The 124,316-nt window shown below is 43.9% G+C and overlaps 4 protein-coding genes across 11 annotated transcripts; 1 reads left to right on the forward strand and 3 right to left on the reverse strand.

Moving 5' to 3' along the window:
* Nucleotides 1–2,373: 2,373 nt before the first annotated feature.
* On the reverse strand, nucleotides 2,374–5,081 carry LOC103723347 (uncharacterized). Its single transcript, XM_088712636.2, has one exon. It carries the CDS (start codon nucleotides 4,588–4,590, stop codon nucleotides 2,461–2,463), a length of 2,130 nt encoding a protein of 709 aa, XP_088568762.2. The 5' UTR covers nucleotides 4,591–5,081; the 3' UTR covers nucleotides 2,374–2,460.
* Nucleotides 5,082–8,401: 3,320 nt separating this feature from the next.
* On the forward strand, nucleotides 8,402–9,034 carry LOC120105577 (uncharacterized). The gene has a single exon (XM_039118164.2). The coding sequence runs from the start codon at nucleotides 8,402–8,404 to the stop codon at nucleotides 9,032–9,034; it is 633 nt and encodes a 210-aa protein (XP_038974092.2).
* Nucleotides 9,035–19,041: 10,007 nt separating this feature from the next.
* On the reverse strand, nucleotides 19,042–95,419 carry LOC103723345 (SPX domain-containing membrane protein OsI_21475-like). 8 transcript variants are annotated; one of them, XM_088712694.2, is made up of 12 exons: nucleotides 95,243–95,419; nucleotides 95,002–95,095; nucleotides 91,420–91,493; nucleotides 79,634–79,754; nucleotides 62,600–62,874; nucleotides 62,292–62,396; nucleotides 61,699–62,153; nucleotides 58,670–58,971; nucleotides 57,881–58,068; nucleotides 26,728–26,918; nucleotides 23,396–23,529; nucleotides 19,042–19,354 (listed from the first exon to the last, which is right to left on the reverse strand). In XM_088712694.2, the coding sequence occupies exons 5-12, from the start codon at nucleotides 62,798–62,800 to the stop codon at nucleotides 19,116–19,118; spliced, it is 1,815 nt and encodes a 604-aa protein (XP_088568820.2). In that variant the 5' UTR covers nucleotides 62,801–62,874; nucleotides 79,634–79,754; nucleotides 91,420–91,493; nucleotides 95,002–95,095; nucleotides 95,243–95,419; the 3' UTR covers nucleotides 19,042–19,115. The 8 variants fall into 8 exon arrangements, with proteins under 8 accessions (XP_088568820.2, XP_088568816.2, XP_008812458.4 ...); XM_088712690.2 differs by having other exon boundaries at nucleotides 57,881–58,065; nucleotides 62,600–62,911; XM_008814236.5 differs by having other exon boundaries at nucleotides 62,600–62,911.
* LOC149751115 (uncharacterized) lies at nucleotides 39,793–42,003 on the reverse strand. The gene has a single exon (XM_089927853.1). The coding sequence runs from the start codon at nucleotides 41,869–41,871 to the stop codon at nucleotides 39,793–39,795; it is 2,079 nt and encodes a 692-aa protein (XP_089783979.1). The 5' UTR covers nucleotides 41,872–42,003.
* Nucleotides 95,420–124,316: the final 28,897 nt, after the last annotated feature.

The following is a 124,316-nucleotide window of genomic DNA, read 5'->3' on the forward strand; positions in this document are numbered from 1 at the left end:
CGCCCCATCTGCTTCCACTCTCTGAGATACTACCGTCAAAATTCACCTTGAAGAAACTGGGGGATGGGGGCTCCCAGGATACCATCGGTATCGTCGCGTACCTAAACGCAGAAGGAGTCAAAGAGGAACCCCAGATATTCCTGTCACCTCTAGGTGGGCTCATAACTGTAGCGCTCGCCAGCTCGGCTGCATGTGCTAACCCTCTATCCACACCGATCTTGGTCTACTTTCAAGGATAGAATGTTGCCCTTGACTTCGGCTAAACTACCATGGATAGAGACATATTATATTATATAATGATGCGCCTAATTACATCCTCTCCTCTTAGCCTCATCTTCTTTTCCTCTTTCACAATGACTTGAGGCGTTGTACGTTCGGTACCATTTCAGTATGTTGTTATGGAGCCGAGCAAAGAGTGTAGTTGCTTGTTGAGTGATGCAAGCCGGGCTCCGGAAGTAAAGTCATTTAGTTAGTTTACTCTATATAGATAGAATGTTGATGTTTGAGGATGTTAGAAAAGTGCAAGGTAGGGGACTGACTACATTCATTATCAGCCGGCTACCGATAGAATCGATTGAGCTTGCATCCAAACAGCATCTTATTGGACAGGCCAATATAGGAAGGAGTTTTTAGATACCTTGGTTAATTTTAAGTTACCACCTACTCCATGTGCCTACAAATGAAGTGAATGGCTAATGCTTTGAATTTATAACATTATGAAGGCCAAAAATCAATGCTTGAAATTACTTCCAAGTTTGAATTAGGGTTTTCTGTTTTTCTTTTCTTTCTAAAATGTCTAGCAATTGAGTCTTAAAAGTATAGTTTTGTTAGCGATTTGAGATAATAAAGCTTTGAACATTGAACTGGTGTTCTAACAAACTTCTCACAGTTTCCTCTTATCAAATTCATTCTCGATTTCTAGTTAACCTTAACTTAAGTTCAGTAGCCTGAAGTTATTGTTTAGAATAAATATAGGTCCCAAATATCAAGAATCTGAAATTTTATATTAGATGAGATTGCTTAAAAAATGTATTAGCCTTTTGACTTAGGTTTGATCTGCAAATTCAGGTCTGTTTAGGGACCTATATTAGGTTTATGTTTTGATCCTTAGCTTAGATCAATCATGATGCTTTCTGCTTCCCCTGGAAATTTTGTGTGGTATAAAGGGTTACCCTAACAATGCTAGTTCCAACACTCATAACATTTTAGACTCTTTCCCATATGACATGAACTAAGTTGGTTCAAGCATAACATAGGTAGACCTTTTGGGGGGTTGGACTTGCTGAATGGGGCTTGTTTTAACTAGGCTGATGCGGAGCATGCTATTCTTGAAGTCTTAATTCTTTTAATTAGGCCTTATTGTTGCCAGATTTTATCATGAACAGATTCCCTCAGTAGAGGATATTGGGTAGGAACCTCAGAATTGGCATGAAACTTGACTTTTCCTTTTTCATTCTATTTTTTAGTTTGTCTTAATTTTGGTATAATTAAGGTTAGATAACCACTAGGATAAGATAGCATGAGCATTCCTTTTGGAGTTTAATGTTTTGATCTGAGTTAGGTTGGGCATATTTTACTTGCATATAGTGATATAGACCTACAAGAGTTTTTTGAGCCTTTTTGTAGCAGAAAGTTGAGGACGAGCCTTGGCACAAAGGTTAGGTTGCTCTACTATGACCTGGGTGTCAAAAGGTTTGGAACACAGAAACAACCTCTCCGCACGGGGAGGTAAGGCTGCATATATTTGACCCCACAGCGGTAGAAGTCTCGTGTGGTGGGCTGCCCTTTTTTCTGTAGCAGGAAATACTTGGGCTCCGAATTATTGAAATGGATTTGTTTGTGCTTTTGTTGATACAGAGGAACTGTTTGGGGATCTGATTTTGTTATGTTGGCCAGGTTGCTCCCAGATTGTTTTAAACAAACGCTAACAAGTACACTAGATTTTAGGAACTAGGATGGAGCGGGCACATATTGACTCTAATAGGCTTTGTGACTTGGGCGTTGACAGAGGAAGGGTTCACTTAGCAATGACTCTGCACGAAATAGAAAATCTTATGGTGCATGTAATTCAGTTGTACTAGTGGTCATTGATATAACAAGTGCACTTATTTCACAAGGAATATATGAATAGCCGACAACATCAACAAAATTTTTCTAGGGCACAGAACATCCTATCAGCAATAAAATTTTGTATACTTTAACCAGTCCTCTTCAACCTTAAATGACTCCGCACAAAATAAAAAAATCTTGTGGTGCATGTAATTCAGTTGTATTGGTGGTCATTGATATAACAAGTGCACTTTTTTGACAAAGAATAAATGAATGGCTGACATTATTTCGAAAAAAACATCAGCATTACAGTCTACGCATGAATGGTTCTATGCTGAAAGAATTTTGAATGTTGTATTTGAAAACCTCCAGCAGAAATCTCAGTCAAACATGGACAAGTTGTGTTCTCATTTAAACCTCAATCATTTTTTGGTTGAGAGCCATGTATCTCCACCTCTCCTTCTCAACAAAATCTGCATCCAGGAACTTGGCAATAAAAGCCCAAAGTTTGTAAGCATCGTCAAAATTAGTTAGATAACCAAGTGAAGCATTCACAACATTTATCCCAAGATCAATGCTCTCTTTCCTTCTATTGGCTACTGTTGTTTCACTGACCTTTCTTTCCAAGACTGCATCCTTCTCTGCTTCATATTTATCCGAGAACCAGATGTTGTGTATGAACCCACAGCTAAGAGAAATGTTGCTTCTATCAGCTAGCTTCTGGACAAGTGCAGGCTCCACCTTTTCTCCTTTCCAGTCAAACACATTGAATGCTAACGCAGGACCCCTGTCAAATTTTATTCGTGGCCCATAGATCCTAACTAAAGCATGACCATTTTCTGAGTGAGGATGCCGGAGCTTCATCAGTGCGATAACCAACCAATTAGTGATGCATCTCAGTCTGCTACTGATGAGTATCAGGCCTAAAGAGTCTGCATGGTCTAATCCTCTGCATTCAATCTCCATGCTCTTATCTACTTCCCTGTTTGCTTTAGTCCTCTCCACCCGAACAGAGTTACCATCTTCTAATTCTACAATCTCCGGTGATGGTTCTGCATTTTCTTCTTCTTCTTCTTCTTCTTCTTTGCTAACCATTCGCCCGCGTATTTGAGAAGTCTCACCCTGCTCAGATTTCTTGATTTGAATCTGTTCAACGCCCGAAGGGTTTTCAGCCAACCCATTATCTGCAAGAGAAGAACCATTGCAGATGCGGGTAGGTATTGGACCAGAGAATGAACTGGTGGTCTCTGCATCATCCTCTTCCAATTGGAACTTAGAAGATTGGGCCTCCAAGTCAGTACCAGAGCAATCATCTGGCAATTGAGACAGGCTTCTTGCTGGGACGATGCTCACAACCCCAATGCTCTTGGCAATCGCCGACGTCTCCAAGACTGCACCGCTGGACTTCTTGATGAAAAGGCCGGCAAACCCGGACGGGTTTTCGCCAAATACTTTGAAGAAGGAGCAGATGACAAAGTCCGGCTTGATCAAAGAGAGTCCCAGGGTGTCCATGTCCTTGGGGCCTAATGCGCATGCATCAAGCGCCACATGCCAGCCATTCTCCTGAGCCAGGGCCATCCATAGATAAGGATACCTGGCCCCGGTCATCCTGGATTGGAGTGGGAAGACGAACAGGCCTCGCCTTTTCTTCCTTCTCTTGCTCACCTTCTTCCTCAATCTGGCCGAGTAAATCCTCAGGCCTGGCCAGGAAAAGCTGGCAGATATGAGTTTTGCTCCTTTCTTCTGGGCGCTTTCTGCCATTGCACCAACTGCCTCGCTCTCATAGTCATACACAGTGAGCAGCCTCTTGTTGGTGTGAAACGGGTAAGATTCTGCCAAAAGCCTGAAGGCAGTAGTCCTATTGGCAGCACAGACCATAGAGTATTCCTCATCTGATATGTTGAGGACATCCATGATTCTCCTTCTGATTGCAGATTCCAGGGCCATCCCTTGGTTGCCGTACTGCAGATGAGACTTCAGGCTGGCCGACTTGTAAGAGATGTTGAGGAAAGGGGGCTGCAGGAGGGCCGAGGGCGGAGGGTCGGAGGACGAGGACGCCGCGGAGGAGTGCATTTGCGCATGGGAGAAGAGGTTGAACCCGGTGTAATCCAGGCAGACATGATTCATGAGGTGATGGTACTCTCTGTCTCTGATGTGGTCTGCTCTCTGGGTCTCGGTGTACTGCGGATATGCTGCCGAGAAGCTGGAGAAGGCATCAGGCAGGGGAGGGAGGGACTCATGGTTGGTGAAGTGGGTGTTCGGGAACAGAGATGAAGCGGTGGACTTGGCGAAATTGGATCTGGAGATCCTGGTTGTGGTGGTGGTGGTGGTCGTCGTCCGCTGCTTGGGATTGCCAGGCTCCATCAGGCTTTGGAAAGCTGCTGCAAAACAGCCTTGGTCGCAAGCATGTGAGCTCTCCCCGGCGCAAAGGGACAGCATCTCCATCTTCTTCTCCCCTTCTTCTTCGAGTTGCCCTTCGTTTCGTCTCCTTCCAATATCATTCGATGGCCTCCTCAAGTATCTGTTGATGAATAAAAGCATTTCGTTTCATTGGGGGTCGAGAGTGTGGCTGCTTGCAAGGAGCTGTCACAGAGCAGAGCAGATTACTAAATCAGCCACATCTTTCTAAGGTCTGATATCTTCCAAGCAGGCCTTGGATATTCTAAAGGCTGCACGTCTGCCCCTATCTGCCTTCTTGGTCAAAGGGGCAGCCTCTATTTGCCTTCTTGGTCAAAGGCTTCTTGTGAATGCTTTTATTGGCAGCCTTATGATCTTCCGAATCCAAGGTTCTTACAACTCGATGATTTTTTTTTTTTTAATCTTTTTCTTAGCACCACAGGAACCATCTTAATCTGAGGAGAAATTTGGAGCTTCTGACAAAAGTCGTTGACTGGTTTTGTCAGCAAGACCAGCAAAATTATTTCAGGTGGGAGGTAACTGGAGTTGGGAGATTGGCGCTGCTCGATAAAAATCTAGCGTGGCTACAACAAAAAGAGGACGAAGAGGTCGTTGTGATGGCCGGCAAATGCAGGCCCACAAGGAGGCGGCTTCAGGCTTCCTCCCAGCTTTTGATGTTGGACGGATTAAATTCCATTTCCTTATTTAATGATAGCTATATTACCATTTCGCCTCACAATCTCGTCTCGTGATCCTTGGTCTTGGTTTTGCCGCTACGCAACCGGTGCTGCTCATAGACTTGGACTGAGCAGCCTTCCTTGCGGAATGGTCTTTGCCGGTGGGAACGAGTGACACTTATTTTAGCAGAGAATGACAATATTTCAATTCCCAAAAATTCAAGTCCAATTTTTTTTAATATTCAAATTTTATTCCGATTTCAATTATGAACTGAATGTTTTGAGAAATTCAGCCATTTCTATTTTCATTCCAATATATTTCCATTTGGACTGCAAACCAAATGCATTGAAATTGGAATGAAAGGTTTTATTCAATTTATGCTGGTCTCTATTGTAAAAGGTCTTACAGGCACTAAGCCAACCTTCCCTCTTGGATGGATTACTTTGTCGGCTTATGCCCATGGGCAGGATTAGGTCTGCCTATGCTCAGTAATCATTATCTCTGATCCTGGTTTTGGTTGGACCTGTTCTTAGGATCCACTGTTTCCCTTGGGGAGGGAAATGGGGTAGATTTTGATAGAAATGAACAGGTGAAGAAGCAGTCAAAACTTTTGGTTCAGTGATATTGGTGCTTACCTTGCTTCTGTTTTTGCAATTGGGACCTCTGTTTCTGATGATCTCGTGCTTTCCTTTGGTGGGTCCCTTCAAGGGAAGTTGTAAAGGTGGTCCATTCACTCTTCTCACTCAGCAACCAGCCATTTTGTTCACTGATGGTTGGGTGACCAAGTGGGTCCCTCTTTGCCATGACCAATCAGTAACACAATAGTAGAGGTCTGTTTGCTGTTCTAGGTGAGACAGCTGAGCTGCCACTGGGTCAATGGTTTGACCTGGCATGGTTTGAGTGGAGTCCCGGGCCCACTGGATCCAAAGCCAAATGGATGGGTGCTCGAAAAGGCTATCCCACCATGTGAATTAGAGAGGGAGAGGTGTGAGGGTTCGATCGCGATTGCGTGTCCCGCTTGGCTTCAAGGCAGGTATTTCATCCTTTAGCCAAAAATTTAAGCAAGCCAAGTCCTACTTTTCTTCCTCCTCCCTTGTTTTCTTTCGTGCTGCTTCAAGTAGAAACAAAGACCTTGCACTTCCACCAGCTCCATGTTATGAAGGAACTTTGAGATTATAAAAAATATCATCAATACTTCCATGTGATAATCATCAATATTTTGACTGCATGACTTAACTTTCATTGTAAGATAAAATTTTCCAGTTTTTTTCATCAGACCTAGTCCACATTCCATCGTGTATTATGTTCAATTGTCACTCTCATCTGATGTATGGACAACATGATGTCTTCCTTGATATTTGGTTCAGCGTCCTATTCTTCTAGAATAATGACATAACAACCAACAAAGTTGATGAGTCCTGTTGCTAAGAATTTTAGCCCATAACCAACCCTAATCATTGAGTGGAGGACCACACGCAATGATAAGGGCCCAACTGTAAACCGTGTTTTCGTTGGAATTGGAATTGGCAACATGAGATTTTGAAGGTATTTTGTGATAACATTGCTCAAGTTTGTAAATGGGAAGAAAAATGTTATGTGAGGCTGGTTAGTCTTACAAGATGTTCTTTCATGCCAATGTGGTATTTGCATGGCTACATGACATGATGAACTGGTGGTTTTTGTTTGAAGGCTGGTGGTTGAGAAGAGCAAGAGAATCAATATGAAAAAAGACAGCAGATTTTTTCTAGCTACTTTCTAGATCAAAATTGCTGGAGACTAGTAGTGAATGCTTCTTTTCAAACGTTTACTCTGTTGAAAAGCAACTAGCCGAACTTTCTTGTGGCATTGCCGGAAAATTGATGCTTATTGATTTAGAAATCCTGAATGCATTGGTGAGAAATGTAAAGGTTTTGATCCAATGGAGAAATTGAAGGGCTTTGAGATGGTGTGGAACGTGTGATTCCAAGATTTTTTTTTTGTGTGTGATTTTAGAAATTAGTTTTTGATTAGCTAATCTTGTATATAATGTGCTTCCAGAAACTCTTCTGTCATCCTCTCAATGGAACAAGAAATGGTCTATTCAACATTATCACTCAATGTGCACTATCGCCTCCGTAAACTCGTTGTAGGAATTCTTATGTAGTTTTTGTTGGTTTATTAATTTAATAATTCAATTTTTGTTATTTTAGAATAGTCCCATATTGGATATAAAACCAAATAAATTTCTACTTAAGTATAAATCCTTATCCTAGATAGCCAAATGACTCGGTCTATTTAGTGGGGTACTGAGTGAGTGAATTCAAATTCGACGTTTGGGCATTTGAAAAGAGTGGATTGAGAAAAATTTTCATCAATTTATTTTGTTGATTTTCACTGCATCTAGGTTAAACTGACTCCGGTTTTACTTTTATTCTCCTTCATTAAAGTACACTTCAGCTTGTTTTATCTTGGGAGTAGACTATTATCAATTTTTTGCACCTAAGCAAGACGAATTCGACTCTAAAGGAAGCATCTTCCAAGATGTGAACTGACTCAAGTTCGACTTTTATTCTCCTTCATTAAAGTACACTTCAAAGAGAATAGGTAGCAGTTCGTTTTATCTTGGGAGTAAACTACCATCCAACTATTTGCACCAACTTTTATTCTCCTTCATTAAAGTACACTTCAGCTCGTTTTATCTTGGGAGTAGACTATTATCAATTTTTTGCACCTAAGCAAGACGAATTCGACTCTAAAGGAAGCATCTTCCAAGATGTGAACTGACTCAAGTTCGACTTTTATTCTCCTTCATTAAAGTACACTTCAAAGAGAATAGGTAGCAGTTCGTTTTATCTTGGGAGTAAACTACCATCCAACTATTTGCACCAAAGCAGAATGAATTCTACGGAGCATCTTCCCATACATGCCTCTCAGGAAGAAATGGAGGGGGGGGGGGGGAGTGACTTGGGATGTGTGCCTAGGTGCGTGTCAACCTTCGTGCAGTGGGTGAGAACTTCTCCCAAACACCTGATGTGAGTGAGGGGGGGGGGGGGGGGGTCCACATCGCTTGGCTAGGTGCATCAATCTTCGTGCTACCGTTGGAGCATTTTACCGAATACTTGGTCACTGTGGAGGATGGACATGCGGGGTCCAGCTAAACCGGGGAAGACGGAGGCGGTGGGCTTGGGCACGGCCTCATCTGAAGGTGGCTGAGAAGGGTCGGACGTGGGCGGATGTGGCGGAGTTGGAAGCCCTGAAACGGCGGTTTACGGATGTGGTGGAGATTTCGTCGGAGAAGATGGAGATGGCTAGGGCGGTGTGGCGAGATACCGTGGTAATCATACGCAGCTTGGGCCGCCGAGTGCCAGTGGAATGGATTAACCGGGAGCTACGAGTGGCCGGAAAACTCAACTATGATATCGAGGAATTCATGATGGCGAACGAGACTTTTGCCTTTCCATTTCGGAGTGAGAGGGATCGGGACGCTGCTATGGAGGCCAGACCTTGGCTGGTGGCCGGTCAGCTCCTGGCCATGGAGCGCTGGCGGCCAAACTTCGTTTCGGAGACCAATCAGCTGTGCCGGGCTGTTGTTTGGCTTAGGTTGCCAAGTCTGCCAATGGAGTATTGGACGGAGGAGATCATTTGGGACATAGTGGCAAAGGCTGGCCGACCCTTGGCGCTGGACAAAGTCACCGACCAAGGCCGGAAACTAGGATTCGCCCGTGTCAAAGTTGAGTTGGATGCGTGCGTGCCAATCCGGCCTGGGACCTTCATCCAGGTTGGTTCTGACCTATACTGGCAAGCATTCCGCTATGAAAACCTTCCTATTTTCTGCTACAAGTGCACCCGACTGGGGCACGAAGAGGGGGCTTGCCCCTTTCCTCCCATGATTCTGGCGACGTTCGAAGAACCGGGAGATCATCATGCCTAGCAGACTGGGACGGAGGAGTCTCCCTAGGAATCGACACCTGAGTTGAAAGAGGGGGACGGTTTGTGAGCCGACTTCCCTTCGGTCCGTGGTTGACAACTACCAAGATACGGTAGCCGAAGTCGAAAAGCCAGTGAAGAAGCCTACCGCGCCGAAGGCCGACCAAACACAGGTGTAAAAGCCCTCTGAGTCGGGGCCGAGGTCCCCCCATGCTGTACCGAATCTCCTCGAGTCGCTCACAGATACTGACGGGTGGCAAAAGCCAACCAAGTTGGCTAGAAGGAGGTCGCCGGAGAAGGAAGCGATGAGCGGATCGATGATGAAGGACACCGAGGTGACCCAACTCGGTGTGGGGTCCGGGTTGGACTCGGAGTTCGCCGGAAGGATGGGCCGACCATACTGTTGGCCAGCTGGGCCGAGATGAGCTAAGGCGGGCTGGATCTGGGCCCAAGCTCGAGCCTGCCGCTCCATGACGGGCCGGACCAGGTAGGATCGGTCCAGGCTACTGACACCGGGCTGGTCCGTGGACAGGGCCCAAGCCCGATGAAGCGGGCTAGGAGCCCGGCCAAGTCGACCAGAGCTCGGGGGTGGGAAGGACCGAGCCGACTTAGCTACCGAGATCGGCATCATCGTCCTCCTTCGAAGATCCGCACCTATGCCGGCGGGAGGAAGGGAGGAGGCACTTCCGGAGCACCTCCCTGCCACCGATGAGAGCCCCCAGCCGATCGGTGATGGGCGGTGCCACAGCCGTCGACGGAGCCACTAGGACCTCACGGATTGAGGGTGGAACACCCACGTCGAGCGGGCTGGTGGTGGCAGGCGCGGCCCCACCGTCGCAGGCGGCTGTGGTTAGATGTGGCGGGAAGTCTCCGGCCAAGGGGAAGGGAACGAAAGGTGTGATGATGGATCTGCACCAACAGAGGGAGGTGGCCTCGGGAAGGGTCTTGCAGAAAGGGGTGGCTTCCTCGTCATGTCAGAGAAGGATGGGGAGGCTTTAAATGGGGGATGTGGAGGACTCAAGTGTACCCAGTTCACTAGCAGTGCGGGTAAAGCATTCGCCTGTGGCTTCAGCGGCGGTGGTGATGAGAGGCATTCCAAGGGGCTCGGGACTGGGAGCCAACTCACCTATACAGGACCATAGAAAGGTGGTTGATCTGTTGTGAGATGCAATTCAGGGAGGTGTGTTGGAGTCAGGAAAAGATGGTAAGCCTAATGCACCAGGAGTGATCAGCCCACGGAGTGAGAGCCAAACTTCATCCCATAGTGTTAAATGAAGATTCTAGCATGACTATGGCCTTGACACATTTCAGATGGTTGATTGGCGACGGACGGAGCATTGACATGATGAAGGATCCATGGGTGGATGCACTCCCGTTGAGTTTGTGGCCAATGATGATCAGTGGTGAGGGGGTTGCGGGGCTCCGCGTGTGTGACCTCCTCAGGCCAGGGGAGGCAGAGTGGGACGACGACAAACTGGATCAGTTATTCGTGAAGCACTTAGCAGAGCGTGTACGGGATTTTCCCGTTCTGGGATCAGCAGGTCCAGATGTTAGGGTATGGAGCACCACCTGTAGGGCCAGAGTTAGGGTTGATGATGTTTCTCGGGTTCTTTAGCAGGAGTCAAAGCTGGGTAAGGACTGTGGCTGCGTATGGTGGTTTGGGCTACACCAGAGGGTTATACTATTCCTTTAGAAGGTGGTCTGGAACCATCTGTCGAGGAGCTCGATGCTGAGCCGACATGGTGTTAGCATTCCTCCCTTGTGCCTATACTGTAAGGTGGATGAGTCAGTGGATCATGCACTATTCTAGTGTGTTTGGGTGAGGTGGACATGGAGGCCGTCCGGGATCTCGGAGAGTGCTTGGAACCGGAGGGATTGCTTCTTGGAGGAGGTTCGACGTTGGTCTAGCTCCCTTCAGATTTGCATTGTGGCTATTAGGGCATCTTGCATAGCTTATCAGGTATGAATGGCTAGGAACGATCGGGTTTTTGGTGAGCTTAGTCCATTCCCACGGTTCGTGATGGAGCGGGCTCGAGCATAGGCAACAAAGTTTCTTCATGCAGGGGTCAGATCACAGACCTTTGACAACTCGAGACACCTAGGGCCCCCATACTGCTTCGGTAGCTACTCATACGGTGTTTTTTACCTAGGATCCCCCACCCTCGAGTTTTCTTCAGGTCAATTTTGATGGCTCAATCCTAGATGGAGGCAGGTGGGGAGGGGTCGGGTTTGTTATCAGGGGTCCGAGCTCCAGCACGGTGGAGCAGGAGTTGTCAGATCTTCGACACCTTGGTTCCAGAGGTAGAGCTATGAGCGGCTTGGATGGGACTGTGGTATGTGCGGCGTGTATTTCAAGCGAACTCCATCATCTTGGAGGGCGATTCGGCCACGGTGATCAGCTGGGTCCGGAAGGGCCCTCACAGCGATGGAGGAGTTCATCCTTTATTCTATGATATATGGTTGATGGTGAGGGAGGAAATTACTTTTTAAGCTATGCACGTATATCGTGAGGCTAACGGGGCAGCGGACTGGATGGCGGCGTATGTCGCGAGCCACTCAGGAGGCACCCTATAGGTTAGAGAGGATGACTTGCCTGGTGTATTCTGGGACCTTTTGTTTGCAGATTTTACTGAGTGTATTCGTATCCGTGTTGTATGAAATGCCAAATTTAGCAAAAAAAAAAAAAAAAGACATGCCTCAAACTGGGTAATTTCAATAATTTATCTTATTTGAATTGCTGTATAACAGAAGGGGAGGCGTTGGCTTTGTCATCAGAGGCCTAGATTTCAAGGTGGTTGTGGCTGGTAGTTGCTAGATCTGCGACACTTCAGTCTTGGAGGCTGAGTTAAGGGCGGCATGGGCCAAACTCGACGCATGTTGCGGGCTAGAGCAGTACTGCTTGAGGGTGATTCGGCTATGGTTATCAGATGGATCCAAGGAAGTGTCGGCGGCATGGGTGGGTGCCACCCCTTGCTTCGAGACATCTGGGCCATGGTTAGTAGCAATGTAGCTTTCCAGGCCAAGCACGTCTACAAAGAAGCTAACGAGGCTGCGGACTAGACGGCCTCGTACGTGGCTAAACACTCTGAAGGTGCCCTATGGGTCGGAAAAAGAAAGCTGCCTAGAGTGCTCTGAAATTTGTTATTTTTTGACTTTTTTTGGATGTGTTCGTACTTGAACTGTATGAATCGCCCATTTTAGCAAAAAAAATAAGAAAAAAAGGAACCATCGCCTCTACCATTAGGGATTCAACCACAACAACTATTACCACTATGCAAGTAGACTTTGAAAAAATTTTATTTGTCATGGTAGAATTTTATTTGCTCTTTTTAGGATGTATAAGAACAAAATATGGCAAAGAAGATAAAGGTCTAGAAAAATACATTATAGAGAGGTTTTTGGAGTATAAGGCGATTGATGAAAAGTTGATTTTATAAGTCTCGAGGGTGTCACATGTGTTCAGTTTGACAAAGTTGCCAAGCAGGGGCATAAAGGTGCATGCTTGGCTATAGAGTTGGACTGCTGCTTATTTATATACATGCCAAATGAAGGACTCAAGTGGGCTGGCTTTGGTGTGTGGCATGCCAGGGCACCACACGGGTGTTTAGGTCAGAAAGACGCTCATCTTGCGTCAGTCGAGCGGAAATTCGCAACTTTTGCTATAAATTAGCCCACCTCTTAGGTAAAGTTGATTGATGTTGTTACTAGGTTCTTTGATGGGTGATGCCTGCAACTTGCATAAGAGAGATGCCAATAGGCGATGGAGAGGGGATGGTGAAGCCACTTATAAAGGGTTGACTTTCATGTTCTGGCAAAACCAGGGGCTGGGTCTTTGATGCCCAAAGAGGTGAGATGGTTGGCCACGCCGCTTAGCATGGGAATTTGGGTGATGATCTCGCCGCGATTCTTCAGGAATGCTTTATGTGCCGTGCTTGTGGCATCCATGGACACCACACCATGAGCAACTAGCCTTGGCTTTCCTGCATGGTTGAGAGGGTAACTGAAGTTACGTCCACAAATTATGATGACAAACTACAAGTATTGATGACTATAGTGCTAGTTGATTTGGCTGGCCTCCATCCAACTCAATTTACTCCCTATCCATGCATCCTCGTATCCCACCCTCATAGGTAACTTATTGACGACTATAGTGCTAGTTGTTTATAAGAATGAACGCCTATTTTTGTATTAAAATATGGATATTGATTTGTTGAAACATAAAACCTTAATTTAAGTTCAAAATTCTACATGTTTGCTAGATTGCACTTAATAATAACACTAGGAAAAAGTGGCAGTCACAAAATATTCAAAACATATATCCAAGAAAAGCTTGTTGGAAAGTCTTGGCCTTTTGGTTTCACAAGGGTTTTATATTGTTATAATTGTGTTAAGTAGGCATGTTTTTTTTGGTTGGCAGTGCAATAAACGGCGACAAGTGTTGGATGAGTTTAAAAAGATGAGCTCGTGATAGAAGCCGCCCAAGTTGCTCGGATGGATGGAACAAAAATAAAGAGTTTGGGTCACACTTGGGATGCTAGTGGGGAAATTGGTGCTTGACTTGGTATTTTAGTTGGAAAAAAAGGGGCTTCACCAGCCGTGAACCGTTTGGGTGATCTCGAGTCTATAAATATTAGTAACTGCCTATGTACTTAAATTGGCGAGGAGTTGATAAAATAATTTTAGTTTGTTATATGTCTACATCTCTTTGCCCCTCCTGTTCTCCTACCATCTTTTTCAACATGGATAATTAAACCTGTTAGGTTTTAGAAAGCTACAATTTATAGAATATAACAATTTAGTGGACAATTAAAAGGCCTATTTTAGTCAAATCTGTTTCTTTTGAGCAAATCTGCTAGTGATTTTGTCATGCGATTTTGGCAGTTATTAATGCAATACTTTCTTGCACTAGTAATTGCTTTGAGTTTTAAAGGTCGTATATCATTGTTTGATAAATTTATTAATCATTATAACATTTGCGAAGAAAATTTCTTATTAAATAGTCAAACATTGTGACCCTTTCGTAGAAGCAAGTTATTAATCTTGCCAATTTGATACTTGGATAGATTTAATAGCAATGACAAAGATGCATCACTTAGTTATCTAAAGGTGAAATCAGCAATGAGTATCCTTTCTTTTTTTTTTTCTTTTATAATCTTGAGCGTTTCGATTAGAAGGGTTGCAAATGCATCAATTGAGGATGATTTAGGTGAGTCTAGGCAATCAATAATAAAAAAATTAGATAGCAAAACCAATTGGCTTGTCTCACTTTGCAACTTTTTTTGTGGTAGGATTACTTCACAACTTTCAACTTGTTGTTGCAATTGCAAGATAACTTTAAAGCAATAGAAGGTCATCTATGACATTGAATATCATGGGCAAACTAAAACTACTTTTATTATGATTAGTAATGTATGATGCATATGATGAGAAGTAGACATGGACATGATCACGTAGTAGGAAAAATTGATGATTGCAATCCCCACATCTAAATGCATTTTCATTTTGGTGCATTCTTGGTTAAGAAAAATTGCGGTTATCTTTATTTAAAAACAGCGTAAGTAGTTTCTTTCAAAGACATTCGCTCTCATTAGTTAGGTTGACCTCTTTTATTTCTTTCGAAGCCCTCATCTACAAATAAAAAATTGTTGATAATAAGTTTTTCCCTTACGTATTAGAGCATCATTCTATCAGAAGGAATTTGATTACTTTCTTGTTATATCTTTTAACACTTTGCATATTTGCTAGTTTAGATACATAATATTCATGTGTTCAGTGCATCTTACATGAATGATTTGTCCGAAATTCATTCATTATGATTTTTAGCTGAAGCATGTAATCCAAGTACTTATCATCGTAATCATTAGATCTTTCCATTTGAGAAATTTCTTTCCTTAGTTTCAGGATCCATAAAGGTTTAAATCATCTCAACACAAGCATATTTTGAATAAATTTGTGTTTTATAAAAATTTCTAAAAATTCAGTGATTTACTATTGTTACTAATTTTGGTAGGCCTTCATTTATTTAAGATAGCCATGGATTAGTTTGAAAGCGAACTTGAAGCCTCATCAATCAAATCTTCGTGAAGTTGTCTTTGTATTTCTTTATGTTTAATATGCGATCTATTTTAACATTGCTCCAAATACTGAGCGACTTGACTAATTAACATTTTTACAAGTAAAAGTTTTTATACCTTCTGTAACAACTTGGAGCCTCACCAAAAATGGCTAGGCAAAAGGTGTTATTTAGATTCCTTCACTTTACATTAGTATCCAAAATTTCTCTAGCATAAAATCAATATGAAAGTGAAACATACCCTCGTACGAATCCTCACATGCTCCTTCTCTTTAAACCCGAGTATCCTTGCCAAGTGAAGGGCTCAATTTCAATCATAAACGCCATGATCGGTCTGTGGTTTGCTCTAAATAACGTATGCTGCAGTATTTCTTAGTCTACATGGGTCATAAACTGGGTCCACTTTGATATCATTTATATCAACCCAAGATCTCATCCAAAAAAACTAGTTGAAAAGTGTACAAGTACAATAGAACTCTCCAATGCATAACTGATGCGATACTAAATATACACCCACATGGCTTAAATAGGGGAGTATATGTAGACCTGACCACGGTTCTGGAACCGCCGGTTCCGGTTCCACAAAAATCTAGAACCTTAATCGGAACCGAAAATAGTCGGTTCGGTTCCGGTTCTAGAACCGCTGGTTCCGGTTCCAGTTCTAGACGGTTCCGGTTCCGGTTCTAAATGGTTCCGATTCCGATTTTTCAACATAAATTATAAAATTTTGAAAAAACAGTAGATTGTGTAATTAATTTGAAAAAATTTTTAAATACAAATAGATTGTGTAATTAATACAAAATGATAATTTGTACCTCATTTTATTATTTACTATCAAAGTAAATTTTAATAATACAACTAGATAACATTATAAAAAAATAATAAGTTACATTAAATAAATTTGGAACTAATTTATTTTATTATAAATGGAAAAAAAGAAAAAAATTATGCTTGAACTTAAGTAAAATTAAGCTGCCTACGTATCCTCTTGGGGTTTAGAGGAATCAAAGCCCTCGTAGTTCACTTACCTTCATGGTTGAGCAATTAACCCCCTTACCTCAATGATCAATCACTATCATTGCTGCCGGCTGTGGACGATCCGCTAGTTCCAATGTCAAATAAGTATTCACTGTCCTCAAATGTGTTATCTTATAATCTACGTTCTGCCTTTCTCCAATCAACAACACATGCTTGGGCTTCCAAGTTATTCGGCCTTAAACAAGATCGTCGCTCATCTAAGATTTGACCTCCAGCACTCAATGTTTTCCAAAATGACTCAAACTAGCCATTTTTTAGTTGTTAGGAGGGGTAAAATAGTCGTTTCCCAAAATGCCCCTCAAACTAGCCATTTTTTAGTTGGTAGGAGGGGTAAAATAGTCGGTTTTTTTGGTTCGAACCGGAACCGAACCGCCGGTTTCGGTTCGGTTCCGGTTGCGGTTCCGATTCGGTTCCATCAAATCTGGAACCTTAACCAAACCGTTTTCCTCAAGGTTCCGGTTCGGTTAAGAACCGTGAGACACGGTTCCGGTTCCGATCCGGTTATTTCCGGTTCGGTTCCGGTCTGGTTCCCCGATTAGAATCGGACCGTGGTCAGATCTAAGTATATGAGAGTTCATGTTGGCATATATTTAGTCCCACATTTATTGTGTATTGGGAAGATTCTAGGTAATTATACAGGACTAAGGAATCCAAAATAACACTTTTGCTTAGCCTTTTTAGGTGAGGTCCTTGATTGTTATGAATGGTATCAATGCTGACTAACTCATGGCTCATTTGGACTAAAGAACATTATAGCATAAGCCCTTCAGGGCTAACTATAAGCTGATTATGGTATTTGTGATTAGATAAGATTGAATTTGGATCCTTAGCCTAGTGAGAATACCGATGCTTAAACGGGGAAACTATGTGACGATACATGAAGATATGTGTTTAGTTCCATATCTGTTATGTACTAGATAGGTCTTAGATATTTATATAGGACCAAGAAACCTAAATAATATTTTTCAGGTAGTATTTTTGGCTGAATTTCTAGGTCGTTAAACCCTATTTGGATGCTCATATCGATTATCTGTTATAACCTCGCATGCTATTGGAAATGGTAAGAAGTCGACAAAGAAAGAGAAGAAAAAGCATGCAATGTGGAGAAGCAATCGATCAAATCACCTCTAATTTCTAGGGATAATAAATTGCGAAAAAATCCAGTTTATCTTATCTTAAGATTCAGAGATTATGAGTTCCATGTCTTCCTCCATCATATACTTTGTTTCCCAAATCGGATTCTTCCTCTTCTCTTCACCAACTGCACATATTAACTATAGGTGATCTATGCTAGTATCCAAAGAGCACCTTAACATTATTAAATAGATTATCTGATGGTTTTCTTGTCTGGTATAAGTAAATTCCACTATAGATCTATTGTCAAAACTTCATTATTCTATGTTAAAGCATAGACTTACCAAAATCTAGATAGTCCTTGTCCCGCATTCCATGAATTTGATGATTTCTAGTGTTGATATATAGCTTACCTATATCTGATGGTTACCCCATCCAATAAAAATTAAAAGATATTGTACTAGACCACAACCTTTGCCCAACAAGAGTTAAATTTATCCTTGTCCCCTGATAATAGTATTAGATAGGCATCTACAACAAGACATGCTATGTATTAGACGGATAGACTTTTGTACCTAGATTATTTCAGTAAGCCATCTTATGCATTCTTGAAATATGGCTCCTGAGAAAGTTGACTCCCTTTATGGGTGCAATTGATCATCAAGTGATCAGCAATTTTTCAATCATATAATTTACTCTTAATGTCTAATCAATCACCAACCAGCATTTACCATTGTCTAATTTTTATTTTATAATATTTTTATGTTTATTTTACAAAAATTCATTCAAGAGTTCATTTGTTTCTCAATGGATTGACTAAGATCTAAAATCTATCTAACGAATAAACAATCTAGGACTAAACATATGCCCGCGTGGGTCCTCATATATTTGTAATAACCTTGGACCTCACCCAAAATGACTAGATGAAAAGTATTATTTAAATTTTTTAGTTATGTATAAGTACCCAAGATCTCCTTAGTAAATAACCAATGTCGGACTAAACACACCCACATAGGTCCTCCATACTCATCTCATTCAAATCCTAACGTTCTAGTCAAGCTAAGACTTCAAATCGATTCAAATCTAATTACAAACACTACGATCGGTTTGTGATCAGTCTCCATGAACCCATGCTACAGTATTTTCTAGTTCACATAGGCTATGGGCCGAATTCGTTTTGATACTATTTGTCATGGACTTCATCCAAAAAAGTTAGCCGAAAGGTATTATTTAGATTCTTTAATTCTGTATAAGTACCCAAAATCTATTCAGCGAATAAACGATGTGGGACTAAATATACACCCATCCAGATTCTTACATATTTGTAATAACCCTCGACCTCACCCAAAATGACTAGTTATTTTAGGCTCCTTAGTCCTGCCCCAAGATCTCCTTGACAAATAGTCAATGTAGGACTAAATACACACTTGTATGAGTCCTCACATCTAGAATCTCCTGCTTGCCGAGCTGAAAAATATGACCACTAGAGCAAGCCTCAATTCACAATCTCAAACAAAAAAAATATGAGACAGCAGACTTATAACTTTTGATTGGTCTTTAATGTACTAGTCAGGAAATTACCTATGGAAATTACAGGTGAGAGGCGTATGTGAGATTTCCCAGTTAACATTGTTGGGCTACAATATACCACATGCAATGCACGTTGTGGGGACTTGGATGACCCTCGAGCGAGCACCATGAACCGTTTGAGAGTTTTCTATAGATATTGCAGAAATAGGGAAGCTAAGGCTACTTGTTCAGGTTTACATTAAGATCATTGAGGGCAGGAGAACTGTTTCTGAAACATGGTAACTTGAGAAAAATGATTAAAACCTTATCGGAAAATTGGATATGAATTAATTTAATGACCTGTTTAACTAATATACAGCTGATGCATTTATTAGAAAAGAGAGTTGTATGTGAGGACAGTGGCAGCAATGGACCCTATACAAATAAATAGTGAAGGGAGTAAGGTGACATTAAGGAGCTTGTCTACACCCATGTAGCCAGCCAGTGTAATTGTGCCATCTGCAACAACTCGAGCTAGGGTTCCAGCCTCTGTTGATAGCAGCCCACCATTGTAGGTTCCACGAGCAAGGCGGGATGACATGACTTGAGACAGGAGCGATAGATTGACACCTGCATTTGAGCAATCAGAAAATGTTTGTGCAACAACACATTCAGATGCCAGTCAACACATGATTAAATAAAGTCAATAAGACCATCCAAGATAATTTACTGCTTCAGTAAATGATGGGCAATGTCTGTTGCATCAAGTATTTCAGCTGCGAATCATATAATAATAGAGGAAGAATAAAGGAAGTTGATAAAAGCAAAAGCTGTTAATAATAATGTAACCCAACCTATACCTAGAAAATAAATATATGTGCATATGTCGAAAAATTGAAAAAGAATCATTTTCGTAAAATGCTATGCACTGATTAATGTCATCATATTAGATGAAACCTTTTAAAAGCATGCGTCTTTTCTTACCATCTTCGGTTTTAGCAATATTTGGATATACTGAATTTTGTAAACCCTTAAGATTTGAGAAATATCTTAGCATTTAAAAATCATCATTTTAATCCCACCTCCAAAACTCAAATTTGTATTAAAGTTGAAACTTGACCTTTTATTCTTTATAAAATCAAACTTTTAATTATTGAAGTCAAATGACAAGCACTTCCTTGTTTACATGTAATATCATAAAAGTGGATATTCATTTAATAATATTCATGTAAATAAGATCTATATTTACTAGTTTGTTTGCTAAGTAAACAACTTGCTTGCCTACTAAGCCTTAGACATGATGTAGAAACACCTTACCTTAGATGATTAATATGTTGATGTTCATAATTAACCAAAGGGAACCAATGTATACTGACAGCTGACTTAACCAAGTGGTCTGACATACGTAGCCTACAAATAGAGGCTAATGAAGGTAAGCGAGAAGGAAAAAGGAATGGGTAGATGGGCCTTTGACAACAGGAAGAGGAGGAGAAAAGGGAAGTTATGGATTCCTTTGTAACCAATTTCTTCATGCCTCACAAATGTATGTTTTTGAGCCTAGTAAATTTTTTTCCCAAATTTAGGGTTTTTTATGGAAATTTTTGCGCACTACAATTGGCTTACATTTCTAAAGTAGTCTAGTACTCAAACTCTGTCCATTGAAATCTATGGTTAGCTGCAAATATTCTTACATACTCTTCTTTAGAAATTTGATTTCTATGTTAGTTTGAAATTATGTTTTGATTTCTGCTAGAATTTTGGAATAATTCGAGGCTCTCAATTGATCATTATGCTCGTACATATGGATTCTGACTTGAGATTATATTCTTATTGGAACCTCTTCCACATTTGTTTATTTCCATTCTAACTTTCCAATAAATGTTCCGTGTAAGATTTGAAAAAAACTATCATGCTTAAAAGATATATATGAGCTTCTAGATAAGTGGTATATGTAGCCTCTTTCCAGATATCCATAAGAATATACATACACCCCCTAGCAAGGTATTATATTTGACCTCAATCAGATACATTTGGACCCTTGGCTAATTGGTATATGTGGATCTCAAAGATACACATGGCCTCATCGAGTTCACCGGTGAGGACATATGTGGACCCACTTGCATAAGCAATGATGATTTGGGCCAAGTTATATATGTAGGTCTCATATACATACATAGTCTCATTCAGTTTACTGATAAGGATATATATGGCATCACCAGCATCAGCGATGAGAATTTATGTGGCCTCAAGTACATAAGTGAACATCTTTGTAAGAAAACGTGAAATTGTGAAATATTAATTTAAAAATATATGTTTTGGTCATATCAGAAAAAATTGATTGTTGGCAATCATTATAAAATTGATTCATTTAACTTTAGGACATGACATCTATTTATTAAGCTTTGTAGTTTCTTCATCCGGACAATCAAATACATAAACTATCTCAATAAAGAGGATTTGGTGTTTTGAAGTTGGTTTTGGATCTAGCGGTCAATTAAGTGATACCAAGAATATAGTACTTCTTGTTTTGTTTGTATCTGAAGGTACATTATTTTGTATAATAAGCTATCTTAAAGTTAGGTAAATAGGTTTTGTTTACAATTTATCAAAGTATCAAATATCAGTATCAAATACCATACTGATTTTCCATTGAAATGATAAGGTACTGGTACTGACGATATGTGCGACAATTGAGAACATCAAATAGAAGGAAAAACGATTGATACAATGATACGGTCTGCAAAGTTCTGGCAGTAGGCACGGATGTGTCAAAACATGCCAATGCGGATTGTTTTGGCATCCCTGTGCCCACACTAGTGCAGATATCATGTCGGAATGGTATAACACTGAAGGTACTATCTCGTGCCAGTGGTTTTTGAACCCATGGAATTAATGGTTTGTGATACACTTTCAATTATACTCTATTCAGTCAATGTTACTCTCAATTGACTATGGATTGGCTATGAAAACATTCCTTAAGAGTAAAACAAGTCCAAGATTCAAGGCATGACAAATAGTTTGGTATTTATTGCTAGTCAAAGAGGACCTGCACAAATTAAAACCATAGTCACCAGGAAAACCATTTCCCAGCTGAGAGTTTCTGAGAAAATCAAATTAGAAACCAATGCGGCTCCTTTAGGAAACTTGCTCTAAAACTATTAAAAATCAAAAACTCTCAACAAATAAGCATTAAAGAAAGAGATACAGCAACAATGGGAGAGGAAGAGAAGGAGAGGGAGAGACATTATTGCTCTTTGCACTGCCCATCAACTATTCCAACCCACTGATTAAAAGTCTAAGCTCTAGACAATTCAAAACAAAAAAAAGGAGAACAATCTGAACTAAAGATTCGCTCTAAATATCTTGATAAAAGCATTCATTTTTGCGATACATAAAAACTTTTTATGGGTTTTCTTGTTGGAAGAGAGTATGTACTAGCAATGGAGAAGTATAAAAGGATCTATCAATAGAATTTTATCTTTTTATCAAATTGAACCCAACTTCGGAAATCAGTGATGACACATTTAAAACTAGGTTATCAGTGGAGTTTCCTATGGTTTCTATACATTTTCATGTGTTTTCTGTAATATATTTTGTTTGCATAATGATAAGGTTTCTTGTTTCCTGCACTAAGTTTTCCTACATCAGTTTTTTTGGATGGCAACTATGCATAAGAGAATGTTGGCTGCTCATATATTCAATAAACTTCAAGTTTGGGCAAATTTGACCTAATACAACTTATTACTACTGTGCCACTTAAACAAAATCATGCCATCAATTACTAGAACTCATCAAAATCCATGGGTGGTTAGCAAATAATATAATAATGTTTTTTGAAAATAAAAAGGCACATATCATCACAAGGACATGGAAAGAAAAACTGAAAGCAAAACATTTGAATTTTTTTAAAAGGTATTATGCACTTTTAATTCATTTTTGCAAATAATTCATATTAGTTAATTGAAATTTGTGATTAATTCACATTCTTACCATGTTTGAACAAAACCATCTTAGAAATTATAGTGAAGCAACACTTTGCTATGGAAGTAAAATATGTTAAGCACATTTTAGCTTTTCTCTTCTATTCCTATTCTTTTAAGATGGTAAAAGCCTAAAGCAATAAATTTGAAATTTTGGGACAAAAAAACTAGTCCAAAGATAAATTGCTACTTAATGCAAAGACCTTATTATAGAAATTAAAGCTACCCTAGAAAAGAAAAATCTATTTTGGGTAACTGGTCTTTTAACAGAAACACAAGATGGTTACGACTTATGAGGGACAATCAGCTCAAGTTTGATTTGGTAAACAGTTTTCTACAACTGTAAATTAACCTGTTCTTGCTTCCTTACCATAGACTTCATCTAAGAAATTAACTAATAACATTGTGTTGTTTTCATAATCCTATACCCTATTTCCCATTGTTATCATTTTCATTAATTGGCCTTAGTAGTGCATTAGAGATAGCCAACATTCCCTTAGTAGTGCATTACATACAACCATAACATATAAAGATTATTTGTTAAAATAAAAATAAAAATGAGCATATGGAAGGTCTTAACTCCGACGAAAAAATAGAAATTTGACTGAAAATGTAAAGAGAGGCTTTTGTTGAGAATCTATAATGAGAAACAAAACATAGTAGTTATTCCAGTGAAGCATACATAAATTACCTTCAAGAACTTCTGCAAACACAAATGTAATAAGTGCTGAGCAAACATATTGTGGCACTGTATACAACCTTGAGATGTGGAAACTTAGAATTATGCCTACTAACACCATAATTTCTGACGCTAGTAAGATTTGCCTGCAAAATATCAACCATTAAATCAACAAAAACTAGACTTAGAAACTACCTTCAATTGGCTTATTACAGTTGTAGCCAAAGTAACATTAGCTAGACATATATTCAAGTCTCAAGTCTGTAACACAAAGACTGAAAATTGTATTTGCAATTTGATGGGCTAATTGACTCGTGAAAGAAGACCAAAGTGTACAAATATTTTATGCTCTCAGTTAGTTATTAGTTGATGACAGACAGTATCCTTGTATTCTTTACACTAGTGACCAATGGACAGTCCTTGAGCTTGTCAACCCACGGTGCTCATTTTGGCATTAACATCCAACAAAGCCTCAAAAATGAAATCCTAATCTAAGAGCTCTGCATTTAATTTCTAAAATAGTATTAATTCTAGTTGTACAATAGTATTCAGAGAAATGATCTGGCGACTTTCTGTTTAGTTAGTGCCAATGTTGGGATCTGAGAGCTTTGCATTTAATTTCTACTAAAGTATTAAATTTGGATTTATGATACAATTCAGATAAAAAATCATCTGCTTATTTGGTGCCAGAGTTTAGTAATTTGGGCATCCATCTTCTATATCAGATAGGAGTATAGGACACTCAAGTCAACTGATACCATAAATTTAAAGAAGCTGTAGACCCTAGAAGACAAATTGGCATAAATATGTCAACTATATTAGCTGTAAGTCGGAAAACATACGTAATTACATATGAATGTTTTTGTCAAATATACCATCCATGCAGAAGCAAACATCCACGGTGCATGCATGCACACACATAGAATTTTAAAACAATTATTCTAATCATTAATAAAAAAAAAGATATAAATTGTATCTTTGCAAAACTGAATACTCTCTTCTAATGCTTATAGTATATAATTGAAGGCAGGGAATGATTCTCCATCTTATAACAAACGAGAGAGAGAGAGAGCATACTCAAATTAATAAGACACAAACTGTATAAGCAAAATCACAAGTTTCTGTCTTACAAGGAAATGGCAAAAAAATTAGCATATAAAAGCTGACTTTATAACAACATTAAACCCAAATTAGAAAACATAGACATAGACAAGTGCTGGTGATTTCATTTCCAACCATTATTTTCCTGTATAAGAGGTTGACCCATCTTGCAAAACACGACCAATTGATGTGATCACTGATTCTACATCTATGCAACGGTGGGGGGAGGAACTCAGCCCCCTACCCCTCCTTTAATGCTATGATAAATACTAGCCTGGTTTATAGTTTTCAAGAAAGATTCTTTTAAATGAGAAATGTTCAAATATTTTCCAACTACTTGATTTGAATGTTTATTGATAGAACATGTTTAGTGGCTATCCCAAAACTTTATCCTAATTTTTAAAGGTTATCCAGTAAATGCATGCTTTTTAAGCATTATCATACATAAAATTTTATAATCCCTTGCATCTACATCCTCGGTGTGTGTATCTGTATCCGTGTGTGTCTGTGTCTAAATATATTATGCTAACTGAAGAGAAGGAAACAGACAGATAATTGAAATTCCCCTCTTTCATTTTCCAAAGGGTTTATTAAACTGGCTGAGTGGATCGACTAAAGAGGAGAACTAGAACTTACCACCCAAACCAGATTTTCTTTTGTATTGTTTATTGAATAATTCTCTATTGTCTTCTTGACACGCATTAAAGAAAGACTGCAAAAGAGCTCCATCGGTCATAATATTCTCTCTCTCTCTCTCTCTCTCTCTCTCTCTCTCTCTTTCTGAGTTTCTCTTTTAGGTTTCAAACCTACCATAGCATACATGAGAGAAGCATCTAGTCTGGGCCCAGTTTTCCTTCTTTTTTATTTCTGAACTTAGTAGCTAACATAAAACCTTCTAACTTAAAAAAAAAAAACAGAAACTAGTAATTTCATGCAAATATCTTAACAACTTTGGTCTGTTAAAATGTATGATAGAACTCCATACCGGTGCCGCACTAGTATAGACGTACCGAGTGTCGGTACGGTACGATATGCGGTATGCCAAGTGTACCGACATTGACGTACCGATATCGGTACCCATCGGTACAGGTACGGTACATTCGGTACCGACCGGTACAGCATACCATGTCTATAATGAAAAGAAGATAATACGCTCATGAATTATTTTTCAATGAATTAAATAATGAAATGTACTCTAACCACAAGTAACTACTTTGAATCATGCCCTAGTGAAAGAATTATTTGCTAAAAGATTCACCCATTCATATTCATTTTGGCTTGTTTGCATGAGAAACTACACTGTTTACATAAAAGAATGAAATATTTCTGGACAAGTCAATAAGATGAAAAATCTGAATAAAAGGGGGCTTGATTTATTCTTTTGTGAAGCACCCCAGAACTTGTTTATCTAATTCAAGCAAAATACACTCGCTTCCATGCTTCGCTTTGTCTATTGGTAAATAGAGGCCAAAAAAATTATTTCCATCACTGAAGCTCCTATAGAACAAAGACTAGCTAATCAGACTCGGATAATATGGATGCATCTAAGATTATTTCTTGGCTGATGCTTCTACTCAAAGATATGCAAGCAATAATCAAACAGTTTAATAATACTAATCATATAAATAATTAACATAAATGTTGAATCTCCCAAATACATTTTAAGGGTCAAGTTGAAAGCGGCCAACTTCCAACAGTATTCCTTTAGAGTAATGTTCATCGTCTCGGTATCGGATGCCATACCGGTGCCACAGTAGCACAATATTTGTACAGTATAGTGTGGATTTTTTTTGGCATACCGAGTGTCAATACGCCACCTGTACCAAGTACCAGTATGGTATAGTATGCCCCTACTGCCTAGTTCGGGCTGGTATGGCATACCTTGCTTTAGAGGATCATTTTGAATAAGTGTACGCAAGGGTAGAGCACAAGTGGTGCAATTGTTTCAAGATTAGCCAAGTATACTTCATATTGTAAATTATAAAAAAATTAAGTCAGGCCATGGCATATCTGCCAGTGCACATGGAACACTACAGCTCTATGGAGCATATTATACTACAAAAAACAGAATTGGGGAAAAAAGAATATATCTCATGGGAGATGGAACAATAATATAGAAATCATTAGAAAATAGTTTACTCAGGAAGGACTTTCTAGATCTAAACCAGAAAAGGCAGACGACAATTCCCTGATCATATAATAGTCATAGAATAAAAATCAGAGGTTTATAAATTTGTTAATACCTGTCTTCAAACATGTTGCTAATGTAGGTTCCAACAATGGCATTAACAGGAAGTACTGTTAGGCCGAGGACTGCCAGAAATATTGCCACTGAACTTGTTGACCACCTAAAGTAGTATGTGGTGATGACACTTGATTCGGAAAGTAAAATCTCCATTGCATATTTGAGCATGAAATATATCAACAATTGGACCTAAAAAGTGAATAAATCAACATGACAAACTTGGTAAACTTTAATGATTATTGAACTTCAATTATAACAAGAAATGCAACATATGATTAAGATGGAAATGTTATATCTAATCATGCCAATGCAAGTGTTTCTCTGGGATCAGAACTGAGTCAAGTAAACTAGCGATAAGCAACTTTGCCAAATATGCATGATTACAGCTGTTTGAAACAATGATTCTGAGATTTATCTAGCAGTTAACATGCTGATGTCTAATGTATGCATTCATTTGTCAATTTATCTAATATATTTGTATGTATGCATGCATTTTCCATGTGAATATGCTGCCATTGTATGGGTGTGGAAACGATTCCAATACTAACTGGTGTAAGAGTGGAAATCAGTAATTTCAGAGAATCAAGATTCAGAGATTCATCAATTCAAGATAATTTTTTTCAATGAACATCAAAATTATCAAAGAAAAAGTGTCAATGTATAATTTAAATAGTTTAGACTTCTTTGATCATTTCCTCTACATGCATATTATGTCAGCAAGTATTTCAGTTTATTCTCTTCATTCTTTACATATCTACTAGATTAAGAACATATGATTTCTGACTTCATGAATTTTTATGAATTGGGATGCCCACATAAAATAACTCAGTAAAACATGAAAACTGGTCTTTTTAGATGGACACAATAATCTAGGGAACCATAATTATGTGTATATGTACATGTCTTATTCAGTTACTTCTCTTTATGAATAGCAGACTTTCCCTTTGGTCCAACTAGCATTGTCAAACATGTGGTAATTACTGAGATTTAAATGAAGTTGTTGATTTGTACAAAAAAAATGAAACTGTTGAAGTTTAAGGTAGTTAACACGTGAAGTAGACTAAACTAATGCAATCACAAATTTCAATGAACATTTACCCCTTTGTGACTGTCACTCTGCTTTGTGGACACAACAGACTATTTTAACTACACTCCAATAGCCAACTTTTTGCAGGTGCTCCATGCTATGGAACTAGTGACCTCACAACCCTTTCAAATATTAGTGGCAAAAGTTCAAAATTCACCATTGGCTACTCTTAGCTCCGAGTGCATTTCTTTGTGTATCCAAGGCATTTAGATCAGCTTATCTCACAATATCCTCCTACTCTACCTTGAAAACAGAGGAGCATAGCCAACTTAACACTAATATCACCTTAATGTAATAGTTTTGGATATTGTTAAAAACGGTTTTGGGAATTTTCTTGTCATTTATAGAGCAGGTATGATATTAATATTGATGAAGCACGGCTCTTGTATAAGTCAAATTTGTCTCTAGTGTTCTAAAATATCAAAAACCAGAAGCTTAATTGATCGAACTAGAGCCAATTTCATTTTTTCCAGTGACCATTTTGCTTTCATCTCCAGTCCAACAAATGTGGGAAACAAGCTGTTATAATTCAAGTATGTGACCACAATTTGAACCATGTAGCTCTTCATTATCTTTTACCACACAAAAAAGCCATTTTCTTAGATTATCCATCATCCAAATCTATTTATATTTGTATATAACCAAACTAATTAATTATGCACAACATAGGTTGCTGACTGCTGCAGAATATAGATTTATCAACTAAATAAATAATTTAGTGCACTGTCATGCACTCAAACATTGTATACAAGCATTATAATTAATTTTTTAAAGCATAGTGTGATTTCTCTATGTGAAAATCATCTCATCATCTAATCAAACAAATATCACACAGTAGTCCATGGTCCATATTATAGCAGTACAAACAACATATCCAAATAGTAGCAGTTGCAATGCATAAGAAGTATTAATATTTTTCAATAAAACACCATTTGCATATACTACTCTGTTATGAACTGCTTAAAATAAAATATAGGCAATACTTTTTCCCCCTTTATGTATTAGTATCACTACTAGTTTGAGTCATCCACGAAATTACAAGAGGCCATCATTGCAGTCCCCACCTAAGCTTGTTCTTGATACCAAATTGCCAATCACATTTAGCTTCCTAGCCCCCATTCTTCCCATAGCTATCTGCGGTGTCTCCTGAATACACAAGCATCCATCTTCAAGATAAAAAAGGCGGATGTGAACAAAGAACCAGACAAAAGCATAATGGGTCTTGACCAAGGACTCAAAATACTAGGTGTGTTGGTCAGCATGTATCACATTAGCCAATAAACCAGTACCAGCAACCAGTTTGAACCGCCTCAAATTTTCTACAGATCAACCCAATACAGCTTAGTACTGAAATTAAAAATGTTTCCATGCCTTTTTTTGTGTTTCTACTCATTTGAAGTGGGGAGGGTAGGTTTGCAGTCATGGAGAGTTTGGATTAGCATGAATTTGCATTGTTCGAGTGACAAATGCCACGACTTTGATGACGAGCAAGGCTGACATTGGGTCGGGCCATGACATGTTAACATGGGCATCTGACCATAACAACTAGCTTGAACATGAGGAATGAAAAAACAAATCAGAAATTCAAACCTTGACTGACCTACTAATCAAACAAGTGACATGACCCAAGATGCATAACCATTTAATAAGCAGGCCTTAATCAACCAGATTAACCGGCACGAATGAAGCAACCCAAATCATCAAATCCTGAATCCTGGAAGAAAGAGAAAGATGGTTGCTCACCTGATTCCTTGCCACCTTCGTGCAGAGGGGATGAAACACATGGCACTAAACCACCAGCTAGTGGGAGGGAGATGCCACATCATTCTCATCCTTAAGGATAAACATCATTTCTTTTCTCGAACAACAGACATGGTACAGTGGAAACATGAGCAAAAGCTCCATGGGAGAGGGAAGAAAGCAAAATTGATGCCTCTACACTTCAAACAACAGTGACACATCAACGGATGGCAGCTATTAAAGTGAAGATGGGAGTAACAGTCCAAATGCCAGGCTATGGTGATGGCAGCCATGGGAACTGTTGCTGGGAAGTGGATGGCCCGTTCCCATCATAGGAGGAGATGGCGCGTAGCCAGAGCTTGCTTGTGGCGCGTAGTGCAGTACATTCTTGGGAATGGTGAGGCGTTGACAGTCGTAGCAGGGTATGGTTCTTGATTGATATGTCGTGGCATGGCCGGCAAGCAAAGCATGGTGCGGTGAGGCTGCTGCAGGGCATGGCCGCAGCATATAGATGACGAGGTCGGCCTTTTGAGGTCAGCTCGGCCTTCTGAGCTCGGCAGCCTTCTGTGCTCGGCCTGCTGTGCTCGGCCTTCTGAGCTCGGCAGCCTTCTGAGCTCGGCAGCCTTCTGGTCTCGGCCTGCTGTGCTCGGCCTTCTGTGCTCGGCCTTCTGAGCTCGGCAGCCTTCTGGTCTCGGCCTGCTGTGCTCGGCCTTCTGAGCTCGGCAGCCTTCTGGTCTCGGCCTGCTGTGCTCGGCCTTCTGTGTTCGGCCTTCTGAGCTCGGCAGCCTTCTATGCTCGGCCTTCTGAGCTCGGCAGCCTTCTGAGCTCGGCAGCCTTCTGGTCTCGGCCTGCTGTGCTCGGCCTTCTGTGCTCGGCCTTCTGAGCTCGGCAGCCTTCTGAGCTCGTCAGTCTTCTGTGCTCGGCAGCCTTCTGGGCTTGGCAGCCTTCTGAGCTCGGCCTGCTGTGCTCGACCTTCTGAGCTCGGCTTGCATGAGCTCGGCTCGGCCTTTTGAGCTCGGCTCGGCCTGCCTGAGCTCGATCTTCTGAGCTCGGCTCTCTGAGCTCGGCAGCCTTCTGTGCTCGGCCTTCTATGCTCGGCCTTCTGAGCTCGGCAGCCTTCTGTGCTCGGCCTTCTGAGCTCGGTAGCCTTCTGTGCTCGGCCTTCTGAGCTCGGCAGCCTTCTGAGCTCGACAGCCTTCTGGTCTCGGCCTTCTGAGCTCGGCAGCCTTCTGGTCTCGGCCTGCTGTGCTCAGCCTTCTGTGCTCGGCCTTCTGTGCTCGGCCTTCTGAGCTCGGCAGCCTTCTGAGCTCGGCAGCCTTCTGGTCTCGGCCTGCTGTGCTCGGCCTTCTGGGCTTGGCAGCCTTCTGAGCTCGGCTCGGCCTTTTGAGCTCGGCTCTGCCTGCCTGAGCTCGGTCTTCTGATTTGGGTGCTTCAATTTGTGGGTGGTCCATTTTTCCCCCCAACACTACCCCCCCGACTTCCGAGTTCGAGCAGTTTTTTGGCTCGGGCGAAGGAAGTAGTCCAGTCGGTGATCATCCTGTAATATAGCCAAATACGTATAGAGATGTACGTGCCAAGTAGGGTGTACCTCTAATACAATTGGAGTTAAGTACTTTAGGTCGACTCAGCAACCTTCTTTGGCTTGTGGTCGACTCATTTCTCGAGAACGTCGAGACGGCGCGGCAGATCTTTCACGTCGCACTTCTCCCAGCTGACAGGGCGAAAATTCAGGCCATGAGGCTTTTGTACTGTCGGAGTCGAGTGTCTCACGCCGAGGTCGGCAGCTTTGCTCCTCGACTAACTTTTGAGGACGCTCTTTTGCTCGAGGTCCGCTTTCTGGGGACGCTGGCACAATAGGAGAAATAGTTGCCATTGGAGATCTGTGTGGGGTTTGCTTTGTTGTCATCCACGAACATTTTGGGGGTACTTTGTTGTCGATCACGAATATTTACGTCGACCACAAACATTTATTGCCGACCACGAACGTTTACGTCGACCACGAACATTTACGTCGACCACGAACGTTTACGTCGACCACGAACATGTTTCCGACCACGAACATGTTTCCGGAGGGCCGCGAAGGTACTACCCCGTCATTCCGAGGTCGAGGGAGCTCGAGCTCACTGTCGACTCATCGAGGCATCCCGACCTTAGTCGAGGAGGCGCTACGGGGGGGCCGCGAAGGTACTACCCCGTTGTTGGTATTGAGCGCCACGGGGGGCCGCAAAAGTACAACCCCATCTTTCCGAAGTGTCGGGGGGTTTGGGAACGCACTGTCGACACTCGGGGCATTCCGAACTTTGTCGGAGGATCGTACGCAGGTCGAGGGGCCTGGGAACGCACTGTCGACCTGCGACGCTTCCCGAGGTCAAGGGGTCTGGGAACGCACTATCGACACTCGGGGCATCCCGAACTTAGTCGGGGTATCGTATGCAGGTCGAGGGGTCTGGGAACGCACTGTCGACCTGCGACGCTTTTCGAGGTTGAGGGGTCTCGGAACGCACTATCGACACTCGGGGCATCCCGAACTTAGTCGGGGTATCATTGGAGACACATACAGGAGATGGACTTCGTTCGTTGGCGATCGTGCGCCCTTATTCGGAGCGGGGCGACGTTGGAGATAGAGATACCCGTAGGTCGTTTTTTGGATTCTCCAACCTGAAAATAGATAAAATATTGAGATTATTTGAAGCCAAAGTGGCGTCCTGTACCTTTTGGAAATTATTTTGATGGCTCTCGAGCTTCGAAGTCCCTCAGGACTTGGCTCAGGACTGGCCTTCTTTGGCTCAATTTTCTGGAAGGTGTTCTGCGCTCGGGCTTCTGAGCTCGGCGGCCTGCTGAGCTGGGCCTTCTGTGCTCGGCAGCCTTCTGAGCTCGGCAGCCTTTTGAGCTCGGTGGGGGCTTCTGTGATGGCGACGCTCTGAAGGAGAGCAACGTCGCGGGCGCCGTCCTGAGGACTTATGCCCGTGAGGAGGGAGTACATGCTGGTTTCTTACTTGCTGCCGAAAGACAGAAGACTTGGAAGGACAATGGGATTTAATGGGGCTGTACCCTTTACCACAGAGGCTTACAATCCCATTTTAAAGCTCCATAACTCTCCTTTCCCAGACCTCAGCTTTTATTTCTCTTTCCCTATAACTCGTTGACGTGAGACTTGAACTACTACTTCTCACTGGTTGCCCCCACATACGTCGTTGCAGCGGGAGCCATGCCTGATTCGAGATGGCTCGAGAGAAAGTTTCTTCCTCCGCTTAACATGAACCCATGGAGGCCGCACAGGAGGGGCCTCCACTTGTTGCAGGCTTTGGGCTGCAATGGCTAGCGCTTAGACTTGCTGCACTAGCGCGTCGAAGTGCTCGGGTTGGACTTGTCGAACTTGATCTACCGGAGATCTTGGTGGTGAATTCTGGACTGAGCGTTCGGAACATGGAGCATGATGCCGAGAGGCGTTAAAGACTCCTCTGCTCCTTAGTTTCATGGCCGCAACTCGGGCCCTTCCTCTAGCGCCAACTGTTGCTGGAATTTGGACCCGGGGGTGACCAAAGGGCCAGGAAGGAGGAGCTCCGGTGAGAATCGGGGAGTGGCGGTCCGTCGACGGGCGGCGTCCTCCGGGAGACCTGCAAAAATACCGGTGGCCGGGGTTTCCGGCGCCGGCACTCCGATGCTTAAGTCAGAGGGGGGCTTAATTTTGGAGAAGGAGAGGGAATGTATTTCGAAGTCCGAAGCCCCTCTTGGGAGGAAGAAGCCTCCAGCCCCCTTTTTAGAGGGAGAAGCTCCCCTTTTATAGGGAGAGTGGCAGGGTTACCTGTGATGTGACTGGGCGAATTAATGGGTTACCGATACTCTTGGACGTGGGCGTGGAAGTAATGAGTTGCCATGGATGGCCCGTTCCCATCATGGGAGGAGATGGCGCGTAGCCAGAGCTTGCTAGTGGCGCGTAGTGCAGTACATTCTTGGGAATGGTGAGGCGTTGACAGTCGTAGCAGGATATGGTTCCTGATTGATATGTCGTGGCATGGCCGGCAAGTAAAGCATAGTGCGGTGAGGCTGCTGCAGGGCATGGCCGCAGCATATAGATGACGAGGTCGGCCTTCTGAGGTCAGCTCGGCCTTCTGTGCTCGGCCTTCTGAGCTCGGCAGCCTTCTGTGCTCGGCCTGCTGTGCTCGGCCTGCTGTACTCGGCCTTCTGAGCTTGGCCTTCTGAGCTCGGCAGCCTTCTGAGCTTGGCAGCCTTCTGGTCTCGACCTGCTATGCTCGGCAGCCTGTGCTCGGCCTTCTGTGCTCGGCCTTCTGAGCTCGGCGGCCTTCTAAGCTCGGCAGCCTTCTGGTCTCGGCCTTCTGTGCTCGGCCTTCTGAGCTCGGCGGCTTTTTGAGCTCGGCAGCCTTCTGGTCTCGACCTGCTGTGTTCGGCCTTCTGAGCTCGGCAGCCTTCTGAGCTCGGCGGCCTTCTGTGCTCGGCCTTCTGAGCTCGGCAGCCTTCTGTGCTCGGCCTTCTTAGCTCGGCAGCCTTCTGTGCTCGGCCTTCTGAGCTCGGCAGCCTTCTGGTCTCAGCCTGCTGTGCTCGGCCTTCTGTGCTTGGCCTTCTGAGCTCGGCTTTCTAGGCTCGGCAGCCTTCAGAGCTCGGCCTACTGTGCTCGGCCTTCTGAGCTCGGCTTGCATGAGCTCGGCTCGGCCTGCCTGAGCTCGATCTTCTGAGCTCGGCAGCCTTCTGTGCTCGGCCTTCTGAGCTCGGCAGCCTTCTGTGCTCGGCCTTCTGAGCTCGCCAGCGCTGCCGAGCTCGCCAGCTCTGTGCTCGGCCTAAGCTCGGCAGCCTTCTGAGCTCGACAGCATTCTGGTCTCGGCCTGCTGTGCTCGGCCTTCTGAGCTCGGCAGCCTTCTGAGTTCAGCAGCCTTCTGGTCTCGGCCTGCTGTGCTCGGCCTTCTGTGCTCGGCCTTCTGAGCTCGGCAGCCTTCTGAGCTCGGCAGCCTTCTGGTCTCGGCCTGCTGTGCTCGGCCTTCTGAGCTTGGCAGCCTTCTGGTCTCGGCCTTCTGTGCTCGGCTTTCTGAGCTCGGCAGCCTTCTGGGCTCGGCAGCCTTCTGAGCTCGGCCTGCTGTGCTCGGCCTTCTGAGCTCGGCTTGCATGAGCTCGGCTCGGCCTTTTGAGCTCGGCCTGCCTGAGCTCGGTCTTCTGAGCTCGGCAGCCTGGATGAGCTCGGCAGCCTTCTGAGCTCAGCAGCCTTCTGTGCTCGGCCTTCTGAGCTCGGCAGCTCTGTGCTCGGCCTGAGCTCGGCAGCCTTCTGAGCTCGGCAGCATTCTGGTCTCGGCCTGCTGTGCTCGGCCTTCTGTGCTCGGCCTTCTGAGCTCGGCAGCCTTCTGAGCTCGGCAGCCTTCTGGTCTCGGCCTGCTGTGCTCGGCCTTCTGTGCTCGGCCTTCTGAGCTCGGCAGCCTTCTGGTCTCGGCCTGCTGTGCTCGGCCTTCTGGGCTTGGCAGCCTTCTGAGCTCGGCTTGCATGAGCTCGGCTCGGCCTTTTGAGCTCGGCTCGGCCTGCCTGAGCTCGGTCTTCTGATTTGGGTGCTTCAATTTGTGGGTGGTCCACTTTTCCCCCCCAACACTACTTGACATGTAGTCAAGATAGTGGAAGGGGAAGCAGCGAAGTGGAAGTGGGCAAGGCAATTTGACAGGTTGTTTTAGATAGAAAGAGGGAAGAGGCAAGCATTTTGGGATTTGAGGTAAATGTGGGATGAAATATGGGGATTAGGTACAGGACAACAAACTAATCATAGTCTTGTTGACCAAACCTGATTGAGTCATTTTAGGTTGTCCACCTCAACATCTCAATTCTAAAACTGGCCCCTTTATTATTCCAATTAATCATGTCAACTTGTTTATGACTTAAAACTGTAGTATGCTTGACCTAAACCAACTTCAAGTTAGTTTCACACTTCACACATCAGGAAAAGAATTGCCACTTCTAATGAGAGGGTGATTCCTCATTGCTATCTAGGTAATGCACTCTCCCATCCAATTCTTTTTGTAATTTTTTGCACAATTCCGAGCCAAATCCACACTTTCAAAATTAATGAGTAGGAAAATTGTCACTAATTGAAATAACAATTAATGCATAGGTAGAATAATGATTAAACAATAGAAACTAATTAAAAAATCACTTTCAGCAAACAATGACCATTCCGCACGTTATATCGACTAGCCACAGTTGTATTGGCAAGCACCCTATGTCAGTGTCGTATGTAATGTGTTATGTATCACATCAACCAATGACATGTATGAGCCTCTAACTTGATTTTAGAAGTTTGGTCCTGGCCATTGTTTCTAACTTGACGATTCACAATCATTCTCCGAATCTTTCACTCCAACCCTACAACCACAAAACTTGAAAAGATAGAGAGATGACACAAAAGAAACTGCCAAACAGGAAATAATATTTCCATGTCCACATCATCCAATACTTAGCCACTTTCATGTACAAAAGACTCTATATACCTATTATTTAACTTTAGATACTTTCTTCTATAGGACTAAGGATTTAGGAACCTCTCAGATTGATGCAGACTTCTCAATTCAATTTAGGTCTGTCATGTTACAAGCCTAAAAGGAGGGTGGGCATGGCAAGAACTACCCAAACTACTATGGAACCACTGGAACCAACCACTTGAACCAACAAAAATCTAACAGTTTGAATGCAGATCAAGGTAGGTTCCAAGGTTTGCCATCTCGGTACCAAATCCTGTACCGGTGCCACACTAGCATAGTATCGATATGGTACAGTATGAAAATTTTTTGGCGTACGAAGTGTCGATATGCCACATGTACCGGGCACCGGTACCGAACTAGTACAGTATAGTATGCCCTAGTAGGTTCATTCCAAACCAACCCCGAACCACTCCCAAACCAAGCATGATGTTTGCATACCAAACAGGATGCCCTTTTTATCCTGTTTTTACTCATTTTCTACCGTCTGAAGGTGAAACAAGAGATGGGAGGAAGGTAATTGTTGGTATATTGACTGCAAAGGCTTTGAAACATGTCTAAATCCATTAAAAATCCTCAATTTGTTACACACCATTTGGAAAAAAATAATCAATTCAAACACATGAACTCTATTACTTGATGAATAGTACTAACAAATACAAGTTTGCTTGAAGATCTAAAACAAACAGAAAGCAAATAAATGACAAATTATACAGAGAAAAATCCTGAAGACAATTCAAGCTCCAAGAAAGAGAGGGGAAGAGGGACAGATTCAAAACTTGAGGGCAGAATTCAACATCATATAGAATGAGACCAGAAAAGAATATGACAAACCCTATAAGATTCACATATTCTAACAAGGAGCTCAACACAAGCATGTAGAGACATAAAAAACCTAAACAAGTGATGTTTAAATTCTCAGTTCCAACTATAATTTCAGAACAAAAGGATTTATTCAGACATGGAAACAAGATAGTCACCTCCAATCAATGATTAAAGCAGAATATAAGCAACACTTCACAATTCACATAGTTAGTTCAAAGAAAAATATAAGCAATGATAGTTCGTATATTTTTGTTAGTCAAGAAGCAAAATATTGGTTATCAGATAATATTTTTTTAAAAACCTTGTTAATCTTGGCAGTTTATATAACAAAGTGATATCAAACAATTGAGATCCCACTAATTATTGTAAATTGATTCTATCTAGTTAAACAATAGGAAGATATTCAAAATAAATAAATTATATCACCTTCAATAATTTGTAGTAAACTCAAAAAAAGGGCAAATTAAGTCTCATTCATTACCTTTGATTATTGTAAATTACCCTGTTTCTTCCTTGTTTGCAAGTCAAATGACTAATTGAGGATGATAGTGTTATTTCGATGATTAACACAACCATTGAGAGAATATCAAATTAATAATACAGTTTAACGTGATACATCACTAATGAATACGACACCCTCGATACATTCATGATATATTAAGAGAATGAGATCAAGACGTCTTCCAATGATTAACAACGAGATAAAATTTGTAGTAGAAAAGGGATAAAGAACTCTTAATTCTAATTCAGTAAAGTTTCAAGTGAAATATACTCTTAAGGGCAAAACAGTGATTTTTATTATTAAGGGTATGTAACTCTATCGTAGCATACACTCAAAATTGCTTGAAAATATGTTTTATTGATTATATGAATTAGTCTAACCTTAAGATGCAGGAAAGTGTGGATTGAGTCGACCTCAAGCTAGGTGGAGTCGACCCTGGCGCACCATGGAACCATCTGGCACACCCCTGCAAAAATGGCACAGATGAACAGTAAGTGGAGTCGACCCCATGTATCTTTGAGCCGACTCCAGATGAGGAGCCGACCCCAAAGAACCTTGAGTCGACCTCAGTTTGAAGCCTTAAAAAAACAACTCTCTGGAATTCACTGAGAGGGCCGACCCCAAGATTTCTTGAGCCAACCCCAGAACACTTGAGTCGACCCCAATGGAGCCGACCCCAATTGAACATGTGTCGACCCCAAAGATATGTGTTCAAAACCATGTCTCTGGAATCCCTGAGAGGGTCGACCCCAATGGAACTTGAGTCGACCCCACTGTAGCATGGGTCGACCCCAAGAAAGCTTGAGTCAACCCTAGTGAAAACAGCCGAAAATACAAGGTTCTGTGGTTTCTGAGAAGGCCGACCCCACTGTAGCAGGGGTCGACCCCAGAGAAAATTGGATCGACCCCAAAGAAAGTTGAGTCGACCCCAAGTCTGATGAACAGTAAGTTGAGTCAACCCCAAGAAAGTTTGGGTCGACCCCAGCATGGGCAAGGGCATGTGGCCTGTCGGATGTCTCGGTTGCAGTGGCGCCCCAGCCGAAGGTCTGCGGCCTTGGGCGCGCCGCTGCTGTGCTCGGTCGGTGTTGCCAATGGTCCAGCCCTTGCTTGCCAAGGATGGCCGAATCTCGGTTGTGCCCCAAGGAATGAAAGAAGGCCTTTGGGCGGACATGAGCCTTGCTCTTGCTCCGCCTTGGCCTTCAAGATTTGGCTGATTTGGTGAGGTGAATTAGGAGGAACCTCACCATTCCCCCCCCTCTTGAAGAACTCCCTTGTCCTCAAGGTGGAATTTCGGATACTTCCTTGCCACTTCATCATATTCCTCCCAAGTGGCACCCTCAATTGGAATGTCCTTCCATTGCATGAGAACCTGCCAAACCTTCCTTTTGTTCCTCCCTTTTCTTTTGATGCGATATTGGAGGACCTTCATAGGTTGGAGAACTATTCGTCCTTCCTCATCAAATTTTGGTAATTCTACCCCAATAGTAGATGGATCACCTACTCTCTTTTTTAACCATGAAATGTGAAATACGGGATGCAATAAGGAATTGTAAGGTAACTCTAATTTGTAAGCGACCTTACCAATTCTTTCCAAGATCTTGTAGGGTCCATAGTACCTCTTGGCCAACTTGTAACTGACCCTCTTCCTCAAAGATTTTTGCTGTGTGGGTTGCAGTTTCAGGTATACATAATCTCCTGGTTGCAATTCACCATCCCTTCTCTTCCGATCATGAAACTTCTTCATTCTTTCTTGGGATTTCTTCAATTCTTTCTTTACAATTTTCAATACTTCTTCACGGGCCAGCAACTCTTTTTCTACTTCAAAATTCTTAGTTGTTCCAAACTCATATCGTGTGAGTGTTGGAGGTGTCCGCCCATACACTAACTCAAATGGACTTTTCTTGGTTGATCCTTGGTATGAGGTGTTGTACCAATATTCTGCCCATGGTAAGTAATCAGCCCATCTGTTTTGCTGTTCATGGCAGTAACATCTCAAATATTGTTCCAATATTCGATTGGTGACTTCCGTTTGCCCATCTGTTTGTGGGTGATACGATGATCCGGCCTTCAACATGCTGCCCTGCAGTGAAAAGAGTTCCTTCCAAAACAGACTCATGAAAATCTTGTCTCTATCTGATATGATGCTTCTCGGAACTCCATGTAACCTGATTATATTCTCCACAAATGTGTGGGCTATGGTCTTGGCGGTAAATGGATGTTGGACAGGGATGAAATGTGCATATTTGCTGAGTCTATCAACCACCACTAAGACCACTTCATAGCCCTTGCTACTTGGCAATCCTTCAATGAATTCCATTGAGATATCTTCCCAAATCTGATTTGGAATAGGCAATGGTTGGAGTAATCCCAATGGTAACCTAGGATCATACTTCACCTTTTGGCAAATATCACACTCGGCTACCATGGTTTTGACATCCTTCTTCAACCTTCCCAATAGAAGAAATGCTTGATTCGGACATAGGTTCGAAACCATCCGGAGTGACCACCTTTCTTGCTGTTATGGAAGTGGAAAAGGATATCATGTCTCAAGTTTGGGACATCCGGCACATAGACATTGGATTTGTAGAAGATAAGATTATCCCGGATGCTGAAATTTTTGACTCCACCCGAAATGGCTTCTATCTTCTCCTTGATTTCTTGAGATCTAGCATCTAATTTGAGTGCTTCTCTAATCCGGTCCCATATTCTCCATTCTATTCCGCTGATGGCTGCACATATAAACTCTTTTTCTTCTTGAAGTAGCCATGGATCTTCAATGGCTTGTGGTTCTTCTTGTCCTTGAATTGCTGTCCATTGTTCCTTCTTGCCGTTCAACTTGAAATCCATTGTCATGGTTTCATAATTTGTGTTCACTTTTCCCACACTTCTAAGCCACACACTTCCAAGTATTATGTCAAGATCAACTAGTTGGATCACATGTAAATCAGCCTTGATTCTTACCCCTTGAATGTTCATCTTCACTTCTTGAATGACTTCCTTGCATGTTAGCTTCTCACCGTTGGCCACCTTCACTTCAAATGGCTGGATGCTTATAGGATGTAACCCCAACTTAGGCACAATGGCTGCATTGATGAAATTGTGTGATGATCCGCTGTCCACTAACAGTGAGACTTCATTTCGGCCGACCCATGCAAGTAATCTCATGGTGCTTGGCTTTGGCACCCCTGTCAATGCATTCAAGGAGAGTTCTGCCTCATCTTCCTCCGCCTGCACTTGACTTGGCTGATTGTGGTTTTGCTCCTCTTCATGATCACTTGATTGGTTGGTTTCTGCATCTTCAAATTCTGCATCTTGGACTTCAATTAGGAATGCTTGCCCTGATTTGCACTTATGATCTCGGCCCCATTTCTCCCCACATTTGAAGCACAATCCTTTCTTGATGAAGTCTTGGACTTCCTCCCTTGACAGCCGCTTCACTTGAGGCTGGTTTTTTGGGTTGCTGCCGACTGCATCCTTGCCCTTCCATAGCACTTTGGTTGGCATGGCCTTGGCTTCTCGGTTGATGGTGTCTTTGATCATCCTCCTCTCGAACTGATAGCCATCATCCAGAATTTCGGCCATCCGCATGGCCTCTTGCATGGAATTGGGTTGCTTCAACTTGACCTCCTTGGCAAGCCAAGGTTTCAAGCCATCGATGAATGTTCCCATCAAGGCTTCTTCCGACCAACCCGTCACCAATGTTTGTAAGTGGCGAAATTCTTCAACATAGGGCCGCACTCTTCCTTCTTGCTTGATTTTCGCCAATTGTCCATGATAGTTTACAATAGGGGAAGGCCCCCATTGAATCATGAACTCCTTCACAAATGCAGTCCATCCCAATCTCCTTCCTTCTTTTTCATAGATGGATCTCAACCATCTCCACCATTTACTTGCTTTATCTTCAAGATGAAAACTAGCAAAGGTGACTTTCTCCTTGTGTGGAACTTCATAGACATAGAAGAATTGTTCCACCTTGTCCATCCATTCAAAAGGATCTCCCCCACTGAATTTAGGGAAGTCTATCCTTGGTTTTCTTACTTCTCTTCTAGGCTCTCCCTCATCTTCTTCAACATCACCATGGCGAGTCATCCTCACCCTCTCTTCTCTTCTTCTTCCACTCGGTCTAGTGGCAATCCGGGGCTCTTCATCGGACTCCCTCACACTAAAGGTTTCTTCATACTCAACTCCTCTTCCAAACCGATCCACACACACCCCAAATCCTTCCACTCGACTCCCTCTTCTTACTCTTTCACTCCTTCTTTCCCTAACCCGGCATCCACTATGGTTACTTGCCAATTCTTCCTCACTTCCCCTTCCTTGGTCCTGCTCATTAGCATGCGGCCAAGACTCCTTGTTTGTATTTTTTTCTCCACTTGAAACCCTCCTTTCCAACCTCTCCAAACTATGATTGGTATCTCTCCTCATTTCAGCCATGGAATGGGAGAGTTCTTCCAAGGCTTTGGCCACTCGGTTGGACTGAATTTCAAGGGCGTCAAGCCTTTGGTTACCCTCGGAATCCATGATAATTTTTTTGTAGATTCAGAACAATCCTTCAAAGGTATTCAAAGGCAAAACTAATTATGAATGGTCTACACCCACAAGGTTCCCTCACGTAGCCCTTCCCTCTTTTACCACTCGGAAATGGCAATCGGAAGAAGGTTGATTGACTTACTTGTAGGAGACTTCAAACAAATGGCGCTACCTTCAAGATGATCTTCTTGATGAAGTAATCTCTCAATGAAAGCACCAAATTGGTGGGGACCAAGTGTCGGTCATGCACTTCCCACACCAAGGTGTTCCCTCTTAGCCTTTGGCGTTGGCCCGAATCAAGGTGTGCCGCCTTGACCGAATGTAGATAGCGCCAACCAAAAAGGGATAATCGGCACTTAGCTCCTCCAAACTCCAAGTATGCTCGGCTATGGATGGAGTCTTGCACTCCTCTTCGGAATCTAAAGCTTTGCTTGCCTATGAAGACAACTCATATGAGAATGCAGAGGCATCAAAGGCAACTTTGATTCAAGGTGAAAAGGAAATACAATATCTAAGGAGGGATTGATGGTTCCCTTCCTTAGCCAAATCCAAGGGGGGTTGATTTACCCTGCCTTGGCCCAAGTCCCTTAGGACCGAAATTAGGCAATAATGCCTACCCAAGCCTATGGCCGAATGCACTTACAAGTGGCTAACTATTCAATGTCCAAAAGTCCCTCCCCCCACTTCATTTGGATCTATTTGTAGACTCCCTACAATGGCCTACAATGGCTTCCATTCGGCTGGCTTTTTGCATGCTATGGCAACTCCTTGGGAACTTCCCTTGCATGGCTTGCTGTCTTGATTCGGTTGCCATTTGGTTGGCTGCTTACTTGGCTTGGCGGTGGTTGCTGGCGGTTCCTTGCTGTTGTGGCATTGGCCTGCAGTTTTGGATGTTGGCGGTTTCTTGCTGTTGGCCAAGCTTTGGCTACTGCAGAGGCTGGAGTTGGTTGCTGTTGGCACTCTTCTGTGCTTGCCTCTGCAGAAGTTGGAACCTGCTGTCATGGCCCTGCGCACTGGCTTTGCCCGTGCCGCGCACGGTCTGGCGGGCTGCGCGTTGGCATTGGCAAACCAGGTGCTGCCTTGGTTTTCCTTCGCCTGACCTCTCGGTCTGTGGTCGGATCCTTTGGCTGCGCTGGTTCTGTCGGTCTGGCCGCTGGGCGCATGGGCGCATAGGCGCTGGGCGCATGGGCGCTGGGCGTCTGGGCGCTGGTCGCCTGGGCGCTAGGCGTCTGGGCACTGGGCGCCTGGGCGTTGGGCGTCTGGGCGCTGGGCGCTCGGCCGCTTGACGGTTGCTGGATGTTGGCTCCCGCGCGCGCATGGACTCGGTCGGTTGGCTGTTGGCGCGCTCGGGCAGTTGTGTTGGAGGGTGGCTTTCGGCCCCCAAGCCACCACACCAAGTCTTGCTCGTGCGCACCTCGCGGATGCCTTAAAGTTGTTGGAAAAGGGCCGATCGGGTAACGCCAAGGTAGTTGAGCTTGTGCCGCGGTGTGCCAAGCTCTTAAGTAGCCGAGGGAATCAAGGCAAGGGGAGGGTCTACTTGTTGCAGCTTGACCCGACCCTTGGCTTGAGAAGAAAACAATCAAACTTAAGAGTATTTGTGGAGAAAGTTAGAGGAACGCTTGATTGATTCTATTTCCCAAAATGAAGCTTACAAGCAAAATATCCAAGGGAAACTATGATGGGTTTCCCCTAGCCCAAGTCTTGGACAAACCCCAAGACCGAATACAAAGAGACAAGGTCCCTCCCAAGCCACTAAGGCCGAAATACAACAAGTGCTAAGATGCAAGATAAAAGATGTAAGATGGTCAAAAGAGCCTCATTCCCTCTTATTTATAGTGCTCCCCAAGTGGCCCAAGAGTGGCCAAGGCATAGGGGTCTTCATGGCATGAGAAGGGCCAAAGGCTTGGCCAAGGCATGGGCAAGCCTTGGACATAGGCTGTTGGCCCGGCTGGGGCCTTGGCAGGGGGCTGGCAGGCCTATGGCACGGCCTGGGCACTGCGGCAGGGCGCCTGGGCGCGGCAGGCTGGCTGGCAGGGCGCCTGGGCGCGTGCCAGGGCGCCTGGGCGCGCGGCAGGGCGCCTGGGCGCGCGGCAGGGCGCCAGGGGGCGTGGCAGGGGCGCGGCAGGGCGCCAGGGGGCGCGGCAGGGCGCCAGGGGGCGCGGCAGGGGCGCGGCAGGCGCGCGTGGGCGCGGCAGGCGTGCGGCAGGGCGCGGCACGGGCGCCGAGGCGCGGCAGGCGTGCGGCAGGGCGCGGCACGGGCGCCGAGGCGCGGCAGGCGGCGTGCGCAGGGGCGGTCGGGCGCGCGTGGGCGCGCGCGCAGGTCCGGTCGGGCGCGCGTGGGCGCTCGCGCAGGCGGCGCGCAGGGACGGTCGGGCGCGCCTGGGCGCGCGCGCAAGCGGCGAGGTTCGCTGGGCCGAACCTCGCCCGGGCATGCTGGCGGGCGCGCGGCCGGGCGCGCGGGCGGGCGCGCGGCCTGGCGCGCGGGCGGGCGCGCGGGCGGGCGTGCGGGCGGGCGCGCGGGCCCTGCGGTCAGCGGCGAGGTTCGCTGGCCCGAACCTCGCCTGGGCGTGCAGGCGCGCGCCTGGGCGCGCGGGCGGGCGGCTGGGCGCGCGGCCTGTGTCCTGGGCGTGCCCAGCCGTGGCCTGAGTGTGGCTGTGGCCTGGGCTCGCCCAGCCATGGCCTGGGCGCGCCCAGCAGTGGGCTGAGGCATGCTTGGGCATGTCTTGGGCGCGCTCGAGCGTGGGCACGGGCGCGGCCTTGGTTGGGCACGGTCATGGGTGAGCTTGGCCGAGTGGAGAAGAGCTTGGCCAAGGCTAGGCCAAGCATGGAGGGGCTTGGCCAAGGCTTGGCCAAGCGTAAATGGGCTTCGGCCAATGCTTTCCAAGCAAAATAGTAAACTCATACCTTGGCATGTCCTTTCGTGGTCCTCCTCCGGGCCGGTATTTCCCCTTGGTTGAAGGCCCCGACGGTGGCGCTTGCGAGGGTCTTCAACATTCTCCCTCCCTTGAAGAATATCCTTGTCCTCAAGGATAAAATGTGGGTATCGCCGGGTCATTTCTTCATAATTCTCCCAAGTGGCCCCTTCTTTTGGCATACCTTCCCATGAGATTAAGACTTGCCATTCTTTTCTTCGTTCTCTCCCTTTCCTCCAAATGCGGTATTTAATGGCTTCCTTGGGTTGGAGTAATAATCTTCCATCATGATCATAGGTGGGTAAGTCTTTTTCTATCAATGAAGGGTCACCCACCGCTTTCTTGAGTAGCGACACATGAAAGACCGGATGTAGCAATGAAGTAGTGGGCAAGTCCAACCGGTATGCTACTTCTCCCATTCTTTCCACTACTTTGAATGGCCCATAAAACCTTTGAGAGAGTTTGTGGCTAAAATTCTTCTTGAGAGATTTTTGAGTGTAAGGTTGTAACTTTAAATAAACAAAATCTCCGGGATTGAAGGTTACCTCTCTTCGGTTTTTGTCATAATACCTCTTCATTCTTTCTTGGGCCTTCTTGAGCTCCCTTCTTGCATTGTTTAGAGCTTCATCTCTTCCGGCCAATGTTTGTTCTACTTCTTCATTCTTGGCCGTCCCCCTCTCATGTCGGTGCAAACCCGGAGGTGGTCTCCCATAAACTAACTCAAATGGGCTAGTTTTGATAGATGCATGAAAGGTAGTGTTGTACCAATATTCGGCCCAAACAATGAACTCTCCCCATTTGGATTGTTGGTTGTGGCAAAAACATCTTAAATATTGTTCAAGGGTCCGGTTGGTTACCTCCGTTTGCCCATCCGTTTGAGGATGATAGGATGAGCTTGTCTTCAATATGCTCCCTTGAAGTGTGAATAATTCTTTCCAAAATGTGCTCATAAATACCCTATCCCGATCGGATACTATGCTCTTTGGGACACCATGCAACTTGATTACCGACTCCACAAATGATGTAGCCACCGACTTGGCCGTGTAGGGGTGTTTGATGGGGATGAAATGAGCATATTTGCTTAGTCGGTCCACTACCACTATGATGACTTCATACCCTTTGCTAGTAGGCAATCCTTCAACAAAATCCATAGAGATGTCTTCCCAAATCATACTTGGAATAGGGAGTGGTTGAAGAAGACCCATTGGTGCCCTTGGATCATACTTGATCTTTTGGCAAATTTCACATCCGGCCACCAATGCCTTGACTTCGGCTTTAAGTCCCTCCCAATAGAAGAAGTGCTTAACTCGGATATAAGTGCGAAACCAACCCGAGTGTCCACCCTCCTTACTATTGTGAAAATGATCAAGGATGTTTCTTCTCAAATTAGGGACATTAGGTACATAGACATACCCTTTGTAGATGATGAGTCCTTCCTTGAGCTTGTAGTTGGCCACCCCCTCGGTTGAAGCTTCAATCTTTTCTTTGATCTCCAAGGCTCGAGCATCAAGCTTGTTTGCCTCCCGGATTTGGTCCCAAATCCTCCATTCGATCCCACTAAGAGCCATGGAAGTAGGCTCTTCTCCTTCGGCCGCCCAAAGCATTGGGCTTCCTTCTTTCCTTGATAGTGCATCCGCCACCTTGTTCTCCTTCCCCGGTTGGTATACAATGTCATATTCAAAGCCAAGTAGTTTGACTAAGAATTTTTGTTGATCCGGGGTCACAATTTTTTGCTCCAAAAGATGCCTTAATGCTTGTTGATCGGTGATAATAGTGAACTTCTTCCCAAGCAAATAGGGCCTCCATACCTTGACGGCATGCACCAATGCTAGTAGCTCCCTTGCATATGTTCCCCACGCCTTCTTCATGGGGCCCAAGGCTTTGGAGAGGAAGGCTAGGGGCCTCTTTTGTTGCACAAGGACCGCTCCGATGCCATCTCCACTTGCATCGGTGTAGACTTCAAATGGAATAGAGAAGTCCGGAAGTGCTAGGACCGGTGTTTGAGTCATGGCCCTCTTCAAGTTGTCAAATGCTTCTCTCGACTCCGGAGTCCATTCAAATTCTCCCTTCTTCAACATGGAAGTTAGAGGTCTAGCAATCAACCCATAGTTCTTCACAAACCTCCGATAGTACCCGGTCAATCCCAAGAACCCTCTAAGAGCCGAGATGTTCTTGGGTAGAGGCCAATCCACCATAGCCTCAATCTTCCTTTGGTCCACCTTCACACCTTCTCCCGATATGATGTGCCCTAAATATTCTAACTCCTTTTGGGCAAAGGCACATTTGGAAGGCTTGATGTAGAAGTGGTGCTTCTCCAAGATGGATAACACAACCTCCAAATGTTTGACATGCTCTTCCATAGAGTGGGAGTAGACCAAGATATCATCAAAAAATACTAGCATGAACTTCCTCAAGTAAGGCCGGAATACCTCATTCATTGTAGCTTGAAATGTGGAAGGAGCATTGCAAAGGCCAAATGGCATGACAAGATATTCGTAGTGGCCCGAATGTGTCCGGAATGCCGTCTTGTGAATGTCTTCCTCCTTCATTCGAATTTGGTGGTACCCCGCCCTTAAATCAAGTTTGGTGAAGACCGTTGCACCATGTAGTTCATCAAGCATCTCATCCACCGTGGGAATGGAGAATCGATCCTTGATAGTTGCTTCATTCAAGGCCCGGTAGTCGGTGCAAAATCTCCATGTGCCATCTTTCTTCTTCACAAGTAGAACCGGAGATGAGAAGGGACTTGTGCTATGGCGGATCAACCCTTGCTTCAACATCTCCTCCACTTGTCTCTCTATCTCCTCTTTTTGAAAATGAGCATACCGGTAGGGTGGAACGTTCACCGGTGTAGCTTCATTCTTCAATCTTATAGGGTGATCAAAGCTTCTTGGAGGTGGGAGAGATGTGGGTACCTTCATAACATCATGGTGAGCCTCCAATAAGCTTCGGATCTTTGGAGGGATGCCCTCCAACTCATCTTCTTTCTTGTCTTCTTCTTGGTGTTGGCCGGTCACCACAATGGCATAGCAAGAAGCTCCTCCTTTGCATAGCTTCTCTATCATGTTGGCTTCGCAAGACCGCACCTCTTTGTTGCTCATGGCGGTCCACTTCTTCTTTTGGCCTCCAAGCTTGAACTCCATAGTCATGGTGCTATAGTCGGTTAGCACCTTCCCCAAGCCTTTGAGCCAAGCATTGCCCAACACCACGTCCAAGCCGACTAGTTGAAGAACATGTAGGTCGGCCTTGACCCTTACTCCTTGGATATTCATGCGAACATCCCTTACCACCTCTTGACATTTGAGCTTCTCCCCACTAGCGACCTTTACTTCAAAGGGCTCCACGGTCGCCCCTTTCAATCCAACCTTCTTCACTATTCCGGAGTTGATAAAATTATGGGATGAACCGCTATCTACCAAGAGAGATACCTCATGTTTGCCCACCCATGCCATCAAACGCATGGTGGACGGTCTTTGTACTCCGGACATGGCATGCAAGGATAGCTCGGCCTCTTCTTCTCCCGGGCTAAAATCAGCCCCATGGTCTTGCTCCTCCTCATCTTCTTCCTCCGAAGCCTCCGAGGTAGCCTCCTCCTCCTCGGAGCCCACATCTAGAAGGAAAGCTTGACCGGTTTTGCATTGATGGCCCCGGCTCCACTTGTCACCACATTTGAAGCATAGTCCCTTCTTGATGTAGTCTTGGAGCTCATCTCTAGAAAGCTTCTTGACATGTTGAGGCCGCTCCTTGTACTTCTTCACTTCTTCTTTCCCCTTCCAAGGCCCCTTCGGTGGTAGTGATGTAGAGGCCTTGTTGTTGAAGCTTTCCTTGGACATTTTCTTCTCCATGCCATAGCTTTGGTCCAAGATCTCGGCCATCCTCATAGCTTCTTGTAATCTTGCCGGTTGCTTCAACTTCAACTCCTTGGCAAGCCAAGGCTTCAAGCCATCAAGAAAAGTGCCCAACAATGCTTCTTCCGACCATCCACTCACCATGGTTTGTAGAAGCCAGAACTCATCAATATATGCTTGCACTCTTCCTTCTTGCTTTAGCTTGGCGAGTTGGCCATGATGATTCACAACGGGAGAAGGCCCCCATTGTGACATGAACTCCTTCACGAAGGCCGTCCACCCAAGCCTCTTGCCATCTTTCTCATATAGGTCACGGATCCACCTCCACCACCGGCTAGCTCTTCCCTCAAGATGGAAACTAGCTAATGTGACCCGATCCCTCCTTGGTACTTCATAGACATCAAAATATTGCTCGGCTTTGTCCATCCATTCATAAGGATCACCACCGCCGAACTTGGGAAAGTCAATCTTCGGTTTTCTTAGCCCTCTATCTTGGTGTCTTGGGCCCCTAGCATAATCTTCATCATAGTCTTCATTCCTCCTTCTTCCTTCCATGAAGTTCCTCCGGCCTATAGGCCTTTGGTCATGGAATGGATCTCCCTCGGGTTCACTCCCCTCTTCACTATGGCTAGGTCCCTCTTCTTCTATCCACCTCTCAATCTCTATCCCCCGGGCTTCAATTCTTCCTCCTCTCCTCCGAGGCCTCCGGTGATCTAGCTCCTCCATTCGGTTAGCTCGTAGGCTTTCCGCATCACTTCTCCTCTCATCCCTTCCATGACCCCGCCGTGAGGCGTGCGACCATGGCTCCTCATCATTTGATCTTTTATGCTCTCTTTCTCTTTCTTTTTCTCCAATCCTCCTCTCTAACCTCTCCAAGTGAGCATTCATCCCGGCTAGGGTATTGGATAGATTTTCTAGGGTTCGATTTTGGCTTTCAAGGGTTCGGTTTAGGTGGGCCGAACTCCCCTCCAATGCCTCTAGCCGAGCATGGTGAGAATTTGAATTAGCTCCCGACTCCATTGTTTTGCTTCTACAAATGCACCTCCAAACCTCCTTTGGCCGTCACCCAAGGGATGAACCGACCCTCCTTCTTATATATATTTTTGAAAGGTACACCACTCAATCAACTCCAATTACAACAATGGTTTACAACAAATAAGCCTCACAACCCGAGAGTAACGTGTTGTTGCTCTACTTGCTCCCTACCCAGTGTAGTTAGGAGGGCACGAGGTACTATCAGTAGCCTCCCTCTTGTGCCGTCCCTCTATACCCTAACACCGAATAGTTGGGTCAAATAGCGCCGGGTACTACCAGTAGCCTCCCCGTTGGCACTATCCCTATGATGAGCAAAATAGAAGAACAAACCGTCCTCTTTACAACAAAAATGTTCTCACTCCCTTTTGCAAGCAAGGAATTTAAAGTGCCAAAATTTAAGTACTACTTGCAAGTAAAGAACTTCTAGTTTACCCTCCCACACTCACAACAAGAAAGTCTAAGTGCAAGAAGTAGTAGGAATCTTAAGGCTCACTTCTAAGCATGCAAGAAAGTAGTACTCCTTAATTCCACCCCGAATTGAAAATTTCTTGGTTTCAAGGGCGTTACCTCTTTGGAGAGACCTCCCTCGGAAGTCTCTCAATGAAAGCACCAATGTTGGAGGGTGGCTTTCGGCCCCCAAGCCACCACACCAAGTCTTGCTCGTGCGCACCTCGCGGATGCCTTAAAGTTGTTGGAAAAGGGCCGATCGGGTAACGCCAAGGTAGTTGAGCTTGTGCCGCGGTGTGCCAAGCTCTTAAGTAGCCGAGGGAATCAAGGCAAGGGGAGGGTCTACTGGTTGCAGCTTGACCCGACCCTTGGCTTGAGAAGAAAACAATCAAACTTAAGAGTATTTGTGGAGAAAGTTAGAGGAACGCTTGATTGATTCTATTTCCCAAAATGAAGCTTACAAGCAAAATATCCAAGGGAAACTATGATGGGTTTCCCCTAGCCCAAGTCTTGGACAAACCCCAAGACCGAATACAAAGAGACAAGGTCCCTCCCAAGCCACTAAGGCCGAAATACAACAAGTGCTAAGATGCAAGATAAAAGATGTAAGATGGTCAAAAGAGCCTCATTCCCTCTTATTTATAGTGCTCCCCAAGTGGCCCAAGAGTGGCCAAGGCATAGGGGTCTTCATGGCATGAGAAGGGCCAAAGGCTTGGCCAAGGCATGGGCAAGCCTTGGACATAGGCTGTTGGCCCGGCTGGGGCCTTGGCAGGGGGCTGGCAGGCCTATGGCACGGCCTGGGCGCTGCGGCAGGGCGCCTGGGCGCGGCAGGCTGGCTGGCAGGGCGCCTGGGCGCGCGGCAGGGCGCCTGGGCGCGCGGCAGGGCGCCTGGGCGCGCGGCAGGGCGCCAGGGGGCGTGGCAGGGGCGCGGCAGGGCGCCAGGGGGCGCGGCAGGGCGCCAGGGGGCGCGGCAGGGCGCGGCAGGCGCGCGTGGGCGCGGCAGGCGTGCGGCAGGGCGCGGCACGGGCGCCGAGGCGCGGCAGGCGTGCGGCAGGGCGCGGCACGGGCGCCGAGGCGCGGCAGGCGGCGTGCGCAGGGGCGGTCGGGCGCGCGTGGGCGCGCGCGCAGGTCCGGTCGGGCGCGCGTGGGCGCTCGCGCAGGCGGCGCGCAGGGACGGTCGGGCGCGCCTGGGCGCGCGCGCAAGCGGCGAGGTTCGCTGGGCCGAACCTCGCCCGGGCATGCTGGCGGGCGCGCGGCCGGGCGCGCGGCCTGGCGCGCGGGCGGGCGCGCGGGCGGGCGTGCGGGCGGGCGCGCGGGCCCTGCGGTCAGCGGCGAGGTTCGCTGGCCCGAACCTCGCCTGGGCGTGCAGGCGCGCGCCTGGGCGCGCGGGCGGGCGGCTGGGCGCGCGGCCTGTGTCCTGGGCGTGCCCAGCCGTGGCCTGAGTGTGGCTGTGGCCTGGGCTCGCCCAGCCATGGCCTGGGCGCGCCCAGCAGTGGGCTGAGGCATGCTTGGGCATGTCTTGGGCGCGCTCGAGCGTGGGCACGGGCGCGGCCTTGGTTGGGCACGGTCATGGGTGAGCTTGGCCGAGTGGAGAAGAGCTTGGCCAAGGCTAGGCCAAGCATGGAGGGGCTTGGCCAAGGCTTGGCCAAGCGTAAATGGGCTTCGGCCAATGCTTTCCAAGCAAAATAGTAAACTCATACCTTGGCATGTCCTTTCGTGGTCCTCCTCCGGGCCGGTATTTCCCCTTGGTTGAAGGCCCCGACGGTGGCGCTTGCGAGGGTCTTCAACAAGTTGCTGTCTGCGGCGCATGGCACGCGCGCGCGCTGGCCCTGGCGGCCACGCGCCTACGCGTGCCGACGGTTGCCTCCCGTTGCTTGTGGCGTGTGCGCGCGCCGGTCTTGGGCGCCAAGGGCCCGCGCGCGCTGGCGGTTGCCGGCCGTTGCTCCTGGCCTGTGCGCACGATGGTCTTTGGCGCCAAGGGCCCGTGCGCACGGCGCTCCTTGGGCGCGCATCGGCGGTTGCCGCCCGTTGGTTGCCTCTTGCCCGCGCGCCTGCTGTGCCTTGGCGCGCGCGGCCTGTTGCTGTCGGTTGGCCCTCTGTGGCTTGCGCGTGCCTTGGCTTGTGCTGGGATTGCCTTGGCCGCGCCTGTGCCCGTCCGGATATCTGTGGCTTGTTGGTGTGCGCGCGCAATGGCTTGGACCAAAGGCGTCCAATCCTTGCGCGCGGCTGGAATTCTGGCTTGGCCCTCCCGGCCAATGGATTTGCCTTGCGCTTGGTCCTTGTGGCCTGTCGGATGTCTCGGTTGCAGTGGCGCCCCAGCCGAAGGTCTGCGGCCTTGGGCGCGCCGCTGCTGTGCTCGGTCGGTGTTGCCAATGGTCCAGCCCTTGCTTGCCAAGGATGGCCGAATCTCGGTTGTGCCCCAAGGAATGAAAGAAGGCCTTTGGGCGGACATGAGCCTTGCTCTTGCTCCGCCTTGGCCTTCAAGATTTGGCTGATTTGGTGAGGTGAATTAGGAGGAACCTCACCATTTGGTGCTTTCATTGAGAGATTTATATCTTCATCAAGAAGAACATCTTGAAGGTAGCGCCATTATCTGAAGTCCCCTACAAGTAAGTCAATCAACCTTCTTCGAATTGCCATTTCCGAGTGGTAAAAGAGGGAAGGGTTACGTGAGGGAACCTTGTGGGTGTAGACCATTCCGAAATAGTTTTACCCTTTGAATACCTTTGAAGGATTGTTCTGAATCTATAAAAAAATTATCATGGATTCCGAGGGTAACCAAAGGCTTGACGCCCTTGAAATTCAGTCCAACCGAGTGGCCAAAGCCTTGGAAGAACTCTCCCATTCCATGGCTGAAATGAGGAGGGATACCAATCATAGTTTGGAAAGGTTGGAGAGGAGAGTTTCATGTGGAGAAAAAAATACAAACAAGGAGTCTTGGCCGCATGCTAATGAGCAGGACCAAGGAAGGGGAAGTGAGGAAGAATTGGCAAGTAACCATAGTGGATGCCGGGTTAGGGAAAGAAGGAGTGAAAGAGTAAGAAGAGGGAGTCGAGTGGAAGGATTTGGGGTGTGTGTGGATCGGTTTGGAAGAGGAGTTGAGTATGAAGAAACCTTTAGTGTGAGGGAGTCCGATGAGGAGCCCCGGATTGCCACTAGACCGAGTGGAAGAAGAAGAGAGGAGAGGGTGAGAATGGCCCGCCATGGTGATGTTGAAGAAGATGAGAGAGAGCCTAGAAGAGAAGTTAGAAAACCAAGGATAGACTTCCCTAAATTCAGTGGGGGAGATCCTTTTGAATGGATGGACAAGGTGGAACAATTCTTCTATGTCTATGAAGTTCCACACAAGGAGAAAGTCACCTTTGCTAGTTTTCATCTTGAAGATAAAGCAAGTAAATGGTGGAGATGGTTGAGATCCATCTATGAAAAAGAAGGAAGGAGATTGGGATGGACTGCATTTGTGAAGGAGTTCATGATTCAATGGGGGCCTTCCCCTATTGTAAACTATCATGGACAATTGGCGAAAATCAAGCAAGAAGGAAGAGTGCGGCCCTATGTTGAAGAATTTCGCCACTTACAAACATTGGCGACGGGTTGGTCGGAAGAAGCCTTGATGGGAACATTCATTGATGGCTTGAAACCTTGGCTTGCCAAGGAGGTCAAGTTGAAGCAACCCAGTTCCATGCAAGAGGCCATGCGGATGGCCGAAATTCTGGATGATGGCTATCAGTCCGAGAGGAGGATGATCAAAGACACCATCAACCAGGAAGCCAAGGCCATGCCAACCAAAGTGCCATGGAAGGGCAAGGATGCAGTCGGCAGCAACCCAAAAAACCAGCCACAAGTGAAGCGGCTGTCAAGGGAGGAAGTCCAAGACTTCATCAAGAAAGGCTTGTGCTTCAAATGTGGGGAGAAATGGGGCCGAGATCACAAGTGCAAATCAGGGCAGGCATTCCTAATTGAAGTCCAAGATGCAGAAAATGGAGATGCAGAAAACAGCCAAGCAAGTGATCCGGATGAAGAACAATTCCACAATCAGCCAAGTCAAGTGCAGGCGGAGGAAGATAAGGCAGAACTCTCCTTGAATGCATTGACAGGGGCGCCAAAGCCAAGCACCATGAGATTACTTGCATGGGTCGGCCGAAATGAAGTCTCACTGTTAGTGGACAGCGGATCATCACACAATTTCATCAATGCAGCCATTGTGCCTAAGTTGGGGTTACATCCTATAAGCATCCAGCCATTTGAAGTGAAAGTGGCCAACGGTGAGAAGCTAACATGCAAGGAAGTCATTCAAGAAGTGAAGATGAACATTCAAGGGGTAAGAATCATGGCTGATCTTCATGTGATTCAATTAGTAGGCCTTGACATAGTCCTTGGAAATGCATGGTTACGACAAGTGGGAAAGGTGATCACTGATTTTGGATCCATGACAATGGAATTCAAATTGGGTAGTCAAAAGAAGAAGTGGGTTGCCTTAGGGAGTAGTGAAGTTAAACCTTGTGAGGCTTATACCTTAGAAAGACTTTGCAAAGGGGGTGCCCTATGTGTAGCAATAGTGTTAGCCACTCAAGACCAAACCGAATCAAAGTCCATGAAAGATGAGTTAGAAGAAGTCCCTAGTTCGGTGAGGCCATTACTAGAAAGACACTTGAAAGTCCTTGAAGTACCAAAGACCGTGCCCCCTCAAAGGTTATATGATCATCCTATACGCCTTAAGGATGAATCCAAAGCCGTGAATGTCCCACCATATAGATATGCCCACTTCCAAAAGGGAGAAATTGAGAAGCAAGTTGATGACATGCTTAAGCAAGGACTAATTAGGAGAAGTTCTAGTCCCTTTTCATCACCCGTCCTCTTGGTTAGGAAAAAAGATAACACATGGAGATTTTGTACTGATTATAGAGCCCTCAATGAAGCAACAATCAAAGACAGATTTCCAATACCAACAGTGGATGAAATGTTGGATGAACTTCATGGTGCCACAATTTTTACTCGGCTTGATTTGAGAGCCGGATATCATCAAATCAGAATGAAAAATGAAGACATACACAAGACTGCATTTAGAACACATTCGGGCCACTATGAATATCTAGTCATGCCCTTTGGTTTGTGTAACGCACCATCAACATTCCAAGCGGCAATGAATGACATCTTCCGGGCCTATCTAAGAAGGTTTGTAATTGTGTTCTTTGATGACATTCTGATTTATTCTAAGACAATGGAGGAGCACTTGGAACACTTGGAGTTGGTCCTAAGAATCCTAGAGGAGCATCAATTCTACATCAAGGCATCCAAGTGTGCATTCATGCAACATGAATTGGAGTATTTAGGCCATATCATTTCAGGAGAAGGCTAGTTCTGCAGAAGTGCTTTTTGACCTCCCAACGACTAGTAACGGATAATTTTTCAACTCTAACCAGTGGAGAGTGACCAATAGAGGTGGGTAAGTATTTAAAGTGTCACTATTCATCAGAGGAATCATCTTTTGCCAAGAAATCAAAGTTCATTCAAGAAAAAGCAAGCCCTAGCATCCTTCTTCAAGGTTCTCCATTTAAGTCTCAAAAAGGAGGTGGTTGAGCAATCTGAATGTGCATTCAACAGCTCCACCAAACTATTGTGAAGTGAAGGAACCTTAGCAAAGAAGAGAAAAGCATCCTCAAAGTGATAACTATTTTCTCATCTCTTCTATTAGTGTAAAATTGTTATATTTGCTCTTTTAGGAGTTTCAAACTCTTTCTTCTTTATTACTTTGTAAGGTTTGTTGGTGAGCCCGTAAAACCAACGGTGAAGGTTTGTTGGTGAGCCCGCAAAACCAACATAGGTTTTGGGTGATCCCGAAAAACCAAAGTTTAAAGATTTTTGGATTGTGATCCCGGAAAACAATCCAACAATAATCCGTGGGATTATAGTGAATTTCCAAGGAAACGCTTGGGGAGTGGATGTAGGTGCTTAGGAGAGCACCGAACCACTATACTTCTTGTGTGTTTGTATTGTGTGTTGTTCTAACTTCACTACACGCATTTAATTAATATTAACGAAACCACTCACTCATCAATTGATTTAATTCAAGGATTGAAAAAATTTAGAAAAACCAATTCACCCCCCCCCCCCCCTCTTGGCTTGTCACCTTGGGCAACACTAATGCTACTTCTAGACCTCTTTGATATACATTGATCCACCGGTTGTAATTGTCGGTATGAAAACTGTATAATGAGCCTATGAAATTTGTTAGTTGATTTATGTGATAAGTGTGCATATTTCTAACTTCAACATGCATACAAAACCATGACTGGAGTAGTTTAACTCGATAATGCCACCTTTTTGCTCTAAGCTTGCAGATAATGTCAACTCTAAGTTACCACACTAAATGGCCCACCACTAGTTGTAGGCTTTTTGATGGTTCTATGATCTCTGTCCATGTAGAATGATACCTTTCAGGCATCACTCTCCCAATAACCCTAAGTATGTCCTCCTTGGATGCATTTTTTGAAACAAGTAATTGTTCTAGTTATGATTTCTCTACTCGGCATCTGTGTATTCTTGACGTGCCACATTTTTTAAGTTAGTAATTAACTATTTGAAGCCATCACCCAGAAACCCCTTGCACTTAATCTACAATTTTAATAACTTACAATTCCCTTATGGAGCCTTCTGCTGTTCTTGTACCATCTCATAAGTAGCTTCTGTCTTTTCATTCTTTTATTCCACCACTTCTTTCTTCACTATGTCTGAAGAAGTCTTATTTAAGTTTATGTTTGTCATCAAAGGACAAGCCCTCAAGTCCTTCTGGACATTGGATGTCCCTTATGAAGGATCCCCCTTTGAATGCTCAATTTCATGCATTCCACAATTGACTCTCTTATCCTTGGGAAAAGACAGCTTTGCTCTCTTATTCTGAAACCCATGTATCGAAAATCTGACCGTCAAAATTTTGTGATATCACAATCTTTATGGAGGATTGTTGTATGTTGCATAATTTCATAAATAAGATAAACAAGTAGAGAAACAATCATTAGGCTTAAAGATTACAAATATAAATTTTGCTTTTCAACAATGATATGCCATAAGGGTCATCATCACATCTTGCACACGATGATGCATAAAAAAATGACATTAATTTGAAATTTCACTCTAAATCTAAATAAAGGCTCTTTAATACAAATTAAATGTAAAGATTCATAGTGCATAAGCCGTTTCTTTCTATTCGAAACAAATATTTTACTTATTTATGACTCCTAAAAATTTGTATATACCATCACCAATATGATATTTACAATACAAGATCTTGGAAAATTTGATTGGAAAAAAAAAGGCTTTGTCCTCCAAAAATTACTATCTGCTTATATATCCCTAAAATCATCCTATTATCACATCAATACCCCTTCAATTAGATGTTTGGCTATGTTAACAAACAATTATTTTAACCATAATATGACTTTATTACCACCAAACGAATATATGCAAAAAATAGCTCTTCATAGCACAAATCGAATATTGAATTTTTCAGATGTATAGTGCAAAACAGTAACAGTGTCCTTTCAGCCTTCGAATGGTCATGAACACCATAGTCAGAAATCTAACAGGTGGGGCAACTTTGCAAAACTAGGATGATCTGAGGGGTACATATGTAAATAATGATTCTGGAGGGTAAATATGAAATTAGCCATGCAAAAATGCCAGAAAAGGAAAAGAAAAAATTGCATTATATGTAGTCAGTGCACTCAAAAGACATAGGCTCAGAATAGAGCTCCAAACCTTTACTGATGGTGTAAGTAATCTATAAGCTGAAGCAATTGAAGTTGCAGGCATGTGAGAATCTTCAGAGGCTTCTTCACTATCATCATAATCCTGGTCTCCATCTTCATTTTGTTTGTTCTCTGAACTTAAGAGCAAAGGGCGCACAAGGCCACTTTCTAGTTCATCATTTTCTTCATGTCCTGCTGCTGAGAAGAAAAAAAGAAGCCCACTCAGTAAGCATCTCATAATATCTTTTCATGCAGTTTTTGAATTGCTAAATAGAATAGCTAGTTCAATCCAACAACTTGAAAACTGACATCGTCAACCAATAAATCTGACTCTTTCTTTATTAAGCAATGAGTTAGTAAAATCCAAATAAAATTTCCATATGATGCAGATGGCCTAAAAAATATGATTTGCCATCTAAAAGGCTACTAATAAAATCCACTGCACATCAACCATTTGATGAGATTACTCATAATATCCCTCATCCATTTGTGGGTACAAGGTTTGAATACATCATGCCATGTTCTTGATTTTGATAGGTTACATGCATAATATACAGAGATGGGGTATGAGCCTCAAACGTATAAACACCAACCAAAAAGCTAAAGTAAGTACTGATAGTGATGCACATTTAAGGCCAAAAAAGTTCCACACTCCACTGCAAAAGAATGAAAAGTGTGCAATGCCACTGGCATTTACGTATTCACATATACGTGCATGTATGTGTATGTGAGTGTGTGTATGCATACTCATAAATGTCCATGAATATGTTTTAAGTAAGGATGATCAAATATAATATACCAGCATCACTATTCTGCGGGACATCATTAACTTTGGTGCCATGAACTGGCTCTCTGAATGAACTCCACAACCAGATTGAATATATAAGCCAAGCAAATGCCATTACCCAACCAGGTAAAGTGTCTTGATTAATTGTTATAGCATAAAATTTGAAATTAGTTTGGAGCAAGCCTGCCAGAGCAGGACCACAAGCCATTCCTAGAGCACTCGCACTAACAAAACCTGCAGAAGCTTTCATCCGGATTTTAAGAGGAACACAATCACTGATATAACGACGATTAACAGCCCTTGCAGAGCCCATCCTGCATTTGAGATAAAATCCATCTCAGAAATACATATAGAGAAATTAAATTCCAAAATAATGAAATAAAAAGAGTGCTCAACTGTGATCAATAATTGCATATGAACATTATTATCAGAAAATAAATAAAATAAAGAAACTTCACATAAAATAGTGGACATGTATTATTTTCCACAGTATATTCAACTGTCGATCATTACCCCATGTAGTGTCAGTTCTGTAATTAACTGGAAAGATCTACAAAACCTTTATTGCATTGGTGAGTGGTGACCCAAAAAAGCAACTAATCATGAGAGTTTAAGACCAAGTTTGTTCCAAGAAATCTTCAGATTACCATGCTTAAATGTTAGATCTTGCCTGCTACAGAATATAACTTTTTTGTACATGAGGTATTATTATAGCCTTCTTCCAGTAAGGGTAAGATAACTATCATAAGAGAATAAAGATTGTTTATTAGCAACGCTGGTCATTCAAAACAACATTGAAAAATAAGAATAGGGGGAAAGAACTATAGGGAGATGATTAGCTTCCTAAGAAAAATAAGCAACTCAGAAATTAAAAAAAAAGTGAGCTGAGAGCCACAAGAATTAAGACATGAGAATGAATTCACATGGACAAAGATAGGTCTTGATGAACAACGTATTAACACAGACAAGCCTAAAATGAAGTTACTCCACTTACAATTCCATCCTAGAATTTCATTTCATAATGGTTTTTGTATTTATATGAGATGTCACACAATCCATAAATAATTATCAGTTAACAAATAAAAGGGTGAAGTCTCGCTCTGTTGAATTAGCTGTTTGACTCTTAAATTTATGGTTTAGTATATTATCATGGTGTTAAATCATCATCCTAACATGAATCAAGTTATTGTCTGAAGAATCAAGCTAAGTATGAATTATGCCCTTCTCTACAGCAAATTATATCAAGTCTTCAGCCTTGTTCAATTTCACTTTTATTTTTCTTGTTCTAAATGAGTTGTGTATTAGTTTCTCAAACATGATATAAGTAACAGAACATTAAAGCAAAAATAATGTTCAAAGTGACATAACCAAGTGTCAGCAAGCTGTACAATATCATATGTATCTTGCACTATGTTATCATGCTTCGGAGAAAACAGACATGTAAAATCATCAAAGATTCAAAGCAATATGTGTAGACTTTAGACTATTTTACTTCCTCCTTTTCTAAGAACTTCATTATTTCACAAAAGGCATTAGGCTCATTTAAATGTAAGAACAACCGGAGTGATTTCAAGCATACTTGGGGTCCTAATAAACATTATTTAGATAGTAGCATACCTAGCTGGCAAGTTTACTTACAACTGACATAACCACTTTCAATTCAACTCAGTACTTTACATAACAATAAAAATAGGATCGTTTAATTTTACCAACACATGTAAGATGAATTGAAAACAAGAAGCCAATACACATCAATAATTGTATCGTCAAACAATACAAAATCAGCAAATGCCTTGTGTCTCCCATAACAACTGAATCTTATACATGTGGAGCATATGTGGAACATAAGTTGATCCTGCTTTTGGAATTTGGGACACTCCCAAAGCTTCTCCATGTCTAGCTCTATTCTGGTCTCAATTACATGTCACAATATACTGGCTTTATTACCACTATGTTGACTTCAAGAATTTTTGGCAATGAGAACCATATAAAGGCCCTCCACGTTGTCTCCCACCCCCCCAACCCCCCACCCCCGCCCTCCCCCCCCCCCCCCACCAAAAAAAAAAAAAGAAAATGAAGAAGGCATAATATCTATTTGTTCTATAAAATTGAAGTATACCAGGTGATAGGAAGTAGTATAACTGATCAATAATATGACTCAAAATAGCATTTACTTTTTGTACACTAATGGTGTTAAACTGTAACACAATGTGAGTTGCGAGTAATCTGCATATGAGAAGATAACCAACAAAATATGGCCCTAATAGATACAATAGGTCTATACAATTACCTTAATCCCAACAAAAGTATATATCAGACAATTTGATAAGGCACGCAACCAAGGTATGCCATACCGTACTAAACAGGGCGGTATGAGACATACCGTACCGTACTAGTTTGGTAGTGGTACATGGTATGGGGGCATACTAACACTCGGTACGCTGAACTGGCCCCTATATCGGATATACCGACATAATGACAAGGTGGCACCGGTACGGGGCCCGGTACTGATATGACGTACCTTGCATGCAACAACACTTTAAACCTTGGTTCTACACCATCTGATATTTTGATGAAACTATATTAGCCTCCAACTGAAGAATGCTGCTATCCACTATAATGATTCAACAAGAAAGGCCGAGAAGGAAATGGGGAGGGGAGGGATACAAGGAGTCTATGTTGTTGCATTACAACATAAAAAGTATTCCTGCACCAGGCTCTTGTTCATGTATAACTTCAGGTAATTTCACATATATGTTACAAGGTGCAGGATCATCTTGGCTTTGAAGTGTGGACATTTCATGCAAGAAATGGAACATACTCATATTGAACCCTTATTAAAGATTAACATAATACTGCACGATGGATCATCTTGGCTTTGCACAAAATCGGATTAGCAGAATACTCATTAAAGATAAGATCATAGAGAACATAGTCATATAGCTATTGAACTAAAGACCCAGATAAATCAAGCTAACATTAAAAACACTCAGATAATAGAATTTCCATTACTTTCACAGGAAAAGAAGGAAACCACTTACCCACATAACAAACGACCAATAAGAAGAACTGCTATAGAGTTAAGATCATAAGCCAATGCATATAAAGTATTGCCCAAAAGAAGCACAATACTGCTAAATATTAGTGGCCTGAAATATGATTTATTTGACCATGCACTAAAATACACTGAAGAAAACAATTGTGCAACAGCCATTGACCCAATAATAACACCACAAACTGTGGCAGCAGCTCCCAGGCTCAATGAGTAGTCATCTGCTGTTGGAACAATGATGTATGTGTTGACCATGTAAAGGAAGGTGTTTGCCAAGTTTAACAGAAGAGACATAAAATGATATCTTTGGTCATCAATTTCATCCTCTGCTGAACTGGGTATATCTTCTTGGATAATAAGTGCATGTTGTCCCAAAAATTGAAGGAAGTTCGTTGAACGTGTCAGCTTATCTACTGATGCTTGTATCAGGTCAACAATAGGGTCCTGCACTAGATGCAGAGAAATACAGGTAATGTAGATAAAAGTAAAAGTTCTTCAATAAAAACGTTCACACAAGAAACAGTTATCTTCTATGAGTCCATGAACAATGTATAAACTATAAACTATAAAGTGTTAATAAACCTTTGGAACATCAGATGGCTGATCATAAATGGATAAGTAGCTTCCTTGACGGTCTTGAAAATCTGCAAGGTTGCGTGACAATGCTCCTACAACAGCCCCAATGCCCTACTTAGACAACAACATCTTCGTAAGATGGTGCTTCATGGGAAAGATAGCCCATCTAATTATTTTACATAGGAGAGCAAATACTACAATTCTAACACAACTTGGAGAAGTACTTGAAAAAAAGGAAATGGATAATGCAGGAGGGCCTAGTTATCTTCACTACTGTAACATTTATGATAGTACATTTTGGTTAGATACGTTACCACGTGCTTGAAGACCTGCTGTAGCTGAGAATAAGGATGATTTGATCTAGTAGTTAAATAATAATCCGTGAATCTATAGCCAAAGCGTTTATCAAATTTCTTCAATATTTTACGAATGCCAGTAGCGTTCAGATCAACAAATCTAAGAAGCCTTAAAAGATCATGCCCAACTGCCCTATAAGCTTCTCGCAGTTCAGACATCTGAGATATGTTCGGCTGCTCCAGAAGGACTTTGCGCTGCTCACCCAATTTTTCAATCCTGCTTGCAAGAATTCCTTGTTGTTCCAACATAAAAAGGACAATCTTTTCAATCTAGATTGAAACAAAAACAATGACGAACCATAAGAAAACAACTGCAGCAAGTAGCTTTTATTCTGAAACATGAAAATTGAAATTCCAGCCAAGTAAAAAGAAATCATATTATACCATAATCTAGTATTAATCAAAACTGGAGCACTCGAACAAGCAGTTTTAGTTCTCAAATTTGTAGGACACCATGTATAATGAAGATTTAATAACAAAAAGAAGAAACACGCTAATTGCTGTGTGAGAGTAAATGTCAATAAAGATGCAGAAGGGGTATTTCAATTTGATGCAAGGAAGGATGTGACCATCTCTTACATAGGCATGCAATGATATGCACCTCCCAGTATGCTAAGGAAGAAAATTATGATTTTATAAGAATGGAAAATAATTGTTCTCCAACTTTGGGCAATAATAATGTAACTAGAACACTCAACTGGTACCTTTTTATATAGTGTATATTTATGATGTATCTACATGTGCATATACATGCTTATGAATGTATTTTTACATGGTTCATGTATGTATTTGTATTGACAGACTTGTATTGCTAGAAAGGGAAACAAGACTAAAGTACTAGGAAGCAAACCTCATGAAGATCGCAAGAAATATATACCCCCAAAAAAGAAGCTAAAAACAACTATCAGGATAATTTTGAAACGCACCCTCGGTTTGTGATAGAATAAATCAACATAAACAAAGAGCCATTCAATAAATATTTTGAAATTTTAAGCACCATTGTAGCATCTTTCATTTGTATTTTAGGTCCTATTTCATTATTTCAATTCAAACTGTTCCATTATACTGCAAAGGCAGCATCTTTACAAACAGACCTCTATTCAATAGGTGAAACTTCAAAAGGTCCACAAGAAAAATGAGAGTTAACGAAGAAGGCCATCCAAAAAGCATGACAGCGGGGGAAGTTAAGGAATGTGGCAAAACATATTCACTAAAAAAGTCTGGTTATCCATTACCTATTAATGTAAAAGGAATAATTTAAATATACAATGTATTTTCCTTTGTTTTAAAATTTGCAATATCACTTTCTCTCTCCCTCGATCTTTCTCATGCATGCACCCTCCCCCTCCCTCCCTCCCTCGCCCCCTCTTAACATTTATATCCAAATTATACCTTGTGGTGTAAATATTGTAAGGTCAAGATAATATAAATTCAATAGTAAGACCAAAGTTCAAAAAATCGAGGTAAAGTGATATACCAACATAGAGTGGGTGCAGCATGTGCATACTGAGAATCGTGCCAATTGATGGGTATGCATGGATATGGCTGAACACCCTTGGTACAGTCTTTTCTGGGTTATTCAGATCTGTTGACCCCCTAATGGATTTTGATGAATACAAAACACTAGAGTATAATTCCATTTATCTTAACAATTTAATTGAGGATTTCATGTGTTTTATTAAGAATATTGTTAAGAAATGTCTAGGCAAGTTTCCATAATTTTTATGGATGTATTGAAGAATTTTTGAGATGAAGAAAACAGATCAGGGACAGCCGAGACGTCTCCTGATGGTCTCAGAGACGTCTCTGGCACAAACAGGAAGAACTGGCACACTTGGAGACGTCCCCGGCACCTGGCGAGGCGTCTCGCAGGGTCGGAGTCGACTCTCTCAGTAGCGGAGTCGACTCTCTCAGTGGCGGCAGAAAGGCAGATTTCAAGTGATACGCGCGAGCCGTCCCCACAGTACGCGGAGTCGTCCCCGCAAGTTAAAAAAGTGAGTTTCCGAGTCGTCCCCAGTGTAGCGGAGTCGGCTCTCTCAGGGTTTTCCAGAGGATGTCTTTTTCGGAGTTAAGGCAGCGGAGACGTCCCCTGGAAGAGCGGAGTTGACTCTCTCAGAGAATTCCAGAAGACATGTTTTTCGGAGTTATAACGACGGAGTCGTCCCCAAGGCAGCGGAGTCGTCCCCATGCAAAAAGTGCAAACAAGCCGAGACGTCCCTGTAAAGCGCCGAGACGACCCTCTCAGGAAAACAGAAAAACAAGGATTCAAACCGTTCATCATCGGAGTCGTCCCCGTAAAGTGCCGAGTCGACCCCAAACAAAGTGAAAAGTAAATTTATACAGCCGAGACGTCTCGCGTTGAAGCGGAGACGTCTCCGGAGCGCCTGGGATGTGACTGACAACTTTTGCAGGTTTGGTTTGAATTTCAAATCTCTTTTACTTTATCTCTAACGGCTATATTTGCTTTTTGGGCTATAAAAGGGAGCTCCTAAGTGCTTCTCAACAACTTCTCACCAACCCAAAGCAAGATCATTCAAGAGAGAAGAAAGAAAAAGAGGTTCAAGGGAGTTAGTGCATTCAAGTGAAGAAATCAAGTGCCTTCAAGCTTTCCAACTGATTTCAAGCTCGACTACTCTCTTCCGCTCGGGATTCAAAGCTCACACTCAAGCCTACGCGATCCACATCGGAAGAATCATCATTTCCCACGCTTCCAACGGCAAAAGGATTCTTCCGGGTTTTATAGTTTATCATTGTTATATTTGCTTATTTAGAGCTTTCCAATCGTTTGTAAAACTCTTTCAATATTGTGCTTGTTCCAGTCAAGGGACTTGGAACAAGGGAAAGGCGTCCCAAGCCTAGGTGAAATTGGGGGTTATAGGGTTTGTTGTTAGCCCGGTGTAAAACAACGAGTTGGGTAGTGCACTCGCAAAACTACCGGACTGTAATCTTGGATTATAGTGGAAATTCCCAAAGGTGCTTTGGGGAGTGGATGTAGGAGCAGTGGAAGCTCCGAACCACTATAAAACCGTGTGTTTGCGATTGGTTGTTTTCATACCTCTATCTTTGCTTTAGTTCATTCATTTGTGCGTTTTACCTTTTAAATAGTCAAAAAGTTTTAAAACACCCAATTCACCCCCCTCTTGGGTGACCATCTCTGGGCAACAAGTGGTATCAGAGCGGGTGCTCTGTGTATTTCTTGAAAGACCTAACCGTCTTAGCCAAAGATCTAGATGGCAACACCCTTTAACAATGTTCCTGCTGAGGGACAAGCAACCAATAGACCTCCACTCTTCAATGGGACAAATTATACCTATTGGAAGACTAGAATGAGGATCTTCATTCAAGCACAAGACTATGCCTTGTGGAGGGTTATAGTCAAGGGACCACAAGAACCATCACACATGGTTAATGGCATTCAAGTTCCCAAACCTGAGGAGGATTGGGATGAGAATGATGATAGGATGGCTCAACTCAATTCTAGAGCCATGAACTCATTATTTTGTGCTCTAGATGTAAATGAGTTTAATAGAGTCTCCACATGTAGTTCCGCTAAGGAAATATGGGATAGGCTTGAAGTTACCCACGAGGGTACAAATCAAGTCAAAGAGTCCAAAGTGAACATTCTAGTTCACAAATATGAGTTGTTTAAGATGGAACCCAATGAAACCATCACATGCATGTTTACACGCTTTATCGATATAATTAATGGTCTAAAGAGTTTGGGTAAATCTTATACTAATCCGGAACTTGTGAGTAAAATTCTCAGGTCTTTGCCGAAAGCATGGGAAGCAAAGGTCACGGCAATTGTAGAAGCCAAAGACCTCAACACTTTGGGACTAGAACAACTTTTAGGCTCATTGATGACGCATGAGCTCACGATGAAGCAACATGAAGATGATTTGCCAAAGAAGAAGACAATTGCACTCAAGGCTACTTCGAGTATGTGTGAAGAAGAAAGTAGTGAGAGTGAGGAAGAAAGCGAGGACGAGGACTTGGATTTGATAGTTAGGAAGTTTAAAAAATTCATGAGGAAAAAGAAACCCTTCCCAAGGAAAAAGTTTGGAGGAAGAAATGATTGGGAAAAAGAAAAAGAAAAAGAAAGAGACCCAATCATATGCTATGATTGCAAGAGACCGGGACACATTCGTTCCGAATGCCCTCAACAAAAGAAGCATTTTGGAAAGAAGAAGAAGAAGGCATTGAAGGCAACATGGGATGATAGTGACACATCATCCTCCGAGGAAGAGAAGGAAGAGACCGCCAATTTGTGCTTCATGGCATTCGAAGACGACGAGGTATGTCAAAATTCAACTATAAATTTTACTTTAGAAGAATTGTATGAAGCTTTTCAAGAACTTATGAGTGATTGTAGTATGTTAGGAGCAAAGAATAAAGAATTATAAGTCTCCAATTTAAAACTAAAGGAAGATATTAAAAATCTATTGATTGAGAAAGAGAGCATTGAAAATGTTAACACCATTGATCTAGAAAACAAAAATTCAAAACTTAGCATTGAAAATGAAACGGCAAAAACACTAATTAAGGAATTGAATCTAAAAGTTAAATCTCTACTCAATAATAATACCTCACTTGCACAAAATGTTGAATCCCTTAAAAAGGACAAGGAAGAACTAGTTAAAGAAAATTTGAATCTTAAGAATGAGGTACATAAGTACAAACCAATTGTTGAAAAATTTACACAAAGCTCTGAAAAATTAAATCTTATTCTTTCAAATCAAAGAGCTGTTTTTAATAAAGCCGGATTAGGATATAAAACTAACAAGCAACAAAAGTATCTAAAGAATTTCTTTGTGAAAGCAAAAGATGTCAAAACTGAAAAACCTACATGCTTTCATTGTAAAAAAGGTGGACATAAAGCCTACTCTTGTATTCAAAGAAAGATCCAAACTAACAAGAGTACATTTGTAAAAGCTAAAAATGTAACTAAAGTATGGGTGCCTAAGGGAACCAACTACACTAACCACGAAGGACCCAAGAAGACTTGGGTACCTAAGAGCCTCACATAATCATTTTGCAGGTATGCCTTGCAGCCGGGAATAAAAAGAGAATGTGGTATCTTGATAGTGGTTGCTCAAGGCATATGACCGGTGACAAGAGTCTCTTCGTCACCTTGAAATCAAAAGAAGGAGGAGTAGTCACATTTGGAGACAATGCTAAAGGTCAAATAATTGGTGTTGGTAAAATCTCCATATCACCCTCCTCTTTTATTGACAATGTATTGCTAGTTAATGGACTAAAACATAATTTATTAAGTATAAGTCAATTTTGTGACAAGGGCTTTAAAGTGTCATTTGAATCATCACTATGCATAATTAGTAGTCCAATTGACAATGAGATCATACTCACAGGACATAGGCATGGAAATGTTTACATGGTAGATCTTGATGATCTCACCATGAAGGATGGCCAATGTCTTGTAGCCATGGATCCCAAAGTCAATGAGACTAGTTGGTTATGGCATCGTAGGTTAGGACATGCTAGCATGGATTTAATTTCTAAATTGATTACAAAAGATCTAGTCAAAGGACTACCAAAGATAGATTTTGAAAAGAACAAAATTTGTGCTGCATGTCAATTAGGAAAACAAACGAGAAGCTCTTTCAAGCCTAAAAACATAGTCTCAACAACAAAACCCTTAGAACTAATTCACATGGATTTATTTGGACCCACTAGAACTGCTAGTCTAGGGGGTAAGAGATTTGGTCTTGTAATTGTTGATGATTTTTCACGCTTTACATGGGTTTCATTTCTTGCACATAAAGATGAGTCCTTTCCCGCTTTTATCAAGTTTCATAATAGAGTTTCGAATGAACTCAATCTTAAACTAAAAGCAATTAGGAGTGATCATGGTACCGAGTTTGAAAATCAGCACTTTGAAAAGTTTTGTGACGAAAATGGTATCAATCACAATTTCTCGGCCCCTAGGACACCCCAACAAAATGGGGTGGTAGAAAGGAAGAATCGCACACTAGCAGATATGGCTCGTACCATGTTGTGCGAATCGGATCTACCAAAATATTTTTGGGCTGAAGCAATAAATACTGCATGTCACATTTTAAACCGTGCATTAGTTAGATCTATTTTAAAGAAAACACCTTATGAGCTAATAAAAAATAAGAAGCCCAATATAAGTTACTTTCATGTGTTCGGTTGTAGGTGTTTTATTTTAAACAATGGAAAGGACAATCTAAGCAAATTTAGTGCTAAATCAGATGAGGGGATCTTCTTAGGTTATTCCTCATCTAGTAGAGCATACAGGGTCTTCAACAAGAGAACTCTCGTTGTTGAAGAATCCATTCATGTTGTTTTTGATGAAGCTAATGGAGATTCTTCTAGAAAAGAAGAAGATGGTGATGCAGGTATACTTGAAGACCGAATGAAGGAATTCTCCATACAAGACAAACAACATGAGGATGAGATCAAAGAAGATACAATTCAGCAAGATGAAGAAGATCAACCTCCATTGAGAAATCAAGATCTTCCTAAGGAATGGAGGTATGCACATGGTCATCCAAAGGATCTAATTCTTGGTGATCCTTCACAAGGGGTAAGGACAAAATCCTCTCTAAGAAATACTAGTAATTATCTTGCTTTCGTTTCACAAATAGAACCTAAATCACTAGAAGAAGCCGAAAAAGATGTTAATTGGATGAATGCTATGCAAGAGGATTAAACCAATTTCAAAGAAATGAAGTTTGGACTTTAATGAAGAGACCCCCTAATGTTTCAATCATAGGCACCAAATGGGTATATAGAAATAAACTAGATGAGGATGGAGTAGTAATAAGAAACAAAGCTAGGCTAGTGGCCAAAGGCTATAATCAGGAGGAAGGAATAGATTTTGATGAAACTTTTGCTCCTGTTGCTAGGTTAGAGGCTATTAGACTACTTTTGGCATATGCATGCTTCATGGACTTTAAACTCTATCAAATGGATGTAAAAAGTGCATTTCTAAATGGTTATATAATGGAGGAAGTTTATGTAGGACAACCTCCAGGCTTTGAAAACCACTTACATCCAGATTACGTTTATAAATTGCATAAAGCATTGTATGGGCTTAAGCAAGCTCCTAGGGCATGGTATGAAAGATTAAGTAATTTCCTAATTGAAAATAAATTTAAGAGAGGAAATGTAGACAAAACCCTCTTCATTAAAAGAAAAGGAAATGACTTATTGCTTGTGCAAATTTATGTGGATGATATAATTTTTGGTGCTACTAATGATAGTCTCTGTCAAGAGTTTGCCAAGCTTATGCAGGGAGAATTTGAAATGAGCATGATGGGTGAGCTCAACTTCTTCCTTGGGTTACAAATAAAACAATCAGAGGAAGGCATCTTCATCAGTCAATCCAAATATATCAAGGAAATGTTGGAAAAATTCAAGATGAAGGATGCAAAGGAAATCAGCACACCCATGGGCTCAAGTTGCAAGCTTGACAAAGATGAAAAAGGTAAAAGTATAGACTGCAAATTGTACAGAGGTATGATAGGCTCTTTACTTTACCTTACTGCTAGTAGGCCAGATATATTATTCAGTGTTTGCATGTGTGCTAGATACCAAGCATGTCCTAAGGAATCACACTTGCAAGCTGTTAAAAGAATTTTTAGATATCTAGTAGGGACATCTAATGTAGGCTTATGGTATTCTAAACAATCTGACATAAATTTAATTGCTTATTCCGATGCTGATTTTGCCGGATGCAAACTCGACAGAAAAAGCACAAGTGGCACATGTCAATTCTTGGGTGCTAATTTGGTTTCTTGGTTTAGCAAGAAACAGAATTCAGTCGCCTTGTCCACAGCTGAGGCTGAGTACATTGCAGCTGGAAGCTGTTGTGCCCAAGTTCTTTGGATTAAGCAACAACTTGAAGACTTCGGTATCAAAATGGACAACATACCAATTAAATGTGATAATACAAGTGCAATCAATTTAACAAAAAATCCTGTCCAACACTCTAAATCAAAGCATATAGAAATTAGGCATCACTTTATTAGGGATCATGTGCTGAAAAATGATGTGATGATTGAATATGTATGTACTGAAAATCAATTGGCCGATATCTTTACAAAGCCCCTTTGTAAAGATAGGTTCAACTTCTTAAGAAATGCTTTGAGCTTGTATGACCCTAGCAAATAAATTCAACTTGTATTGCAATGCCTTGCTACTCAAAAAAAAAAACTAGTAATCCACCTCAAGGTCAACATACGTGAAAGCATGAATCCATCTAAGCTAAATGACGAACTGTTTGACTTTCCGGAGGATGGTTACCCTCCCTTGGACTCTTCATAGAGATATTTTCAGAGCCTATTTCATAGGTATTCGAAATTTGGTCAAACATTCCTCATTTCAACATTAATAATTCAAAAATCATTATCAAACCTCTATAGGATGTATTATTAAGGGGGAGGATCACAAACAAACTCATTCTGTATTCACCTAAAGAAATCATAATTAGTGTGATTAAATGAAACAAATTGGAAAAAGATAAAAATCAGTCTGAAATTTTTCAGTGCCGGAGACGTCTCTGGCAAATCGCAGAGACGTCCCCCCCCCCCCCCGGCGAGACGTCTCGCCTTAGTCGCGGAGACGTCTCGGGGACCGAACGACGGTTTTTTTAAAATAGGTCGAAACAGCTCGAGCCGACTCGAGCTATCCCTTTCATCCCCGACAAAAACAAAAACCCTAGCCTCCATTTTCTCTCCAACACAAACCCTAGCCTCTTTCTCCTCATTTTCCTAGGTTTTCCATTCAATGGCACCTAAAAGAGCTAGGAGGACCGGTGGGAGGCGTCCTAGGGCAGCGGCCGACGGTGAGGAACGGAGGGAAGAACCTTCCGCGCCGTCTCCTCCGGTTGCTCCGCCAACCACGACCATTTCCTGTGCAAATCGCACAGTGACGACCGGTAGGTACATAGACTTTGCATTTCTAGATAGTGAGGGGTTCTCTATTGGAGAGAGACTCCGTGCCCAAGGGTGGGAATACCTTTGTACCCTCAATACCTCGACCTACCCCAGCCTAGTTAGAGAACTATTTAGCAATATGGCCTTAGGGGACTTAGGGTACACTGCATATGTCCGGGGGACATTGGTAGAAATTAATGAGGATATTCTATCCACTGTTCTGCAAATTCCTAAAGATGGTGAGGCTCCGACATCACATCCCCAAAGGGAAATAGCCCTAAATTTGCTTCTAGGAAGAGAGGACTGCGGCCCTCTTGATGTAGTCAACTCCCAAGACCTAAATGCCGAAATGAGACTACTTCTAAGTATTGTCAACCGGGTCTTGTTTCCTAAAACCGGTCGCTTCGATTTTGTTTCGGAGCGAGATTTAGTTATCATGCACCATATCCTACTAGGGATTCCTCTAAACCTCCCTAGACTCATGTTGAACTACATTGCTACATGTCATAGGTATTCTAGGTTTAGCATACCTTATGGGATGATCCTTACCCTACTCTTCAAACATTTCAAAGTACCCATTCCAGAAAATGAGCCTGCAAAACCCTTGAGAAACACCGACTATTATAATGAGAGCACAATGCGTAGAATGGAGTTTCACAAGGTAGATGGGTCATGGGTCAAGGTACCAAAGAGAAAAGCTCAAACCCTAGAGCCTGAGCTCCCACTTCAGGAGCCTGACCATCACTCTCCTCCACATAGCCACATGGATTATCCTGATGTACCCTCCAGCTCAGCTGGACCTTCCACATCCATGCCACCACCTCCTCCAGTCAGTGGGCCCTTCTCCCTATCCGAAGACCATATGCGCACTTTAGCATCTGTGATATGCCAGCAAATGAGGGAGGAAATGAGATCGATGATCTCTACTGAGTTGGCCCCCATCAGAGCTTCACATGAAGGGATTCTACAAGAGCTGAAGGAAATTAGAGCTCAAATAGAAGCTACAACGCAAGAACTAGTTGGTGTGAGTGCCACCCAAACCTTCAGATCCATCGAGCTAAAGGATGACTTGAGGAGCATCTCAAATAGCCTTCAAGAGTTAACAAGCCCTGGAGGAAATGTGGGCACCTTGGTTGCCCAACTTAGAGGAAGAATTGAAAGGGCAACCATAGAATTTGAAGCACTAGTGGCAGCCTTCCATCAGTCACAGGGAGATCAATTCAGAACACTGCTAGATTCCATCAATGCTTTCATAGATGCAGCTGCTAGGGCTTATGAGCAACGTCGCCGATGAGGGACATTTTGTAGACATCTAGGGATCTTCTTTTTGTAAACCCTAGGCTATTTTGAAACACTTCTTGTATTAAAAATCAATACTTGTAATGATTTCTTCTCTTAACTTTGTACTGACTTCAAAGGTTTACAATGATACATGAATACAATTTCTTTTGAAACTTTGTGTACATTGCTAACTCTGTGTATGTGATTCTGTGATTGTGATGTGCCATAAAAATCTCATAGCATGCCTTAAGTGGTAAAATTTAACACAACTTATCAATGCATATGACACAGGGGGAGCACATCTTGTGATAACTATGATTAACAAAAAGAGGAGTCTGAAATGAATACCAAAACAAAGGGGGAGTGATATGAATGACTAAATTCATTAATAGAAATAACTTGGACAAGGGGAGCACAACTTGAATATCCTTCAGTGGTTCATGGAAATATGCTGAATTTTACTAGGAAGTATGCTTTAAGCACCTAAGGATAATTTGTCCCCTTCATTGTTGATGACAAAAAGGGAGAGTAGATATAATAGAACTTATAGAACTTATATATTGAGTAGAACCAATATGGATATTGGATACATTGGAATGCAAAATACGAAATTCATACTCCAAAGTTGAATTAGAAAAGATAAAATTGAAGAATATTGGCTTTAAGATAATTGCCCTTCTGGAAAAGAAAGGGGGAGTCAAAAAGAACTTAGCTTTTAATTATCTTTAGCATCAATATTTCATTTTAACTTGATTCAAATTTAGTTGATATGCTAAAATTGCTCAAGAGCTATTCAGATTAATTTTATGCATAAGGATAGAACTGAAAATTGACTATTTTAAATTATGCACATTGTATCTAGCTCTAATCAAAACATTAGACTTGTACATCTGATCAAATACTGTGTATATGTTTAAAATTCGAATTTTGCATATACTCAGTGTTTTGTCATCATCAAAAAGGGGGAGATTGTTGACCCCCTAATGGATTTTGATGAATACAAAACACTAGAGTATAATTCCATTTATCTTAACAACTTAATTGAGGATTTCATGTGTTTTATTAAGAATATTGTTAAGAAATGTCTAGGCAAGTTCCTATAATTTTTATGGATTTATTGAAGAATTTTTGAGATGAAGAAAACAGATCAGGGACAGCCGAGACGTCTCCTGATGGTCTCAGAGACGTCTCTGGCACAAACAGGAAGAACTGGCACACTTGGAGACGTCCCCGGCACCTGGCGAGGCGTCTCGCAGGGTCGGAGTCGACTCTCTCAGTAGCGGAGTCGACTCTCTCAGTGGCGGCAGAAAGGCAGATTTCAAGTGATACGCGCGAGCCGTCCCCACAGTATGCGGAGTCGTCCCCGCAAGTTAAAAAAGTGAGTTTCCGAGTCGTCCCCAGTGTAGCGGAGTCGGCTCTCTCAGGGTTTTTCAGAGGATGTCTTTTTCGGAGTTAAGGCAGCGGAGACGTCCCCTGAAAGAGCGGAGTCGACTCTCTCAGAGAATTCCAGAAGACATGTTTTTCGGAGTTATAACGACGGAGTCGTCCCCAAGGCAGCGGAGTCGTCCCCATGCAAAAAGTGCAAACAAGCCGAGACGTCCCTGTAAAGCGCCGAGACGACCCTCTCAGGAAAACAGAAAAACAAGGATTCAAACCGTTCATCATCGGAGTCGTCCCCGTAAAGTGCCGAGTCGACCCCAAACAAAGTGAAAAGTAAATTTATACAGCCGAGACGTCTCGCGTTGAAGCGGAGACGTCTCCGGAGCGCCTGGGACGCGACTGACAACTTTTGCAGGTTTGGTTTGAATTTCAAATCTCTTTTACTTTATCTCTAACGGCTATATTTGCTTTTTGGGCTATAAAAGGGAGCTCCTAAGTGCTTCTCAACAACTTCTCACCAACCCAAAGCAAGATCATTCAAGAGAGAAGAAAGAAAAAGAGGTTCAAGGGAGTTAGTGCATTCAAGTGAAGAAATCAAGTGCCTTCAAGCTTCCCAACTGATTTCAAGCTCGACTACTCTCTTCCGCTCGGGATTCAAAGCTCACACTCAAGCCTACGCGATCCACATCGGAAGAATCATCATTTCCCACGCTTCCAACGGCAAAAGGATTCTTCCGGGTTTTATAGTTTATCATTGTTATATTTGCTTATTTAGAGCTTTCCAATCGTTTGTAAAACTCTTTCAATATTGTGCTTGTTCCAGTCAAGGGACTTGGAACAAGGGAAAGGCGTCCCAAGCCTAGGTGAAATTGGGGGTTATAGGGTTTGTTGTTAGCCCGGTGTAAAACAACGAGTTGGGTAGTGCACTCGCAAAACTACCGGACTGTAATCTTGGATTATAGTGGAAATTCCCAAAGGTGCTTTGGGGAGTGGATGTAGGAGCAGTGGAAGCTCCGAACCACTATAAAACCGTGTGTTTGCGATTGGTTGTTTTCATACCTCTATCTTTGCTTTAGTTCATTCATTTGTGCGTTTTACCTTTTAAATAGTCAAAAAGTTTTAAAACACCCAATTCACCCCCCTCTTGGGTGACCATCTCTGGGCAACAAGATCTATGTAATTTTTGGATACAAGTCTTAATGTTCAACCCAAAACATAAAAAAAAATCCTTGATTTGGATCCAAATTGTTTTTATGCATGAATCTCATATCAAACAATATTTAGTCCTCATTTGACAAAATACCCCATGATTTTTTTCTATTAAACATGAAATTCCACCTAGATTTTGAAGAAATAAGGAAAAAGAGCGAGAGAAATTTTACCTAGCTAGAATGATTTTAGAACGTTAAAAAACAAAAATCAAGTTTTAATCCTACAGATCAATCTCCCTAGGCAGCATAGTTCACCATACCGGTCTGAACAGGGTTGTACAAGGCATACCATATCGGTGGCATACCGACACTCGATGTGCCAAAAAGATTACGTATCATACTGTACCGACACAGTGCTGGTGTGGTACCGGTACGGGGTTCAGTAATAAGACCGCGAATCTTGCTAGAAAGTATTCCTTATCGCTTCATTTTGAGCTCCAAATAGTGGGGAACAATTGCAAAAGGAGCCTCTTAGTTATCCCAAGAGGTACCTCCTAACACAACTCAATTTAGGATTGGTTTGGGCTTGGTTTGGGACAAAGTGACCTCAATCTGCACCAAATCGCTAGGTCTGGGTCTGTTTCAGTGGTTTGGGTGGTATTTGTCTGAATATATATCCCTTTTGTATTGCCAAGGGTTCCATAAAATGCACATCAATGGCCACATGCCATACAAACCAATATTTCAAACTTTGCTTAAGATTGAATTGAATGATGGACTATAAAATACATCATGTACCTCCTAACTATTGCTAGTATATCATCATGTGCTTACACCCATAATTTCATGCATAGTGTTACCAAGACACTTGACATGAGGACCAAGTGTCTAAATGTCCTCAAGTGTCGGACATGGCAGCCTCCAACAACCTTGGCATGGGGAGGTAGCATATACATGTGCGCATGTCTTTTGATGCTTATTCAAAAAAGCAAGAAACTTAGAATTATAGGAGCTATTTAAAGAGCAAATTAATGGAATAGCCATACGTCTGCAAGTTGTTTAATTTATTTGACGAACCATGATATACTTATATTTAGATTATAGTGATATTTGCTTAAGGTGTCCATATAATCTCAATAACTTTATATTAAACATATAAGGACACTTAGCTTGAAGTGTCCAGAAGAATGTAAGGACACTTCACTTAATGCGTTCAAAAAAAAAAACCTTAAGGATACTTCATTGAAAGTATCCAAAACAGAAAACTAACAGGCGACTTCATTGAAAGTACGCTATATGATGCTCCAAAAAAGTGCCAAGTATTTGACACTTTCTGCTGACATCAGCATGGCACTTCGAAGTGAAGTGTCAAGCCATGCCACGTCATGTCCTACCATGTCCAAGCGTCCAAAATTATGGACACTTCCCGACAGCTTAAAAATGAAGTTTCTAGATAACATTGTTCATGATGCACTCTAAAAATCATAGTGGCCAACAATTAATCATGCGATAAACAAGAAATGCCTGCAACTTTCATGCTCATTATATGATGCGACACATTATGTAGCAGCAATCATCAACCACCATTAACTATCGACTATCAAGTACGACATTGACCACACAAAGTAGGGAGCAATCATATCATTTAATGCATTTATGTGTTTTTAAATGTCGCATGATGTGCCATTGCTCATGTACCAATCATCTATCATTTTATGTGATACACCTTTTAGATCATTGAAACCCACTTCTTTATCAATCGAAGCCTATAATACCATCAATTTACTCAAAAAATCACAATATACACATTATTACCAAAGTATGTAACAGATCATATAATTGTCATCATAGCAGGTTATCAAGATTGTATAACATAACCAGCGTATTTTCAGTGCTCACCATGCACTTGATGACCATAACACACCATGTACCATCTTGCTCTGTACTAATCATATATCAATAGAGCACCACTTTGTGATGTGGCAACCATTTTATTCATATATTATATGATTCATTAATAATATTTCACAATATAATTATTCAATTGTGTGGCTTGTTAATCATCTCATCAGTTGTATAGTTAGTATGGTGTGTTGAAGCAATTAATTCCTGGTCAGCTATACAGCAAGCATGGAAGGTTCTATAATCCATATTATATGCAGAATCTGTTTCAGTATCACTTATTAAATATATCTTCAAATATAAGGTATTAAGGTTATGCTGGTTAGTTTTCATCAAAGAGACCACCCTTACACAGAATATCTAGGCTCAGTTTAATCAACCCTTTTGAATATTCATGTCGATCAGCACAATATATCCATTGACAAAGCTTTTTCAAAATTCAAATCCTTTTTCCATCCCCTAACTTACTTTTAAACATGAATGCAATCTCCCTCCTAGTTTTCCCTCAACCGTTCATTGCACATTTGCTAGTTTACCATAGTATCCTCAACTAAGTCAACTAGCATGGCTGCTCTAATCATTTCTTGTTCTCATGGTTCACTGTACCACCCCAAACCATTCCAAGGGAGAATTAGAACAGTTTCCCCCCTTAGTGCGAAACTGAGGCCGAAGCGCTTGAGTGGTACCTCGGTTTGGCCCAATTTTGCACAAAAATACCGCCAACCCCACTCCCTTCCCCGAGCGCTTTAATAAAAGAGGTGGGAGGCTGAGAAGGCCTCCCATGCCTTAGCCTGTCCCACACCTTTTCTTAAAAAATCATGAAAAATCACTACAAGGGCCAGATTTTATCGGATCTAAGCTAGATCCTAGGTGAAAACTAATAATGGTCCTCTCCCTCTTTTTTCAATTTTGAGGCAAGAAAATGAGAAAATGAGGGAAAATCATGCAAAAAATTTTATTTTTGGCATGATTTCATGATATGTTGTAGTTCTATGAATGATCTACGCAATGCCGCCAAAATTATGATGTTTCATTAACTCTTTAATTTTTCAAATTAAAATATATTTTTGATTGAAAATTAATAAAAATAAAATAATAATCAAAAAATTACTTTAAGATTAGTAGCATATTTAGAGGTGTGCGTGCTAGCTCCTTCAGCAAACACACCAATTCAACTCGCCACTGAGCTTAACATCAATTATCTTACACTTGGTTTCTTCTCTCTACCATGAATGTTGTATTAGTCTTACAAAGATCAAGGGCCTTCACCCAAAAAAGAAAAAAAAGGGACCTTCAATAAGTGCACTTGGGCTCTGGTGGTTGCGGTTGCTGGGTCCAAGTCAACCAACATAATGCTCAATTCATCTAACTTCATTTTGGGCCAAGGATTCAACGGCCAACCATGTCGGTCCATGATGTGCTCTAGCATGCCAACAAGATGCTAGCACTAGGCATGCAAGCATTAGGCTAGCGTGTGTGCCACGATACCCTGTCTATCACAGGGTATAGGTTCATTCCAGCAATATCGGTCATGCCAGTTTGGTATGGCATATGATTTGTAGTTTTGTACCACTCTAAACTATGTAAACTTTTTATTAATTTGTCTTCTTTTTGCAGAACACAGCACAGCTTGTGTCTAAACAACATGACGACAGATACATACTATGCTGGATAGTCAACACCTGGAATTTGAATTCCTGCTCTGGACACAATCTTTGAACCTAATTCCCAGACCTAAACCCTATTTGCTCTCACAACCATTTCCCCTTTTAGTTATTTATTTGACTTCTATACGTATTTTTCCTTGGTTTTTCCCCTGAAACTTAGTGAATAAACACTGGTTATATGAGTTTTGCTCCCTGTAACTCTCAAAGCTGATTGTCCTTGTAAACACTGGAGCTCTTTTAAGGTCACACATGGTAACATCAGCTTTGATAAAGGTCAAAAAAAGTTCTCACTAATGAAATAATCGTTTACAATCAGTAAATTAAGTTAAGAAGTGAACATGAGAATGTCACACTGACATGGTGGCAAAGGGTATTTGCCCCCAAAAAAAGATAAAAACATGACCATGTGGATACATCATTATTTCTAGAATCTAATGTTGCCAAATTCTAACACCAAGATTTCTATTTGGTATCCAAATAAGCTTCACAACAACAATAAATTTCACACTAAGATATATAAAACGACATGAGCTAAAGTTATTGAACCATATTACAGATATGCATGCAATAATGTGGCATGACTTGACATGCTTAGGTGCACGTGCACACAGATGCCCATGTACCTAGACGAGAAATGCAACATATTTGCAACAATCTGTCAACACAAATCCACAAATAATTTTCACAAACCTGGTCATCTAGCATCCGTGAGAATTCTTTGAGAATCTGGCGACGGTTTTTTTCACCTTGCTGTGTTTGTTGAACATACTGCCTCACTCGCTTCTTCATCAACTTATAATTAATATAGTATCTAAAAGGAATAAGGTAAAGAAAATAGTTCATAAGGTCTTAAGAAAAGAAGGTTTCTGCAAAATTAGCCTAAAATGGCTCAAAGTTGAGCTACAATGAATATGTAATAGCCATACATACATCCATTTTACTTCCTACTATCATTGCATTCTAAGAATTAGTGCTGAATTCCTAGAAAAACGCTCTTCAGGCAGCAAAGGGCTTGCTATGGAACCTAGAAGTCCAGTTGAACCTAGAAACTGAACAGAAATCATTTAGCATTTTTCTATACATTAAAATAGTCTTAACAACAAGGAAAGGAAGACTAGGTTTTATGTAAAGGATTGCATTTCTCTTTTAGGATTAAATACATAAAATCATTATTCATACAGAGGGGATACAACATAAGGACTTCTAGAACTGTCCTCTCCAGAACACTTCAAAATGGTGTACTGATGGGATATGGTGCTTTATTTCCGGTATAGTCTCTCCTAATCCTTTTCTAGTTGATACTTTAATTCTAAGTTCTAAGTGCTTATCTTTCTCTTGTTTTCATTTAACACTTTCAATTAACTTGTTTTGTTCCTTAATCATGAGGAAAAGGAAACATAACCATCAAGCCCAGTCCAAAATATTTGGAGAGGATTTACCAAACATTCCTATTTAGGACTACCTTTGATTGCATTTCAAGCTTTGCAATATCCTGTCTACAATCTCCAATCATGTTATCTTAGTTCCTCTCTTCTTCCCTCTTTTAACAATGATGTAACACTCTTTACTAGAACCCCCTAGATCTTCATTATATTTATGTTCATGACATCTCAATCAATGCTCTATCACTTATTTTGTGCAAGTCCTACAACTCTACTAATATACTTATCTCCCTATCTATAATTCCTAAATTTATTGCCCCATCTTAATATTCCCATTTTTTGACACTCCCAACTTATTTTCTTAGACTTCAATAATTGCCCAACATTTTGATGTATATGACTTGGCTGGCCTTTATTGTTCCTCTAAAAATATTTCCTTCAAGTTGCCAAGGCATGTGCAAATCATATAATTACCTAAAAGCATGTGTCCATTTCATCCAATTGCCCCTAATTCTGTTAGATGTATTCTCATCTACCTCTCCATTTTTTCTATAATATATTAAAGGGGACAGAAACAATCACAGCATAACATCTCATATAACAATTTTGATTAGGGCCTCATCTATATTTGTAATTCCAGTAAACTTGAATTACATATGTTATATTCTTATTCTGCTGATTCATAAGCCTTTATGTTTTAAGCTTTCATCCTTAAATTCAATTAGCATTTAATCTTGTTCTTTTCTGATAAATCAACACTATATCATCTGCAATAACATACAAACCAAGGTTCGTCATACCGATTGTACCAATGTACCGGTGGGTGTCGGAAATGGTACAGTACCGAACCGAACCGGTACTGCATTGGTGAAGACCAAAAGAAAAAAAAATCCCGCACGGACGTGCATGCGTCCGCGCGGGCGTGGTTCTCTATGCGGCCCGGCGCGGGACGCGCTTGTTGGCGGGTCGGCTATGCGCGGTCCAAGAGCCCCACGCTAATCATTTGCTCGAGGGATAGTTGTTGTGTTGGACCATCTTAGATGGGTAACGCGACTATCTCTTGCTGCCTTAGGAACCTTGCCTATGCTCTCTTATGATGGTGCTCAGCCAAGGAAAAGAATCAAGGATATGGGGATGAAAACAATGACTCTATTCCAATAGACAACGGATGAAAAGACTCTAGCAAGATCGGGAAGAAATCATGCTAGCCTAATACAATCTAAAGGGAGTTGATGTATCCACCCCTAGCCCAAGCCTTGCGGCCGAAGACTCTCCTAAGAGAACTAAAGGAATAACCCTTACAATGATGAATTCAGAAATTGGATGCCTCTAAGGGCCCTAATGGCTCCTTTTTATAGGCCTATTGCCCATGTGCCCAATTAGCTTATTGGTAGAAACATTTTGAAATTCAAAAACACTCCTAATCTGCCGAACAAGGGATCCAAACTAAGTATGGTCCCTTGCGGTCACATGCTGAAAATCCCGAAGTTTTTAGGCACCCGGGATCCATTGCATGGCTGGCCAATGCATGTGTCTCGTTCTCCCTTTGCCGCTTGTCCCTGCCTTGCTCCTGATTTGGTAAGTTGTTGCAGTCCTGGCTGGCCGGGTCTTGGTCTTTGGCTGGCCACAGTTGGCCCTTGCTCCTGGTTCTCCCATGGATTGCTGACTTAGCTTCCTTGGGTCCTTTGATGTCTCGGCCTGATGCATCTAGGCCGCTGGCTGCCCCTGCTCGTTTCCTATGGAAGAGTCCTTGGACTTCTCTATAGATTCTGCTGAAGATCCTTTTGGGAGTCTTACCATCCTTGCTCCTTTACTTGTCCTCGGATGCTTGACACATGGCTAGGCATGTTGTTGGCCGAGCCTGCTGTTGTGCTGGCCGAGTGCTTCCTTTTCTACCTTTGGGAGCGTTACCTTCTTTGCTCCCTTGCTTGTCGAAAGCGTAGTCCTCTTGGGTTGATGTGTGTGGTGGCCCCGAACCTCGCGCAAGCTTTGGGAATGGCTTGCACATGGTTGGGTCGGCTGCTGATGAGGTTGGTCGAGGGTTGGATGAATTTGGCCCGAGTCTTGGCTTTGGCCGAGGCCGACCTCGACTGAGCCACCATAGATTTGGCTCGGCGGGTTGGGGGTCTCATCATTCGCCCTCTCTTGGAGAAGACCCTTGTCCTCAAGGGTAATATCAAGGACCAATTTCCCCTCCTTGCGGGACAAAACGTCTGCCACCTTGTTTTCTTTTTCTAGTTGATAGACAATATCATATTCAAAACCAAAGAGTTTACTGAAATTTTTGTTGTTCTGGAGTCACGATCTTTTGTTGGAGTAGGTGTTGTAGGGCTTGCTAGTCGGTCACAATGTTGTAGGTTGCGGTTTGGAAGAGCCCGCGGCCGCATGTGGTGGAAACCGCAGCCCAAAGAAGTGAAGAAACTTACCCGGGAAGAGTTACAAGAATACATAGAGAAACGTCTTTGTTTCAAGTGCTGCACAAAGTGAGAAAAGGGCCACAAGTGCAAAACCGGCCAATCCTATGTTATCCACATCACTTGCAAGGAGGATGAGGCCGTGGAAGAGGTTGTTGCAACCTCAGATAGCAGCAGCTCTGAAGCCGAACCAATGGAAGCCAATGCCCTGAGTCCCATTTCAAATGATGCCGAGCTATCCTTGCATGCGTTATCCGGAGTTCAGCGACCTTCTACCATAAGGATGACAGCTTGGATCAACAAATACGAGGTATCCCTACTCGTTGATAATGGTTCCTCTCGTAACTTCATAAATCCGAAAACCCTTCAACGGGTTGGTCTCAAGGGAGCTGCCACCGAACCGTTTGACGTCAAAGTAGCAAGTGGCAAGCGTCTCAAGTGCCAAGAGGTTGTCAAGGATGTCCGGCTCAATGTCCAAGGAGGGTGGATCTCAGTCGGCCTAAATGTGTTACAACTTGTAAGCCTTAATGTCGTTCTTGGCAATGCATGGCTTCAGAGTATAGGAAAGGTGGTCACCGACTATGATACGATAACCATGGAATTCAAAATTGGTGGAAGGAAGAAGTGAACAGCCCTCAACCACAAAAAGGTCCGGCCTTGCGAGGCCAACATGCTCAAATGCCTATGCTGTGGGGGAGCTCTTTGCTTCGCCGTGGTGCTGTCCAACCGAGAAGGGGCTGCGAAGAGACCTCAACCGCAGCCGGATGAGGAGTTGCGAGGCTTGCCCTTGTGGATCCGACAACTCATAAAAGCACACCAAGGCGTCTTGGAGATGCCTACTACCCTTCCACCTCAGCGCACCTTCAACCACCCCATCCGGCTGAAAGATGAGAGCAAACCAATAAACGTGCCACCATATAGGTATGCTCACTTCTAAAAAGGGGAAATCGAAAAGCAAGTAGATGATATGTTGAAACGAGGATTAATCCGACCAAGCACTAGTCCCTTCTCATCACCAGTCCTCTTGGTGGGAAAGAAAGATGGATCATGGAGATTTTGCACTGACTATCGGGCCTTGAATGAGGCTACAATCAAAGACTGATTCTCTATTCCAACTGTTGATGAAATGCTTGATGAAGTCCACGGCGCCAAGTATTTCACAAGGCTCGATCTTCGGGCCGGATACCACCAGATCCGGATGCAAGAAGAAGATGTCCATAAGACAGCATTCTGCACCCATTCCGGCCACTACGAGTACCTTGTCATGCCATTCGGCTTGTGCAATGCTCCATCTACATTTCAAGCTGCCATGGATGAGGTATTTAGACCGCACCTACGCAAGTTTGTCATTGTTTTCTTTGATGACATACTTGTGTACTCCAAATCCATGGATGAGCACATGCAACACTTAGACCTTGTCTTGTGTATTTTGGAAGAACACCACTTCTACATCAAACCTTCCAAGTGCGCCTTTGTCCAAGAAGAGCTCAAGTATCTTGGGCACATTGTTTCCGGCGATGGTGTGCGCGTCGACTCACGCAAGATTGAGGCCATAACTGATTGGCCATTGCCCAAAGATGTCTAGGCTTTGAGAGGGTTTCTAGGACTCACCAGATATTATAGGCAGTTTGTGAGGGACTACGGTCTCATTGCAAAACTGCTGACGGCCATGCTGAAGAAGGATGGGTTTAAGTGGACAAATGCAACCCAACAAGCCTTTGAAAACCTAAAGAGGGCCATGACTCAAACCCTCATGCTTGCTTTTTCCGACTTCAGCAAACCATTCCAAGTATTCACGGATGCAAGCAACGCAGGAATCGGTGCAGTCCTAGCACAAGAAAGGCGACCCTTGGCTTTCATATCCAAAGCCTTTAGGCCGCAAAAGAAGGCTTGGAGCATGCATGAACGAGAATTGCATGCGGTGGTGCATGCAGCCAAAGTTTGGAGACCATACCTGCTCGGAAAGCGCTTCACCATCGTGATCGACCAGCAAGCCCTACGACACCTACTTCAACAAAAGATTGTGACTCCAGAACAACAAAAATTCCTGGTAAAACTCCTTTGTTTTGAATATGATATTATCTATCAACCAGAAAAAGAAAACAAGGTGGCGGACGCCTTGTCCCGCAAGGAGGGGAGCCCAGTCCTTAACATCACCCTTGAGGACAAGGGTCTTATCCAAGAGAGGGGGAATGATGAGACCGCTAGCCCGCCGAGCCAAATCCATAATCGCTCGATCGAGGTCGACCCCGGCAAAAGCCAAGATTCGGGCCAAATTCATTGCATGGAGGTCTGCCCAACCCTCAGCTAACCTTACCAGCAGCCGGCCCGACCATGCGCAAGCCATTCCCAACACTTGCACGAGGTTCGGGGCCACCACATGCACCAGCCCAAGAGGACTGCGCGCTCGGCCATAGGCCTCGCACAGTACCTCTTGACCGCAGCCATTCGGCCTACGTACGGCACATGCCTTCAATCCTTGCACAAGCAACAACATGCGGTCAACCGCACATCCACTCCGTAGCAACCGCGCGCGACCGACCGCGCACCTCAACAGCACCCGACCATGCACAAGCCATTCCCAGTGCAAGGCCGACCCCAAGTGGACAACCACACCCTTGGGCGCACCCCTGCACACAAGGGCCCGACCTCACCGCAGCCTTTAGCGGCCGGTGCTCAGCCAAGCCGCCAAACCGCGATGCACCAACGTTCGGCACAAGTGCAACAACTACAATACGCTGCCCCTGAGCCTTGGACGAGCACAACAACGGGCGACAACAAGGGGCACCAACCCATTCATGCGCATAAGTGCACACGCGCACAAAAAAGAGGTCAAGCAGCAACAACATCCGGGAGCAACACATACCCGGTCAAATGGACCAAGGTCGGTGCACCACCGGACTGGAATTCAGCCACACAAGCTCGGCATGCGAATGCAATGAGCAGCATGCAACAACACCCAGTCAAGTGCAATCGGGCCAACCAAATCAGCAACATGCGCACGAGCTGAACCCATGCAAATCAGGCATATCAGGCCAAGCCCGACCACATTAGCACATGCCAAACCGAACACAATCCAAGAGGCAGCACGCCATCTAGCTCATTCAGCACATGTGCGTCCAAACATCAAAAAAGGAGGCTCTCAGCCAGCACAAGCAACAAGCCGAGACACATGTCCAGGATCCGAGAGCAAGCAAGGGAGCAAAGAAGATAAGGCTCCCAAAGGCAAAAAAGGAAGCACTCGGCCAGCACAACAGCAGGCTCGGCCAACAACAGGCCGAGCCATGTGTCAAGCATCCAAGGACAAGTAAAGGAGCAAGGATGGTAAGACTCCCAAAAGCATCTTCAGTAGAATCTATGGAGAAGTTCAAGGACTCTTCCATAGGAAACGAGCAGGGGCAGCCAGCGGCCTAGATGCATTAGGCCGAGACATCAAAGGACCCAAGGAAGCTAAGGCCCTGTTTGGGGGAGCTGTTGGAAGTAGAGCTGTTGGAAGTAGAGCTGTTGAAAGTAGAGCTGTCTGAAGTAGAGCTGTTATAAAAAGCTGTTTACTGTTTGGTAACTACATTCGTAAAGTGTTGTGGTACTTGGTTTTGTGTTTGGTAAACAAACTGAGAAAGCACTTTTGTATGACAAAATTACCAGAAAGGACATTGCATAGTATTATACAACAGAACATAATAAAACATAACATAAATTAGTATATAAATATACGTTATAGTATAATATTATTGTAATATAAATTAATATTATGTTAATATAGCATAATAGTAATATAATTATTAGAGTAAATTAATATTTGGTAATATAACATAATATTAAATTATTTAACATAACATATTAATGTATTATGATATAATGTAATATATATTATATTTATAGTATAATACAATAATAAAAGTATAAAATATTATAATTATTAATATAAATTAATTTCTCATAATATAACATAATATTAAATTATTTAAAATAACATATTAATGTATTATAATGTAATGTAATATAATATAATATTTATAGTATAATACAATAATAAAGGTATAAAATATTATAATTATTAGTATAAATTATTTTTTTATAATATAACATAATATTAAATTATTTAAAATAACATATTAATATTTCTCGCGGTCCAGGGGCTCTTCTTCGTGGTCCACGCTCGAGGAGGACCTCAGCGTGGGCCGCGAGGTTGATGATTAAAAAAAAAACAATAGATTGATTTTGGAAGGTACGGAGAAGGATTAAAAATTTTTTCTTCTAAAATGTTGTTCAAGAGATGCATACAAAAATTGAAAAGAAAAATACCTTTTCTTACGGAAGGGAGTCTGACGGCTAGGGTTCTTGGCTCCAGCAAATTTTTAGGTTTATAAAGGGACAAGCTATGTAATTATTATATTTTAATATGGGCATTTTTGTCAAAAATACAGCTTTCCGAAAAAGCTGAAATAGCTTCCTCCCAAAAGCTCCAAATTGGAGCTTCCTCCCAAAAGCTATTTTCAGCTTCCCGCAAAAGCTGAAACAGCTTTTTGAAAAATTTACCAAACACAGTTTTTCATCTAAAAGTACTTTTGGAGGGCCAGAAAGCACTCTGGCCCTCCAAAAGCTCCCCCAAACAGGGCCTAAGTCAGCAATCCGTGGGAGAACCAGGAGCAAGGGCCAACTGTGGCCAGCCAAAGACTAAGATTCGGCCAGCCAAGAGCGCAACAACTTACCAAATCAGGAGCAAGGCAGGGACAAGTAGCAAAGGGAGAACGGGACACACGCATTGGCCAGCCATGCAACGGATCCTGGGTGCCCAAAAACTTCAGGATTTCAACATGTGACCGTAAGGGACCATACTTAGTTTGGATCCCTTGTGTGGCAGATTAGGAGTGTTTTTGAATTCCCAAATGTTTCCGCCAAAAAGCCAATTGGGCACATGAGCAATAGGCCTATAAAAAGAAGCCATTAGGGCCCTCAGAGGGCATCCAATTTCTGAATTCATCATTATTAGGGGTATTCCTTTAGTTCTCTTAGGAGAGTTTTCGGCCGCAAGGCTTGGGCTAGGGGTGGGAACATCAACCCCCTCTAGATTGTATTAGGCTAGCATGATTTCTTTTCGATCTTGCTAGAGTTCTTTCATCCGTTGTCTATTGCAATAGTCATTGTTTTCATCCCCACATCCTTGATTCTTTCCCTTGGCCAAGCACCATCATCGGAGAGCATAGGCAAGATTCCAATGGCAGCAAGAGATAGTCGCGTTACCCATCTAAGACAGTCCAACACAACAACAATCCCTCGAGCAAAGGATCATTGGCGTGGGGCTCTAGGACCGCACATAGCCCACCCCCCAACAATGCTGCGCCCCCGCTTGGGCCGGTGGGAATCGGCTTGGTTCGAACCGGTACAAGTATGTACGGGTGCGAACTGAGCCGGTTCGCACCGGTACAAGTATGTACGGGTGCGAACCGAGCCGGTTCGCACCAATACACGTACGGAACCATTCGATTCCGACCTAGAAGTGGTCGGAACAAAAATAATAGGTTGTACCAAATCGGTGCTTATCGGCACCGGTTCCGGTCGGTTCAGCATACCATGGTACAAATCGTGATAATTTTTCTAAACAATAGATGTAATTCATCTAAATTAGCACAAGAGAATACAGGCTTAGTGGTGAACTATGGTGTAAGGTCAATATGACAGGAAGCACATGTCATATCACACTACACTGAAGGCTTGTCATTGGTCCAGACTACAGCATATATGTCAACCGTTTCAATGGATTGTTCATGCACTTATGGCTCCCAAATTAACTTTCTTGATACACTAGCATAAGTTTTCTCTAATTTGATAAGGAACATATGTAGAATTTTTTCCTCTTTTACTGTATATTGTTCTATTAATCGCCTACATAAGAAGATAGCCTCAATGTTTTGACTTACCTGGCATTGAACCTAACTTGTTCTTTTTGACTTGCCTGGCATTGAACCTAACTGGTTCTCTAAAGTTGGTGTCATTTCTCTTAGTCGGAGTGTAGTTACCCTTTCCTATAACTTCATAGGGTGGCTCACAAGTTTTTGATTCCATGAGAATAAGAGCAATTTCCACATATTACTTACCAATGAGCATATAATACATTATCTCTAATCTCTGACAGTTTCTTCATTTCAAAATCAAATTAAATAAGTTCATTATCCCAGTTATCTCAATGTCTCCATGATTTTCCAAAGTTTAATCAATATTTCATCTGGTTCTAGTTGAATCTTCTTCAAAACACTGTCCACTTAAAATATGAACTGTGTGAAAAGAAACTTGGCAAGTCCTTAATTTTGCCTCTTCTATAGAGATTTCTCTATTAGTATTCTCTTTTCATAGTTTTTTTTTGTAAATAACACTGTCAACTTCTTCCTCCACTTTCCCTAATCCTATTGTATTCACTCTTAATACATCTTATTGATCATTCATTCAATTTAGATTTATGGTACTCATCATTAATTTCCTCATCTTTATATTCCCTTTCCCTCATTTTTTAAAGGAAAGTTCAATCCTATCTTCCTTTGAACCAAATATATCATGTAAATGACCATAGGCAGCAAATGTTCAGACTTAATTAATCGCATTTTATATCTCTCTTAGCCTTTATGCACCTTTCTAAGTCCTTTATGCCATTTGTTGTTTACCAATGTTAAATACTCTTCGATAGCTTCTTGTACATTAGTACATCATTGCACCAACTAGTATTAATATGCCTATGTTTTTGCCTTTTAACTTGGTATGATTTTTAAAATAATCACTTAATATAATTTAACAAAATGATGTACCAAAATGGTGTACCCCTAAAACATACAACACCAAGAAACTAATTTCAATGAGCAATGCTATGGTAACTCAGAAAAATAACTCAAAAATGTTACTCAGGTGGTTTTCACCAATCACTATGCTTTATTTAATGGCACACATTCATGATGACAATTCAAAGGGAGCAATGATAATACACCACACCAGCTGAGTAACTTTTTTTGAGTAATTTAAGCATTTCTCGATTCCAATACATGTGTCGAAGTTTGTGTGCAATGTAGTAGACTACTGTTTTGCTTTTCTTGATTTAAGAATTACATGCATTTTCCATCTAAAATCTGAAAAAACAGAAGGCATTCTTTTTACACTTTGCAATTAGAATGATATGCAGCGTGCATGTCAAATATCATCAAGTAAGGGGCTAAAAGTTTGAAAATAACAAGCATGTCACAAAAATCGATACACAAATTCTAAAGAATGGGGGGACTTTTTTTCAAGTTGTTCAAGCTAAGAAAATGATCACATCAAGGAATGAGGCCAACATAAGTTTTTAGGGTCAAATTTTGCCAAACTGGTACCAGGCCCGGACCGGCCAGCTACCAGTTCAGTATGGTACCGAAACATCTTGTAGCAAGCCGACATGACAGACATGACGGATTGGAAGAAGAGGAGGAAGAGAGGGAGAAAACCCTAACCATGACCCTAGAAGGAGGAGAATTGAGGGTGGAGAGAGAAGAAGGAGAGAAAGAGGGAGAGGAAGAGGGAGAGGTAGAAGGAGAAGAAGGAGAGGGAGGAAGAAAGAGAGAGAGGTATACAGGGCATCAACATCAATCGAATATGTTGGAATCGGTGTCAGCATTGATCGAGGGCATTAGGATTGGTGCCAGCATCAGTCGATAGTGGTGGCGTCAAGGTTGGTGGAGCCTTCGATGTCGACACCGATGGGGCTTCAAAGCTCCAATCATGGTAGAAGGGGAGGAGGAGAGAGAGAGGACGAAGGGGTCAGAAGGCCTCAAGGGGTTTCAATGATCGAACCATCCCAACCACTAAACCATCCTGGTTCTTAACTAGTTTGGTTCAGGACCATTCGGTGAACTCTAGTTAGAGTATTTACCTAGCACATATTGGAGGTGCATTTATATCCGAGTTTTGTATATAAGTTGATGAATGAACTATATATTTATATATAAAAGAATAAAGGTTTACAAGCATAGTAGCATCCTGCAGGTGATGGAGGGTATTATTAGCTTCAAACCCATGACCAAATGCCCAACTTCATTGGTCTCAACCTATGTTAGCGGCATGTGCTTTGACTTGTGGAGCTCGTGTCATGGAGGTTCGAGAGTGATATCCATCCCTTATCTAACCATCAAAAGATTCAAAACCAAATGCCTAATTACCCACAAAGATAAGTTGAGACTGGTAATGCAAGAGTAATACACAAGTGCATATAGATGCGTGCACATTCCCCATTCTAAAGTCAAGGTGGATCATACACTAGAAGATAGGCATGAGAAATAAAGGCTAATCATGAACTGTCAATTAAAAAAAGGAAAGCAGGAAAGTTGTGTAGCTTCAAGTCATGGCCCATAATCCCCTTGATGACAAATCAAGAGCAACATTAGTAACTAAGCAAACATGCAATTAAAAAAAGGAATGTAGGAAACTTTCAAAATCTGCGTCTACATACAAGACATGAGAATGGCACGACCAGAAATAAAGTTAGCACAGGATCATGCAGCAAGGAGATAGAGGTAAACATGAGCCTAACTAAATAAGTTTTGGTTTTCTTCTAAAATCTGAGTCTGGAAAAGATTTATTCCCTTTGAAGTATTCAATTCCAAATGAAAAAAAAAAACAAAAAACAAATTGACAGAGCTTAACAGACTGAAAAAAAGCATACCCTTTCCATTCTTGAACTTGATTTGCAATTAATTTCTTTCCAAAGTTAACCATCTTGACGTTGAATAGAGGTTACTACAATAGAAGAAATAATATACAAGACATCATTGGAAGTTCATAATAGAAATAAAATGATTAAATCAGCATAAACATTCATAGGAGTAATGGCATTTTCATTGATAAGATTAAACAACTAGGACATATAAGCTCAGTCCTTCAATGGAGCCTTCTTAAGTTGTCATTTGATGTGGAAAGACTTATTTGATGATGAATGAATGCACAGTTCATTATATTTATATTTCAGTGACTTCATCCCTGCTTGTTGAGAAAGTGATGTAATGATGAAAAGGCATGAAATTAGTTAAATAATATACAGCTCCCTTAAAATAATTGAACATCATTTGCATGTCAGCATCATGATATTACTAAATATAGCTGAAATAAGTCATTTTAGAACCAAGTACAATAGTTAACTTATATCAAAAGACAATCAAACAGGAAAATAAAAAAGCATCAAGCTAGTCAAGGAGAAACTTTATCTAGAGAGGTCAAAACTGATTTTCTTACCCATGACTTCTTTTATTAATTTAATCAATCATTATTCATGCAATAATAATTAAAACAACGGAATTGCACAATCATGTGATCATGTGAGTCTATGAAATAGTATGTTAAGGAAACAACTTGTTATTTGACTTCATTACTAGAACACCATTCAAATGAGCGCTTAATTCAAATAGCAAAGATACCAGACAAAAATAGAAAGCACTGTAGACAACAAGAAGAAGCATCCACTAGGAATCTTGAGATAAAAGGATCCTCCCATAGGATAGATTATAAACACTCAGGTAGTTAGCATATATTGGACACACTCTGGGCTGTGAGTTGGGATACCTAGAGAGGTTTTTGGAAATCAGATATAACTTAACCTGCGTTGGCAGGTTGGAGTGAGAGTTTCCTAGCCTCTTGCCTAATTATAAATGGAATATGGATTTGCTAGACCCAATGTCCCAGAAAATAGTGGCCAAATGAAATTTCATTCACAAGAAAAAGATTATTTCCTCACTATGATGACAAAACTATATAAAAATTAAACTACAACTAGATTGTCAGTCTGCCATCAGGTAGGCAGGAAGGCTTAAGCTTTCTATGATCCACTGGAGTAATTTTATCTAGAAAGAAATTGTTGCTCATATTTATTTCTCATTATATTCTTGTAAGTGCAATGAAAATATTCGATATAATCTAAATTCCAGTACAGGGTAAAAAACAATCATCACAAACGCATCCATCCCACTGTAAATGCTGCAATGTTTAATGACTCGATTTTTGCTTCTCCATCTACTATTGATAAGGGGAAACTGAAACCAAAGTTGATGGTCATATGTTTAACAGAAGCATGTTCAACTGCAAGGCCTGTATCAGCAGTACCATTCTGATATGCAGGAGATAAACTTAAGCTATTTTGAAACAACAGGTCAAAGATCAAACATGTTCTACCATATGAGTTACCTGAGAGAAAATGCATGTTTCTTTTTTAAAAAGAAGCAAAAGAGAAACCAAGTTTGCCACAACTTCCAAAAAGGTTGATTCTAGAAAGATATAATTAAGTAATGCTGGAAATACATGGATTTTGTATGTTTGACTTTGAATCATCCCATGAGACCGTAAAGCGGCAGTAATCTCAAGCTGAGTTATCCAAAACAAATAAGGGAGAATCATAAACCAAACTAGACTATATTAGTATAGGGTTGATCAATCAGGAAAGAACGAGTGCGCTCTACTCCAGGATAGGCTCTACTAGAATGTGTTTGTTGCAATGTCAATTGCAAGTAAATTTTTAAGAGACAAAAATTTTGGATTTAGCTGTTGTGAACTGAAAGTCTTGACTGTGGCAGCATAACTGATTATTTCTTCTTTTATAAAAAGAAAACAGAAAAAAAGGCCCTAATTAACCTACATAAACAGGAAACTTAACAGATCAAGATACTAGTTACACATTACAATGTTTATAGAGATAACAGAGTATATGCTCAAATTTTTTTCATTAAGATATGATAAGTCACCAACAAAAGTGCTCAAGAATTTGAAGATGTTAAATTGACAAAACTGGTGAGGAGACTCAGTTGCTTGTATAGTATTTGGGGAATTAAAATTTATAATCATTTGTGCTCTGCAAAAACATGTAAATCAGTCACTCTGATTTATTGCATATATGCCTTACCAGGAATGCAGGTGAAAACCACTAAAAGTATTATAATGTTTGTTTGTCCACATTTTTGTGTAATGAACTAGAGATCTGACAGATTTTCCTTCAAAAAAATATATATTATAATGTCGAATGATGTCAACAACTACTGCAACCAATTTGAGAGGTAAAGATTTCACTGGAACTTGATTGACAAAGAGGTGAGAACGTGACAAATACATAATCGCGACTTCACAACATACAGTTGCATAGTAAATTTACAGAAATATTCACCTGGACTAGTTTAAGTCACAACCGATATTAAGGAAAGTTTATTGTTATGACATGGAATTGGAAAAAGGCATGGACAGGAAGGCTGGAGAGATGGAGACAGAGTCAGAAGAAAGAGATCCAGATCCAGAGGAAGAGGGGCGCGCATAGAGAGAGAGAGAAAGGAGAAGAAGAAGAAGAAACCTGATTGTGAGATGGGTTAATGGATAGGCTTTACAAAACAATTACGCATAGCAAACAATACATAGAACTTCAAATGGAACTGTATAGTATTGCCAAGTCATGAATATAGTTAATGGCAGCAGGCATCATCTAGGGTCCGTTTTCACCCAACAAATAGACAAAAGAATAGTATGCAAAATCTATCCGTAGAAACATAGTTCAAATCAATCTGGTCATCTTCAGAGCATGGCCCTTTTAATCCTCCATAGGTGGTGTCCAGGTATCTCTCCAGATAAGCTCTCCTCTACAAAAGCATCTCCCGTTCATCCAATAAGTGATAAAAGAAAACCGAAGGCATACATTTTGACACCCCTCTCAGCTCATTAGAAGGAAAACGTAAACTCTGTATACATCTCCAAACAGGCCTTCTGTTCCATGATGAAAAGGATTATACAGCAAAATTTGACCCAATACAGTTTGATCCTAAATGAGACCCTTGCAATAATATCATGGAGTATATATTTTCTTACCTATTGGTTTCCCCAAAATACCTATGACAAGCTGCCACCTACCCTAGGAAATTGAAATTTCTCCATCTAATTAAATTTTAAAAATTGCTTGAGACTCTTACACATCAAGGCATCGAGAATTTATCATTCTTTTAGCATCTTTCTGTTATAATCAACAAACAAAAGATCCGCGAAGATTAAAAAAAAAATCTCTTTTGAGCCGCCTGGCAGCACCTTCAGATCCAAAGAGGCTGCAAACTTCTCTTCGTATCATCCCAATCCATTCTCTTTCAATCCATACATCAACAAATGTCAAATACAAGCAGACTAGTTACAAATCAACCAAATCTCAACTCATAATGATGCTAACAAAATTCCGTCTATTCAGAAACGAAATCATAATCCAAAACAGAAAACGAAGACAAGGCATTACCAGAGACGATTTCAGAACCTCGAGTTGAGTTCCGATGCTTCTTCCACACCGCTTAGATTACGATCAGCAACCAGAGAAAACTCTCGAACCAAATCTAACCAGAGAACAAAAACACAATAAAAAAAACGAGCCAGAAAAAAAACATAGATTCGATCTATTTATAACCAGAGAGAGAACGAGAGGAAGCGGGGGGGGGGGGGGGGGGGGGGGGGGGGCGAGGAGGGGAGAAGAATGGCCGGACCGAGCGAGGTGATCGCTGGACGAATTGGTCCCGAACGAGGCGGCGCTTCGCTTACGGTCTCCCAGTTTTATAGGCCGCCGTGTGCCGCCTTTGGGGAGAGAGAAGCGAAGTAGCGCGATGGTAGACTCACGAGTACCGAATTCTAATTTATTTCAAAACTTTGGGACTCTCAATCTTAGGAACCAATTTGACTTACCTTTATTTATGGGCACGAGATGGCCGAGGGCGACGGGTGTACTTATCACGAGCACTAGCCTTTAGTCGCGTAGTGCATCCTCAAATATCGTGCAAAACTTTGATGATTTATTGGTTACGTGATTCACGGACCAAGAAAGCAATATGTGGATGTGTTGGTTATGGTATACCAGTTCATACCGGATCAGAGGGCAAAAAAATCGTATCAGTATCAATGGTACGAGGAACATATCAATATTTAATATACTGAATAGATTTTATACGGTGCCAACCATATCAATATAATAATAATATAATATTAATATAGAATACGGTACCTAGATGACGTAATTTGATTCTTAATAACAATCATCATGTATAGTTGTTTATTCTTATCATAATTTTTTAATTCTTTTTAATGAACAATAATATGTAACAGACAATACCAAACTTTATGATATAATTAAATTTAAATATTTGTTTTCATGTTGAATATGCGAGGAGCATGGCACATCACTTGATGTATTAGCATATGGCACATCATTGGTCTATTGTGAGGGAAAATAGATAAATATTAAAAATATGAACTTGGCACGATTTGGATGAGATTCAAAGATGGGTTGCCTTGGTGGGATGATGCCGCACGTGTTTCCTTTTTATCTTAAATTTATGGGACAGATATATGTAGGCCACAAATTTTTAATGAAATGATGGAAGAGTAGCCATACAAGTAGACAAATAAAATTGTAATATTTTATAAAAATAAAGGGGTCTGTTGGATGGACTTTGCACAGTAAATTTTATAAAATATAATTGTATTAAATACAAGAGTTTGGTTCTGGTACGTCTTTATATGTCCCAAAAATTACATAAATATAGACATAAGGATGTAAAAAAAATTATTATTCTTAAACTACCTCTATCCCAAAATATCCTTACAATGCTGAAAATTTAATCTCTAAACATTCTTATCAAATCTTGTGCTCTTCTTTTTTGTAGCTCCATATACGCGCGTGCCTTCAATGTCTCTTGATTCTCCTTTTGCTACTTTGTGTCAACATTCAAAGTGTCGCCCCTCCTCCTAGTGATCTGCAACAACCTTGGCCACACCATGTCCAACATCGTCATTAGGTTAGATTAGGTCGAATTGGAGATAAACCAACAAGGGAATGATTAGAGTAGATGAGATTAGGTTATATTAGATTACATGGGGCTGGATCAGGCTAGATGATCTAGGATAGGTTAAAGGTGAAGATGGAGGTTAAGGTTATGGTTATAGTCCCATGCAACTAAATAAGAAAGTTATTCTTTTTGTAGATGTGGAATGTCGACAACAAAGGATTTTTTTCAGTACAATGGGGGATCATTAAAATTGGTTTCTCTTTTTGCCCAAAAAGAGATGCTCGAATTGGTGCAAGGAAGGTATGACATTGTTGAATGGATCTGAGTTGCAGTGGTATAAGATGTAGTAAAATAATAGATGGAGAGAAGGAAGAACTTATCAGTTGAGGCGTGATTTCACTGTCCTTAAGAATAGATCGCGCTCCTCGGAGAATGAATCTCGGTGTAGCAGGTAATGGCGGCCTATCCTCCAAGATACAACAACTAGATCACTCCAAGCGCACACTCGCAGATGCAGTGATCTTGTCGAACAGCCCAGAAGCGCTCAGAAAAAAACAAAACAGAGGAGAGTATCCTCTCGGGAACACAGAAAACAGAGAGAGAGAGAGGCTCTCGGGAATCAGAGAGAGGATTAAGATTCTCTCGGGAATCAGAGAGAGGATTTTGATAAGATATCTCTATCGGATCTGATAGGGTTTAAAAAGAAAGGAAGAGGCGTATTTAAAAGACACGTCGTTTTACCAAAGAGATGTTTTTAAAAGACGCGACGTTTTATTAAGAGATAAAACAAAACAATTCAAAAAATAAAACGACAAAAAGAAACCTGACTCAAGCCCACACCTGCGGGGGGGGTCCCCCCTGCGCGTAATAATCGAGCGCGACGCGCTCGGTTAAACGTTTCCGGATCGGATTCGCCAATTTTGGCTTGGACCTCCATTGGGCTCATGCGCGCATGGGCTACTTTCTTTCTTTGCTTTACCAAGTTAAAAGGTTGAATACTATATAAAGATCTTTTGAGTTTTATTTCTTTCCAATGTGGGACTAAAGAAAGTACATAGACAAAAAGACAAAAGACAAAGAAGGGCAGACTCGAAATTTTGAAATATTCCAACAATCCCCCACATATTTTAAAATTCAATAATAAGTTAACGAGCGCGAGAGTTCAATGCATCAAATTGGTGTCTTTGAGACTATGAACCATTTTTAGGACTAGTAAGTATGACTTACAGAACTTTTGGTGAAACATGAAATTTCTATGAACCAAAAGTCCTTTATGTAAATCAGTGACTCATAGCCCACATTGACCTCTCAAGTTCTGGGCTTGTTTTAAACGGGTTGGTGCAAATAGGCCATGCACCTTACCTGGATATTCATGAGTGCTTTAGAGAACTGCCTAATTCTCATAGGAAGCGGCCCCACTCCCACACCCATATAGGTGGATCCATCAAGTGTGTATTGCAGGTAGACACACCATCTTAAAGGACTATGGTATCCATTAAGAGCTTTACCTCATCCTTATCTACTGCAGTTTGCACTATCTACACCATAGGGATGGATTTTCAAAATTAAATATGATAGTGTACTCACAGTCAACTAGCGACTTGTTATTACCCATATGAGCATGCTTCATGGGATCTCCAATCACACATATTGGGTTTCTGTCGTTATTGACTTTGATATAGGCATTAGTCACATCCCCCTCGATGTTTCACTCACTAGTTTTCTACCTAGTGGTTTTGTCAAAGGATCGGCCAAATTCAACTCTGACTTTACAAACTCAAGAGATATAATCCCATCATCAAGCAGCTGCCTTACAATATTATATCTCAACCTTATGTGTCTATTCTTTCCATATTGACGGGGGCCCGCCTCGCCACTCCCCCGTCCCATGGCCGAAAGCCTTTTGAAGTTTTTTTAACTCTCGAAATTCCACACGCAGGTATGTATGCAGACAACCGGCGGAAAGAAACAGGCAGCTCTTTCGCTCTATAGGGATATCGGGGGGGCATAGCACAATTCTTCTTGGAGGAAGGTTGGTTTGCCCAGGTGACTGATCCGGCTATCTTTTCGGGAAGGATGATGAGAAATACGTATATCATTTTTTATCCCCGAAAAGAAGCCCAAGCGTAATAAGCAAAGGAAAAACTTTATTCTTAGCTCGATATATAGCAGCTTGGTTATCACAAAGAATAGACACAGAAGGTGTTGGTTTATTCCATAATGGAATATCTCCCACAAGATTTCTAAGCCATTCAGCTTCAAAACCTGTCTTTTCTAAGGCAATAAACTCGGACTCCATCGTAGACCGAGCGATGCATGTTTGCTTGGATGATTTCTAAGATACTGCACCCTCACCAAGAGTAAAGATATATCCACTCGTAGATTTCATCTCATCTGAATCAGAGATCCAATTTGTATCACTATACCCTTTTAGTACAGCTGGAAATCCACGATATAACAAACCATAATTAATGGTTCCTTTCAAGTACTTTAGTACTCTATGAACAGCACTCCAATGATCCTTACTAGGATTATGAGTATACCTACTTTATCTTCCTACTGCATAAGCAATATCAGGACGAGTGCAGTTAACTAAAAACATTAAACTACCAATGATGCGAGCATATTCTATTTGTAAAATACCATTTTCTTTATTTTTTCTTAAATGTATACTAGCATCATATGGAGTAGATACGGGTTTACTATCATAATGCTCAAATTTTCTTAAAATTTTCTCAATATAGTGTTCTTGTGATAGCATAAGTCCATTAGAACTTCTTGTTATTTTAATCCCAAGAATTACATCAGCTTCACCCATATCTTTCATATCAAAATTTGAAGCTAAAAATTTCTTAGTATCTATAACTATATTCAAATCAGTTCCCATTATAAGGATATCATCAACATACAAACATATGATCACAACAACATTATTAACAACCTTACTATAAACACACTTATCAGCCTCATTAATTAGAAAGCCATTAGATACCAATACTTTATCAAATTTTTCATGCCATTGTTTAGGTGCTTGTTTTAATCCATATAAGGATTTTACTAATTTACAAACTTTGTGCTCATTACTAGGAACAACACAACCTTCAGGTTGTTCCATGTAAATTTCTTCATCTAATTCTCCATTCAAGAATGTAGTTTTTACATCCATTTGGTGAATTACTAAATTATGAATGGATGCTAATGCAATGAGTACTCTAATAGATGAAATTCTAGAAACTGGTGCAAAGGTGTCAAAATAATCAATATCTTTTCTTTGTGAGTATCCTTTTGCTACTAATCTTGCTTTAAACTTATCAATTGAATTATCTGGTTTTAACTTTCTTTTAAAAATCCACTTACAACCAATTGATTTAGCACCTGGAGGCAAATCAACTAAGGTCCATGTATGATTAGACATAATAGACTCTATTTCATTATTAATAGCCTCCTTCCAAAAAGGTGCATCAGCTGAAGTTATTGCTTCTTTATAAGTTTGAGGTTCATTATCAACAAGAAAAGTGTAAAAATCATTTCCAAATTTTTTTTCTTTTCTAGTTCTTTTACTTCTTCTTAAATCAATTTCATAATTTTCATGTGCCTCCTTTTCTTGTTTATTATGAGGCAGAGAGTCAATTTTTTCTTTACCTAGTTTCATAGGAAAGATATGTTCAAAGAAATCAGCATTTTTAGATTCTAGGGTGTCTTACCAATTCATAGGGTGTCTTACCAATTTTCTTATAAGGTATTCTATTTTGAATGTGACAAGCACAGAGAATAGCTTCTCCCCACAAATAAAGAGGTACTCCTGAGCTTATTAACATAGCATTCATCATTTCTTTTAGAGTTCTATTTTTACGTTCAGCAACTCCATTAGATTCAGAAGAATATGGTGGGGTAATCTCATGGATTATGCCTTTATCTTCACAAAATTTATTGAAGAGATTATACTCATATTCTCCTCCTCTATCAGTCCTTATTCTTTTAATTTTCTTATTAAATTTATTTTCTACTTCAGTAACATATTGCTGAAATTTTTCAAAAGTTTCATCTTTAGTCCTAAGTAGATATACCTTAGTGTATTTAGAATAATCATCAATAAAAGTTATGTAAAATCTTTTTCCTCCTCTAGTTGGAGTGTTTTTCAAATCTCCTAAATCAGAATGTATTAATCCAAGTAATTCAGTTTCTCTTTCTATTGACTTATGACTCTTTTTAGTAGATTTAGATTCTACACACACTTCACATTTATCATTCACATTTCCAAAGGTAATATTATTTAACAAGCCTAGGTCTTTCATTTTCTTGATATAAGAAAAATTAACATGTCCTAATCTACCATGCCATACATCAACAGAATCAATCAAATAAGCAAAAGATGATGCATTTTCATTCATAGTTTCGGTTACATTCAAGACAAATAAACCCTGGCTACAATAACCCTTCCCAATGAAAATATTTTTCTTAGTCATTACAATTTTATCAAACTCAAAATACACTTTAATTCCAGCCTTTCCTAATAAAAATACAGATACTAAGTTCCAACGGATATTAGGAACATGCAGCACATCATTCAGGGAAAGGACTTTTCCTGATGTTAGCTTGAGGAGTACTTTTCCTTTGCCAACCACTGGCGAGGGTCTCGAATCACCCATGAACAATTGTTCTTCGTCTTCATTTAATGGAGTGTAGGAAGTAAATGCACTCCTATTGCCACAAATATGTCTGGTAGCCCCAGAGTCTACCACCCAGTCCTTTGCTGCCATAACCATGTTGGTTTCAGACACAACTGCTGCAATAATATCTGTCTCCACCAAGTTAGCATTTGGTTTAGCAAATATATCATTCCTTTTTCTAAACCTGCATTGATTAGCATAATATCCAGGTTTTCCACAAACAAAACAAGTTTCTTTTCTTTTAAAACCAAGACCTTGGAACTTAGGTTTCTTGTCATTTTTGAGATAAGGCTTCTTGGACTTTGAACGAGACCCACCTGATTTGCTGACTATTACATTGGCTTTGGAAGTCATTTCCTTGGCCAATTGTTTTCGGTCTCTGACTCTATTTTGTTCTTCAATTCTAATATGAACAATAACATCTTCAAGACTCATATGTTTCCTTTTGTGCTTCATGCTGTTTTTATAATTTTTCCAAGACTCAGGTAATTTTTCAATCAGACAGTCGGCTAGGAAAACTTCTTGAAGTATTATGTCTTCATTTTTAAGATCAGTGACCAGCCTTTGAAAATCATGGATTTGTGATGACACATCCCTATCCTCAGACATTTGAAAGTGCAGAAAATTTCCTATAGCATATTTTTGTACTCCAGCATCTTCTAACACATATTTTTTATTCAGATTCTCCTAAATTTCTGCAGCTTCTTTGTATGAACAGTAGACATCAAAAAGTTCATTGGACAGCGTACTCAGAATTGTGTGCCTACAGATTTTATTTTCATGTTCCCACTCTTTGAATTTAGTGTCAAAATCTTCAGACCCTTCTATCGGTTTTGACTGATTTAAATACCGAGCAAAATTAAGCATATCCAATGCAGAATAAACACGTTCTTGCCATCTCTTAAAATACATACTGTTGCTGGTGGTCCAAACCGAGAACGATTGGCACTGCGGTGTGAACGGGATTCCGTCTGAGTTGTCTTGGTTGGTGTTGGTTGCGCTCCACCTTCCGCCAAGAAACCTGCAAACAAGCCTTGCACCACCACCAGGGTGGTGATGGCCCTCCGACGGTCAAGTCAGAGGAGATTGGAGGAGGAGGAGAGGTGATAATCGCAAGTAAGAGAGTGCTCTGGGAGATATTGCTCACCTCCCCCCCTTTCTCCCCCCAGCCGCATATATACCTGGCTGGGGGGGTCTCTCAGGGGGGTTCGTTATCGTGGGGCACGATGGTGTGGCCACTGACATGGCCGTTACAGGGCGTCGTGGAGCAGCACCGGGTACGGCCACGTCAGGGCATAGTGGGGCTCCGCTTTGTACGGCTGATGCAGGAGATCGTGGAGCAGCATCGGATACAGCCGTTGCAGGGAGTAGTGGAGCAGGAGGCCGCGGCGTGCCTCTGGGGAATAGCCTGTCGTTATCAAGAGATCTCCGACTCGGGGTCGGAGCACTGGATCAAGGGGCAGCCGACTCGGGGTCGGGCTGCGGAGCCGAGGATATCCGACTCGGGGTCGGATTGCTGGATCAAAGGGCAGCCGACTCGGGGTCGGGCTGCGGAGCCGAGGACGTCCGACTCGGGGTCGGAGCGCTGGATCAAAGGGCAGCCGACTCGGGGTCGGGCTGCGGAGCCGAGGATGTCCGACTCGGGGTCGGATTGCTGGATCAAAGGGCAGCCGTAGTCTTCCTGGGCGCGCGTGCCGGTCACGTGGGGCATGGCGGCTTATTTCTCCCGTAACAGTAGCCCCCCACTTCCGAGCCTGGAACCAGAAGGGGAACAGGTGAAGGGAGTGATGTTTCGGGATTGCCGCCGTTCCTCAGAGAGGCGCGCGCGCTTCGAGCTCCTCGCCCTTTTTATGGCGTATGGCGGTTATTGCCGACCTGGCAGTCTGAGGATTTCGGCGGACATCCTTCCTTAATGGTGTCGATTCGCCTTTGGGGCGCGAGCGACCCTTCGGCAGCCAGGCGTCCTCTGGCGTCATCGAGGCGTCACTTGCCTTTCCGCCTATTTAATCGGGGGCCTTTCCCCGTCCGTCTTCTTCTTTACAGATATTTTCAAGTTTCCCCTTTGCGCAGCTGTTGCTGCCGTCGGACTGTTCACTTGTTTCTCCTTTGGCGCTCTCGGAGCCGTTCTTACCTCTTTTCCGGTGAGTTTTCCCCATTCTTCTACTTAGGGCTCTCCATACTTTCCCCTCTTATACTAGTGTACTCCAGTCGCTCCGGTCTTTCCCCCCTTCCTGTCCCCGTCCTGACCGTAGGTTTATTGGCCATTAGGAATGGGCGAAGTGAGAGCAGACCAAATTAAGTCGGAGCTGGTCGCCACAGACTTAGACAGACTCGTGGCTCGGTACCACCTTCCCGAGGCCTGCAACGCCACGCTCCCGGGGCCTGAGGAGAGGATGTCCCATCCTCCTCCAGGGAAGATCGCCATCAATGAGGGCATTCTCCAGGCCGGGTTCCGCTTTCCCCCTTCGGACTTGGTCATGCAGGTGCTACGGGGTTTAAGAGTGGCACCGACGCAACTGGTGCCGAACTCGTGGCGGGCCCTGACGGTCTTCCAGGTTCTCTGCCGTATGCACGAGATCCCCGCCACCCTGAATGTTTTTTGGGAGTTCTACAGCCTGAGCGGCCACCCCCAGGACAAAGGGTGGTGGTGCTTCGCAGCGCGGCGAGGATGCGGCCTTGTCAAGGAGGCTCCTACCTCCATTCACAAATGGAAGGAGCGCTTCTTTTTTGTTGATGCAGATCCCTCTTGGGAAATCAGGGCGACCTGGGAGACCCCGATGAAGTCTCCGATCGGCCTATCAAGACTGTCAAGGGAGGAGTCCGATGGCTTGGCCGCCTTGAAGGGGTTGGTTGCCGAGGGCCAGCTCCCCCCGGTGGCCCGCCTTATTTCCGAGGATACTTTGGTGAATGTCGGTCTGAGCTCGGTCCCCACCGACCGTGAGTCCGCCACCGATTCTTTCTTGACTTTTTTTCTTCTTTCGTCCCGTTCTTTCCTTTGGTTTCTCCGTCTCCGACTATCCCGTCCTTTTTGCAGAGATCGACGACGTCATGCGGTCGGTGAAGACAAAGGCTGTTGGTAGGGCGTCCCTGCTGGAAGCAGCCCAGAGGAGGAAACGAGCTCTTCCGAGCGGGGCCCCACCGGCGAAGAAGTCCCGTAAGGAGGTGCCTCCGACGCCGACCGACGAGTCCGGGCCCACCGATCAGGGAGACGTCGTGGGCACGGACCGGCAGCTGACGCTGTATCAGCCCTCCGGTGGTAAGATTGCCGCTACTCCGGAGGTATCATCCGAGCCTGCCCGAGACGGACGGGTCGGACGTGATCGGTCCCCGACCCGGCCTTCGACTCGGTCGGCTCCTGATGACTCGAGGAGGGACGCGCCGAGGCCCCGACCGAGCGGGACCCTATCAATTCCTGGGGTGACCCCCGCCCCGAGCGCGATCGGCCGGACTCTTCCCCAGGCGATGGATAGGGGTAAGGCTGCAGAACCACCGTCCGGCTCTGGGGAGAAATCGGGGTCTGCCTTCACTACCGATGGCGCCCGAAATCTCATCGAAACAGTGCTGCTGGAGAAGGACCGTCGGCGGGTCCGGGAGTTGGAGGTCTCTGACGTTGGGGCTGCCAGCTGTGTCTGTCTCATGTCGGTGAGTGTTCTTCTGGCCGCTTTTCACCATTTATTGGCTCTGTTGTTCTCCGCCTGACTCCCTTATTTTTCCTATTTCTTAGCTCGCCCAGTACATGATCCGTCTGGAGGAGTGCTACAAGGAACAGGCGGGGCTTCTGGCGAAGGCCGAGGACCGGCTGAAAGCAGTGGAAAAGGGAGGCCAGGCTATGGCAGGCAGGACGACCGAGGACTTCGAGGCGAGGCTCCGGGAGGCCGAAGAGCGGGCACTCGGCTTTGCTGCCCTCGAGAAGCAACTGTTGGAGGCTCAGGAGCAGCTCAAGGTTGCCTCGGGTCTCGAGGGCGAGGTCAAGAAGGCGGATGAGCGGGCCGAGAAGCAGTCCCGGAAGGCTGCCGACTACCGGGAGAGGTGGGAGAAGGCCCAGCGGTCAGCCGACAACGCCCGCAACCGAATCCGGTCTCTTGAAGCTAAGCTGGGCGAATTGGAGTCGGCCTTGGAGAAGTCCCGTGCGAGCGATCAGGAGCTTCATTCGCGCCTGACGGAGGCTGAGGCTGCTCGCATTGCTGCCGAAGTGAAGCACAAGGAGGCTCGGGCTGAGCTGCTAAGGGTCTCCACCGAGGCGGAAGGCCAGATTGTGGCGAAGGTCTTGGAGGCGAAAGCCCAGATTATGGAGCGGGCAGAGGCGGCGCTGGCCGAGAGGAGTGCGGAAATCGGGCGTCAGGCGGTAGAGGCTTATCGCCAGTCCGCCGAGTTCGCTCATGATATGTCGGAGGCAGTACAGACCTATCGTCAGTCCGACGAGTTTGTCCGTGACGCGTCGGACGCGGGGGCCGAAGCCTTTATCTTAGGCTTCGAGGAGGGCCTGGCAAGGGTGTCGGCTAAGTACCCCGAAGTTGACCTGAGCGAGATTTCCCTTCTCGACTCCTCTCCGGCGCCATTGCCTGCTGGTTCTCCTGCTGCTTCCCTACCTCCTGCGGACGAGCCCGACGTTCCCGACCCGGGAGTTCCTCCAAGCTGACCTCTTGTACCTTTCGTTGTCTTCTCTTTTTTTTTTTGTATACCGGGGTTTTGCCAAATTGTATGGGCCTCGGCCCTGAAACAATGAAAATTAATGCAAGTTGAATGTTTCTTCATCTCGCCTTCGTCCTTCTTTTTCTTTTAACTCTCGGTAGCGTCTTGCTGACTCCTGGCTCCCGAAATTCTTCCGGCGCTAGGCCAGGCATCCGAGGGTTAGGCCTCAGGAAACTCTTCCGGCGCTAAGCCAGGCATCCGAGGGTTGGGCCTCGGGAAATTCTTCCGGCGCTAAGCCAGGCATCCGAGGGTTAGGCCTCAGGAAACTCTTCCGGCGCTAAGCCAGGCATCCGAGGGTTAGGCCTCAGGAAATTCTTCCGGCGCTAAGCCAGGCATCCGAGGGTTAGGCCTCAGGAAACTCTTCCGGCGCTAAGCCAGGCATCCGAGGGTTGGGCCTCAGGAAATTCTTCCGGCGCTAAGCCAGGCATCCGAGGGTTAGGCCTCGGGAAATTCTTCCGGCGCTAAGCCAGGCATCCGAGGGTTAGGCCTCAGGAAATTCTTCCGGCGCCAAGCTAGGCATCCGAGGGTTAGGCCTCAGGAAATTCCACTCGTTGGTCGACCAAGGCTGGCGCATGCCGAGGCAACTGGTCGGGGCTTCAGGCTAGTCTGCTCCCGGGATGGTCATCGGGTTAGCCTGGCATCCGAGGGCCGAGCCTCGGGACCTTCCACTCGTTGGTCGGCCAAGGCTGGTGCAAGCCGAGGCGACCGGTCGGGGCTTCCGGCTAGTCTGCTCCCGGGATGATCATCGGGCTAGCCAGGCATCCGAGGGCCGTCAAGCCTCAGGAAATTCCGCTCGTTGGTCGGCCAAGGCTGGCGCAAGCCGAGGCGACCGGTCGGGGCTTCAGGCTAGTCTGCTCCCGGGATGATCGTCGGGTTAGCCTGGCATCCGAGGGTTGTCAAGCCTCAGGAAATTCCGCTCGTTGGTCGGCCAAGGCTGGCGCAAGCCGAGGCGACCGGTCGGGGCTTCAGGCTAGTCTGCTCCCGGGATGATCGTCGGGTTAGCCTGGCATCCGAGGGTTGTCAAGCCTCAGGAAATTCCACTCGTTGGTCGGCCAAGGCTGGCGCGAGCCGAGGCGACCGGTCGGGGCTTCAGGCTAGTCTGCTCCCGGGATGATCATCGGGTTAGCCTGGCATCCGAGGGCCGAGCCTCAGGACATTCCGCTCGTTGGTCGGCCAAGGCTGGCGCAAGCCGAGGCGACCGGTCGGGGCTTCAGGCTAGTCTGCTCCCGGGATGATCATCGGGTTAGCCTGGCATCCGAGGGGCGAGCCTCGGGACATTCCGCTCGTTGGTCGGCCAAGGCTGGCGCGAGCCGAGGCGATCGGTCGGGGCTTCAGGCTAGTCTGCTCCCGGGATGATCATCGGGTTAGCCTGGCATCCGAGGGCCGAGCCTCGGGACATTCCGCTCGTTGGTCGGCCAAGGCTGGCGCGAGCCGAGGCGACCGGTCGGGGCTTCAGGCTAGTCTGCTCCCGGGATGATCATCGGGTTAGCCTGGCATCCGAGGGCCGAGCCTCGGGACATTCCACTCGTTGGTCGGCCAAGGCTGGCGCAAGCCGAGGCGACCGGTCGGGGCTTCAGGCTAGTCTGCTCCCGGGATGATCATCGGGTTAGCCTGGCATCCGAGGGCCGAGCCTCGGGACATTCCACTCGTTGGTCGGCCAAGGCTGGCGCAAGCCGAGGCGACCGGTCGGGGCTTCAGGCTAGTCTGCTCCTGGGATGATCATCGGGTTAGCCTGGCATCCGAGGGCCGAGCCTCAGGACATTCCGCTCGTTGGTCGGCCAAGGCTGGCGCAAGCCGAGGCGACCGGTCGGGGCTTCAGGCTAGTCTGCTCCCGGGATGATCATCGGGTTAGCCTGGCATCCGAGGGCCGAGCCTCGGGACATTCCGCTCGTTGGTCGGCCAAGGCTGGCGCGAGCCGAGGCGACCGGTCGGGGCTTCAGGCTAGTCTGCTCCCGGGATGATCATCGGGTTAGCCTGGCATCCGAGGGCCGAGCCTCGGGACATTCCACTCGTTGGTCGGCCAAGGCTGGCGCAAGCCGAGGCGACCGGTCGGGGCTTCCGGCTAGTCTGCTCCCGGGATGATCATCGGGCTAGCCAGGCATCCGAGGGCCGAGCCTCGGGAAATTCCGCTCGCTGGTCGTGCGCTTGTCTCTCGCTGCCCGACGGGGTTTCTCCGTGGCCAGCCGCGATCATGTTTCTCCTTTTCTCTAAGCGTTGCCTGGGGGAACACGAGAAGGGCATTAAACGCTAATTAATGCGTTACCTGGGAAATCGGATCGCCAGCTGCTGCTTGCGAGGAGTGTTAGTTGAGCGGCCGCGATACGCGGGTTCTTCGAGGAGGATACGGCCTGGGCGCGAGCGGAGATATGTGGACCTAGGGGTACATGACACCCGGATTGTCCTGCACAAAGAATGCAGTTTAAGGAGAATGACGCTTAGGAAATCGCGGGGAGATACGCCTCGGGAGCCGGAACGGCTCCGGTTTCAATGCGCCTGCATTTATTGGAGCCACCCGCATCGGAACGACCAGGGGGCCGCAGTTTGGCTATAAATACAGGTGCAGGTACGATGGAGTTTGCCAAGCCGGAGCTGTTCAGGTTGCCATGGATCGCGGACCTCCTCCTTGGCATATGACTGAGAGACTCCTGTTGAAGGAAAGGGGAGACGCTCCCCTTGCGACTTCAGCCAACTAGCCGTTTCATCTGGGATCAACAAGGAGGGTCTTCCCGGCGGAACTCCGCTCTAGGCGTTTCTTCCGGGATCACATCTCCCCTCCTTGAAGTTCAGCCTCCCGATCGAGCTCTGCACCAGACGCTCAGTCCGGGACCGCGCCTCCGTATGCTCTTCCCCCTCGAATTCCTTCTCTTTCCTACCACTGGGGAGGATGGGAATATCCTTTGGAGGCGGCGTTCCCCTGGGGGCAGCGGGAGCTTCTTCTGCGGCGGCTCCTCGTCTTTTTGGTGAGGTGCTGGATGGCGCCTCCGGTTAGAAGCACCCACTTCCGGTGGGATTGCAGCTGCTTTGGGTTGAGGGTTTGGGATCCTCGGTCCTCAGCTCCACGGATTCTCCACCTCTTCTTTGCTTTCTTTACTCCCTAATTCCCCTCTGGGAATTCCTTGTAATCACACGAGCACGCCATTGTAACCAGAAATTATTGAAATGAAAAGTGTTGCACCTTTTCAAATTGTCTTTCTGGCCTTGTTGTTCTACTGGTAATACATCCGCAGGTTAGCGGAATTCCAGCCCCTTGGAATTTCTCGGCCATCTAGGGCTTCCAACTGGTAGGAGCCAGGTCGGTTTACCCAACGAACTTTATACGGGCCTTCCCAATTCGGCGCTAGCTTCCCACCTTCCGTAGGTTGAGATGCCTTAGCTCGCCTCAGCACCAGATCTCCAATTCTGAAAAGCTTCGGTCGGACTTTGGAGTTGTAATATCGGGCCACCCTCCGCTGATACATTGCCATCCGAACCTGCGCCATTTCCCTTGCTTCTTCCAAGAGATCCAGGTTCCCTCGGAGTTGCTCCGAGTTGGCCTCGGGTCGGTGTGCGGCTACCCGAGGTGAGGGAAGTCCGAGCTCTACGGGGACAACGGCTTCCGTGCCATAGGTTAGGCTGAAAGGCGTCTCCCCGGTTGGAGTCCGATGCGTGGTCCGATACGCCCAAAGGACATTCTCGAGTTCCTCGACCCAAGCTTGCCCCGTCCGTCCGATCCGCACTTTGATACCTTGGAGGATTGTCCGATTTGTGACCTCGGCCTCGCCGTTGGTTTGGGGATGCGACACGGACGTGAACCGATGTTCGATCCCGAACTCCTCGCAGAAGTCTCGGAAATGCTTGTTATCAAACTGTCGACCGTTATCCGAGATGAGGACCCGAGGTACCCCAAATCGGACAATGATGTTCTTCTTTACGAACTTCCGGACTTGCGCCTCCGTGATGGTGGCCAGTGGCTCTGCCTCCACCCACTTGGTGAAGTAGTCGATGGCGACAATCAAAAATTTCCTCTGGGCCGAAGCGATGGGGAATGGTCCGAGGATATCCATTCCCCACTGTGCAAAGGGCCAGGGGGCGGTGATTGGCGCCAAGGGAACAGAGGGGACTCTCTAGATGTTGGCGTGGCGCTGGCAGGCGTCGCATTTCCGTACGTGATCCTTTGAGTCTTCCAATAAGGTCGGCCAATAGTAGCCTTGCCTCATGATCTTATGTGCCAGGGACCTAGCCCCCAGGTGCGATCCGCAGATGCCTTCGTGGACTTCGCTGAGGGCGTAAGCCGCTTCCGAAGGGCGGAGGCACCTTAAGAGGGGGCGGTGAACGAGGTCCGATACAGCCTCCCTTCGTAGAGTACGTAGTGGGCGGACTTCATAACAAGTCGCCGAGCTTGATCTTCATCTTCGGGGAGGATCCCTTCGGCGAGGTAAGCTACAAGCGGGTCCATCCAAGATGGTTCCGGATCAATTGCCATTACCGCTTCAGCCTCGCCGATGCTCGGGGCATCTAGGGTCTCCAGGTATATCGCCCTTGACAGGTTGTGTGCCTCAGCGCCCACCAAGCGGGACAACCTGTCGGCCCTAGCATTTTCGCTCCTTGGGACCTGCTGAATGTCAATACTGCCGAGGTCGGGAATGAGTGCTTGCACCTTCCGGACGTAGCTCTGCATGGTCGGGCTCCGTGCCTCGAACTCCCCTCGAACCTGCCCGACCACCAGCTGGGAGTCGGTGAAGACCTTCAGACGCCGGATGCCGAGCTCCTTGGCGAGTTTGAGTCCCGTGACTAGGGCCTCGTACTCCGCCTCATTGTTGGTCACTGGAAATCCGAACCTCAAGGCATACTCGGCTATCACTCCATCGGGATTGGTAAGGACCAGCCCAGCCCCTCCACCTTCAGGGTTCGACGACCCGTCAATGTGGAGCGTCCAGATCGGGAGATCGAGGCTGGGTGTTTCCGGCGGCCTAGGTTCCACCTCCTGCACAGTGCACTCAGCGAGAAAGTCCGCGAGCACCTGGGCCTTGATGGCGGGCCGGGGCTGGTAGCGGATGTCGAACTCACCAAGTTCTACTGCCCACTTCACCAGCCGTCCCGCATTCTCAGGATTGCTGAGGATCTGCCGCAGTGGTTGATCGGTCAAAAGGGTGACAGAATGAGCCTGGAAATAGGGGCGAAGCCTCCTGGTCGCAGTCAGCAGCGCGAAGGCGATCTTTTCAGCCTTCGTGTACCGCGTCTCGGCATCCCGGAGGACTCGGCTGGTGTAGTACACGGGCTTCTGAAGTTTTGCCTCTTCCCGAACCAGTACTGCGCTGACTGCGGTTGGGGAGACCGCCAGGTAAAGGTAGAGCATCTCCCCCTCTTGCGGCTTGGACAGCAGGGGAGGAGACGCCATGTACTCCTTGAGCTGGTCGAACGCCACTTGACATTCAGCCGTCCAGAGGAAGTCTTTCGGGCGCTTCAACACCTTGAAGAACGGTTGGCAGCGTTCGGCCGATTTTGCCACAAATCGTCCGAGCGCGGCGACCCTCCCAGCGAGCTCCTGAACCTCCTTCACTTTGGTCGGAGGGGACATATCTTGGATAGCCTTGATTTTGTCCGGGTTGGCCTCGATCCCCCGCTGGTTGACAATGAAGCCGAGGAACCTCCCGGCCGAAGCACCAAAGGCGCACTTCGCTGGGTTTAGCTTCATACGAAACTTCCGCAAGGTGGCGAAGGTCTCCTCCAGATCCGCAATGTGCTGATCCGCATGGCGGCTCTTTACCAGCATATCGTCCACGTACACCTCCATGTTCCGGCCGATCTGCTCCTTGAAGATTTTATTGACGAGGCGCTGGTAAGTAGCGCCAGCGTTCTTCAGACCGAAGGGCATTACCTTGTAACAGTACAGCCCCCTGTCTGTTATGAAGGCCGTTTTCTCCTCGTCCTGTGGAGCCATCATTATTTGGTTGTAGCCGGAGAAGGCGTCCATGAAAGACAGCAGCTGATATCCGGAAGTCGCGTCGACCAGTTGGTCTATTCGCGGAAGCGGAAAGCTATCCTTGGGGCACGCCTTGTTCAGGTCGGTGTAGTCGACGCACATCCTCCACTTCCCGCTCGCCTTCCGGACAAGTACGACGTTTGCCAGCCACTCGGGGTAGCTCACTTCCCTTATGAAACCTGCCTCCAAGAGTTTGTCTACCTCCTGGTCGACCACCCGGATCCGATCCGGGGCACCGTGTCTCTTCTTTTGCTTTACTGGTCGGTGGGTCGGGTCGACGTTGAGGGCGTGAGAAATGACCTCCGGGTCGATCCCAGGTACATCGGCCGCCGACCAGGCAAACACATCAGCATTGGCTCGGAGGAATTCCACTAATCGGAGCCGAGCTTCCAAGTCGAGGTTGGCACCGACCCGGACCGTGCGGTCCGGTCGGCCTACTTCGAGGGGAACTTCGATTACGCCCTCGGCCGGCTCCCCGTGCCGCAAGGCCACTTCGTCTCTGGCGTCAAGGGACTCGACGCTTAGGGCCTCTATGGGCTTCTTCCCTTTGAGAGTTGCTAGGAAACACTGCCGTGCGGTTGGTTGGTCACCTCGGACCTCTCCAATCCCGGCCGCCGTGGGGAACCGCATGAGCAAATGGTAGGTAGAAACCACCGCGCGAAGGGCGTTCAGTCCGGGTCGTCCGAGGATAGCGTTGTAGGCCGAGGGGACACGGACGACCAAGAACCCGAGTCGCACCGTGGCTTCTGCGGGTGCAACGCCCGCAGTCACAGGCAGCTCAATGACACCTTCGGCCGAGATAGCGTCTCCAGTGAATCCTATGAGGGGGGTGGATGTTTTGTGCAACAATTGTCGGGACAAGCTCATCTTTTGGAAGGCCTCGTAATACAAAATATCAGCTGAGCTTCCACTATCCACAAGAACACGCCTTACATCATAGTTCGCCATAGTGAGAGAGATCACCATGGCGTCATCGTGGGGAGTCTGAACCCCCTTTACATCTTCATCACAAAAAGTGATTACATTTCCGACCCACTGCCTCTTCGCGACGGCCACTCCTGATGCTTCCGCCGAGCCCCCTGCGTTCCTCACGGGCCGAGAGCAGCCCCCAGTGATGGTGTGGATCACTCCCGCAACGGGTCGATTCTGCTCCCGAGGCTCCTGAGGGGCCGGGTCGACCGGACGCGGGTCTGCCGGGGGACGTCGGTCGTTTACATATCGACCGAGACGCCCTCGGCGAATGAGAGCCTCGATCTCGTCCCGAAGCTGGAAGCAGTCTTCGGTATCGTGGCCGTGGTCTCGGTGGTACTCACAGTACGCCCGAGAAGGCCTCCTCCCAGGGATCTTCTTCATCTGCCTCGGGACCGGGAGGTCCTCCCGCCCCTTGACCTCCATGAGGATCTGGGCCCGGGGGGCCAGGAGTGGGGTGTACCGGTTGAAGCGTCGGTGCGGAGAACGAGGGCGTGTGGCGCCGTGGTTCCTTGCTGGTGACGGGCTTCTGCGCCGGCGTTGAGGCGTCGGGCTCCTCCTCTGGGGTGCCTCTTTTCGCCTTTTCTTCCCGGGCTTTAGAGGGGCCTCGGCGGCCTCCTTGTTCCGGTGGGAGGCTGCCTCCTCGGCGTCTGCATACTGGTTTGCCCGAGATAACAGCTCCGGGAAGCTCCGCGGCAGGCGTTTGTCCAGGGAGAAGGTGAGTCTGCCCTTCCGGAAGCCACGCTTCAGGGCTGAGAGAGCCACTTCCTGGCTCAGGTTCCGGACCTCCAGTGTAGCCTTGTTGAAGCGGGTGAGATAATCCCGCAGGCTTTCTCCCTCGTTTTGCCGGACATCAAAGAGGGAGTCGGAGACCAGTCGCCGCCTGCTACTGACGGCGAAATGGCTGATGAAGAAGCGGGTGAACTGGTCGAAGGACTGGATGGAGTTAGCCTCCAGGCCGGCGAACCATGCCCTTGCCGGGCCACGGAGGGTCGCCGGGAAGGCCTTGCAGAGGAGCGGATCCGATGCTCCATGGAGGAGCATAAGAGTCCTGAAACTCTCCACGTGGTCCCGCGGGTCCGCCGCCCCGTCGTAGGGTTCGATCGCCGGCATTTTGAACCCCGGCGGGTTCGGGGTCCGCAGGATCCTCGAGGCAAGCGCCGGCTGGGAGGAGATCTCCAAGTCAGCGAAGGGATCTTTGGAGTGGCCCTTCAGGACCTGGAGTTGTCTGTGGAGATCGTCCACCCGCCGGTCCAGGGAGCGCGACCGGTAGGTGGGGGACAAGGAGCGGCGCGAGGGGGACCGACTGGAGTGCGGGCCCCTCGAGGACTGGGGTGTCTGAGAACGCGCCCGGGTCCGCCTCTCGTACCCCGCACAGCTCCGATGAGAAGGTCCTGGCAGAATGGACCGCACTCGAGAATCCTCCTCGCGCCGGCGCTCCTCTCCATGGGAGAGGAAGGAGCGCGGGTTGTGAGGAAGAGGCGAGTGCTCGGGGGGCAGCGGCTCCTGAGCCCGTTGCGGCACCCGAGAGATCACGCCCTGCAGATTCTGCACTGCCTCCGCGAGGGTGCGAACCTGCTGGGCTAGCTGGTCGAACTGGGCAGCTTCGACCGTCTGAATGGGAGAAGGGGCGGTGGAGTGCTGCTGAGAGTGCGTTGGGGACGCAGCAGCCTCCCGGCCGGAGGCGCGAGAGGCTCCGCGACCGGAAGCATTGGAAGCTCCACGACCACCTCGCCGTGCCATTACGATCGTTCTAAGATTCGGGCCCTCCTTCTAGCGCCAACTGTTGCTGGTGGTCCAAACCGAGAACGATTGGCACTGCGGTGTGAACGGGATTCCGTCTGAGTTGTCTTGGTTGGTGTTGGTTGCGCTCCACCTTCCGCCAAGAAACCTGCAAACAAGCCTTGCACCACCACCAGGGTGGTGATGGCCCTCCGACGGTCAAGTCAGAGGAGATTGGAGGAGGAGGAGAGGTGATAATCGCAAGTAAGAGAGTGCTCTGGGAGATATTGCTCACCTCCCCCCCTTTCTCCCCCCAGCCGCATATATACCTGGCTGGGGGGGTCTCTCAGGGGGGTTCGTTATCGTGGGGCACGATGGTGTGGCCACTGACATGGCCGTTACAGGGCGTCGTGGAGCAGCACCGGGTACGGCCACGTCAGGGCATAGTGGGTCTCTGCTTTGTACGGCTGATGCAGGAGATCGTGGAGCAGCATCGGATACAGCCGTTGCAGGGAGTAGTGGAGCAGGAGGCCGCGGCGTGCCTCTGGGGAATAGCCTGTCGTTATCAAGAGATCTCCGACTCGGGGTCGGAGCACTGGATCAAGGGGCAGCCGACTCGGGGTCGGGCTGCGGAGCCGAGGATATCCGACTCGGGGTCGGATTGCTGGATCAAAGGGCAGCCGACTCGGGGTCGGGCTGCGGAGCCGAGGACGTCCGACTCGGGGTCGGAGCGCTGGATCAAAGGGCAGCCGACTCGGGGTCGGGCTGCGGAGCCGAGGATGTCCGACTCGGGGTCGGATTGCTGGATCAAAGGGCAGCCGTAGTCTTCCTGGGCGCGCGTGCCGGTCACGTGGGGCATGGCGGCTTATTTCCCCCGTAACACATACCATTGAAACTCTCAATTTTAGAAGTATCAGGAATTGATCTAGCAGTAATCATAGCAGAATCCATGTCGATCTATTCTTAAGATTGTAGTAAAATAATAGATGGAGAGAAGGAAGAACTTATCAGTTGAGGCGTGATTTCACTGTCCTTAAGAATAGATCGCGCCCTTCGGAGAATGAATCTCGGTGTAGCAGGTAATGGCGGCCTATCCTCCAGGATACAACAACTGGATCACTCCAAGCGCACACTCGCAGATGCAGTGATCTTGTTGAACAGCCCAGAAGCGCTCAGAAAAAACAAAACAGAGGAGAGTATCCTCTCGGGAACACAGAAAACAGAGAGAGAGAGGCTCTCGGGAATCAGAGAGAGGATTAAGATTCTCTCAAAAATCAGAGAGAGGATTTTGATAAGATATCTCTATCGGATCTGATAGGGTTTAAAAAGAAAGGAAGAGGCGTATTTAAAAGACACGTCGTTTTACCAAAGAGGTGTTTTTAAAAGACGCGACGTTTTATCAAGAGATAAAACAAAACAATTCAAAAAATAAAACGGCAAAAAGAAACCTGACTCAAGCCCACACCCGCGGGGGGGTCCCCCCTGCGCGTGATAATCGAGCGTGACGCGCCCGGTTAAACGTTTCCGGATCGGATTCGCCAATTTTGGCTTGGACCTCCATTGGGCTCATGCGCGCGTGGGCTACTTTCTTTCTTTGCTTCACCAAGTTAAAAGGTTGAATACTATATAAAGATCTTTTGAGTTTTATTCCTTTCCAATGTGGGACTAAAGAAAGTACACTAGACAAAAAGACAAAAGACAAAGAAGGGCAGACTCGGAATTTTGAAATATTCCAACATAAGATAGTATGTTGTAACATTTGACATGAATAGGGTTGAGGTCTTGGAAAAATAAATAACAGAGGCACAAAAAGATTCATTTGAAAAAAGAAAAGAGGAGGTAAATATTGGGAATAGGAAAGGCAAGGGGATGGAGTTATTCGTTACTTCTATTTTAGTTGTACATTTTCAGAAAAAGATGTGTCCAACTAGAATAGATATGGCACACAACTATATCATGCAAATAGAAGTAAATTTCAAATTAGAACAGAGGTATTCTAAGAATAACTAAATTTCAAATTTTGTAAGGGCGTTATGGGATGACATATTTTAAGAACAACGAAGGTTTTCACATGGTTGTTCCTACACTTATACAGTTTGTAAGATTAGGATAATTTATTTAATCAAAAAATTAGGCAATCAAAATTTAATTATTTATCCATAATCCTAAAAATGAAAATGGTCTTTTTTTGCCCATTCATCACTATGAACTAATCCATGATTTGTGTCTCGGACCTAACTAGTATCTCAACCTCTTCATCTTTCTTTTACCATCCGATGTCTGACTATCTATTCACAAATGGATTCCCACATGTTATTTATATAAGTGCCCATAAATTTCTTGCAGTAAGCAATCACAAGAATTGAATTTGCCATAATCCAATCCATTCATCTAAAGTTTATTATCCAAATACATCCTAGCTTTAAAACCATTTAGGATTTCAAAGACATCCTTTTCTTACCTATCTTGCTTGAGGCAATTTGAGATGTTTGAATTCTCAATAGAGCATGAAATGTTTTTTTTTTTTTTGTGTGTGTGTGTGTTAGGAGAGTTCTTGACTTCAGTTTCTCACAAATTTCCTCCTCTCCTTTCTTCGGTCAATATCACTATGGTCACTGAATTATTGTAAAAACATCATTGCCATACTTTGTTGTATCTTGATCCAAGAGAATATTTTATAGCCCTTTTAGAGCCCTTTTTTTGTGGCGACGGTTGTTTACACTACTCTAGCTTGAGTACAGCCAGCTGAATCCAAAGACAAAAAGTGACAAAGCAAAGAGGGGATGTCCCTTGTGATGTCCAAAGTATCTCGCCAGAATATTATATAGCATAGAAGGCGACCCAATCCGCAGCTCTATTCGCCTCTCGGTACACGTGTGCTACCTGAAAGACCCTGCAGCCGCCCACTATCTCCCAAATGTCGCATAACGGAAGGTTGTCTCCTCCCTCGACTCTCCTCAACGAATCCACTCGATCACTGGGGCTGCATCCCCCTCTAGGAAGATACGCTCCGTCTTTATCACCCTCCTTGTATAGGTGGTGCTTTCCCATGCTGTCATGAGTTCCAGACCAATGGTCGACAATTTGGCCATGTGTCGTCCTCCGGTCGCAATCAGTCTCGAGTCATGGCTCCTAATAACATACCCCACACCTACACTATTCCCACCAACGGGTACATCCCATCAAAATTCACCTTCAGATGGCCAGGGAGTGGGGGCTCCCACAAAACAAGGATAATCTTGGGCGCTGTGACAACAGAGTGGAGGTTCCAGATGTCCTTGGCCCTTTCATTTGACCCTTTTAAAGCCTAAGGATAGGTACGACAATATTTGAGTGTTTCTCTAGTATTGCATCTTAGTTTGATCCTTGCAATTTTCATTGAGCTTGTAAGTGAGAAACAATGCCGTTCGCACCATCAATGCTTGTTTCAATTTGATGACATGGGTAGATTTCATGAATGAAATATCTTTAAGATAGAAATTGCATAAACAATGCCAAAACTCTATTTTAGATTGCCACTTGGAAACACCTGGCACGTATATATCATATGACCTCCTTTTTGCAATTTCGTAGTTCGATTAATATCTTACAAGCACACAATGAATTTAGATGTTATATTCATCTATTTACCATAATTAATTTATTTTATTCTTCTAATCACTAGTAATAGCTTTCATCAATTACTATTTGGTTTAAGATGAATCTTAGATTAAGGTGTGGTAAGGAGGCAAAATGGAGAACAAAGGAGTAAAAGGTGAGTAGGGGGCTGGGGAAGGATAGGGAGGACAATGATATTTTTAATCAACAACTCAAGCAAAGGAAAGAAAAAGAGATGAAAAAAAGTATAGTGTGACATCCATTACTAATGCTCACAATATCATGTAAAGCTTATTAAGAAAGTGTTCCACATAATTACTCTTCTTAAATAGTGTAGTCTTAGCTTGAAAACAATTATTAGCTCATTTTTTAAAGTAAGCCAAGGTTAAACAGAAAGAGAGTGCCTCAGTTAAACATCTAAATCAAAGCTTGGTGGCTAATAAAACTAATTAGTTAACAAATAATTTATGACTTTCATGTATATGTGCTTGAATATATTTCATGTATTAATAGAGATTTTATATGCATCAATATGTGCACTTCCAATTTACTTTAGAAGATAACTAGAAAAAATAATTTTTATATATCTCTTCTAATATATGATGCCAAGCTCCAATGCTTGCTTAAAATGTGGCAATTAGCAAGCATTAACATGTTAACTGCCCACCCACCTAATACTCATCCGCATCTTATGTATGGCACCAAGCTTAGATTAACCATCACCTCACCAGGAGATTGTCATTTGCTACAGAGAAGCGAGTCTTGGCATGAGGGCTAGTTTGGAGCATTCTCCACTATTCTATTCTCTGCATTTGAGTTTACCCCTTGATATATTTAAATATCCAAAAATCAATTCGATTTGAATTTTGCATGTATGGTGTAGGTTTTAGTATTTCAATTATGTCAATCTTGATCGGTGCTAACCAAATACATCGGGGGTAGAAAAGTAATATTCCAAAATAATAAACTTAAGAAAGCAAAATAATTTAGGCCGATGGTACGAAGCTATGTATGGCTTTTCGAACCAAATTTCCATACTATTGCTTTGGCCAATGCAAACTAGAGTCCATGGCCCTGCTTTTTACCTTTAACTTTTCTTATAAGAAGTAAAAGAACTAGAATTTTTTAAGGAATAAGTACAGTTGTTTTCACATATGTTATAGGCTATTAAAAAAAATTATAGAAACATCTTTCATGGTCTATGGGACAAATACAACATGTGAATCAAAAAGAAAGTGTATGCGCGTGATTCTAATCTCTTAGCTTGATGGACTAGCTCAAAAGAAAGTATATAATGATGAAATATGCTGAGATCATGGGTGACACATTATATTTCAAGTTCAGATAGAAAGGGTATTAAATATTTAATATAATGAATACTTACAAGCATTTTATTTTTTATTTATTTAATTGAAAGTTCATGCTCAATTTTTATTTCCCTAAAACATTATCAGATTTCCAAGTTACCACATTATTTCAAATATTTATACTATTATACTTGATGATTTGCTTATGTGCCTCTATAAAAATTTCATAATTCATATATAACCAAGCAATAATAAGATATGTTTAAGATCATATCAAGTTTTTACTTTTTAATATGATAAATAATACATTTTGCTTTGATGATTTTCATGCATTTGTTTTGAAACTAAAATAATTTTCAAAAGTAGCATGCATTTGCATGTGTAAATCATAGTAACTATTATGTAACATTGAATATAAGTTGAAATCACAACAATGAGTCAAATAATGGTTGTTATAGCCCTTATAATGGTTTGGGTGGAGACATATCATAGTAGAATAAGGTTACAAAATTGTTGTGAGAAGCTTATATCCGTATTTATTTATCCTAAAATTTAGTTCACGTAGGGCAAATCAAATTTCCACTCGTACATAGAATAAAAATTTTAGCCGTTGAAAGCACAACAGTGCAAGGTTCATTGTATCGGTGACAGTTAGCCTCTATCTATGAGGATCGCTGAGCTTTAGTTGCCTTCCCTCTGAGTTCCGTCCTCGCTATAATTGTCATTTTCTATATGTCTTATTGCTACCACATCATCAGACAAGTCAATCAGCTATATTAGTAAATATGTCAGTCTGTCACGTCAGTCAAATATATCAATAGATACTAGTTTACTATGTCAGTCAGTTGTATCAGTGGACGCATTAGTCTACCACATCAGTTAGCTATGCCAATATTCCAAATACATTAGTTTGCTACGCAAGCTTTTTGATTTGCCGCATCGGTTTCCAAGCTGCTATGTCAGTTTCTGTTCTGTTATATCAAATTCTGTATTGTCACATCATCTTAACACACCAGTCTATCATATCGACTTCTAAGTTGTTATGTCAACTTTTTAATCTGCTACATCAGCTTTTGAGCTGCTATAATAGCTCGTGTTCTGTCACATTAAGCTATATGCTGCCATGTCAGCTCTTAATCTACCATTGCGTCAGTCTATGAGCTGCTATGTCAGCTCCTAAATTATCACGTCAGCTTCTAAGCTGCTACTTCAATATTTGGTCTAGTACATCAATTTTTAGGTACATTCGTGATCTAGTTTCCAAACTCAAATTAGCACATATAGTACCATCTTGAGTTTGAGGAAAGATGTTAGCATAATTTTAGGAATTATATAACTACCTGTATCAACCCATAATATTTTCTATTGCTAGCATGATCCTGTATCGGTTAATATTATTTTTTTTTGTTAGCATCATCTTGTTAGAGTGATTTTAGGGATCACATAACAAATCGTATCAGCAAGTAATATTTTTCATTGTTGGCATAATCCTATATCAACCTATATTATTTTTCTATATAGAGTCTGTACATGAGTATATATGACCTTTGAGATGTACCGAATGAACTTGAGTAGAAAAATAAAATTACTCTTTTCTCTCTCTTTTTTTTGTTTTCCTCTTCTTGTGTAAATATTTTAACACCGAGGATGTGCAGATTGGGAGCGTAGACTAGAAACTCAGCATGGCTCTGGCCAACAGATGAGCGTCTCGGTCTCCAAGAACTCACATCGTGGTCTCTGAGGATGTGCAGACTTGGAGAGCAAATTGGGAGCTCGGGCATGGCTTTGGTCAGCAGACGCGCATCCCAGTCTCCAAGGACTCGCGTCTTGGTATTCGAGGATGCATGGGCTGAGAGCATAGAATAGGAGCTTGGAATGGCTCTAATCGTCACACATCCTAGTCTCTGGGGATTCACATCCTAATATCCAAGAATGCATGGACTAGGAGCATAGACTAGGACCACGGCATCGCTTTGGTCAATGGTTACGTGTCCTGGTCTTCAGGGACTTGCATCCTGGTCTCCAAGAATGCATGGACTAGGATCATAGACTCGAAGCTCTGCATGGCTCTAATCAGCAGATGCGTGTCTCGGTCTCCAAGGACTTGCATCTTGGTCTCCGAGGATGCATGAACTAGGAGTACAGACTAGGAGCTTGGCACGACTTTGGTTGGCAGACGCGTGTCCCAATCTCTAGGGACTCCCATCTTGGATTTTGAGGACGTGGGTCCCGTACGCACGACGCTTGAGTCTTGGCTGGCTTAGAGGGGCAACCTCTAGGGATTCGCATCCCGATCTCCAATGATGAGGGTCCTGTATGCACGGCACTCAGATCTCAGCTGGCACAGAAAGTCGGCCTCCAGAAACTTGCATCCTGGTCTCCAAGGATGTGAGTCTTGTACGCACAGTGCTCGAATCTCGGTTAGCATAGAAGGGCAACCTCCAAGGACTCGTATTCTAGTCTCCAAGGATGTAAGTCCTGTATGAATACATCTCGAATCTTGGTGACACGGAAGGAAAACCTTCAGGGACTCGCATCTTAGTCTCCAAGGAAGCAGGTCCCGTATGCTCATTGCTCGAATCTCGACTAACACGAAAGGATGGCCTCCACGAACATGCATCTTGGTGTCCAAGGATGCAAGTCTCATTTTCACGGTGCTCAGATCTTGGCTGGCATGAAAGGGCGGTTCCAGGAACTCACATCCTGGTCTCAAAGGATGCAGGTCCCATATGCACGATACTCAGATCTCGGTTAGCATGGAAGGGCAGCCTCTAGAGACTGGCATCCTAGTCTCTAAGGACATAGGTCCTGTATGCACAGTGCTTGGATCTCGGCTGACACCAAAGTGCAGACTCCAGAGATGTGTATCTCGATCTCTAAGGATGCACATGCCGTTTAGAGAGGAGATACCATGCTTGGATGGCCATGAAAGAGGAGTCGGACGTAGAGGTAGCTACAAGAGCTTCTCGCTATAAGAGCTTATCACTACGAGAGCTTAAGAGTCTCTCCTTAGAAACTTCTCGTAGTCTATGCTTAGGAGCCTCTGGATGCTCCTCTCTCTCTCTCCTTTCTCTCCTCTTTTTGGAGTCCTTTGGCCTTATTTATATAGATGAGGGAGTATAGATCCGTTATAATTTGGAGGAAAAAATTAAGAGATTATTGTATCTTATTTGGATTCAAATCTATTGTAATCTTCTTTCTTATTTGGACCCCACCAAGAATTCAATTTTTAAAAAAATTAATTTTTTTCAAAATTCTCACCACATGTCGACCTGTGATGGGCGGATCAGATTTAGACCACATCACTTGCCCCCCACTTTTGAGTACAAGTTATTCTTTCCGGCTCAGGTGAAAGAAGTAGTCAAGCTAGCCAACTATAGAGAAGTTCGAGCTCATCTTGCCTCACCCATATTTTAAAATCACTGGTTGAGAGTACGATCAAGTGCGAAAACTTTGGCTGGTCATTGAACACTTTTTTTATTTTGAAAGCTGCTAGAGTCGGCCTTTTTGTACTGAGAGCTATGAATGTCAGCTCTTCATCCTATTATAGGTCATCCTGCTGGAGAGATCAATTTGCTGGATCGATCAGCCTACTAGATGCTTGACCCTTATTTTTAGCTTTGCTTGGCTGAGGTGGAGAGCTTGGATCTTTCGGGTCATCCTGATCTAAAAAGGTTTGCTAGCCAAGTCCTCGGCTAGGAGGACAGTATCTCTCCACTTGGGCCATCCTAACCTAAAAAGGTTGGTTAGTTCATTAAGTCTTCGATACGATGGCCGGAACCTTAGCTTGGGCTATCCCAACTTGTAGGGGCCGGTTAGCTCGTCAAGGCTTCGACATGAGGGCTAGAACCTCCACTTAGGATGTTCCGACCTATAGGGGTTGGTTAGCTTGTCAAGCCTTTGGCACGACGGCTAGAACCTTTGCTTTGGTTGTCCCAACTTGTAGGGGTTGGTTAACTCATCAAGCCTTTGTTTCGAGGGCTAGCTGTTTGGGGTGTCTCAACCTATAGGGGTCGGTTAGCTCGTCAAGCCTTCAATACGAGGGTCAGCTATTTAGACTATCCTGACCTATGGAAGTCGGTTAGCTCGTCAACCCTTTGGTATGAGGGTTGAAATCTATGCTTGGGTTGTCCAATGTGTGGAGGTTGATTAGCTCATTAAGCCTTTGGCACGAGAGCCAGAACCTTTGTGTAGGCTATCCCGACCTATGGAGGTCAGTTAGTTCGTCAAGCCTTCAACACGAGGGTCGAAACCTCTGCTTAGGTTGTCCCGACCTATGGAGGTCGGTTAGCTCGTCAAGCCTTCGGTACAAGGGGCAATAAAATGTGGGTGTAGGCCCTGGTGGAAGCTTCCTCGAAATCTTCCTTGCTACAAAGGCTTGCAAGTTGGGGTTGTTGAGTAGTTTGATCGATGAACGAAAGTGTTGCCTCCTTGGGGCTGTTTAATGTTTCACTTGACCTATTATGCTCGAGAGCATCTTCATCGGTTGTCATAGTGGGATGCATCCGACTGGTGAGATCATTGCCAAAGGCACCTAGATCCGACAAAAAAAGAAAGTGGAATGTGTCCTTATTTTCGACAAGATCGAAGGTTTAGGCCCTCCTTCTAGCAACAATCTATTGCCGTTGAGGGCCTACCTGCCCTAGATGCTGAGCGGGAGAGGTGTTGGATGCTGGTGGAATAGAGATCGGTTGCTTGAGTCGTGCAGGGCTGCAACTCAGGGTGGATGGTTGTAGCCAATGTCCTAGTCCATGGTCACGCTCCCACCTGAAACAAGAAAGATGAAGAATTCATCTTGCTAGAGTATGTCTGACAGGAGATCCTCTGATGCCTAAGTTAAGATGATAATCAAAAAATAG

The sequence above is a fragment of the Phoenix dactylifera genome, chromosome 16, assembly GCF_051530095.1.
Source record: "Phoenix dactylifera cultivar Ajwa chromosome 16, Ajwa_hap1_PhDact_Kaust_v1.1, whole genome shotgun sequence".
NCBI classification, from domain to species: Eukaryota; Viridiplantae; Streptophyta; class Magnoliopsida; order Arecales; family Arecaceae; genus Phoenix; species Phoenix dactylifera.

What these genes read in the sequence shown, in the direction of transcription:
- LOC103723347 (XM_088712636.2), bottom strand. Translation starts at nt 4,590, where the DNA reads ATGCTTTTATTCATCAACAGATACTTGAGGAGGCCATCGAATGATATT.
- LOC120105577 (XM_039118164.2), top strand. Translation starts at nt 8,402, where the DNA reads ATGGAGATGGCTAGGGCGGTGTGGCGAGATACCGTGGTAATCATACGC.
- LOC149751115 (XM_089927853.1), bottom strand. Translation starts at nt 41,871, where the DNA reads ATGGATTCCGAGGGTAACCAAAGGCTTGACGCCCTTGAAATTCAGTCC.
- LOC103723345 (XM_008814236.5), bottom strand. Translation starts at nt 91,472, where the DNA reads ATGGTTAACTTTGGAAAGAAATTAATTGCAAATCAAGTTCAAGAATGG. An exon ending in ATTGGTCGTTTGTTATGTGG is followed by an intron (nt 58,972 to 61,698) that starts GTAAGTGGTTTC and finishes TCTCAAATGCAG; the next exon opens with GATGGGCTCTGCAAGGGCTG. An exon ending in TACTTACACCATCAGTAAAG is followed by an intron (nt 26,919 to 57,880) that starts GTTTGGAGCTCT and finishes TTCACTTTTTAG; the next exon opens with GTCCAATTGTTGATATATTT.